Source organism: Bos taurus, chromosome 18 (genome assembly GCF_002263795.3).
Source record: "Bos taurus isolate L1 Dominette 01449 registration number 42190680 breed Hereford chromosome 18, ARS-UCD2.0, whole genome shotgun sequence".
NCBI classification, from domain to species: Eukaryota; Metazoa; Chordata; class Mammalia; order Artiodactyla; family Bovidae; genus Bos; species Bos taurus.
In genome coordinates, this window is record NC_037345.1 from 34,340,968 (window position 1) to 34,452,935 (window position 111,968).

At 45.9% G+C, this 111,968-nt stretch overlaps 2 protein-coding genes and 1 non-coding gene across 5 annotated transcripts; 2 read left to right on the forward strand and 1 right to left on the reverse strand.

The window, feature by feature from the left end:
- Positions 1 to 6,800: 6,800 nt before the first annotated feature.
- CMTM3 (CKLF like MARVEL transmembrane domain containing 3) lies at positions 6,801 to 16,781 on the forward strand. Its single transcript, NM_001099399.1, is given in 5 exon segments — positions 6,801 to 6,990; positions 10,804 to 10,959; positions 11,915 to 12,010; positions 12,403 to 12,523; positions 14,433 to 16,781. Coding segments are annotated over 5 exon segments (549 nt in total). The 5' UTR covers positions 6,801 to 6,843; the 3' UTR covers positions 14,462 to 16,781.
- Positions 15,387 to 95,258, reverse strand: CMTM4 (CKLF like MARVEL transmembrane domain containing 4). Of its 3 annotated transcripts, none has more exons than XM_005218701.5 (5): positions 94,869 to 95,258; positions 32,578 to 32,754; positions 24,732 to 24,830; positions 23,526 to 23,686; positions 15,387 to 17,073 (listed from the first exon to the last, which is right to left on the reverse strand). In XM_005218701.5, exons 1-5 carry the CDS (start codon positions 95,052 to 95,054, stop codon positions 16,773 to 16,775), a joined length of 924 nt encoding a protein of 307 aa, XP_005218758.1. In that variant the 5' UTR covers positions 95,055 to 95,258; the 3' UTR covers positions 15,387 to 16,772. The 3 variants fall into 3 exon arrangements, 2 of the variants coding, with proteins under 2 accessions (XP_005218758.1, NP_001422283.1); NR_198921.1 differs by having other exon boundaries at positions 16,158 to 17,073; positions 22,608 to 23,686; NM_001435354.1 differs by having other exon boundaries at positions 16,158 to 23,686.
- TRNAG-CCC (transfer RNA glycine (anticodon CCC)) lies at positions 45,061 to 45,133 on the forward strand. The gene has a single exon. It is a non-coding gene; the product is annotated as a tRNA-Gly (tRNA).
- Positions 95,259 to 111,968: the final 16,710 nt, after the last annotated feature.

Genomic DNA, 111,968 nt, shown 5'->3' on the forward strand with positions numbered 1-111,968 from the left:
CACTTGATGTATGAAGAACCGGACAATGTTGCATGAAGGAAAAGGCAATCAACAGATAATAATTCTAAGAATAACACAAATGTTAGGAGGATTAGACGGAGATTTTAGAGAGAACGTAACCGTGCTATAATAATACATGAAATAAATGGAAAGTCTTAGAGAAGAAATAGAAGATTTTTTTAAAAAAGAATCAAGAGGAAATTCTAAAACTTATAACAATAATCAAACTATGTAACTCACTGAATGGGCTTAATAGAAGATTGGAGGAGATGACAGAAGAGTCAGTGAACTTGAAAAAAGTTAGTAGAAATAATTGTGTCTCACAAAAGGGAGTAAAAAAATAAAAAGAAGAGTGTCTCAGGGATTTTAGAGATAATTCCAAAAGGTCTAACATTTGTATAAATAGGAGAAGAGAAAGTGAAGAGCCTCTTGATGAAAGTGAAAGAGGAGAGTGAAAAGGCTGGCTTAAAACCCAACATTCAAAATACCAAGATCATAGCATTCAGTCCCATCATTTCATGACAAACAGACATGAACAGAATTCATGTGACAGACTTTATTTTCTTGGGCTCCAAAATCACTGCAGATGGTGATTGCAGCCATGAAATTAAAAGACGCTTACTCCTTGGAAAAAAAGCTATGATCAACTCCAGTTCAGTTCAGTTCAGTCGCTCATTTGTGTCCGACTCTTTGCAACCCCATGAATCACAGCACACCAGGCCTCCCTGTCCATCACCAACTCCCAGAGTTCACTCAAACTCATGTCCATCATGTCGGTGATACCATCCAGCCATCTCATCCTCTGTCATCCCCTTCTCCTCCTGCTCCCAATCCCTCCCAGCATCAGGGTCTTTTCCAATGAGTCAACTCTTCGCATGAGGTGGCCAAAGTATTGGAGTTTCAATTTCAGCATCAGTCCTTCCAACTAGACAGCATATTAAAAAGCAGAGACATTACTTTGCCAACAAAGGTCTATGCAGTCAGCTATGGTTTTTCCAGTAGTCATGTATGGATGTGAAAGTTGCACCATAAAGAAAGCTGAGCACCAAAGAATTGATGGTTTTGAACTATGGTGTTGGAGAAGACTCTTGAGAGTCCCTTGGAAAGCAAGGAGATCAAACCAGTCAATCCTAAAGGAAATCAGTCCTGAATATTCATTGGAAGGACTGATGCAGAAGCTTGAAGCTCTGATATTGTGGCCACCTGATGTGAAGAACTGACTCATTGGAAAAGACCAGCAGGAGAAGGGGATGACAGAGGATGAGCTAGTTGGATGGTGTCACCGACTTGATGGACATGAGTTTGAGCAAGTTCCGGTAATTGGTGATAGATAGGGAGGCCTGGTGTGCTGCAGTCCACGGGGTCACAAAGAGTCAGACATGACTGAGTGACTGAACTTAACTAAACTGAAGAGAAAGTGTGGCGGAAAAAATTGAAAAAGTGATGGCTGACAACTTCCCCAGATTGGCAAAAGACATAAATTTACAATTTCATGTTCAATACATTCCAAATAGAATAAAATTTTAAAATCCATGCCCAGATACATCATAACTTTTTTAAAACTAAAAATAAAGGAAAAAAAATCTTGAAAGCAGCCAGAGGGAAATGATGCATTACTTTTAGGAAAACAAGAATTTGAATGATTGAGGATTTCTCATCAAAGACCATGGAACCCAGAAGGAAGTGGAACATTTTTCAAGTGCTGAAAGAAATTAACTGTCAATCCAGAATACTATATCCAGTGAAATTATCTTTCATCAAGGAAGGCAAAATAAAGACATTCTCAAAAAGAGTAAAACTGGACTTTCCCATTGGTGCAGTGGATAAGAATCTGCCTGCCAATGCAGGGGGCACAGGTTCCATCCTTGGTCTGGGAAGACTCCATCTGCTGCAGAGCAACTAAGCCTGTGCACCACAACCACCGAGCCGTCACTTTCAAGGCGTGTGAGCTTCAACTATGTGTATGTATGTATACATATATCCCCTCCCTCTTGGGCTTCCCTCCCACCTTCACCGCCATCCCATCTTGTCTCACCATCCTAGCTCATCCAGCTCCTCATAGAGCACCGAGCTGAGCTCCTTGTGTTGTATAGCAGCTTCACACTAGCTCTGTTTTACACATAGTAGTGTATACACATCAGTGCTACTCTCTCAAGTCGTCCCACCTTTTCCTCCCTCCCTGCCGCTGGTCGTGGCCACAAGTCCATTCTCTGCATCTGTGTCTGTATTCAATATTCAGTCTTTTTAAATACTCATGGAACATTTACAAAAATTGACTATTAGGACACGAATACTAACAAATTCAAAAAACCAGAACATATAGAACTATTCTCTGAATAAAACAAATAAAATTAGAAACTAACCACAAAGTACAGTCCAAAATTTATCTAATTAAAAATACCTTTTAAAAGTTATTCTTGGATTGAAGAAGAACTTGAAATTGAAACAACCACCTAGCTGGAAATGGATTGAAAACTAGAGCAATATACTGGGGATGTATCTGAAGTTATTCTCAGAGAAAAAAAATTATGGCTTTAAATCTCTTCATCAAGCAAAATGAAGGATAACACAAAAAATAAAATGAAACAAAAATTAGAGGTCAATTCTATTTATGAAAAATAGGCCAAAATCCCAAGTAAAGTACTAATAAAGTGAATCCAGCAGCTTATCAAAAGGGCAAAAACACCATGACTAAGAAAGGCACAGATGTAAAGATGGTGAGCATCAGGGAGCCTGCTACTGTCACTCACTACATTTATAGATTCAGGGAGAAAAACAGGTTCTAAAGGAAAAAAATCTGTGTGGCAAAAAAGCCAAGTAAAAGACAATTGACAAACCATGAAAGATACTCATAACTAATATTCAAGATTAATTTCCTGAATATATACACTCTTAGATATCAATTTTTTAAACCAGTAATTAATAGAAAAATATGCAAAGGATGTGAAAAGTTGGTTCTCAGAAAAGGAAATGCAAGTGGCTCTTACAACATGTAAAAAACTCAAGTTTGGTCCACTCATAACTAGAGAAATGCAAATTAAGACTGTCCCGAGAGATCTCGGTTGCTAAACACCATTCTCCACTAAAAATCACTTTTAGCTTCTTAGAAGAACAGTTGACCCTAGGGTTGGGATGGGGAGACTATAAAATGAAACTGAAGCATCTTATAGTGTCAGGAAATAAGAACATGGATGGGACTTCCCAGACAGTCCAGTGCTTAGGACTTCACACTTTCACTGCAGGGGGCACAGGTTAGATCCCTGGCAGGGCAACTAAGATCCACATGCTTCTCAACATGGCCAAAAAAAAAAAAAAGAGGAAGTAGGGGGGAAAATAGTTAGATATAGAGGCTCCCACCTGAAGGAGGTAGGTCCTGATGACCAAGGATGGAACTATGTAACCAACAAAATTAAGCATGATAGTATTTCATTATAACCCGAAGAATAAGTTAAGATAAATAAGGGAACGAGAAAATGTTCCTTACATAAAGAATATAAATGGAAAAGGGCCACCCCACTTCATTCCACAGCTGACATTTCTTAGTGCATCCTGTGTGACGGGTTCTGGGATGGGGCGGGCCGTGAGGACAGGCCCCCCGGGGAGCTCAGAGCCTGCCGGGCGGTGCACAGCGGTCACAGGTCACCTCACGCAGGGGCACCCAGCTGTCTCTGCTTGCCCTCTCCTGGGCCGTCTCAGCCACGCTACTCAGTCCCTATATTTTCTTTTTCCTCAGAACCCCTTCAGTATAAGAGATATAAATTACATGAAATCCTATGTGCCCATTTTAAGTGTACAGTTTGGTGTGTTTTGACAAATGTAAGTTCCTGTAAAACCATCACCCCCGTCAAAATAAAGAACATTTCCAGCACCCCAGAAAGCTTCCTCATGCCCCCAGGTAACCACAGATCTGACTTTTGTCACCATAGGTTCGTTTCACCTGTACTAAAATTTCACCAAAATGGATTCAAAAGTATCATCCCTTCAAGTCTGATTTTCTTAATTCAACACAATATTTGCAAAAGGCATCCATGTTGCGTGTGTCAATCATTTATTTCTTTTTATTGCTGAGAAGTATGCCACTGCATAAACATCCCATGGTTAGTTTATTCCTTTACCTGCTGATGGACCATGGGCGATTTCCAGTGGGAGCTACTAAAAATAGCCCTACTATAAACATCCGTCTACAAGCCTTTGTAGAGACGTGTGCTTTCATTTCTCTTGGGTAAATACCTAGGAATAAAATGGCTGGGTCATATGGTAGCTCTCTGTTTAACTTTTTTTTTAAGTTTTTTATTTAATTGAAAAAAGTTAATTTACAATGTTTTTCTGCTGTACAGGAAAGTGATTCAGTTATACACACACATATTTTTTTTCCATATTGGTTTCCATTATACTTTATTATTGAATATAATTCTCTGTGCTATACAGTTGGACCTTCTTGTTTATTTATTCTATATATAATAGTTTGCATCTGCTAATCCCAACCTCCCAATCCATCTCTCCTCCATCCCCTTGGCAACCACCAGCTTGTTCTCTATGTCTGAGTCTTTTGTGTTTCATAAATAAGTTCATTTCTGCCATATTTTAGACTCTACATATAAGTGATTATCATATTTGTCTTTCTTACTTTGTTCAGTATGATAATTTATGGGTCCATTCATGTTGCTACAAATGGCATTATTTCATTCTTTTTATGGCTGAGTAGTATTCCACTCTATATATGTACCACATCTTCTGTATCCATTCCTCTGTTTAACTTTTTAAGAAACTGTCAAGCTGTCTTCCAAAGTGGGGGTAGCAATTTCCACCCTTATCTGTGTCTGAGAGTTCCAGTTGGTCCCCATCCTCACCAGCACTTAAATAGCAGCATCCCCTTTTACAAAGCCATTTTGATAGGAGTATAATAAATGTGATCTCATTGTGGCTTTAATTCACATTCCAAGATGTCTAATGATATTGAACATCTTTTCATGTGCTTCTTGGATGTTCATATATCTTTGTTGAATTGTCTGTTCAAATCTTTGGCCCATTCTTTAAATTGGATTGTCTTCTTCTTACTGAGTTAGTGTTGAATAGTGTTTAATTAACACAGATCAGAACCAGGTCATCCTCTATTCTAATCTTCTCCTGACCACCTCCCAGAGAATTTGGAGTAAAATCTAAACCCCAAGGCCTGGTCTTCTACAGTCTGGCTCCTCCTCTTGTCTGATTAGCTCTTAGCTCAGTCCTTTCTTCCACACAGGCTGCTTGGCTGCTCTTTGAACCAGCCACTCACTTATTACCAGGAATCATCTTACTCAGGGTTCTCTGGACACCTTTAGTGTTCACCCACCCACCCTGCCCCCTCAAACAAACCTGGGGTTTCCCTGCCTCTTGGGTTTCTAGCACTGGTGTGGAATGAAGAAATAAATGACTCAATGACTCTTACCTAGCTGGGAAGGTCTGGAAGTCTCCTTTGAGACAGTGACAATGTGGTTATGATCACAGAAGAATAAAGAGGAGTTAATCAGGTAACATATCTCTTCCTTGTTATATGATTCCAGGCAGAGGGGTCAGCATTTACAAAGATCTCTTTGCAAGAAGCAGCATGAAGGAGATAATCAGCTCTACAGGTAGGAGAGACAGAGGAAAGGGTAGCAAGGGGCTGTTTTTACTCTATACCAAGACCCTAAGCAAGATGGGAAGCATTCAAGGTCTTTGCAGGTGAGGAGAATGGAAGCAACTGTGATGGATGACTTAAGCATCCCTCTGTCTGCCAAGAGAGGAAGCAGAGAGGCCCCCTAAAGGCAACCTCACAGGACTTCCCTGGTGGTCCAGTGGTTGAGACTGCTTTCCAGTGCAAGGGGTGCGGGTTTAATCCCTGGGTGTGGAACTAAGATCCCGCATGCCAAAAAAGTCAAAAAGAAAAAGACACCCTCACAACAGTCCAGGAAGGAGAGAGGAGTTGTCTGAAGTCTAGTGGAGGCTGTGGTGGTTAAGACGTGGACGTAGATAGAAGAAAGCTTAAGGAGGTGAAGACGGGCGGGTCACTGGCTCTTAGGGGTAGGACAATTGGCACTGCCCATTGCAGAGGCTCAGGCGTATTAAAAATGTCTTGGGCGGGATCTTGGTCACACTGAACTCCATGGAGACATGTGTGTGTGCTGTGGCGGGGGGTGGGGGGCGCTGCCGAATCCAGGGCTGGGGCAGCCAAAGAAGAAACTCCAGGAGGCTGGGCAGGCCAAAGAGGGGTGGGGTGGCCAGCGGAGAGAGAGAGGGAGTGGGGCAGGGAGCTGACCGCGGGGGTCAAAGCCACAGGAAGACAAGAGAGTTATCTCGCTCTTTGAAGGCCTAAGTTCCTGGGTCCCCAGCACGCATGGGCAGAAGTTAGACGGAAGACAACGAAAGCCAACAATCTTCTGGGCAAGGAGGGGTGGTTTGAGAACTCCGACGGAGTGTTGGGTGGCGGCAATAAGGTCTCCGGCCGCCAGGACAGGGGTGAGGGGAGAAGGCGGGGGTCTGAGGAAGCCCCGGGCCAGCGCGGGCTGCAGGAATGCGGGCAGCCGAGGTTCGAGGGGTAGGAGGGGCGGAGGAGGAGGAAGGCGGGCGGAAGAGGGGAGAGAGGAGAGGAGGGGGCAGGAGTCAGGGAGGAGGGCTGCAGGCGAGGAGGCGAGAAAAGCACAGCAAGGGAGGAGGGGCGGGGCGGGGCGGGGCGGGGGTGGGGGCGGAGCGGCAGGGATGCGCCCCCGCGCCCTGCGAGTCTAGCCCGGCTCTCCTTCCGCACAGTCGGGGTTTCCGCTTCCCTCCCGGGCACAGGGTGAGAGGGAGCGAGGCCGAGCCTCAGCATCGGCCGCCGCCGCCGCCATGTGGCCCCCAGACCCGGAGCCCGACCCGGACCCCGAGCCCGCCGGCCGGACCCAGCCCAGCGCGGCCCTTCCCGGGCTCCGTGCCCTCCTGCCGGCGCGCGCCTTCCTCTGCTCGCTCAAAGGCCGCCTCCTGCTGGCGGAGACGGTGAGTGCGGCGCCCACGGCCCGCTCCAGGCGGAGCCCAGCCCCCAGCGGCCGCCCCCGCCTGCAGCCCCCGGGCGTGGGGCTGGGGCGCCGCTGTCTGCACGCCTGGCGCCTCGCCCGCCGGCCTCGCTCGCAGCCCCGCAGAGTTGGGCTGAGTTGGGCAAACTTCCTCCGTTTGGGATGGGCTCGTTGAAGCTGAACCGCGCACGGGTCGCAGGCGATGCGGGGGCCTCAGGGGAGCCCGGGGAGGGGGCTCACAGACGCAGTGGCCGGACCCCGGGGAGCGCAGCCCGGCGCTGTGTGACCTCCGGGCCCTCCGCCCTCTCTGGACCCCTGGGACGGGCTGCGTTCCCGCATCTTCAGGCCTCCCTCACGGGCACCCCGCTCCGCAAAACCTCCCGCCACGCCCCTGCCGGACCCGGGAGGCATCGGCCCTTTGCGACCCGGGGTGGGCCCACGGCTCCTTGGCTCGCTTCCTCGGGCGCAGGGAGGACCGACCCGGCCTCGAGCTGCTGGGCGTAAACCAGAGTGGAGTCCCGCCAGCCGTGGGGAGGGCGCGACCCCCCGGGATTGAGTGAGGCCCGGCCCACAAGGTTGGGGGGCGCGCAGGAGCCTACCCCCACCCAGACCGCGGAGGGGCGGCTGGGGGTGATGACTTCATCCCCCTCTTCCCCGCCCTCGCTGGGATCCAGCCCCAGCCGTCCCACCCCCTCTGAGCTCCTTCCTTCCCGCACCCCCACCCACGCCCATCAGCCCTTTGTCTTCGGGACACTGAAAATCCCTCGCACTGTCGGCCTGTGGGGTTGGGGGTTGGAGCTGGGCCTCCGTGGAGGGGAGGGAAGGGAGGGAAGACGCCTAGTGGGGAGGCGGGATGAGACAGAAGCACTTGTTACTTGAATCTCCAGCAATTTGATAACCCTTGTCATTATTCCCACTTTGCAGACGGGAAAGCTGAGGCCCCAGCGTCTAGGGGATTTGACCCGGATCAGTTGCAGGTCAGGTGACAGCATGGTTGAGAACAGCAGGGATCAGAGGGAGGACTCTGTCCCCACCTCTCTTTTGGGCTCCCAGGGGGCAGATTGCAGGCGTCGGTCCTATCACCTCCTCCTGCCTCTGGGGTCAGCTCAGAGGTCACAAGGCCAGCACCTGTCCAACTCCCCACATGAGGCACCCGGATCCCGGACTCAGCTCACACTGCTCGGAGTCACCTCCTGGTTGGCCACTTTGCAGACTGATAGGAGCCACATTTGTGGAGAGAAGCCTTGAGTCCAAGGCCCACTGAGGGGACCCCAAACACACCCAACTCAAGCCCTCCTCATGGGTGGAGGAGGGGTGGGCAGAGCATAGAGGAGGCCCTTGGCAAAACTGGGCACCAAGATCCTAGGTCCAGGTGGATGAAGAGGGGAGGAAGGGTGGATGAGGGATGGGCACTGAAGAGGCAAGGGGAGCCAGTTGAGATCACTCCTGCGTCCTCAGGTCACCTCTGGCTGCCCCCAGGCCCAAGCAAGTGGGAGGCTGACATGGGCAGGAAGAGGGAGGAAGTTGCCACCAGGGATCCGGGGAATGAGGAACAGAATCAAAAGGGGGATCCCCAGGATCAGGCTCTGCGGGTAGGGGAAAGGAAAATGAGGGCCTTTGGCACAGGAAGTAGAGGATAGGGTTGGGCCAGAGTCCCATGGCCTTGTCTTCTTGGGAGGCTCCAGCAGCCTCTCAGCACATCTCTGTGCCTTAGTTTCCCATCTGTTCAAGCTGGGCTCAGCTACCTCCGTTGTCATGTTCAGAGCAGACACCTGTGCTCTGCAGCTCATTCGTCTGAAGTCACCATGGTGCGCCCTGTGGGGCATCTGGGTGTCATCCCTCCCGAGCCTGGGTGGGTGCACTGGGAAGGGCAGATGGGGTTGATGGGCTGTTCACAGGCCAGGGTCTGACGAGGTTTGTGAGAGCTCCTCACCACCACCCATGCACCCAGTGATGTTCACAGCCCACTTTGCAGATGAGAAGAGTGAGGTTAAGAGAGATGAAGTGGCTTGCTCAGTGTCATACAGCTAATAAAAGGGCATCAGCATTTGAACTCTGGTCTGGCTGACTCCACATGTGTTCTTAAGCAATCCTGCTCCATGGTTGCTGGCCCTTTTCCGTTCTGGTTTCGGTCACTCTGGCTGGGTTTGAGCACGTCCATAGCTGAGTAGCTCAGAGCGGGGCTGGGGGGCTCGGGAGGGATGACACCCAGATGCCCCACGGGGCGCACCATGGTGACTTCAGACGAATGAGCTGCAGAGCACAGGTGTCTGCTCTGAACATGACAACGGAGGTAGCTGAGCCCAGCTTGAACAGATGGGAAACTAAGGCACAGAGATGTGCTGAGAGGCTGCTGGAGCCTCCCAAGAAGACAAGGCCACGGGACTCTGGCACCTATGCAGAACTAACCGGGCGTTGGCATCCTCCCACATCAGTTGCCAAGTTGCAGAAAACATTTCATTCTCAATCAGTTCCTCATGACACCTTGCGCCTCCTTTCACAAAGGCTGGACCAGTGACGCAGCAGGGCATGCAGCGGCAGTGTCACCACGCCCTCTCCCTCTGGATGTTTTTCCCTTATTATGAAAATTTGAAAATATACAGCAAAAACATATGCCCACCAATTATACAGTTGCCTTACTTGCTACTTACTTTCTCTCAAATCTCTTGGCAACCTGGCTGACTCTTTGTGACCCCGTGACTATATATAGTCCATGGCATTCTCTAGGCCAGAATACTGGAGTGGGTAGCCGTTACCTTCTCCAGGGGATCTTCCCAAAGTAGAGATCAAATCCAGATCTCCCACATTGCAGGCAAATTCTTTACCAGCTGAACCACAAGGGAAGCCCAAGAATACTCTAATGGGTAGCCTATCCATCCCTTCTCCAGCAGATCCTCCTGACCCAGGAATCGAACTGGGGTCTCCTGCATTTCAGGTGGATTCTTTACCAACTGAGCTATCAGGGAAGCCCCTCTCACATATCTCTCTGTCCATCAATTCATTTTCTTAACTTTTTTATAATTTATTTTTGGTTGCACTGGGTGGGCTTTCTCTAGTTGTGGCAAGCAGAGGCTACTCTTCATTGCGGTGCATGGGCTTCTTATTGTAGTTTTGCTTGTTGCTGGAGCACAGGCTCTTGGTGTATGAGCACACACAGGCTCAGTTGCTCCTTGACATGTGGAGTGTTCCTGGACCAGGGATCGAACCAGTGTCCCCTGCATTGGCAGGCAGATTCTTATCCACTGTACCACCAGGGGAGTCCAATCCGTTTTATTTTTGGTGCATCCAAAGTAAATTGCAGACATTGGTACATTTCAACTCTTGAATACTTCAGCAGGCATATTATTTACTAAAGTGCCAGATTTGTGTCCTGTTTTTCATGTAAATTCTTCATTCATTGAAAAGCACAGATCTTGGGTTTGGGGTGTAATTTTCTGAAACTGGCTCTTGCTTAGTTGACTGCCTTTGAGAGGGCGTAGGTTTGATTCTCCCTTGTGGAGCACCATCTGGGTTGGATGGATTCTGCCAGAGAGCCTCAGGGGTGGGTGGTGGGGAGGTAGCCTTCTGGGGGACTGGATGCTGTGAGAGGCTGGGGCTTCCTCATTGGGTCCTGGCAGGGAGCTAGCCTGAGCCTGGGTGCAGGGCCATGCCCAGAGGCACTGGGGGCAGCACCGTGTGAGTTCTAATCCTGCGACTGGAGAACTGGGTAGGTCACTCCATGCTGGAGCCACCTCTCTTCCTGCCTGCAGGGTGGGGCTGTGCACAGGCCCTGACCTCTCCCTCCCTCACCTCCCAGGGTCTCTCGTTCATCATCTTCGTCTGCTATGTGGCGTCCTCAGCATCTGCCTTCCTCACGGCGCCCCTGCTGGAGTTCCTGCTGGCCCTCTGCTTCCTCTTTGCTGATGCCATGCAGCTGAATGACAAGTGGCAGGGCCTGTGCTGGCCCATGATGGTGAGGGCTGGGGCCCCAGGAGGAAGAGGTTGGCTGGCCCTCACCCTCCCTTCAAGTCACTGGAGGCTGTTTGCAGCTAGTTGGAACCTGGTGGGAAGGCCTGGCCTCGGGTGATCCAGGCCTCACTCTGCAGCAGCCAGGGGACCCAGAGCAGGTTGCCCACCTCCTGGGCCTCCAGGGTCCCTCTGTGAGGCTGTGAACCCAGATGGCATTCTCACCCTTGGCCATCAGGTGGCGCTGGTGCTCCCAGCTGGGCCTTTTGGAATGAGCCTCAGCCGCAGGAATTCTAGCCATTTCCATATAGGGCAGGGCGGGTTAACTGAGGACTTGAAGGGCTCTCCCAGATCTCAGCCATCTGGCAACTCATTTTATCACCTGGGAAGGCCCAGAAACCCACCCTGGACTTTGCTGTGTGAAATGAGTCAGAAGGGACAGCAAAGGTACACTTGAAACACTTGAACCCTGGTCTCCAGCTTTCTGCCCTGTCCCCATTTTAGGGATCAGTAGGTGCAAACCGTGGTACATAAATGGATCTGCCACAAGCATGTGGCAAAGCAAGACCAGTGACCAGATCTCGCTGTTGGAGAGCCAGAGGGAGCCGGTGACAAGGTTTCCACCAGATGGGCCTGGCCACAGGGTGGGCTGCAGCCTGGTCCGTACCCTGTTGTCCACCTGTCAGAGAATGGCAGGCAGGAGGCACCTGGACAGGGCAGGAGTAGAGATTGGAGGAGGACCAGGGCGTGCAGGTGGGGCCTGGAAGGGGGAGTGCGTGGAGGCTGGTCTGGAGGCCCCGCCTATGTCCCGGATCTGACAGTGGGATTCCGGCCCTGTCCTTGGCACACACTGCCCTTCTGAGCCCCTCTCCCCTGCCTCAGCTCCCTGTGGGCACCTTCCCATGCTGTGTGCCCCACACCAGGGAGCTCACAGCCATGTGACTGCACCCCTGTCTCCCCAGGACTTCCTCCGCTGTGTCACAGCAGCCCTCATCTACTTTGCCATCTCCATCACAGCCGTGGCCAAATACCCAGATGGGGCTTCCAAAGCAGCCGGGGTGAGTTGCTCCCCAACCTCTGGGAAGGAGGGGTGCCCCACTCACGTTCACCTCACTCCTAAGTGGGTACCCCTCCTAGCTCCTTGGGCACAGTCTGCTTCTGCTGAGGTACCTTGGCCTTTCATCGTGGATCTCAGCAACGCCACAGTCCTCTGGTTGAAGACTGACTCTGCCCAGAATTTGGAAAGGCTGTTGGCCAAACCAAATGAACAGCTCGATTGCCTATCTGTCATTAATGGGAGAGGGTCTGTGCCTGCCATTCTGAGCTGCTTATCCAAGCAAATGAAGACAAGCTATGGGGACGGGTCGGCAGCTGCCCTGGGTGGCCTTCCCCTTCTCAGGCTCCCTGTTCCTGCTGACATGTGCCATCCGCCCTGCCCCTGTCTCCACAGGTGTTTGGCTTCTTTGCCACCATCGTGTTTGCCATTGACTTCTACCTGATCTTTAACGATGTAGCCAAATTCCTCAAACAAGAGGACTCCGCACAGGAGACCACAGCTGACAAGGCAGAAGGTGGGTGGCCACCTGTGGGCTCCACCAGAGAACCGGGCCCGTCACCTGGGATGGTCACTGCGGGGACCCTGCCCTCCCTTGCGGGCTCTTGGCTGGTTTAAGGCTGGAGTAAGAGCATTTCCTCTCTCCCCACGGGCAGGAAGTGTGTTCACAGCCTGGTTCTAGTATCTCTTCGTGTGGCACTGATGATAAAACTGCTCCCCTCCGGGGAACACACGGTTCTCTGGGGCTTCAGCCTTTCCAGGAAGGGCACGCTGAGGGCACGCCTGGCACCTCCTCGCCTCACGAGACCACTCCTGGGCGCTGTCCACTGGGCTGCAGAGCAGCCACTGGTCCCAGAGTAGCCTCCCGTCTCCAGTCGTGCCTGCCCCCCAGCTTAAAGACCAGCAAGCCAAGCTCTTATCCACAGTCCCAGGCAAATACAGGGCAGCTCGGGCTTGTTTTATCCAAGGATGGATATTTTTTATATCCAGGGAAAAGTGCCACAGACTTTCTGGCCTCCTCCAGCCATCCTTCAGCTCAGAATGGCTGTTGTGCCATTACCTGACTGAAAAAGAAAGGAAAAGCCTGCAAGCTGGATGGCTGGTTTTTCCATCCATGACAGCAGCCATATCAACATGTCACATCCTTGGGGTGCATATGTGCAGCACAGGGGGGCCCTTGAGGGACATGCCCAGAGGGACCAAGCCAATTTGGAGCTTGTGATCTCTCAGAGCTTCCTCAGCCAAAGCCTGGGGCTTTCCTGCCCAGGGAGGCCATCAGAGGAGACAGAGGTCCCTGCCCAGAGGGGCGGGACCTGGAGGGGCAGTGGAGGCTCCAACACAGAAATGCAGGGAAGCCCAGGAGCTGACCTGGGTTGGAGGGCCCAAGCTGTTTACCTGCCTGTCCCTCTCCAAACCCCCAAGCAGGCTTTAAATGGACAGACAGATGTCAGCTCCCTGCAAGTGAGTAAATCAGATGTTTGGCTCAGCACAACTCCTCCCCCCAAATCCGGTGTCCCCGATCCCTCCCAGGCCTTCTGTCAGCATCTGTTGACCCAAACACCTGCTGAGGCTGCCGTGTGCTGGGCCCTAGGGGTGTGCAGATGGGCAGGCTAACTACCTGCCCTCAGGGAGTTGAGGGGGCAGGAATCAGGCCCAGAGACAGTGGTGGTGTACACGCACGGCATCAACAGGGAGCGGGAGGAACCCGAGTTGACGTCAACTACGACAGCAAAACGAGGGCTCACAGAGGTGGAGATGAAGCAGCTGAGGGAGGGCCCATCCTACAGGCCAGCTCGGAGGCTGTGGAGGCGACCCTAGAGCTGGGTTTTGATAGATTTGTAGGAGTGTGCAGGCAAAATAAACGGGGCAGGGGGAGTGAGGACAACAGATTGTAAAGAGCAGGCGCCCCCGTCCAGGTGAGGTGTTTCTGGAACAGGTGGCCATGCCCTGTGAGGATCAGCAGTGACCCAGGGCTGGATAGAGACAAGGGGGGCTTTTGCGGGGCTTCTTTACACTGAGGGCCTGCTGTCCCCAGGCAGGTGACATTGAAACTCCTGGGGCAGGGGAGACTGAAATGGCTAAAAACAAGCTCCCTGCTTTTCCAGTATGTTTTAGTTTCTCAGACTACAGCCAGCCCCACTGCAGGCTGGGGGGCGGGGCAGATAGACAAGCCTGCCACCTGCAGGGAGAACAGCCAGGCAGATTTGGGAGGGCCTGGGGCCCCAGAGGAAGGGGCATCTGGGTTCCCCGCTTCCCCTCTGCTGCAGCCGAGAGGGTATCAGGCACTCGTAGTCCCCGCACCAAGCGGACACCACCATCAGCTGTTGTGGCCTGAGCCCGGGGCTGACAGCGCCTCCCCGGAGTCGGCTCTCAGGTACCACTGGCCCCAGAGCTCTTGCCAAGCGTCCTCTCTGCTTTCCTTTCAGAAGAGGATTCCGACTCTGACTCCGACTGAAGACCTGCCCTGCCTTGGCACCTGAGCCACGCAGGCCTCCGCTCCCGCACTTGACCAGGCCGGCCAGAGTGTGGCCAGGGAAGCCTGTGGGGAGGGAGGCTGTGATTTCTCGGGCAGCAGTGGGAGCTGCTGACAGAGCAGGCCTCCTTACAGCCCCAAGCAACATTCCTGAGCCCCCGCATACACAATGGCAGCCCTTGGCTTAGCACTGTCCAGCCTCTCTGCTGTGACGGCATTGTGAATATTCCGCCCCTTCTCATTTCTGCCCCAGGACCTTAAGCCCTTTAACCTCTCTGCCAAAAATAAGCACGGGGACAGAGCAGATGGAGCCTTGTTACCCCATCACGGGGGGCCCTTCATGCCTTGGCGAGTGTCGGGGAAAGAAGCAAGATAAAGACTGCCACAGGGCCAAGCCCTGGGCCCTGGTGGTTTCCTTCTGTGGCTGGGGCCCCTGCTCATGCCAGGCACTTTGTCAATAATGATCCTTCCAAAAATTCTTTTGTTCAAGGAGCACCAGTTCCCTCTTCATTCTTGAAGCAGGGAGAAAACTAGCCTTTACCCTGTGACCTAGGAGAGAGTAGGTCCCATTGCCCACCTCACACTTTTGGAGAGCAGGACCATGACTTCAGGTGACCTGCCTATTCTGGGTGTACGACTGTTTCAAAGCAAAGCTCGTAGACTAGCTTACCAGGTCCAAAAGATTGAGGGCTCCAAGTAACAAGTGGCAGCGACAGCGTGCGGGGCAGCTGGGCAGGCCCAGCCCAACCCTCTCTTTCCTGGGGCCGTCCGCAGGTGAGCGGCTCCCAGGCCCTCAGGACAATACTTCTGGACACCTGACCCACATGAGGGGTGAGACGTGCCTTCTGTGTTCACCTAAGGACCTTATGCTGTGCATATATCTTCAATAGGATTTTGTTACTTTATGTTTTTGTTTTTTTTTTTTTTAACACAAAAGCAGCTTTTTCAATGGCATTTCCTGTGACCCAAGAGACCTTGTGAATGAGCCAGAGTTCTGGACCCATGATTTGGGCATTTGTAGTCTTTTCTTCTTCTCTTGCATGTGAATCTCCTATCCTGAAAAAAGCCATCATGGATTAAACCAGACTGACTTCCTGCTTGGAGTGTGTGTGTTTGATAAAAACCTTACACACCAGAGCAACGCTGTCAGGTGAGAGGCATCAGCACGGAGTGGTCCCACGCCCCACGTGGATCCTGCATCTGCAGGTTACAGCAGCGATGCCCGTGCACTTGCTCCCCGCCAGGCATCTTCGTGTGGGCTCTTTACTCCTCACATGATCCTCTTGTAGTCAGGAATCTGACGGAAGGTTCGGTGACTTGCTCAGGTCTCCACGAGAGGCCTGGGGGTCTCAGCTTCTCACATCAAGCTAACAATCCCGCAGTGAGTCAGTGTCTTGGCCCAGGTGATGGGAAAGATCAAGGCACTCTGCCCCAGCTTTTCGCACAGTATGTAACGTGTTCTAAAAACACGTATGAAAGTAGAACCTGCAAGAGCCGATGGGCTGCTGGGAGTGGCTCCACCTTGCCAACCCTGGCCAAGCCACCGGTCAACAGCAATACCGAAGTGTCCTCACCCCCACTATGGCTGTTTGGCCCCCAGCTCACAAGCCTGTTTTAGGATCCGGGCCACAGCCTTTAAGGGGTGGGAGCAAGGCAGAGTGAAGAAAGAGATGATAACTGTTTTTACACGTCCGTTTATTAAACAAGAACTCCTTCATGACAATTCAATATTTATTAGCGATTAGTGTTGAGAAAATTATTTCCCTCTACATACAAAAATACAGATTTGAACACTATGAAAACAATCAGGACAAGTACCGTGAAAAAATTGGTCCTTCAAAAGAAATAAAGGGGGAAAACTGAGGGCAGTGTGAGGCTTTGTAGGCTGTCAGGAATAAACAGGAGCGAAGGCTCTGGGGCCCCCAAACCACTCTGAATGGATGGTCACATCTGGGCTGGTGGGAGCTGAGTGGTGCCCACACCAGCCTCAGAAGCCAGGACGGGAGCTCAGACTGCCCAATAGCATAACAAGTTCGCTGAACACACATCACCCCAGCTCGCCCCACAGCTGCAACTACACTGTTAAAGGAAGTAGACTTTTAAGAAGCAAGTGTAGTAGTTATTAAATTAACATTGCCCCTCCCCCAAGCGCCACTGGGCCAAGTACCAGAGTAGTCACATGGGAATTATCAGCCATCTTACTCGTCTTCCTTTGTTAGAAAATAACTGCCTGACCCTTCAAAGTGGAAAAAAAATTTTTTTTTTAATGTTTCAATAAATCCATGCCTTCATTTTAAATGGACTCAGCTAGTTTCCTCAAGATTTCTCTTGACCAGACATAACTCAGTCCTGCAGGGGCGGGAAAGTGAAAGGTCATCTGTGTCTTCACCAAGCTCATCACAGCACAGAATCTAGTATGTTTGGGCCGGAAACCAGAAAGGGCCGTCCAACCTATCCAGGGCATCCATGAACCAGAGATCCGAGTGGAAGATGAACCTGAGACCAGCAGAGTCCCCACTCCCACTCCTGCCGCAGGACGTCTTACACGGGCAGAGGCAAGCTGGTGGCCACAGAGGAGGATGGCCTGAGCGAATCTGGAAGACAGGCAGCAACCGGGAAAGGGCTTGTCACCGTTTCAGACCCAAAGAAGGGAACTCAGAGCACCGAGAATGTTCTGTTCTTATGGAACCACTTTCCTCTTACCATCTGAGGTGAGCAGTGGCTGTTCAGAAGTAGCAAGTGGGTAAAAAAAATGCCAAATACAGTTATACTGATTAATAACTATTTCACAGAAATATACTCTTACTCTCAGACTGTTTAGGTAAGCGGAAACAAGGTGTTGGGGAGAAAGCAGCAGAGAAGAGACAAGGGAAAGCTGAGGGGTTGGATTTCTTTTTTTCTTTTTAAAAATACATAGTGAAGTTTTAAAGGGAAAACGACCAAACCTCAAAACTAGCATTGCTGAAAGCAATATTAAAAGGACACAATCTAAAATCATGCTACAAAAATAGTGTTATCTTGTTGAACCAAATGTGCATCTTTTTCAATTCCATGATTGACGGGAGTGTTTATGTGACTGACACGGAAGGCACCAAGGTGAAGTGATTATTATTTGTCTTAGAATATCCAAAGACACAACTACCTACTTTGGGAAAAGGAAAAAGTATAGTCATACTTGTAATAAATAGCTAACTGTCTTTGCCATGGGTTCCTAAACCCTTACAAATTTCAACATATACAAATAGTTTCGCCCCCTAGCGTTCTCTTATTGCTTAGGAGAAGCACTGGTTTTATCCCCGTACGTCAGTTTCATCATGAGGCAGGGTTTGAAAACTCATTTTTAAACAGGTTACGGAGTGACAGAGCTGGGAGCAGGTGAGGCCTTGGGCCTGGGCCAGTACTGGGGGGATGAGGGCGGTGCACAGGCGTCCCACCCTTGAGCTCCCCCAGGAGACCAGTCAGTTTTCCCTCCAAGCCCGGAGTAGCTGCCTTCCTCACATCTGCAGAGAGGAGAGCAAAGTCCTGAAACTTGGGAAATCAATTCTGGAAAAGGCAGGAAAGCAAAATGGGCCGCAGAGGGAAGCAGCCAGACGCAGCCCTGCCTGCCTGGGCATGAGGCCCCCACGCTGTCCTCGCTTCCTGACCATTCCTTCGGGTGGCTGTCTTGATACAAGGGGCGCTTCCAACCGGGTTTCAGCAGCATCCTCCCAAGATGACTCAAATTGGATAGTTTCAGATTATTACTGAATCCCGTACAAACCCTCCTCAAATCAGTTGTGTCACGCGTTCTCTCTTCTGAGGCGCAGTGGTGAAAAGAAGCTTCGGGCCTCACCCTAATCCTGCCAGCAAAGCTGATTAAGGTCATTTGAGACAAGGTCCTACTCTAAATCAAAGTTCTGATGTAGCTCACTAGAGTCCAGGTTATTAACCCCTTCTTGAAGGCTCTCGGCCCTGTGTAGAATGCATTCCAAAGGAGACACGACACACCAGGGTGTCCAGATAGCAAGTCACCCAGACTGAAGTCTTGGAATAAAAACTAGACAACAAATTAACCCTGTGAAAAAGACACATGATTCAAGGATCCATAAATGAAACTTTAGGCAAATTGCCACTGATTTAGACTCAGCGGGCTGGCGGGTAATTTTTTTTAATGTTTATAGAATAATAAAAACAAGAAAGGAAAAAATAAATCCCTAAGGCTGAGAAATTACATCCAAATGAAATGAGAATATAATCTAAACCAAAGAAGGGAGTTTCAAGCCTATAAGTATATAAATGCCATTTACTGGTATGAAGAAAAGCTAAACAAACATTAAACTTTGAGAAAAAAAATTCTTCTAGATCTAACAGATATTGAGGGCAGAAATGGTTTCTAAATAAAAGAAATGTAAAGAGCCACAAAGATTTCCAATTACCTTCTCAACCAGACAGTTACGATTTCAGCTATATCTGCTGAGGGGAGAAGAAATGAAGATTTTACAAAGAGCCAGGAAGGTTTACACGGCTGGAGGCAGGCGGTGTCGGGTCTGCGTCCTCTCTGAGGGGCCCCCAGATCAGAATCTGAGTCACCTGTCCACACCTGTGAGTTCCCAAACTCACACAAAGAGCCCAGCAGTGCCCAGGCACACTGGTCCCCACATTCGGCTCCCACTCTCAAGTGGGTTCTGGAATACAAGACTTTGCTTTTCCAAAGAGGACAGGAGGTAGTTAACCAAGCACAGCCGGGGTGGGTAACCATGCCCAGTGCTCTCGACAGGCCCTCAGCAGATGGTCTGGGCCTGCTCCCCACTCCTCTCACCTCCCAGACCCGCCCCCGCTCCCTCATCAGCTGTCACTGAGCTGGTCCTGGGAGTGGGTGCTAATGAAGAGAGCCCCTGGGTTCTGCACACTTCACCAGGAGCTAGAAACGTGTCTGGAGACCTCACTCGCTAATGGCAGTCACTAGAGCAGGAAGCCATTTTTTACGTGGTTGGGACAGTCAATTTAGAAGCAGCCCTCAGCTGAGTTGTTTTCGCCTTTTGCTATCTGCTTAGTGTCATGTTTTCCTGTAAAACACATGTGCAGAAAATGACTATCAGGCCTTGGCACAAAGACTTCATGGCTGCTTTGTCTGGAACATGGGTGGCACACCGGGACCCACTTACATTGCCACTGCCTCCCAGAATCCCTAAAGTGGCCACGTGTTGTCTCCACACTCTGTCAGGGCAGATTCTAAGAACAGCCCACTGAAAATCCTGCAGAGCCCGAGATTAGGGACTTGGTCCACCTCTTAAACACATGGAGAAGTGAGGGGTTCCTTCCCAAACAGCACAGGTGAGTCTATGAGAAAAGGTGAGCTTGGGCCACACACACATGACATATGGAGGGGGTATTAAGGGTCATTTGCTGCAAGCAGGAATTCACATACATGTGCAGACCAGAGTTAGTGCTTTATCTCCTCAGAGACCGCCTGTGGCTCAACCCAAGACTGAGTCACTCAGAAAGCCTCAAAGAAAGGCGAATGAAACTGCAAACTTTAAAAGACTAGGAATGTTTTCAACTGAGTCACAAAGCTCTCTCAAGAAGCCTCTGACATGGGGTGGGGTCAGACGCACTCCATGGCTGCCCACAGGAAGGAGCCTTTAGCCAAGGGACAGTGATGGTGCCCAAAGGGTAGGGGGTAACATCCACCTCCCAGAGCCGAGCCCCAGAACCAGACTGGGTCCCCGCTTCCCTGCGGCCAGCCTGGGCTCCGTCCACGTTGGCACTTTGGTTCAAGCTGCCAAGGAAGACATGGATATTGGGACTGGGCAGGCGTCAACATTCTTGCCTTTCTGTGGGCAAAGGTTGTCTCTCTTGAATGACTTGCTGCAGAGTGAGAATCTGTTTCCTTTACTTCAAATAGAACTTCTGCTGTGAGGTTTTAATCTGTAACTGCCTGTGCCTTCCCCGGCTTTATATAGAGCTGACGAGTATCTTTAGGCTCTCGTGACCGGAATCTCTCTGTATGAAAGGGGTAAGGCACCCCACCCCCCTGCCATGTCTTCGGCAACGTGAAGGGAGGGTAAAGGAGAATCAGAGAAAAGAAAAAATACCACATCAACTGGATCGATGCCAGGATAAACTTTCTCTGAAGACGTCAGTGTTTGCATCCATCTAAAACCACCAGAGGTTCCACCAAATGCTTGAGGGTTTCAACCATCCAGTATCCAGGAACAAATTCAAACGTATACAAGTTGGGCATCAACTGTGAATGCCAATATCATCCCACCAGAAAATTAAAAAACACTAAGGTTGCCTCAGTCTTAAAAATTCCCCAAACCAAACTGACACTGGTCCATATTACAACTATTAAATGCAAAAATAAGCTTATTTCAATTTGCAAAAAAAAAAAAGCCCTTTTAAGCCTCCCCAAATCTAGATTGTCTTGTTCGTACACAGAAACAACATAAAGAAAATGCGAGTGTCTTTCCATTCACACTAGACAACCATATTCCTTCCTTCCTTCCTTCTCACCATGTGACAAGACTTATGACTCTACAGTCCACCAGTCAGCATATCTGGTCACTTTCGGCTATACTGGGAGCTAATTAAATATAAAGAAATATATTTACAAAAACCATGGGAGAGCCTCATGGCACAAAGGACATTAAATAGTTACAGGGACATAAATAATTCCAAGATTCTAACACTAAGATGTAAATTAATTCCTAAGTGGCCTATGGCACAAGGTGTCATCACCTTTTATCATGTCAGCGTGTACAACTTCAGTGGGCTTCAGAACCGTTCCTTGCAGCTGACAGCACATCCTCAGGATACCAACAGACTCCTTTCAGCCAGATGATAACCGGTTTTATTGAAGTGACTTGGAAAAACTTGGGCAACAACCCTCGCCTGAAGAGTCTTCTTTTTTCCAATCTCACTTCAAAGGCAGCTTTTTATTGAGGCCCAGTAACATGAATCCCAGAAGGAGATTTCTGATAAAGTTCAGGGTGGTCCTTCCAAGTGGGCCCCATTTGATGCAAGGCTGAGTCTTTGTAACCCTGTTTTTAAATGGAATTCTCAGAGGGCAATAAGCCCCATTTTGACAAAGCATATACACTCTACAAATGCAAAATAAATATATAAAATGAACAGATAAAATCCAGATGTCATAATCTCCTCAAAAGTCACTAGACATAATAGGTACGAGGTTTGTGAAGCCTGGTTTGTACTGCCTCACAACATCCATGGGAAGAGGGCTCAGTCAGACCGCCGTGACCAGGCCTGGCTGCCCTAGGTGGGGACAGTGGGAGGTCAGTTACCCCCAGACAAGCTGGGTCTCTGACCAGACCAGGGGCTTGAACAGGTGGCCTGGGTCACGGCCCCAGAAAGGAACTTCAGCAGAACTTGAGTTGTATAGGATGTTCGGTTCAGGGAGCCCTAACCCCGACCCTTCAGAGATGGCCAGTACCATTTCCTGCGGGGTCCCCAGCCAAGCAGTGCTACCTGACGAAGCCACCCGTGCAGGAAATTGCACACCGCTCTGCTCTGCAGAAGGCAATGCCAGCCTGTGCAGGGCTGGACATTTCTCACACAGGCTCTGCTCCCCGAGACCCCCTCTCTCATGACACTGCCCGCTGCTGAAGCTGTAAGCACTCACTAGCACAAGATCTGGGACTCTCCTCATTAATGCAAAATCTTCCCACCAGCAGTGAGCATTCTTTTCCTTGGTGAGGGTGAAACACAAAATATTGGAGCTAGAGTGAGGTTTGTAAACATTAAGGACAGTTCAAAGAGTGAAAACCCGACATGTAAAAACAAATTTTCCGTAAGAGAAACAATTAGTCTCCAACAGAAAAAAACAAAAAACTACAGCATCGCAGGGGCCTGTGTAACTTAGTTACCACAATAATCTTCACTTTACCGAGAATTCATACAAAACCTTACGGAACTAGAATGTTCCCCAACAGCCTCCAAGATCGACGTTCATAGTTATGACCCTGAGGTACAGGGTCGTCACCCTCCGAAACATCAGTGAAAGGGGGTGTCATGGTGCAGATTCAAGTAGTTTTCAAATCCTAGACGGAGCCACTCAGAATTCACTCTAGAACTCTTCTCAGGCGTTTGAAAATCAGCACATACCCTCGAGACAGAGGCGTGTCCCCACCTGTGGTCCGTGAGGCCAGCAAATGGGCAAGGGTCTGGACTGGTGGGACAGACTGTGTTTCTCCTGTGGCTTTTATCTGGGAAGGTAAGATGACAGAAAATCTGCAGTCCAGCCTCGGCGTATTCAGGGAAGGTAGGAAACTGGAAAACAAGATGGTCCTCGTATTCTTGGAGGAGCCTCTGGGATTCAGGAAGATGATTCCAGGGACGTCTCAGCAGGGTAGGAAACAGATGGTGACCTCCTGATGCGCAGCAGTGCCCTGGAGCCCAGCCAAGAGGGTGCCAGCCTCCCCCAGAGCCAGCAAAGCACCCAGTGGGCACACCTGCCGCCGAGACCCTTGGTGTCACAGCTGGCTGTCCATGCTCGTGCTGGGGTCCCGGTGCCCCCAGGCATGGAAAACAATGGGGAGAGGGGCATCCTGGCAGCGAGACTAAAGCGCATTCAGGGCCTCTATGGGGGTTGCCCAGAAAGCACTGCTGACCCATCACTCCAACCATAAAGTTTCACTCCTTGATACTTGTTTTTTCCCCTCCAACAGCCCCCATTTAATCCAGAGTCCTGACTCATCACGAATACATATGAGGGGGTGGCTCAGAGTCAGCCGCGAAGCCTGTGCTCAGGAACAGTGAAGTGGACACGGCGGCCGGCGAGGACAGTGGCTCCCATGGCCACCAAGCCAGAGGATGGGGGAGGCAGGCCCCTCCCACCGCCTCTGTGTGAAAGGCTGGGCACGGGGTCCCCCACCTCCTGCACCCACCATCAGGGCTGCCATGAAAACCCTTGCCCAGAATGAACTGTTACCAAGGAGGACAAAATTCAACTTAGTCACATGATAATCTGATGTGATGAGGGAAAGAAAAACTTGATTGAAAGTACGGGCAGGAGGACCAGAGGGGAGAAGACTCAGCGCGCCCTCACGTGTCCAGGCGCTGGATCTCAGGCCGACTGTCCACATCTCTGGACTCAGTACGGGCGCGGATGTAGTCATTGGCGCTCTGCTGCCGGAGGCTGACCCTCCACTTCTGCACGGCCAGGAATGTGTTCACCGCATAGGCCGCTGTTGCCAAGAAGCCGAATATCTACAAGACACAAGCCGGGTTAGTCCGCAGGGCCCCTGGGCACTTACAGTGAGCGAGGTGCATTAGCCTCTCCTGGCTATAACCCCAACACCCAGACCCCACTACATGTCCAGCTGTCAGACCCTAGCCAAGTTCATAGTCATGTGACCCACAAAAAGGCAGCCTCAGGACTCTTTCGAAGTATTCTGGATCTACAAGGAAAAAGAGATCACAGAAGGGCCTCTCTTACAGACCTTCATGACACTGGTCCCTGGGAGAAATACCATGTAGACAAAACACCATATAGATGAAAAATCAGGGTCTCAAGTGTGACCCCAAATCAAGCCACAAGGCCCAGCATTCCATATCTTAGCCCCCAGCCCCACTGCCTCTCATGTGGGCAGCTCTGGTGGGCAGCTTGAGAGTGAGAAGTGGTGGTGTTTTAATGATTAGCTAACGACCGATGAACCTATTGAGTGATACCTTGGAGAGCTCATAGTTTAGTATTCTCAATAAACCTTAAATCCTCTCAGTTATAAAAGTGCTGCATATTCTTTGTAAATACCGAACAATAAAGAAACGCAGAGCACAGAGAGAGACAGTCTTACCTTACCTGGTCCCATCCTCTGCCCCCACCCCCCACTGTGCTGACTGCCATGTGGTGTCCAGACTGCATCTTCTTCATGAACACCCCACACTGGCAGGCAAGGCCCTTAAAAGCAATAGCCCTTTCAGACATCCAGGGCTCCGCTGGGCAGAGACTGAAGCAGAGGTGCTCAAGACAGAGTGTGCATCTGAGAGCTAGTTAAAACACACTGCCAAGTTGGCAGCTCTGGGGAAGGCTGAGAACGCCATCTCCAACAAACTCCGGGATGATGCTGCCGTTCCAGGGACCACACTTTAAGAACCACAGCACTGAAGGGACCGGGGCCTCCGCTGGCCCAGTGACTTCATTAGCAAAGGAGAAGCTGAAGGAGAAGCAATAGGACACAAGCCCAGGGGACAGAGCAGCAAGGCACAGAAAGTGTATGAACCAGCCTTGTTTTGACCTTTTGAGTTCACTTACCACGGCAGCAATTTCTGCTCCGGTTTTGTGATTTAAAGCAGCCAGTACGATTGAAGCAATAAAGAAAAAGAAAGTGCTGAGTCCAGTGTTGACCAAATCCTAAAGAATAAGATAAAGTCACTTGAAAAGGATCATTGCAGGTTTTATCTGAAAAAACCACTGAAGAACTTTTGACATAAAAAGCACAATCCCCAGCCTCTCTGATGGCTCCTTGTTTTTGTTTCGGTGGCCCAGGGGTATTGATCACACAGATGAAGGCAAAGCGGATGCTATTAATCCTATTTAATTAAATAGTTAATCATGTTGCTTGATAAACCACCACAGAAAAATCCACATTTTAACCAAACACATCATGTTACCATTTCTTTCTTTCTTCTTTTTTGACCTTGCCTGAAGGCATGTGGGATCATTTTCCCTGACAAGGTATTGAACCCAGGCCCCCTGCAGAGGAAGCTCAGAGCCTTAACCACCGGACCACCAAGGAAGTCACCATGTTAAATGACCATTTCTTAATGACCTATTATAGAAACGAAACCGCTAACCCACAAGGACACACATTATAATTACCAGGTAGAGTTCTAGTGTCTTCTTTTCAAAACACGTTCAAATCCTCTTATGGACAAGAATAGACTTAAACTAGTGAGACCCCTTCATGCATTTGTGACATATAAAGAATGAGAACACTCTTTATGGAGAACACACTTGGCCAGGCCGCGCACACTTCTCTTCCTCATGCATGGTCTTTCAAGTCTCCATGATGCTAAAGCCTAGAGGATTTTCCCCTAAGCTCCTTGCAAAGCAAATCAGGTTACAAATACAACGCTTCAAAGATTTAGCTCCTGTCTTACTTGTCTAGGGGAATACAGCACAGTGATTCATATAAACACCCAGACGAGGGTCCTAACCACTCACAACTGTGGACGGGTCCCTTTGCCTCTCGTGTCATATGTGGGCACAGCCCCCCACCCCTCCGGAGTGGTTTCAAGGACTGGGTGGAACAGCGTACATGAAAAGCCACGCATGTGCCTAGCCCACACGTAGGGTTCCCTGCGCGTTTATTGTTACTGCTGGTATTTCCACTTGTGCATTAGGCCCCCACAGCCTGGGTCATACCAAAGCACCTCTATGCTCTCTACAGGGAAAGAGAAACCAGGCAAAACCCTACACTGCTTAGGTGCCAGCTCGACTGTATCATCAACACCAGGTGGGTCCTGCCGGCTGGCCTGGCTCTGGGGGCCATCTCCTCCTTAAACATGGCAACATTCACCTCCTAACAGCTGAGCCCTGCAGCAGCTCCTGCCTCACTCCTGGCCAGCGCCTCCGCCCCTGCTCATGGACAGCAGCAAAGTACAACTACAAACTCTACCCAAAGAGGTCTACCAGCAGGGCAGCTTTCAGTGGTGACCAGCGTGAAGCCAGGACAAATGTTTCACAAAGTTAAACCTGGACGTGTTCAGTTACACCCAACTCTGGGTAAGGAGCTGCAGGAATAAAGACAACTATAGTTTCTAAACCAAAGGCTACTCAGAAATAGGAGGAAATATTTTATGATAAAATGCTGAGATTTGAAGAGGTTCATGTGTCTACAGCTATACCACCCTGAACATGCCCAGTCTCCTCTGAAGACGTGCATGTTATTTGTCTATGAATTCCACATTTGGAAATCCTCTTAAATAGCATACTTTTAAAATCATCTTAAATAGCATACTAGTTGCAAAAAGGCCTAAGCATAAGGATGTTCATCATGTTATTTAAAATAGCAAAAAACTGAAGATAAAATACTTAAGAATCAAAGACTTGTTAAGTAAAATGGTATTTCCAATTGGAACAGTATGCAGTCATTAAAACTAATGATACAGTTATATTTAACATGGAAGACACTCAAGATAGTTCAAATGGGAAAGCTTGACTTTAATGGTTCCATTTTTTGGCGTTCACATATCACAACATACATCTACCTGTGAAAGACCAGTCTAGGGAATTCTAGAGTATTACACCCCTGTATTAAGTGGTTACCCCTGCACAGCTGCTATCACATATGATTTTAATAACAGCTTTATTGAGATATAATTCACCACAATTTAATTTTAGAACATTTTTAGCACTTCCAAAACAAACCTCATACTCATTAGCAGTTAATTCTTCATCCCTTCCCTTAATCCTAGACAACTACCAATTAGTTTTCTGTCTTTAAGGATTTGCCTATCCTGGACATTTCATATAAATAAGAAACTTCTTTAAAAGAAAAAAGTCCAGGGACTTCCCTGGTGGTCCAGTGGTTAACAAGCCATCTCCCAATGCAGGGGATTTGGGTTCAATCCTTGGTGTAGGAACTAACATCCCATATGCTGTGGGGCAACTAAGCTCCATGCACCACAACTGCTGAGCCTGTACCACAACTAGAGAAAGTCCTCACACTGCCACGAAGACTCAGTGCAACCAAAAATTAAAAAAAAAAAAAAAAAAATCCAACTTTCAGCTGCTCCTGAAAAGTTGTTCTTGAAAGTCCCGTGAAGTAACACAACTGGCTGGGACTCAGTAGGAGAGCAACCTCTGGGTCTCACGGACCGCCGGCCCCTCTCCTCACTTGCCCATTTCCATCACGTACCCAGCCCCACAGGGCCCTGAGTCCCAGAGAGTGGGCCACCCTACAATGCGCCCCACCCCTCCATACTCTGCCCAGCAAGCGCCTATTCATCCCTTGAGGCTCAACTGGAATCTGGCATTTCCTCTGAACTTCCCCAATTGACCTGCTCCAGGCCCCCTCCCCTGAGGAATCCACTGTGTTCTCCCAGACCTCACACAAAACTGCATCCCACACAGCACATAGAAGAGCAGCTAGCATCTACCCTGTGCTTGCTTTCAGTTCCCAAAGCCTGGCCCCAGACAGGTGTTCACCACCACTGCTTAATAACCATAGGGCTCTGTGACTGGCTGAAGTCAGATCTACACAGGAATGAGAGAGGAGGTTTACAGCCATTCAGCCCATACTGTGCCTTGACGGCCCCAGTACCATGAGATTGACCATAGTGCTGATGACAGAGTGATAGAGACAGAGGAAAGGGACAGGGTAGGTCATTAAACAGCTGATCCCACTAAGGGATTGTAAGTAAAAAAAAATATGGGAGACCCCTGTAAGTTATGGAAAGGTGACATTTCAAAGTAAAGACCCTCATTGTACTGAGACCTGAAATAACATTTCCACAGTGCCATGACCATCTTGGCTTAATTAGGTAGGGACAAAAAAACTCCCTCACTCAACCTGGAGGAGGAGCTGATGATGGAGGCATGACATCTACTAAAAAAAAAAAAAAAATGAGGAAAAAGAAGTGGTCTTTTTCCCCTCTCCTTTTTCTTTGATTATAAAACTGTAGCCCTCTCACTCAGCTGCTTATAAGCCTCACAAGCATCCTGTTCTAATAAATCACTTCTTATCTATCACTTTGGACATAAAGGACGGGAACTCCTCTGTGGAATGGTTTAGTCACTAAGTTGTGTCCAACTCCTGCGATCCCATGGACTGTAGCCCACCAGTCTCCTCTGTCCATGGGATTCTCCAGCCAATAATACTGGAGTGGGTTGCCATTTCCTTCTCCAGGGGATCTTCTCAACCCAGGGATCGAACCCACGTCTCCTGCACTGCAGGCAGATTCTTTACCTTCTGAGCTACCAGTGAACCCCCTTTGGAGCCCCATGAATTATGGTTTCAGGGGCAGCTACCATCTATAGAGAGCCTACTGTGCCAACCATACAACTCCCAGTGTCTCACTGAGTCCTAACCTAATTAGGATCCAAGACACCTCTAATAAAGGGCCTTGAGGAAGTTGAGTTCTAGAAAAGATGAGTTTGCCATAATGAAAAATATATATTTGGTCTTTGTCCCAGATTCCTCAACATTTCCTGAGTGCCCTCAGTTGCCCTTTAACCTGTGCGGTCTGCATGAACTCCAGGAGTTAGTGTCAGAACTAAACTGAATTGCTGAATACCCAAGAGAACCCCCATGGACAGAGGAGCCTGGTGGGCTACTGTCCATGGGGTCGAAAGAGTCAGACACAACTGAGCGACTAAGCACAGCACAGTTGGTCTTACAGAATCACTCAGTGTGGAAAAACTACACAGATTTGGTGTAGGGGGGAAAAAAAACAACTATATATTTGGTGTCAAAAGTGGTGTCCGAAAACACCACACAATGAGTCACAGCAAAGCCTCAGGACTCTGCAGGTGGCTCCTCTGGGTGACTCCAGACTGCTCTCAACTCACCACAGCACCCAGCCTGGGTTCTCAGGTCAGGAAACACCTGTCCTGACCTGAGGACAGCAGAGGCCACAAAGGCCATCGAAGAAGGAACACAAAGAGGAAGAAGAAAAAGAGACCGTGGTATCATCAGAGGCAAGAGGAGAGAGTAGGCCACGAGAGAGACTGAGGGCGTACTCCAGGGCTGAAACCATTGCTGGGGGCGGCGGGACTGGGAAGTAAGCAGAGGATCCAGGAGCACAGTGATCCCCCAGTGATCCCGACCAGAGGATTTTCAAGGACGGAGCGTCGGGGGAGTGGATGGTGGAGGGAAAAAGTAGTCCCCATGTTTGGAAGAGACACGTGGGAGGCTTGTAGGGTGTTGACACTGTCCGAACTCTTGACCCAGGGGTCTGGCTATGTAGTCTTTATCATTCTTCACTAAACTGTACTTTGACTTCTACAGATTTCTCTGAATATGCTGTATTTGACAATAAAAGCTGAGAAAAGAGAGATCAGGAAGTAGGAAAGTAGAGCAGACATGTGCAGACCTCCCTCCTCTACAAAGTTTGACTGAGCTTCCAGGGCTGGAGGGCTCTGACTGCCAGCTAAGGGGCGTGGGAGACCCTGGTGGTCAGTGGTAGGAAAAGGATGAAAGGATGGAGGGACAGGGTGGGAGAGGAGGCCAGGGGCACCACCTAGTCATCTGCCCTAGCCAACACCATCCTAAAGAAAAGAGGGATGTTAACTTTCCAGCAAAAAAGATACATTTTGATACAACCCCAAACACGTGGTCACCAACCAGTGGAAAGACTCACCATTAAAATAGAAAAACTAAGTATTTAAGAAAGCTTGCCAAATAGGTATTTCTGGAGATAAAGGCCTGAACGAATTAATTAGAACCTGAAGTCTTTTTTGTTGTTATGGTGATCTGGGGTCAGGGGTCCTTTTAAAATTAACTGTTTATTTTTTTATTTATTATTTTGGCCACACCACACAGCTTATGGGATCTTAGTTCCTCAACCAGGGATTGAATCCGGGCCCACAGCAGTGAAAGTGCAGAGTCCTACCCAGTGGACTGCCAAGGAATTCCTGGCGATTCTTTCTTAAAAAAAAAAAAAAATGGAAGTATGATTGATTTACAATATTAGTTTCAGGTGTACAGCAGAGTGATTCAGTATTTTTGCAGATTCTACTCCCTTAGAAGTTACTGTCGGAGAAGGCAATGGCACCCCACTCCACTACTCTTGCCTGGAAAATCCCATGGACAGAGGAGCCTGGTAGGCTGCAGTCCATGGGGTCGCTAAGAGTCGGACACGACTGAGTGACTTCACTTGCACTTTTCACTTTCATGCATTGGAGAAGGAAATGGCAACCCACTCCAGTGTTCTTGCCTGGAGAATCCCAGGGACGGGGGAGCCTGGTGGGCTGCCGTCTATGGGGTCGCACAGAGTTAGACACAACTGAAGCGACTTAGCAGTAGCAGCAGCAGAAGTTATTGTAGGAAAATGGCTATAACTGCCTATATTATACAATACAGTGAGGTATGAAGTCTTCTAACAAATTTATGGCTGTCAAATAAGTAGGTAAGACAGAATTCAGGGTGTGAAGTCAAAGCTGGTGAAGTCTACAGGGGAATGACGTGGCTGACAGACACCAATGGCCTCTGACTCACAGTAAAGTTACTATTTCTCATACTGGCAGCAGCGCCCACGGGTTTGGAGCCTTTGTACACACTTGTCTCATTTCATTCTTAAAACAACCCTGCAAGAAAAACGCTATCATCTCCACTTGGGGGCTCTAAGTGACTTGCCCAGAGTCATATACAGCTCTTAAGAGCCACCTTGGACTTGAATACAGACAGGGTGGCCTGACTCAAAGCCCCTGGGTCTTAACCATCTTAGTAGCTGCTTCTTTGTCAAACAGGATCTCTGGCGTGGTTTTATTCACAGCCCAGCCCAGCGCCTCCCTCAAAGGTATTTATTTTGGCCTTAGACACTCTAGCGGAGTGTCTAAGAAGGCAATGGCAACCTACTCCAGTACTCTTGCCTGGAAAATGCCATGGGCAGAGGAACCTGGTAGGCTGCAGTCCATGGGGTCGCTAAGAGTCGGACACGACTGAGTGACTTCACTTTCACTTTTCACTTGCACGCATTGGAGAAGGAAATGGCAACCCACTCCAGTGTTCCTTGCCTGGAGAATCCCAGGGACGGGGGAGCCTGGTGGGCTGCTGTCTATGGGGTAGCACAGAGTCAGACATGACTGAAGCGACTTAGCAGCAGCAGCAGCAGTAGACACTCTAGGGGTCTGGGTTTCCAATGTACCTTGCCCCATGACGATGACCTTGCCCCCACGGAGCCTGCATGCTGTTTGGGGGAGGTCTGCGAGGTACTCTTGCACTGCCTGTTCATTACAGTCAATTTAGATCACAACACTGGAAGCATTTTCTTTAACATAGACTTTATCTTAAAAAGAGCTGAGACACTAAAACCTGTCACCACAAACTGTGATGAAATGCCTCCAGTAAATCTTGAGGTTTTAGAGCTTATTTCTTCCTTTTCAATGTCAGGATGAAACCAACTTTTCAATGGACAACTTTTCTAGCCCAGTTCTCCTTTTATTTTTCTTCCTAAAAGGGTCTGAACGACGCAGACGGCACTCTGTCAGGAAGAAGGTCACCTCTTGGCTCCCCACTGGAACACCATGGGAGTGGCCCGACCAGGCAAGGTGGCCAGCCAGGCTGCCGCCTCCTGGTTCCAGCGCTCCAGGCCACGCTCTCCAGTGCTGCGCGCACCAGCGCTGGCCAGCAGCAGAGGAGCCCATGTGAGCGCAAGCGGGCTCAGAGCCCCTCCCCCGAAACCCAAGGCCCTGATAGGGCCTGCCCGTGTCTCCCGAACTGGCTCTCTTTGAGTTCCTGCACGTGCTTATTTGCAAAGAAATATCAAGAAAACAAAGTGTTGTTAAGTTCACTCTTCCGCTTGGCAAAGCAGGGACAAGTAACACAAGTCCAGGAAAGGGGGCCTGGGAGTGACCAGCCTTGAGCTTCCCGTGCGGATCAGAGAGTAAGGCTGTCAGAGTTAAGAGCCCCAAACCATGGAAAGCAAAGGACACATTTCCTTAAGACTCGCTGATCAACCCAGCAAACCCTCTGGGACCGCCCAGCTGCTTTGAATTTAATAGTAATAATATTCCTAGGTTTCACAAGTTAATGGCAATTTCATTCATATTTTCAGCTCTTCCTGAATCAGTACTTTTGCAAATGGCTTTCAGGTCCAGTGTGAAAATATGCAAATGTATTCATTCCATGCTCTCTTTCCCATTTTCTATAAGTATTAACATTACCAATCATCTCAAAGGATCCCCAAATTGAAATGACATCTTTAAAGAAGTCAGAATAATCATTATGTTTCTGTCATTAGTGAAGGTCCCATTAATTCTGCAGTCATGTTATTCAACCCAGGATGGAAATTTAAAATTTCACAGTTGCGTTACAAGGGAATACTTATGTATCAAAATGAACCAGAACCAAACATGCCATGGAATGATTCTGATTTTCCTGGGTGCCGTGGAGCACTCGATCCTTTCCTAGTCAGAGAACGTGACTTTTACTCACCGTCAGGTTCCAGTTGATCTGGGGAATTCTCATGTGAAGGTTGAGACTGAACAGAATCAGCAAGACTCCGGTCACCACAAACGCACTGCAGCTCACAAACTCAAAAAAGTAGAGGCCTTCACACGGGGAGCATTCCATGATGGTCTCTATGCAGATGAATGCGATCAGGGCCAAGATCTGGGAAGAAAATTGCAAACACACATGTACGTGTATGGTTAGCACACATCTGTGGACACACGTGCCTGCCGCCTTCTAATAAAACTCACCCGCCACCACCACACAACAACCACGGGGCTTTCCCCTGGGGATGGCAGTATCACGGAGAGGAATGTGACCTGATCCAGTTCGTAAGTAAGAATAGGTACAGGGGCCTTGATGAAAGGATCAAATTCCACATGTGAACAACCACGGCCCCACAGGAGGCCAACACCAGGCTGGTGCGTGCAGCCCCCCGTGAGGAAGCAGAAAGGGGCAGGCTCACAGTGTTTTTAGTCCTGCCTCTGCCACCAGTAAGTGGACACCACCTATGCGCATTTCTCACTTACAGTCTCTATCAGGGTGATGTCAAACATTAACAGGGCAGGATGCTGGTGGTGTCCGTGTTAAGATATTTGCAACTACCCTTCTGGTTCAGCTGATGTCACACAGGCTGACTGAGACTTGTGTGAGGTCTGCCTATGAGGCTGACTGAGACAGCTTTAGAAGGACTTGTATAACCCCTCCATGTAGAAGTCCTACCCAAAAATAAGGCCCACCTAATTAAATCATTAGGTATGAAAGGAGAATTCGGCGGCAGAGGATGAGATGGTTGTATAGCATCACCAACTCAATGGACATGAGTTTGAGCAAACTCTGGGAGATAGTGAGGGACAGGGAGGACTGGAATGCTGTAGTCCACGGGGTCACAAAAAGTTGGACATGACCTGGCGCCCGAACAACAACTACAATTAATTTATGGGCCATGCTTTATAAAATGTTTATCATTGGAGGGACTTCCCTGGTGGTCCAGCGGTTAAGAATCCACCTTGCAATGCTGGGGACGAGGGTTCAATCCTTGGTTGGGGAACTAAGATGCCATTTGCTGCAGAGCAATTAAGCCTGAGCAGCACAACTAGAGAGTCGAGGTGCCTGAATGAGAATCCACATGATGCAACTAAGACCGTCTGTGCCACAACTAAGACTCACACCATTAAATGAATGAATGATTCTACCTTGCAATGTGGGGGATGCAAGCTCATCCCCTGGTCGGGGAACTAAGATCCCACGTACCTTGCAGCAACTAAGCCCGAGCGCCACAACTTGAGAGCCCAAATGCTGCAACGAAAGATCTTGTATGTTGCCACAAAGATCCTGCATGCCCCAGCTAAGACCTGATGCAGCCAAATAAATAATTTTTTTTTTAAGTTTATCATTGGATTTGATCATGAAGAGACAGCCTGGGAAGCTTATAAAAACATTTAAAATCTACCAACGTTAGAAACACTTTCTTTCTGAAGGACCAAAGTAACACTAGCAATATGTCCTAAGAGATCAGAGATCGTGAAGGCAAATAGGTGTCAATGAAAATCACAGGTCAACTTTTAAAGCAAGATTTTGGGAACAGGAGGGGGCCCAGAGACTGAGTTTAATGGCCCTGTGATCAAGGAAAAGTCAGGTGGTCTTACACCTAAAACCAGACCAGTCTTGGGCTCCTGGCCTGTACCCTACTTCTGTAACCCAGCTCCTCACCACCTAGCACCTGTCAAACCTATGCCAGAGCTTCCAGGCTGACATCCACCTCCGAGGTAGAGGAAGAATGGGCCAGCAGCTCTGTGGTCCCAGGTCTGTCCTCAAGACGAGCAACATCAGCATCACCAGGGAGCTTGTTATAGATGAAAATGCAGAATCTCTGCCTCCCCTCCTTGACCCCCGGAGTCAGAATCTGCTTTTTGACAAGATCCCCAGATGACTGAAGTGTGGGGAGAACACAAGGCCCAGGCTACTCTGGGGGCCTTCTTTTCCTCCAGGGGTCCCACTCATGCTTTGATCAGCTTACCTCCTCCCCCTGCCCTCCCTGATGTCACTTCTTCTCCCCGCCAGACATGACTGATCCCACCCTCCCCAGGAAAGCTTGGTCTGCGGTTGCATCCCATCTTTTATACCTGCCACTACGCATCTCTCTGCCTCCTGAGCTCTCGGATGGCAGGGGCCAGTCCGCCTCCCTTCACTCCCAAGGCACCAAGCACACGAATCTGCACAAAGCAGGTAAATGGGGGCTCAGGGAGCCTCTACAAACCCACCCCAACAATTCCTGACAGACTCATCAGTCTCCACAAGAAAGGAAGGGAGACTCTCTTTTTTTCCATGCCTTTTTAAAAATACGTAGCCTTTCCATATTTCCACGTCAGTTCAGTTCATTTCAGTTCAAGTCACTCAGTCGTGTCCGACTCCTTGCGACCCCATGAATTGCAGCACACCAGGCCTCCGTACTCCCGGTGTTCACCCAAACTCATGTCCATCAAGTTGGTGATGCCATCCAGCCATCTTATCCTCTGTCGTCCCCTTCTCCTCCTGCCCCTAATCCCTTCCAGCATCAGAGTCTTTTCCAATGAGTCAAATCTTCGCATGAGGTGGCCAAAGTATTGGAGTTTCAGCTTTAGATTCAGTCCTTCCAAAGAACACCCAGGACTGATCTCCTTTAGGATGGACTGGTTGGATCTCCTTGCAGTCCAAGGGACTCTCAAGAGTCTTCTCCAACACCACAGTTCAAAAGCATCAATTCTTTGGCACTCAGCTTTCTTCATAGTCAACACATTACAATTACGGGCCTTTTAAGCACACACTTTCTGCTTCTCCTAATGGCTCTCCTAACTCTCTACAGAACCAGACACTTTAATTCTCCATCTGAATTACATGCCTGACTTGCAATCAATTCACAAAGAAATAGTTTATATAAGGGAAACTCCAGAAAAAAAATTTTTTTTTAACCCCTGTAATTGGATCTAGTAATCTTAGGCAAGAAATAATACACTCTACTGATGAGTTACAAATGTTTCTGGTATGCTAACTTCAACCATATTTGTGTGGGAAGGTAACACCTACATTCTTACATATTAAAATAAAAATGGTTTCAAGAATATGCAAATCAGATAGGCCATTCAACACAGGAGTGCACAGAACAGACAAAATTCCCTGTTCTTTAGCTCATATGCTAATGAAGAGTTTTAATTAAATTTTAAAATGTAGCATATTAGACAGTGATAAGTACAAAGGAGAAAAATCAAAGCAGGGAAGGAAGATGAAATGTAACTAGGACAAGGATGTTGGAAATTTTAGGCAGAGTGACCATGGAAGGCCTCTATGAGAAGGTTCTAGATTTACTACAAAGTTCACTTTAGTTTATTATAAAGTTATTAAAGGATACAATTGAAGAGTCAGATAAAGAGATACACAAGGCAAAGTCCAGAAGGGTCTCAATTACAGGAACCTCTGTCTCCCTGGAATTTGAAGTGCACCCACCCCCAGCACTTGGATGTGCTTTGGCTCACCAACGTGGAAGATCAATCCTGTTCAAGAGTTTTTATAGAGTTTAATCTGGAGTTCCCTTCCCTTTCCAGAAGTCGGCAGGTAAGGTTAAAAGTTCCAACTCTCTTATCCCTTGGCAATCAGCCCCCATCCTTAGGAGCTTTCCAAAAATCATCTCATTTAACACAAACCCAGGTGTGGCTGAGATTTGTTGTAAATATAAAAAATATAGATACCAAACACCTCTTATCACTTAGGAAATACCATGAGTTTTAAGCTCTGTGCCAGAAATGGAATGAAGACCAAATACATATTTCATTATTCCAAATCACAGTATCACAAGAGTTAGACATAAATACACACATATACACAACTATAGACATACATTAATACCCACTGATAGGTGTTTAGGTGGTTTGTAATACTCTAACATAAACTGTACACTGTTTTAAAAAATTTGGCTGTGTTGGGTCTCAGTTGCGACTTGTCAATCTTTTCTTGCGGTGCTGGGGCTTAGTTGCTCCTTGGCATGTTGGGGCTTCTCTGGTGGCTCAGATGGTAAAGACTCCGCCTGCAATGCAGAAGACTGGGGTTTGATCCCTGAGTTGGGAAGATGCCCTGGAAGAGGGCATGGCAACCCATTCGAGTACTCTTGCCTGGAGAATCCCCACGGACAAAGGAGCAGGGCGGGCTACAGTCCACAGGGTCGACAGAGCCGGACTGAAGGGACTAAGCAGTGGCAGTAGCAGGCATGTGGGACCTTATCGTTTATCCATTCTATATATAATAGTTTGTATCTGCTAATCCCACACTCCCAATCCATACCTCTCCCATCCCCTCTCCCCCTTGGCAGCCACAAGCCTATTCTCTATGTCTATAAGTCTGTTCCTGTCTTATACATTGATAAGTTCATTTGTGTTATATTTTTAGATCCCACATGTGTCAAAGAGTGTTCTGCCTATGTTTTCTTCTAGGAGTTTTATTGTCTTACACTCAGGTCTTCAATCCAATTTTAAAATTTTTGTATATGGTGTTAGAGAATGTTCTATTTTCATTCTTTTACACAAAGCTGTCCAGTTTTCCCAGCACCACTTATTGAAGAGACTGTCTTTTCTCTATTGTATATTCTTGCCCCCTTTCTCATAAATGAACTGACCATAAATTTTAGTAAGGAGAATACTTTTTTTTTTGCCTGCCTTTTGGTACAACAAATGTCAAATTTCCTCCAGCACAGTCAAATCTAACAATCATTGTTGAAGTAAAACCTATCTAATAGCCAATAAGAAAACAGAGACTCAGGTAGTCCAGTGATTAGGACTCCACACTTCCACTGCAAGAGGCATGGGTTCGATTCCTGGTTGGGGAACTAAGATCCCATATGCTGTGTGGCATGGCTAAAAAGAAAGAAAACAGGGGCTCAAAGTTATACTGGAAGCCAACAACTGCGAAGCACCTACAGAATCAAAAGTAATTCAACTTATAACAATTCTGCAGTAGACAAAGATACATGTAAAACTGTACAGAGATGTTCAGAAAGATGTAAATAAGGAAGAGCCATTGCAGTTGCTCACCGGGAGACCACAGGTGCACCCTTGAAGAGAGTCCGTTCTGTGTAGCACCTACCAACTGCTCAGGAGTAAATATTTGCATGCTTGAAAGGTACTGATATTAAAAGCTTGTCAGTGCTCTGTAACAACCTGAAGGGATGGGATGGGGACGGGGTTCAGGTTCAGGAGGGAGGGGCACATATATGGCAATGGCCAATTCATGTTGATGTATGGCAAAAAACCATCAATATATTGTAAAGTAATTGGCCTCCAATTAAAATAAATTAAAAAACAAAAAAGGCTGTCAAATTTCCTCAACTATGGCTAATTATGACTGGCAACATCAAAAACCATGGATGGGGGGCAAACAGCTGGCTGATCAAGATGACACAAAACTTTTTAAAAATTCATAACCCCCTGTTACTACTGGTGGGAGTGAAAACCATCAGGACCCTTCTGGAGCACTGCGCTAACAACAGTATGGTTCATAGTACAGCCCGTTCTCTGACTTCCGGGCTCACGGAAGGGTTGGAGACTGGGGCTGAGTCTCCCAGGGCGAATTTATCTTCAGGATGATGAACCTTGCGCCTCAACTTCCTATCCATTACAATGCCTTTTGCCAGTGGTGATGGAGTAACAGTGGGCATTCTGGGGAGTCGGTTAATTGGAAGCTGAGTGAAAGAGACTGAATTTGCGTCTAGCGGTTGCTTCCACGTACAGCCACTGTAGTCTTCCCTCTGTAGGAATGGCTTCCAGATATGCGCTGATCTGACATCATGATGAAGAAACAGGCCTTAAAATTCACAAGATCAACTTCTAGTTTGGCCCTTCCATGCCAAACTAGAAGTGTCTGAGTGGTGAAGGAAGAAAGGGTTTGAATCATAAGGGGCCAGAAGCTAGAATTTTTTAGCAGGAGAATTCTTCAGATCATCAAATGCGTGAAACAGTTGTCAGTGGACAATTCTCTTTTCATTGGTGCCTAAATGGAAGTTATTTCCCAACAGGGATATACCCCATAATACACAGCATCCAATTATAAACACACTGTACCTTTCCTCCCATTTTGGTGGGAATCACATGAAATAGAACTTATGAGAATTCCAGGATTCATAGGGCAGAAACCTGCAGCAGTACTATAAAGGGAAAATAGCTATGTGTGGGAGATTAATATAATTTATGTAGCCAGTGTATCAGATCACATCATAAAGTATCTGACAAATCTTGAATTGACAAAGTCTGACTGCTGCTGCTGCTAAGTCATTTCAGTGGTGTCCGACTGTGTGACCCCATAGACGGCAGCCCACCAGGCTCCTCCGTCCCTGAGATTCTCCAGGCAAGAACACTGGAGTGGGTTGCCATTTCCTTCTCCAATGCATGAAAGTGAAAAGTGAAAGGGAAGTCGCTCAGTCGCATCTGACTCTTCCAGACCCCATGGACTGCAGCCCACCAGGCTCCTCCGTCAATGGGATTTTCCAGGCAAGAGTACTGGAGTGGGGTGCCATCGCCTTCTCCAACAAAGTCTGACAGTCCCAAATAAAATGGCACACAAAGTTGCCTCCAACGCACAGCAACAGCCTGAAGAGACAAATGTTCCGATGACAGCCTCCTACACACACCCATCAATAAGTTGATGTATGCAGGATAAGAGCATATTGATTGTGTAATGACATCACCCGACACAAGGGAGTGGGCAAACTAAAACCTGAACTGGCCGGTGTGTGCTATGTCCCTCAGTCGTATCCAACTCTTTGCCACCCCATGGGCTATAACATGCCAGGCTCTCTGTCCATGGGATCCTCCAGGCAAGAATACTGAAGTGGGTTCTCCAGGGGATCTTCCCAACCCAGGGATCGAACCCGTGTCTCTTGCATCTCCTGCATTGGCAGGTGAATTCTTTACCACTAGTGCCACCTGGGAAGCCCCAGGTTGCTCTGATGTCCTCCTAAACTTCAGGTCAATTTTTGTGAACTTTTTCAAAATTAACTGATCATACTAACATTTAAATACCATCTATCTTAGTGGCTGCTGAGTCACTTCAGTCGTGTCCGACTCTGTGTGACCCCATAGACGGCAGCCCACCAGGCTCCCCCGTCCCTGGGATTCTCCCGGCAAGAACACTGGAGTGGGTTGCCATCTCCTTCTCCAATGCATGAAAGTGAAAAGTGCAAGTGAAGTCGCTCAGTTGTGCCCGAATCTTAGCGACCCCATGGACTGCAGCCTACCAGGCTCCTCCATCCATGGGATTTCCCAGGCAAGAGTACTGGAGTGGGGTGCCATTGCCTTCTCCATATCTTAGTGGAGGCCAAAATAAAAACAGAAGGAAAATACTTCTAAAACTTGTAAATTTGTGTGCTTCTCATTCTTAAATACTATTGTATCTAGTTTTATATTGTTAATTCTAAATCTTTTTCCTTAAGAGTGGGTCTCCAAAATCATGAGTCTCAAGCCTCTCAAAACCTGGCTCTGCTTCGAGTTTGGGCAAAGAAAGGTGGGTGGACGAGATACTTGTCTCTGGCTCCTTCAGGAACTGAGAGCAACTTCATGGTGCTCCTCCTCCAGCTGGCCAGCAGTGTTTCTGGTGGGGGTGGGCTCTGAGTGAGGCTGATGGGCAGCCAGCTTCCCACTGACCTGAGATGAGCGCATGACGCGGGGGAGAAGGAAACCTCCCTTGTCCTAAGCCATGGAGATTTTAGGTTTGTTTGTTACTATGGCATATTCGAGCTCATAATGACTAAAAAGGGCACCTTGGCATAGAGTTAAATCTGCACAACAGGTCTTGGGTATTTACTACAATGAAAATTTTTGCAGGATAGATATATTACTACACCACTCACTCTTGAAGATACCAGATTCAAATGGTTTTACAGATTTTTTTTTTTTTTTTTTTGGCTGTACAGCTTTAGGATCTTAGTTCCCTGACCAGGGATAGCACCCAGGCCCCTGAACTGGAAGCTCAGAGTCCTAATCCCTGAACCTCCAAGGAATTCCCTACAAATTAATTCATAACAGACTGTTAAGGTAAAGATAGACTATATTACTTAAATTTTTTCAAAACAAAGAAAAGTATAAAACATTTGGAATTTCAGAGATCCATCTATGTGGCAGGATTGTGGATTTTTTTTTAAATTTAGGCTTCTGTTACTTTCCAAAATTTCTACAATGAGTATGTGTGGTTTTATTTTAAAAATCAAATAATTTTATGTGTAAACACATTGGGGAAACATCCATATTTATTATGAGTTACGTTTTAGTGACTTCTAAGAATGATTTATTTGTTTTGAAACTAGTCATGAATATTTTAAAATTATATTATACACTTGAATGGAAAATGAAAGTCATCCTCCAAAATCCACATCAGTCCCATTTCTTTATCAGAAAAGTTCATCATTTCCAAGGCCTAACATATGCTTATGTATATATATGTGTACATGTATGTATATATACATATATATATATATACATCTGAATCTTATACTTTGTTCACCTGAAACCAACATAATATTGCTCATTTCATTAAAAAAAAAAAAAAAAGGAAAAAGGCAGCCTGGGCTACCCAGGTGGCGCTAGTGGTAAAGAACCCGCCTGCCAATGCTGGAGACAAAAGAGATGCAGGTATGATCCCTGGGTCAGGAAGATCCACTGGAGGAGGGCATAGCAACCCACTCCAGTGTTCTTGCCTGGAGAATCTTCATGACAGAGGAGCCTGACGGGCTACCGTCTACAGGGTCGCAAAGAGTCAGACACGACTGAAGCAACTTAGCATGCACACACATACGCTCTCACCAATGGGATGGCAAGGACCCTCCCCCCAGCACCTAAGCGAACAGTACCTGTGCATCTATGAAAGCATCTTAGAAGATTAGACAAAATCCTAACCTTCCATGATCACCAGTTTATCAAAGGATTTCATGGAGCTCATTTAAAAATACACCTATAAGCGAAAGTCACAGCTTTTAAAAACAATTTTCAGGAGTCTTAAAAACCACCAGGTGTAAAAATGACTTTCCATTCGAAGATGTCTAGAACAACGTTAATCTGCGTGGCTCCTATGCAGTCACACGGCTTCTTCACTGACTCTGATAGCTCAGTGGCACCTGGGGGCTTGCCATGCTCAGAGTCTCTGTTCCAACCCAGCCACCACACCCCAAAATACACAGACAGGTAACTAACCAGGTACCAGGGGCTTGGGGAAGGGTTGGGGGTGTGGGTTGAGGTTTGGAAGGCAGAGGATCACCGAGAGTTTGGGGACCAGCAGAAGGCTCTAGAAGGTTTCCTGGAGAGCAGCAGAGTCAGTGAATGCTTGTGTCTGGTGGTGCCTCGCTTCCACACTGGATTCCTTAGCTGGGGGTGAGGTAGAGTGTGGGCACAGAACCTAGCCCCTCACCCAAGTACCTTTGTTTTAGTGGTTCCTAAACTCTTCTGTTCAAAGAACAGAACACCTGTTTTTATTTTTATTTTTTGGCCACGCTGTGTAGTTTGTGGGATCTTCGTTCCAGGGTATCTTAGTTCTTTGACCAGGAATGGAACCCGTGCCCTCAACAGTGGAAATGTGGAGTCCTAACCACACTGCCAGGGAATTCCCCAGAACACCTGTTAATAGTCTCCTGGCCCAACGCTCCAGGAAGCATAGTTTGCAAATCATCAGTCTGGTTTATGCATTGGGAACATATTTCTGTTGTGCTTTTAAAAAAAAAAAATTATTTTAAATTTGAAAACAACTCCTGCAGGCTGACTCTTCCAGTTACAGAGCAGCAGTCCTGAATTCACACAGGGTGCTTGGCTGCGGCCCCCACAGCCACCCAGCCTTGGGTTTTCTCAGCTAAGCTCCATGCTGTTTCCATCATAATGACATCCCTCCTGGTCTTGGGGTCCTCAGAACACATGGGCATGTTAACCTTTCTAAAAAGCCTCACAGTCAAAAACCTGTTTAACTTCATCTGACACGTGGACTGCATGACCTGAACAAAAAATGTTTTTATTTCTCAGGATGCCTATTAACACTACAGAGCAGTGTTTAGAGGGAAATGAATTGGGGAAACACAAAAAGGGAGTGCTGGTCAGTATCCAGCTTTGTCAGGTCACACACAATTTAAATGCACAGAGTACTCTACCTAGAGGGACAGGGTGGTGAGGGTGGTGCGAGGGGGCTTCAGAATGAAGGGGACACATGCATGCCTGTCACTGATTCATGTTGATGTATGGCAAAAATCATCACAATATTGTAAAGTAATTATCCTCCAATTATATTAATTAAATGCACAGAGTAAAACACAGAAGCTCATTTACTCATCAGGGTAGCAACAACCAAGGACCTGTTAACTGATACACACACACACACACACACACACACACACACACACACGAGCAGGGTTCAAAGTACCTTCAGAATCAGACCAAGCTCTAATCAACTCTGGCACGTTCAAAATTAAAATATCTCTCTTCCCACCCGTGGGGCTACCCAGGTGGCTCAGTGGTAAAGAATCAGCCTGCAGTGCAGATGTGGGTTCAATCCCTGGATTGGGAAGATCCCCTGGAGAAGGGAATGGCAACCCACTCCAGTATTCTTGCCTGGAAAATCCCATGGACAGAGAAGCCTGATGGGTTACAGTCCATGGGGTAGCAAAAGTGTCAGACATAACTTCATGACTAAATAACAACAACAACTTCCCACCAGTACTGAAAAAAATATCTGAAAGATGAGCACGTTTGGCATTTAGTCACAGAGATCCAACAGGTAAGTTGTTAAAATGCCACCGCACTTCAAGAAGCAGTTCCATTCTAACCACTCTCAGCGGATGCTCAGATGGGGTCCCTGAGACCAGAACTGCAGAAAGGGCACAGCAGGTCTTTCCCTTCCATCTTTCTGAGTCTGGAGACCAGGGAATTTAAGCTGCTCCATAGCAGGCCAAACGACAGATCACCCTAAAGCATAAGCAAGCTCTCAGGTCAGGAGCCATGCGGCACGGTATGCAAAGGGTCTCAACAAGCTAGCTGTGCAGTAGCAGTGCTTCAGAAAGCAATGGCTTGCATTTAGGCAGCATCAATACTGTAATGAGGATGTTCTCAGGCCTCATGCTGGGCGCGGTCCGTTTGTCATCTCTCTCTCTTTTTTAAATATTTATTTGGCTGTGCCAGGCTTTAGTTTCGGCATACAGGCGGTAGTTGTTCCCTGCCCAGGGACTGAACCTGCACCCCCTGCGTGGGAGTTCAGAGTCTTAGCCACTGGACCACCAGGGAAGCCCCGTTTGTCATCTCTGATACTCATGCCTCCCCATGAAGCCAGCAGTACCCAGAAGCTCTGTCCCAGGGCCCAGAGCTGGTTTCTCCACATACCTCATTCTTCTCCCCCAGAGGCCTAATGGTGGACATATCCAGGGTCCAGAACCTCCCTACACCCTAGGCCACGGGAAAAGGCATCTGTGCATAGTTTCTCTTCAAGGAACACAGTAGGAGACACCAAGAGCCAGAGTCATGAGAGTCTCTGACAAAACACACAGCTCGATTACTCAAACGGGATCTAATGACAGCAACATCTCAATTTTTCTAAGAAAAATAATCCCTGAGTTGCTCCACTCAAGGGAGGTCATCCATCCCATGAGTTAAAAGATAACCCTCCTTCCCCTGAGACAATAGAGCCACAAGCAAACACATTTTGGTTCCGAAAGAAAGGAGCTCATTACAGGTGTAAATTATTTAACCTGCAATCAATGCTTTTTTCCCATGATCTCTGGTTCCATTATTTTTCTCCAGCTAAACAATGTCCAAGCTACAGACCTGAGAGATGCAGAAATTAAAAGGAAACTACCTGCTTGGGAAAGGCAGGGACGCCCCCAGGAGCTAAAGGCACCCAGCCTGACAGGGAACACGAATTGGGCAGTAGTTAAGCAAGGGAGCCAAGGGGGCCAAGGCAAATAAGTTTCTGACTGTTGAGAAGAAAGGGAGAGACGAAGACAAAAGTGGGGAGGCTGCTGAGGGCTCAAGGCAGTCAGAAGAAAAGCAGGGACTGGGAGGCCAGCTCTACCAGGGGCGCTGCAGGCTGTGCTTGCTTCGAACCTCCGAGGGCTTTGTTTTCAGAGGACAGAAGGGTTCAGGCTGCTGCTGCTCCAGAAAGCTGTCTGTTGGTTGGCCTGAGGCTGGCCCATGTCACAAGGCCGACTCCAGCCAGTACTCTGACCTGTTGTTCAAGCTGGGTTCTACTGTGTAAATAAGTTTGCTATTTTGGAATCCTAAACCCATATGTAAGTTAAGAGCCAAACTCAGCAGACTGCATTTCCATTTCTTTTTCTGGCAAGGCTCTTACCTTTACCATAAATTATTATACTTAAAACAGTGTGAGCTCTAGGGCACACATACTAAACCCACACGTTATTTGTTGGCAATGGCTGGCCACAGTTTATCAGTTTCAGACCAATTAAAACAGGCTTCTGGGGCTTCCCTGGTGGTCCAGTGGCTAAGACTCCGTGCTCCCAATGCAGGGGGCCCAGGTTCAATCCCTGGTCAGGGAACTAGATCCTACATGCCACAACTAAGACTCCACATGCCAAAACTAAAGATCTCACATGTTGCAACTAAGACCCAGTACAGCCAAATAAACAGATACATTAAAAAAATAAAAATAAAACAGGCTTCTATGGGGACATTCAGTGACTGAGAGCATGCAAACAATATTATCCGATGAAGTGCAAAAACATTTCCTTGATTTAAAAAAAAAAAAAAGTCTAGAAAACCTTATGTGGTTGATGATATAATTGCACATGATTTCAGAAAACCACAGGACGGTCAGCATCTTTCCTGCCAAAAGAATGCCCACAACATTTTACTGCAAAAGCCACCCTGCCCCCAAAGCTGCGTTTTCAGACCATGTAAATCAGTAATGGAGCGAAAACGATGTGCATGTAGAGAACACAGGAAACAAGCCCTTCAAACCATACACATCTGAAGATGTTTAGATGCTGCTGGCGTCTGGGCTTTCTCTGCCCCCTTCCTTTCTGGTGTCCTAGCTTCATGGGTGAAGCTGAAATCCCGGGAAGCAGTGTCACATCACCAACGTGATTCAAAAAAGCAAAACCTTCCCCCCCACTTTTCCTTCCTCTCCTTGCTTTAATTCCTGGGCACCTCCTACCCCAACATCTCTGACAAACCACCTCAACAGATGTGAAGAACAGGACAGCTTTTCTCAGTGAATGAGAAAGCAGGAGGCCATGAACAATTTTTTGCTAAAGATTAATTGAGGCCAAAACAGAGATGTAAATGGTGTGCCTGAAGAACTATGGACAGAGGTCCATAATATTGTACATGAGATTTTGAACAAAACCATCCCCCCAAAACAGAAAAGCAAGAAGGCAAAGTGGTTATCTGAGGGGGCTTTACAAATAGCTGAAGAAAGAAGGGAAGCAAAAGGCGAGGGAGAAAGGGAAAGGTCCACCCAACTAAGCGCAGTTCCAAAGAACAGCAAGGAGGGACAAGAAGGCCTTCAGTGAGCAATGCATAAAAACAGGAAAACAACCAAAGGGAAAGACCAGAGACGGCTTCAGGAAAACTGGAAATGTCAAGGAAACACTTGACCCAAAGCTGAGCACAATAAAAGACAGAAACGAAAGAGACCAGTAGATGCTGAAGAGATCAAGAAAAGATGGAAAGAATACATGCAAGAACTGTACAAAAAAGATCTTAATGAACCAGATAACCATGATGGTGTGGTCAGTCACCCAGAACCAGACCTTCTGGAGTATGAAGTCAAGTGGGCCTTAGGAAGCACTGCTGCCAATAAAGCCAGTGGATGCAGTGAAATTCCAGTAGAGCTGTTCAAAACCCTAAAAGATGATGCTATCAAAGTGTTGCACTCAATATGTCAGCAAATCTGGAAGACCCAGCAGTGGCCACAGGACTGGAAAAGGTCAACCCGCATCCCAGTTCCCAAGAAGGGTAGTATTGAAGAATGTGCTAACCATTGGACATTCACTCATTTCCCATGCTAGTAAGGTCATGCTTAAAATCTTGCATGCTAGGCTTCAGCATGGGCTTCCCTGGTGGCTCAGACGATAAAGAATCTGCCTTCAATGTGGGAGACCTGGGTTCGATTCCTGGGTTGGGAAGATCCCCTGGAGGAAGACATGGCAACCCATTCCAGTATTCTTGTATGGTGAATCCCCATAGACCGCGAAGCCTGCAGACCGAGAACTGCAGGCTGCAGTTCATGGGGATCACAAAGAGTCGAACATAACTGAGCAACTGAACAACAGAGAATTGCATATTCTAAGAGGCCAGGAAGAAGTCCACCTGGAAAAGCCCAGCAGAGTCCTAACAGCCCCCAGCACTGCAGCAGCATCATCCAGCTGAGGAAGGGTCCCAAAGGAGAGAAGCCTCCTTAAGTGGCCACACCCCATGGCCTTGTGCATATATTCAGGGACTTACATTCGGGTACCCCCCCCTGCACCTTAGCACACAAATCCAGGCACTGGATTACAAATTCAGCACTGGTGTCCCCAACACCGGCAGTACCCTCCAGAATGTGTGACCCTGTGGCCCTCCTAAAAATCCAACATTTGCTGGGTCTACCCTGATGGTCCAGTGGTTAAGAATCTGCCTGCCAGAAACCCACACAAAATTGAAAAGCAATTTTCCACCAATTAAAAAATAAATAAATTTTAAAAAAATAAATAAAAAGGTTTAAAAAATGAAGAAGAAGAATCTGCCTGCCAATGCAGGAGACACCACCAATTCGATCATTGTCCAGGAAGATCCCACATGCCGCAGGGCGACTAAGTCTGTGTGCCACAACTGCTGAAGCCCACGAACTCTAGAGTCCTCAGTCTGCAACTGCTGAGCCCATGTGCCTATAGCCTGCGCTCTGCAACAAGAGAAACCACTGCAAAAAAAGAAAGAGAGAGAAAGGAGTCACCGCAGTGAGAAGACCAAGCACCGCAACTAAGAGAGTAGCCCCTGCTCGCTGCAACTAGACCAGGAATTCGTGCAGCAACCAAGACTAGCGCAGACAAAAATAAATAAATAATAAACACATAAAATTTTTAAAAGATTCAAGATTTGCTGAGTCTTTCTACCACAGGTCAAATGCTATGCTGGGCGGTGTCACAAGATTCTCTCCCTTTACTTAACCTGCACCTGATCATGGGAGGAACATGGTTGGTTTGTTTGTTTTTAATTGGGATGTAATTCACTCGCATCATAAAAATCATCCACTTCAAGTGTACCTAGAATTCAGTGGTTTTTAGCACATTCAGTGTCATGCACCCATCACCATTATGTAATTGCAGGATGTCTTCATCACGCCAAGAGGAACATCATTTCTAAGCCCCACCCTATTGATAAGGAAACTGCTGCTAAGCTGCTGCTGCTAAGTTGCTTCAGTCGTGTCCGACTCTGTGCGACCCCATAGACAGCAGCCCACCAGGCTCCCCCGCCCCTGGGATTCTCCAGGCAAGAACACTGGAGTGGGTTGCTATTTCCTTCTCCAATGCATGAAAGTGAAAAGTGAAGTAAAGTCGCTCAGTTGTGTCCGACTCCTACCGACCCCATGGACTGCAGCCTTCCAGGCCCCTCCATCCATGGGATTTTCCAGGCAAGAGTACTGGAGTGGGTTGCCATTGCCTTCTCCGAAGGAAAATGAGGGAGCAATATTAAACAACCCAACCAGGATCAGCAAGTCTCTGGCAGAGCTGTGGTAAAACCCAGTCCCTGAACCCCTCACAGCACTTGCCGCCGCTGATCACCCTCCCATCCGCCCTTGGCTTCTGCTCCTTCCTTCCCATCGCTCCCCGGGGCAGTTCCCTCTGCTGCTTTCTCACCAGACGTGTGAACCCAACAGATTTTCCTGACCCTGACTCCCTCTCCCACATCTGCTTCTCTAGTCTGAGCTCCCATCTAAGCCCCGGATGCAGGCTGCACCTAAATGTCCCCAGTCACCCACAAATGTGAACACAAAACTCCCTCCCTGATGCAACTAATGGCATCGCCAGCCGTAGGCAACAGTCACTCAGCATTGTAATTACAGAGTTGGGGCTCTGGGGTCTCATGATCCTGAGTTCTAACTTCAGCTCTGCCACTTACTAAAAATAGCTCTGTGCCCTGGGCATCCTGCTTCTCTTCTCTGGGCCTCTGTGAGGATTAAACACTGTAAGACACTAGCCACACACCCAGCACATAGTGAGCGTAAAGTACAATAAACAGTAGCCCTTGTCACGACTATGCGGAAGGTCCAGCAGAACTCACACGTGATCCAGTCTTCATCAAGCTGACTCCGGTGGGGAAATGTGTCCAGGTTGCAACATTTGTCAGAATTTCCTTGTGAAGGACAAACAATATTCCATCATATGTGTATACCACACTCTGTTTATCCATTCCTCTGTTGATGGACACTTGAGTTGCTTTTATCTTTTGGCTATTGTGAATAACACTGCTATGAATGCGGCTGTAGAAACATCCTGTTTGAGTCCCTGCTTTCAATTCTTTTGAGTTCTACTCAGGAGTAGAACTGCCGGCTGTTGTTCAGTTGCTCAGTCGTGTCCGACTCTTTGCAACCCCATGGACTGCAGCACATCAGGCTTCCCTGTCCTTCGCTACCTCCAGGAGTTTGCTCAAACTCATGTCTATTGAGTTAGCGATGCCATCTGACCATCTCATCTTCGGTTGCCTCCTTCTCCTCCTGCCCTCAAGGCAAGAATACTGAAGTGGTTTGCCATTCCCTTCTCCAGGGGAACTGCTGGATCATATGGTAATTCTACTTGTAATTTTTAGGAGTTAAAAACTTAAGCATAAGAGAAAAAGAAATGAAAGTATAAAAATCAAAGTAGTTAAGTAAACCCCTTAAATCGCAATAGAAAATATTAATATGAAATTATTTCTTTTAAAAAATAGCTGTATCCATTGAAAAGGGCTAGAAACAATAACTCAATAATGATAAGCACCTCAAGTGTCCAGAACGAGGTTCTGAATATTATTTCCCACTAACAGGAATGGAAACTTCTTGGAGAAATGACTGATTCCAGGCCTGCAACAGGACTTACACAAGATGAGCATGTCAGAAAGCAAGGACTAAAGACTACTGGGACTAAGGATACAAGTCAACTTGAAGGGGCTCCCAACGGCCAAGAGGACGATATAAGCATCAAAATATTTATTCATTAATTTATTTATTTCATTAAAATAACACCTAAATCTTGGTTTCTAAATACCATTCTTTTTCACTGAAAGGAACCAGGGTTCCTTGGAGCTGAGGTAGAAGAGTTTGAGATGAGTCTTTAAACCTTGTATAAGAGAGTGAAGTGAACATGTCTAAAGGGCACTAGAGCCAGTTCAGAGGGGCTTTCATTGGCCAAACCCAGGACAATCTGATCAAAATAAATAATGATAGCTAAGTATTAAAACCCACCGATAACATATGAACTCATGAGTCTACACTGATGTAAACAAACAGGGAAGACAGGAAAACTCTTCCTTAAGATTGAAAATCCCGCTAAAAAATACAGAAGGAATGATGGATTCATAAAATTTCCATCACTGGCAATTGTCATAAATAATACTTGGTTCAAGCAAGAATCATCAGTGGACATTAAAAATACTGAGTGAAAGCTGGAGAAGTTATAGGATATTTACAGTCTAAAAGTATCTCCCCTACAAAAATAGTTACTAATGACATAGAAGAAAAACAACTTCACAGCAGAGAAGTGTGGCACACACCACTTTAACAAAGTTAAGATCATTGGGAATGGAACAAATCAGTTTCATTTGCCTCTGAGGTGATGCGCTGAAAAGAATGCATCATCATTTCTGTGGTATTTCTGACAATACCACAAAACAACCCAAATCGAAACAGCAGACAACATCAGACAAACCCAAACTGAGGGACCTTCTACAAAACAACTAGCCTGTATTCTGGCAAAATGTCAATGTCATGAAACGCAAAGGCTGATACCCCACACTCAAGGAGATGGAAGAGACGTGATGAGTGAACACAACATCAATCCAGGACATTCTTGTACCATAAAGATCAGTTTTGAGACAATCAGGGAACACAACTCAGGTGTACAGGTTAGCAATTGTATCAGGGTTAACTCCCTGACTTCCATTGTTGTACTGAGGTTACATAAAAAGTGATCTTGTCTTTGAGGATTCTGAAGTATTTAGGGACAAAGAGGCATCAAGTCTGCAACATATCCTCAAAAGATTTAAAATATTATAAAAATACACAGATACACACGTGTATATATATACATATAAACAGAGGGAAATAGAAAGAATAAAGCAAAAATGTGGTAAAAATTTAACATTTGGAGAATCTAGGTGAGAGTATGTATGATTTTATACTCTTGCAATCCTTATGTAATACTGAAATTATTTCAAAATTTATTTCAAAATAAAGTCTTTTTAGATGACCACAAAATATTGAAATATATTAAATACATAAAAATTCACAAGTTCCCTGGTGGCTCAGACAGTAGAGAATCTGCCTGCAATGCAGGAGACCCAGGTTAGATCCCTGGGTGAGGAAGATCCCCTGGAAGAGGGAACAGCAAACCCACTCCAGTATTCTTGCCTGGAGAATACCAAGGACAGAGGAGCCTGGCAGGCTACAGCCCATGGGGCTGCAAAGAGTCAGACATGACTGAAAAACTAACACCATATCACAAGTTTGTATGGACATTACAAGGAAAAAGAACCCACTGTTCAACTGTGGAAGTTGCTAAAGCATCAGCTTGTTATTAGGAATACCGGTAAGTAAAGGGAAAAAAATCAAGCATGTACCCTGCCTTTCCTATATAAACTGTATTTCAGGGTAATCAAATGGATGACGAGGGCAAGTTCCTTACAGAATCCCAGCTAACAAAGGCAGAAGGACTGATGGACTTAGAGAATCACCACTGTGTAATGGACCAAGGCCAGAGTTTCTCACTCCACCTAAAAACGAGATGGTTTTAACTTTGCTGGACTCAACCAAAAACATTCTTTTTCTGTACTTTCACTTATCAAAGTCATTCTTCTAACTCTAATTTGAGTCAGTCTCCACTAAAGCTTTCTCTGGCTCTTTCTTCTGCCAAACCAGTCTTATCTCTCCCTCTGACTTCCTGTAGCTTTTGGTCTCTGCTAGTGGTTCACATCCTTGGTTCATCGTTTCAAAATTCTGACGCCCACACTATGCCTACCCTGCACTCAAGGTTTTCATGAACTCAGCAGTACTGACACTGTGGGCTAGATCGCTTGCTGCAGGGATGGTCCTGTGCACTGCAGACGTCTAGCAGCATTGCAGGCCTCTACCCTCTAGATACCAACACTTACTCCAACTGTCGCAGGAAGGGAGACCCCAGGGGTGACAACCAAAAACTGTCTCCAGATACTGTCAAATGTTCAAATGGTTCTCATGGAACAATGGACTGGTTCAAAATTGGGAAAGGAGTATGAAAAGGCTGTATACTGTCACCCTGCTTATTTAACCTATATGCAGAATGCTGCTAAGTCGCTTCAGTTGTGTCCAACTCTGTGCGACCCCATAGACGGCAGCCTACCAGGCTCCTCCGTCCCTGGGATTCTCCAGGCAAGAATACTGGAGTGGGTTGCCATTTCCTTCTCCAATGCATGAAAGTGAAAAGTGAAAGTGAAGTCGCTCAGTCATGCCCAACTCTTAGCGACCCCATGGACTGCAGCCTACCAGGCTCCTCCATCCATGGGATTTTCCAGGCAAGAGTACTGGAGTGGGTTGCCATTGCCTTCTCCGATATACAGAATACATCATGTGAAATGCCGGGCTGGATGAACCACAAACTGGAATCCAGATTGCAGGGAGAAATAGCAATAACCTCAGATATGCAGGTGACACCACCCTAATGGCAGAAAAGGAAGAGGAACTAAATAGCCTCTTGATGATGGTGAAAGAGGAGAGTGAAAAAGCTGGCTTAAAATTCAACATTCAAAAAACTAAGATCATGGCATCTGGTCCCATCACTTCATGGCAAATAGATGTGGACACAATGGAAACAGTGACAGACTTTATTTTCTTGGGCTCTAAAATCACTGTGGGCAGTGACTGCAGCCATGAATTAAAAGATACTTGCTCCTTGAAAGAAAAGCTATGACCAACCTAGATAGCATATTAAAAAGCAGAGACATCACTTTGCCGACACAGGTCCGTGTACTCAAAGCTATGGTTTCTCCAGTACTCATGTATGGCTATGAGAGTTGGGCCATAAAGAAAGCTGAGAGCCAAAGAATTGATGCTTTGAAATGTGGTGCTGGAGAAAACTCTTGAAAGTCCCTTAGACAGCAAGGAGATCAAACCAGTCAATCTTAAGGGGAATCAACCCTGAATATTCATTTCATTGGACGGACAGATGCTGAAGCTGAAGCTCCAATACTTCAGCCACCTGATGGGAAGAGCCGACTCACTGGAAAAGACCCTGATGCTGGGAAAGATTGAAGGCAGGAGGAGAAGAGAACGACAGAGGATGAGATGGTTGGATGGCACAACGATTCAATGGGCATGAGTCTGAGCAAACTCCGGGTAACAGTGAAGGACAGGGAATCCTGGCTGCAGCCCATGGGATTGCAAAGAGTTGGACACAAATGAGCAAACTACAACAACAAATTGTCAAATGTCCGCTGGGGGATGGGGGCAAAACCTCTTCCCACCTCCAGTGGGAACCAGTGATGTAGTTCATGATCATTAAAGGCTGTTAAGCCACTAGGTAAGAGGTTGATGAGGAATTTTAAACAGATGGATCAAATTCAGAACACTTATATCTGAAACTGAGTCCTAAAACTGAGTTTCCCTGCAGTTTATGATTAACTTCTGTATCCAAAACTGTATTCCCTTTCTTGTCTCCCTCCTGTTCCCCCTAAGCACTGAGGAGTATCAAAAAAAGAAGGGGACTGAAACCGAGAAGGATCACGAAGGACCTTGCTGGGTACAAAAACCCCTCTCTGCCCCTGGTCCTCGTTTGTAAAAAAGCTTTAGCCTCCCAAGGCTCCTAAACAGCAGACTCAGTAGTTACTAATTAGAGAAGGAACACAGAAACAAAGGAAAAGCAGTTCAGCAAGAAAAGTAATGATGGCTTAAACAATAGTTCAGTGATAAGGCAGAGCCCTGATCCTCCACAAAGCACATACAAAATTATCTGACCCACATTTCTGAGTCAAACTGCAGAAACTGTGACCCATACCCAGGTGGAGGATGGTGACTATCTGCTGCCCACAAGTATGGAGCCCCTAGGCTGGTTAAAGCCAGAAGGCTAATGAATAAGATTACAAAATCATCATCCTGTTACCTCACCATCAACCAATCAGAAGGAAGTCCACGAGCTGATCCCCAACCCTGCTACTCTCACCAGGATGTAAGCAGGAGAAAGAGCATCTTTCTTTACAAAAGAGAAGTCATTTTTTTACCTAAGCTATTCTATTTTTTATCTAAGCCTGGGCACAATGCTTGTCCTTGAATGGAGCTTGGTAATTAGTGATCTTAAGGGAATAAAAGAATTTAGGAACACATAACTGTTATCAAGCAGGAAAAGTAATAGTAGCAAGATAATCTATCAGTTGTAAACACTCCTAGTTAGGTTTCAACAGTAAAGACTAGCCTGAAGTGCTCAAGCACCATATTAACAGGAACCTAAGGGAAGATGAAAAGATCTCTAGTCTTTCCCATTCTGTTGTTTTCCTCTATTTCTTTGCATTGATCCCTGAGGAAGGCTTTCTTATCTCTCCTTGCTATTCTTTGGAACTCTGCATTCAGATGCTTATATCTTTTCTTTTCTCCTTTGCTTTTCGCTTCTCTTCTTTTTACAGCTATTTGTAAGGCCTTCCAGACAGCCATTTTGCTTTTTTGCCTTTCTTTTCCATGGGGATGGGCTTGATCCCTATCTCCTGCACAGTGTCGAGAACCTCCGTCCACAGTTCATCAGGCACTCTATCTATCAGATCTAGGCCCTTAAATCTATTTCTCACTTCCACTGTATAATCATAAGGAATTTGATTTAGGTCATACCTGAATGTGACTGGTGATAGAAGCAAGGTCCGATGCTGTAAAGAGCAATATTGCATAGGAACCTGGAATGTCAGGTCCATGAATCAAGGCAAATTGGAAGTGGTCAAACAGGAGATGGCAAGAGTGAATGTAGACATTCTAGGAATCAGTGAACTAAAATGGACTGGAATGGGTGAATTTAACTCAGATGACCATTATATCTACTACTGCAGGCAGGAATCCCTCAGAAGAAATGGAGTAGCCATCATGGTCAACACAAGAGTCCGAAATGCAGTACTTGGATGCAATTTCAAAAATGACAGAATGATCTCTGTTTGTTTCCAAGGCAAACCATTCAATATCACAGTAATCCAAGTCTATGCCCCAACCAGTAACGCTGAAGAAGCTTAAGTTGAATGGTTCTATGAAGACCTACAAGACCTTTTAGAACGAACACCCAAAAAAGATGCCCTTTTCATTATAGGGGACTGGAATGCAAAAGTAGGAAGTCAAAAAACACCTGGAGTAACAGGCAAATTTGGCCTTGGAATACGGAATGAAGCAGGGCAAAGACTAATAGAGTTTTGCCAAGAAAATGCACTGGTCAGAGCAAACACCCTCTTCCAACAACACAAGAGAAGACTCTACACATGGACATCACCAGATGGTCAACACCGAAATCAGACTGATTATGTTCTTTGAAGCCAAAGATGGAGAAGCTCTATACAGTCAACCAAAACAAGACCAGGAGCTGACTGTGGCTCAGATCATGAACTCCTTATTGCCAAATTCAGACTGAAATTGAAGAAAGTAGGGAAAACCACGAGACCATTCAGGTATGACCTAAATCAAATCCCTTATGATTATACAGTGGAAGTGAGAAATAGATTTAAGGGCCTAGATCTGATAGAGTGCCTGATGAACTATGGATGGAGGTTTGTGACACTGTACAGGAGACAGGGATCAAGACCATCCCCATGGAAAAGAAATGCAAAAAAGCAAAATGGCTGTCTGGGGACGCCTTACAAATAGCTGTGAAAAGAAGAGAAGCGAAAAACAAAGGAGAAAAGAAAAGATATAAGCATCTGAATGCAGAGTTCCAAAGAATAGCAAGGAGAGATAAGAAAGCCTTCCTCAGGGATCAATGCAAAGAAATAGAGGAAAACAACAGAATGGGAAAGACTAGAGATCTCCTCAAGAAAATTAGAGATACCAAGGGGACATTTCATGCAAAGATGGGCTCGATAAAGGACAGAAATGGTATGGACCTAACAGAAGCAGAAGATATTAAGAAGAGGTGGCAAGAATACACAGAACAACTCTACAAAAAAGATCTTCATGACCAAGATAATCACGATGGTGTGATCACTCACCTAGAGCTAGACATCCTGGAATGTGAAGTCAAGTGGGCCTTAGAAAGCATCACTATGAACAAAGCTAGTGGAGGTGATGGAATTCCAGTTGAGCTATTCCAAATCCTGAAAGATGATGCTGTGAAAGTGCTTCACTCAATATGCCAGCAAATCTGGAAAACTCAGCAGTGGCCACAGGACTGGAAAAGCTCAGTTTTCATTCCAACCCCAAAGAAAGGCAATGCCAAAGAATGCTCAAACTACCACACAATTGTACTCATCTCACATGCTAGTAAAGTAATGCTCAAAATTCTCCAAGCCAGGCTTCAGCGATACGTGAACCATGAACTTCCTGATGTTCATGCTGGTTTTCGAAAAGGCAGAAAAACCAGAGATCAAATTGCCCAACATCCGCTGGATCATGGAAAAAGCAAGAGAGTTCCAGAAAAACATCTATTTCTGCTATATTGACTATGCCAAAGCCTTTGACTGTGTGGATCACAATAAACTGTGGAAAATTCTGAAAGACATGGGAATACCAGACCACCTGACCTGCCTCTTGAGAAATCTGTATGCAGGTCAGGAAGCAACAGTTAGAACTGGACATGGAACAACAGACTGGTTCCAAATAGGAAAAGGAGTACGTCAAGGCTGTATATTGTCACCCTGCTTATTTAACTTATATGCAGAGTACATCATGAGAAACGCTGGACTGGAAGAAACACAAGCTGGAATCAAGATTGCTGGGAGAAATACCAATAACCTCAGATATGCAGATGACACCACCTTTATGGCAGAAAGTAAAGTGGAACTAAAATGCCTCTTGATGAAAGTGAAAGAGGAGAGAGAAAAAGTTGGCTTAAAGCTCAACATTCAGAAAACGAAGATCATGGCATCTGGTCCCATCACTTTATGGGAAATAGATGGAGAAACAGTGGAAACAGTGTCAGACTTTATTGTTTGGGGCTCCAAAATCACTGCAGATGGTGACTGCAGCCATGAAATTAAAAGACGTTTACTCCTTGGAAGGAAAGTTATGACCAACCTAGATAGCATATTGAAAAGCAGAGACATTACTTTGCCAATAAAGGTCTAGTCAAGGCCGTGGCTTTTCCAGTGGTCATGTATGGATGTGAGAGTTGGACTGTGAAGAAAGCTGAGCGCCGAAGAATTGATGCTTTTGAACTGTGGTGTTGGCGAAGACTCTTGAGAGTCCCTTGGACTGCAAGGAGATTCAACCAGTCCATTCCAAAGGAGATCAGTCCTGGGTGTTCTTTGGAAGGACTATGCTAAAGCTGAAACTCCAGTACTTTGGCCACCTGATGCGAAGAGTTGACTCTTTGGAAAAGACCCTGATGCTGGGAGGGATTGAGGACAGGAGGAGAAGGGGACAACAGAGGATGAGATGGCTGGATGGCATCACCGACTTGATGAACAAGAGTTTGGGTGAACTCCGGGAGTTGGTGATGGACAGGGAGGCCTGGTGTGCTGCAATTCATGGGGTCGCAAAGAGTCGGACATGACTGAGCGACTGAACTGTCCTGAAGGGAAGATGAGGAAATCAAACCAGTCAATTATTAAGGAAATCAGTCCTGAATATTCATTGGAAGGACTGATGCCGAAGCTGAATCTCCAGTTGACCACCTGAAGCAAAGAACTGACTCACTGGAAAAGACCCTAATGCTAGGAAAGACTGAAGGCAGGAGAAGAAGGGGATGACAGAGGATGAGACAGTTGGATGGCATCACTGACTCGATGGACATGAGTTTGAGGAAGCTCCAGGAGTTGGTGATAGACAGGGAAGCTTGGCGTGCTGCAGTCCATGGAGTCGCAAAGAATAGGACATGACTGAGTGACTGGACCAAACTGAAGGGGAAGATGGTGTTGATCTTTTCTGACACATGAGATTTCAATCAACTAATGCTTGGACTCTGCCCACCATCCAAGCCCCTTCATGAATTTGCATGAACTCTTAGCTTAAAACTTCCCCAATTATGCTATTGAAGAGAAACACTGCTTTGGAAAGGATCCTTTGCTGCATGTAACAATAAACCCTTCCTTCCTCCAATCTTTGGCTTGGTTGTGTCTTTTGGCTTGACACCCAGCAAGAGGTGAACCCAATTTTCCAGGTAACACTAATGTTGCCTTTTAAAACTCTTCCCTGAAAGCCACTGGGGAGTTCGGATATTTTGAGCACAAACTGCCCATTCTTCTAGCTTGGCATCCTGCAACAAACTCTGTGTGTTCCTTCACCTCAACCTAATGTCAGTAGACTGGCTTTGCTTGGTGTTGGTTCTGGCTGTGAAGCATGTGGGATATTAGCTCCCTGACCAGGGACTGAACCCCCTAAATTGGAAGGGTGGAGTCTTAGCCACTGGACCACCAGGGAAGTCCTTTGGTGTTGGTTCAGATGCCAAGCAGGACCCTGTGAGGCTCCTGGGCATGGAGGCCTTACTGTCCCCCATTTCTACTCCAGCCTCCATGACCTTTCCCCAAAGGGCAGCTGCTAATCAAGGGAGGAACAGCCAAGAAACCACCTGAAGCAAGATTAAAGAGACCAGAGAAGCTCATCAAGATTAGGGGACTTGACCACCTGAGACCCTGCACACACCCTAATCTTGTCAGCACCCCCAACCTTTTGAAGCTCTGCAGAAGAAAGAAGAATGCAAGACTATTTATTGCCTTGATCCTTATCCCATATCTGCCTGCCTGACTATATAACCTCTCCCTGTTCTCCAGGGAGGGGAACATAGTTCCTGAGGCACTAGCCTACTCTGTTCCCTCTTTGCCTGGCAAAGAAATAAAGCCACTCCTTCCTTCTCCATAGCTCTGTCTCCATATTTCTGTTCGGCATTGGTGCACAGAGAGCCAAGATTTTGGCAGCAGTTCTGCAACACACTCACCAATCCATGTCTTAGGTCTACAAAGTATGGCAATGAGACTACTACTGCCTTCTGATGTGGATGCAATAAGATGCAACAGCAGCATCTATAAAGCTTCTTTCAGGACCCCTCTCCCAAAAATCAAATCTGTAAATTTAACCAGCTTCCAGGAAATAGAAGAGTTAGAGGAACCTGTTAAAATTACACTACAAGGCGGCCATCAGCCAAATCTAAAATGTGGGAAATTCTACACAACAAATTAGCATATCACATCAACAAATACATGGCATAAAAGGAGAGGGGAGCTGTTACAGAAGAACAGAGACTTAAAAACCACAGCAAACCGAAGCAATGTGTGGATCTTGTTTAGATTCTAATTCATTCAAATCAAAAAGGCATTTTTGAGATCACTGGAGAAAAATGAACACATACTGGATATTAAATGATAGTTGAGGAATTATTAATTATTTAGATGTGATCACTGTGAACGTATCATTTGGGGGAAAATGTCTTTAATTGCTGTTGTTCAGTCGCTAAGCCATGTCTGACTTTGTGTGACCCCATGGACTGCATGCAGCACACCAGGCTTCCCTGTCCTTCACTATCTCCTGGAGTTTGCTCAAACTTCTGTCCATTGAATTGGTGATGCCATCCAACCATCTCATCCTCTACTGCCCTCTTCTTTTGCCTTCGATTTTTTCCAGCGTCAGGGTGTTTTCCAGTGAGTTGGCTCTTCATATCAGGTGGCCAAAGTATTAAAGGTTCAGCATCAGTCCTTCCAGTGAATATTCAGGGTTGACTTCCTTTAGGATTGACTGGTTTGGTCTCCTTTAACTGTTAGGGTTGCATACTAATAAGCATTTATAGTAGAAATGCTATGGTACCTGAGACTTGTTTTAAAATAATGCTAACGTGCTGTGTTCAGTTGTGTCTGACTCTCTGTGACCCCACAGACTGTAGCCCACCAGCTCCTCTGTCCATGAGATTTTTTCCCTGCAAGAATACTGGAATGTGTTGCTATTTCCTCCTCTAGGGAATCTTCACAACCCAGGGATAAAACCCGTCTCCTGCATTGGCAGGCGAATTCTTTACCACTGAGCCACCAGGGAAGCCCTGAAAGGTATACTAGCTAATGGTTAATTTATGTGTCAACTTGAGTGAGTCACAGGTGCCCAGATTAAACACTGTTTCTAGGCATGTCTGTGAGGATGATTCCAGGTGAGATTAGCATTTGAATTGTAAACTCAGTAAAGCAGACTGCTTCCCCTCAAGTGGCTGAGCTTTGTCCAATCTCTTGAGGGTCTATATAGAATAAAAGGCAAAGGGGGGATCTGTCTCTTTTTCCAGCCTCTCTGTTGAGCTGGCATGTCTCATAACATCTTTTCCTGTCTTTGAATTCGTTATCAGCTCCCCTGGTTCTCAGGCCTTCAGCTTCAGAGTAAATTACACCACTGACTTTCTTGGGCCTTACGCTTGCAGATGATCAAGGGACTTTCTCAGCCTCCATAATCTCATGAACCAACTCCTCAATAATAAATCTTTCATACCCTATTGTTCTGTTTCTCTGGAGAACCCTGATTAACACAATTAGTAAACATTTGAAAGCTTCCATAATAAAAAGCTAAATTTAAAAAGAATATTGAAGGACTATATCCAGAATATACAGATGACTCTCAAATCCTTATAAGAAAACAATCCATGGGAGTTCCCTGGTGGTCTAGTGGTTAGCATTTGGTGCTTTCGTTTCATGGCCCGGGTTCAATCCCTGGTTGGGGAACTGAGATCTCACAAGTCACACAGCATGGCCAAAAAATAAATAAAATTAAAATGGGAGGAAGAAGGGAAGAAAAAAAAACAAACCCAATTAAAAAGTAGGAAGAAGATATGAACAGACACTTCATGAAAGAAGATAAAATTATGGCAAAAAAGCACAAGAAAAGATCCTTAACATCATCAGCCATTAAGGAAATACAAATTAAAATCACAATGATATGCCACTTCACACTCACTACCATGGCTATAATTTTTAAGTTTTCAGACACTAAAAAGAGTGATGGCAAGTATGCAAAGCAACTGGAACTCTCATACATTACTGGTGAGAATGCAAAATGGTATGGCCATTCTGAAAACAGCTTGGCAGTTTTTTATAAAGTTAAACATACACTTGTCATATGGCCCAGTAATCCCACTCCTAGGTATTTGCCCTAGAGAAATGGAAATTATAATCCTATACCTCAGTGTAAATGCTTATGTGCTTAGTTGCTCAGTTGGGCCCAACTCTTTGTCACCCCATGGACTGTAGCCTGCCAGGCTCCTCCGTCCATGGGGATTCTCCAGGTAAGAATACTGGAGTAGGTTGCCATGCCACCCTCTATGGGATCTTCCCAACCTAGGGCTCAAACCCAGGTCTCCCGCATTGAAGGCAGATTCTTTAGTGTCTGAGCCACCAGGGATGGCACCTCCATTTATAATTACCCACAAATTGGATACAATCCAAAATGTCCTCCAATGGGCAAATGGATATGCAAACAGTGGTATGTCCATAAAATGGAATACTACTCAGCAGTAAAAAGCATCAAACCACAGATACACATAGCAACATGGAAGAATATCTCAAATACATGGTGCTAAGGGAAAAAAGCCAGGCTCAAAAAGCCACGCACTGGAAAAGGCAAAACTTACATGGATGGAAGCACCATCACTGGTTGCCAAGGGCTGGATGGAAGAAGAGAGGGACTGACAACAAAACTGCAGCATGAGGCAATTCCGAAGGGTGATAAAAGCATTCTGAACTATGCGGTGATGGACACATGACCATATGTTTGTCAGACTCACAGAACTGTACACTATGTGAGTTTATTGTATGTAAACTAAAGATAAACAGAAAAAAGAAAATGCTGTTAAGGCTGTTGGTAAACAGAGGCATGTATAAAATAGTCGTGTTATAAAGCCATTTATAGTTAGTGTGGGTGTGTTTATGCATGCGTGTGTACACACCCATATTTACCCGTTAGTAAATACACAGGCAAAAGTATCACATGTGCAACATAAATAATGCTCATCTCTGATTAGCAAAATTCCAGGAAACTTGCTTTTTTCTTTTAACTTACTGCTGTTTCCTGATTTTTTTCCCCTAAAATAAATTAGTACTATTTGTATGCTTTCTTTTAAAAGTAATTTTAAAATCAACAGATAAAAAGAAAAATGCAAGCTCCTTTGGGAAGCTTTCCCCGGATCCCTCCACAAATTAACCTTTCACCTCTCAGACTTCCCCTCCACCTCCTCCAAGCACTTGACCACAGGCTGCCCTGCAGCCTCAGTTTCTCTGAGAATGAGGAGCCTTAGTCTCCTCTGCTGAACTAAGTGAGGAAGTGCCTCCTCACCCACCTTACTCCTGTCTTCACTCCACTTTACCCCACGAGGCGCCTGCCTCAGGACTCATGTGTATCTGGTTCCCTGCTTTATTCCACAAGTGGCCCTCAACAGGCACTCACTAAAGTGACTCACCAAGCAACTGGGAGTGCACAGGCATCTAATAAACGACCAGTAAAGCACATCTACAGGTAACTGGATACTATCCACAGGATGATGATAATTAATGTTTCACATCAACTCACAATATGGGCTCAGGTGAAGGGCCTTTGAAATGACCCATGCCCACTTCAGTTTCTAGAAATTATTTGGGAGAGAACGTACAAAGCTGGCTTATCACTTACCATATTTGTGGATAAGACTTGGGCTTGTTAATACTTAAAATTACGTTTCAAAATCATTGCAACAGGTGATAAAGTGGATGCTACCTGGAATATACTGAAAGTTCAAAGAGCCAACTGAGAGAGACTTGATAAAACAACAGCAGAGAGCAGACTTGGTAAAAACAGACCTGGTGATCTGAGGTGACATCAGTCATGCTGAAGCTAAATGTCTGTCAGTAAAGGAGGAAGTTACAAGACAAAATTTTGGTGGTAGGGTTGAGCTGAGTGATCATAATTCTTTCTCATCTAGGACCCTCAATTTTCACATCCACAGGCTGAAGTCTGTGTATTAGTTTGAAAAGACATTAAGTCCAAATCTTATTAAAATGGTCATTTTAATGATTCCATTCACGTCAGGAATATTCAGAGTGATGTTTTAAATATTTCCTTACTTCAAAAACAAAAAAACAATACAAACAAACCAAAATATGACAGCATTCTAACTTCTCTCTAGCCTAAGCAGACCAAGGTCCCGGCAGCCTGCAAGCCAATAATCTCTCTGCTGAATAAAAACATAACAGAAAGCTTCCAAATGTCACAACTTCAGAATTTCAGTTCCAGTTAATGGAGTAAGTACACTCTCCCCTGAATGCTGCTATCATGTCTGCACACATTGCATGGAGCAGCTATTTCAGGACTCTGAAAAATAAACAGTAGCAGATAAATGGGAGGAAGAAGACCAGAACGCAAAAGTTCCACTGGGCGAGCTGGCAGTTTCCTATTTTTCCTCCAAGATTCCCCAGCTGAGACTCAAAGTAGCCTCAAATTCAGGAAAGGGAACCAGGTGTGGACGAAGAGCGCTCCAGGACAATCCCTCCTACTATGGTTGGGGACATGGGCAAGCGGATTCTTAATACTATAAACACTGGGAGAAATCCTGGTTTTCTTTTGTTTTTTATTGAAGGATAATTGCTTAACAATATTGTGTTGGTTTCTGCTGTATGTCAACATGAATCAGCCACAGGTACACATATGTTCTCTCCTTCCTGACCCCCCTCATCATCTCCCTCCCCATCTCACCCCTCTCGGGTGTCAGAGAACGCTGGGCTGAGCTCCCTGTGCCACACAGAAAATCCCCGCTTGGTATCTATTTTCATACGATAATGTACACGTCTCCATGCCACTCTCTCAATGCGTCCCAGCCTCTCCTTCCCCCACTGTGTCCACAGTCTGTTCTCTACATCTGCGTCTCCATGCCGCCCTGCAAATAGATTCATCAGTACCATCTTTCTAGATTCCATACGCATGTGCTAATATACAATATTTTGGGTTTACTTCAATTTTTTCCCCTTCATTCTCTCCTATTGCAGATCCGAGGCAGTCCTGAAGTGGCAGAAGCAGCTGCAGCAGCAGGAGCCTGCAGATGCCCGAACCTCTGAGGGAGGGCACTCTTCCTGCATGATCAGAGGAATGAGAATTCCAAGAGAGTAGGTGAACCCCACTGCTTTTTCCTATCCCTGTCCTCCCAGACAAACAGTTTGGCCCCAGACAAACAGTTGTGACGGCAGTTACACTAGTAACTAAAGGGCCAGCTTTCTGGACACAGACCTGAAACGGGAGTTACAGAGAAATGGACAGAGACCACAGAAAGGGACACAAATCCATAAAACTGCTGCTGCTCATACATACAGGGCTCACTCCAAGCTGTACATGCATATCCTACTTGAAACAGCACAGTAAAGACTAAAACCTATGGGACAGGTCACCACACAGGTAAAAGACTGGCCACTGGGTGGTACACACAAAGGAGAGATCCAAAGAGCACTGCAAAGGCCTTGAAACAATGGACACTGAATCCTTAATCCACAGAAGACTGGCCACAACTTGCCACCTAAACCCAATCAGATTGACTGCCTAATAAAATAAAACAAAACTCAGCATTCTTCCTAGGATTTAAATAAGACCAGAATCTCAAAACACAATAATCAAATGTTTATGATATAATCTAAAATTACTTGAAATACAGAAACTAGGAAAATCCCACCTCACAGAAAAAAACAACTGACAGATGCCAATGGTCAGATGACAGAGTTGTTGGAATTATCAGATTATAAAGCAGCTATAATAAGAATAATCCAAGAAAAAAGGATGGACATTCTTCAAAAGAATGGAAAGATAGAAAGTCTCAGCAAAGAAACTGAGATAAGAACAAAGTGAAAATTTCAAAACTATAAAATCACAATATCCAAAATAAACTCAATGTATGGGCAAAAAAAACGGAGGTGATGAAGGAAAATAATCAGTGAACCTGAAGATAAATCAATATAAATCACCAGATCTAAACAACAAAGAGAGAAAAAAAATGAACAAAGCTCAACATGCTGCTGCTGCTGCTGCTGCTAAGTCACTTCAGTCGTGTCCAACTCTGTGCGACCCCATAGACGGCAGCCCACAGGCTCCCCCGTCCCTGGGATTCTCCGGGCAAGAACACTGGAGTGGGTTGCCGTTTCCTTCTCCAATGCATGAAAGTGAAAAGTGAAAGTAAAGTCACTCAGTCGTGTCCGACTCTTCGTGATCCCATGGACTGCAGCCTACCAGGCTCCTCCATCCATGGGATTTTCCAGGCAAGAGTATTGGAGTTGGGTGCCATTGCCTTCTCCAAAAGCTCAACAGAGCCTTGAGATAATACCAAAATGTCTACCATTGGTGTCACTGAAGTCCCAAAAGTAGAAGAGAATGCGGAATGGAAAAAAAGTGTTTGAGGAAATAATGGCAGACAACCTCCCATATTTGGCAAAAAAAACACACATAAATTTAAAGATTCAAGAAGCTCAGCAAACTCTAAATAGAAAAAAAAAAAAAGCAAAACCTCAAAGAAATTTATGACCAGATGCATCACAATCAAACTGTCTAAAACTGAGAAAGACAAAGTCCTAAAAATAGCCAGAGAAAAATGGTGTACTGTACACAGCAAAACAATGATTCAAATGATGCAGATTTATCATCAGAAACCACAGAGGCCAGAAATAAGTGGAATAACATTTTTAAAGTGCTAAGAAACAAACTGACAACCCAGAATTCTACAGCCAGCAAAACCGTCCTACAGGAATAATGGTGAAGAGACTTCCTTGATGGTCCAGTGGTTAAGACTATGCACTTCCAATGCAGGGGGCATGGGTTCGACCCTTGGTTGGGAGCTAAGATCCCACATGCCTGGTGGCCAAAAAATTTTTTTAAATAATAAAGGTGAAATAAAGACAGTCTTAAACAAAAGAAAATTGAAAGAATTCATAGCCAGCAGAGAGGCTCTTTTTAAATGAAATGACAAAATTTCATATATTCAGATAGAATGAAAATGATACCAGAAAGAAACCTGGAACATCTGAAAGGAATAACAAAAATGGTAAAAATCTGGGTAAATAAATAGACACTATTTCTCCTTTTGAGTTTTTTAAAATATATATGATGGTTGAGGGCATCAAATAGATAAACAACAAGGATTTACTGTATAGCATGGGGAACTATTTTCATTACAAGATATTCAATATCTTGTAATAAACTATAATGGAAAATACTATCTGAAAAAGAATATATGTATTAATATAAGTGAATCACTTTGTTGTACACCCAAAACTAATACAATATTGTAAATCAACTTCAAATGGATAAAAATAAATAAAATATGTAGAGAGAAAATACGTTTTTCAGGTTTTGCATAGTTTATCACAATTTCAAAAATATAAACATATTGAACAATATCATCTACCACCTGAATCTCATGTTTATAAAACACTTCACCTATCTAGAGGAGAGAACACATTCTTCATAAATACATATGGAACATCACCGAAATAGTTTCTTTTATCAGAAAACATACTTGAATAAATTTTAAAGACTCAAAATCACATAAAGTATCTGACCATAATGAAACTAAACTAGAATAATAGAAAGAAAATTGGAAAAATCTCCAATCACTTGGCAATTAAACAACATATTCTTAAATAATTGATGTATTAAACAGGAAGTTTCAAGAGAAATTAGAAAATATTTTGAACTGAATGAAAATGAAAACATTATACAACTTATGAAAAGCTTGTGATATAGTTAAACTAGTGCTGAGGGAAATTGATCACACTGAATGCTCACATTAGAAAAGAGCAAAGATCTCAAATCAACAATCTAACTTTCTATCTTAAGAAACTAGAAAGTAATCTTAAAGTAAGTAGGAGAAAGGAAATAATAAAGAGCTAAAATCAATAAAGTGGAACAAAACTGACAAATGTCAGTGCAACAAAAAATTTACCAGTTATCAGAAATTAAAAAAACACATACCAACAAATCCCCACAAACATTAAAAGGATAATACAGAAATACTACAAACAACTCTATACACATAAATTAATAATGATTGGGACCAATTTCTTGAAAGCCATGAACTACCAAAACCCACCCAAGAAGTAAAAGATGACTATACTCCTCATGAACACAGACACAAAAATCTTCAGCAAAATACGAGGAAATCAAATCCAACAATATTACGTAAAAAGAATAGTTCCCCCAATCATTGTGATTTATTCCAGGAACTTAAAAAAATTGGTTCAGTTTTCCAAATCAACAGAAGTAATCCAGCATAGAACACTTGATTATTTCAATGGATGGAGACCAAAACAAAAAACAAAAAAAAACCATATTTGACAAAGTTCAACATTCATTCACAATAAATGTTGCCAGCAAACTAGGAAGATAAGCGAACTTCCTCAACCCACGAAGCATCTACCAAAAATCTACAGCTAACATCATACTTTGTCAAGAAAATGAATGTTTTCCCCTTAAGATGGGGAGCAAGGCAATGCAGTCTGTTCTCACCACTGCAATTCGACATCCTACTGAAGTGCTAGCCAGTGCAAGGAAAACAGAAGGCATACAGGTTGGAAAGAAAGAACAACTGCCCCTATTCACTGACGGCATGATTATCTACACAGACAATTCCATGGGAATCTATTTAAAAAAACTCCAAGGACTAATGTGTGAGTTAGCAAGGTTACATGATACCAGGTTTACACATGTAAATCTACTGTATTTCTATATCCTGAAGGCAATGGCACCCCACTCCAGTACTCTTGCCTGGAAAATCCCATGGACGGAGGAGCCTGGTAGGCTGCAGTCCACGGGTTTGCTAAGAGTCCGACATGACTGAGCGACTTCACTTTCACTTTTCACTTTCCTGCATTGGAGAAGGAAATGGCAACCCACTCCAGTGTTCTTGCCTGGAGAATCCCAGGGACGGAGGAGCCTGGTGGGCTGCCGTCTATGGGGTCGCACAGAGTCGGACACGACTGAAGTGACTTAGCAGCAGCAGCAGCAGCAGTAAATCATCAAAAACTGAAATTTTAAAAATATATATTAATTACAGTAGATCTGAAAAGAATAAAACACTTTCATATAAATCTAACAAAACATGTACAGGATCTGCACAATGAAAACTATGAAACACTGAAAGAAGAAATTAAAACAACCTAAACAGGTAGATAGACATACAGTGTTCCTGAATTGGAAAGCTCAATACCGTTGTAATATCAGTTCTCTACAAACTGATCTGTAGGTTTAACACAATCCCAAAATCCTAGCAAGATTTTTTTGTAGATAGAAACAAGGTGATTATAAAATTTATATGGAAAATCAAAGGAATGGTCAAAATAATTCTGAAGAAGAACTAAGGTGAAGGATTCACACTACCTGATTTAAGAATTACTATAAAGCTACAGTCATCAAGACAGTGTAATAGTCATAAAGGGATGGACACATAGATCAATGGAGCAGAGTCCAGAAACACGCACACACAGTGTGGCCAGTCGATTCTTGACAAAGGTGGAAAGGCAACAATAAAGAAAGGATGACCTTTTCGACAGTGTTGGAACTAGACATCCGCAAGTATATGAACCTCAAGCTAAATTTTTCACCTGTATAAAAACTTACCAAATCTAGATCTACATAAATGTAAAACATGAAACTATAATTCTTAGAAGAAAACATGGGAAACATTTTTTGTGACCTGAGATTAGTTCTTAGATATGACCTAAACAGCAGAATCCATGAGGAAAAAAAAAATCTGATAAACTGATTTTCGTCAAAACAAAACTCATTCTGCAAGACAGGGTTAAGAGAATGCAAAGAACAGACACAGGATGAGTTTAAAATATTTTCAAGTCATGTATTTGACAAAGTTCTTATATCCAAAGTATATAAAGAATTCTTTTTTTCACATTTAATTTAATTAATTAATCTGCTGGGTCTTCATGCTGTGTGTGGGTTTTCTCTACTTGGGGCAAGCAGGGGCTACTCTTCATTGCAGAGTGCGCAAGCTCCGTAGTTGCGGTCCACAAGCTTAGCTGTTCCGCAGCATGTGGAATCTTCCGAGGCCAGGGCTCGAATCCACGTCTCCTGCACTGGCAGGTGGATTTTCCAACCACTGGACCACCAGGGAAGCCCTACAAAGAATTCTTAAAAGTGTCGGGATTTTCCTGGTGGTCCAATGGTTAAAAATTCGCCTGCAACGCAGGGGACACAGATTCAATCCCTGATCGGAGAACGAAGATCCTACATGCCACGGGGCAACTAAGCCCGAGCACTGTAACTAGAGAAAACCCAAGTACTGCAGTGACAAGCCCATGTGCCACAGTGAAGACCCAGCGCAGCCAAAATAAAAAATTTTTTAAAGCAAACTAATAAGAAAAACAGTCAAAAGACTCAAATTCTTCTCCAAAGAGAATATACAGATAGCAAATAATTGTAAGATGCTTAAATCATTAGCTATTTACGGAAATGCAAATTAAAACTGCTGTGAGATACCACCTATTACACTGATTTAAGAAAAAAGATGGTAAGACCAAGCGTTAGCCAGGACGCAGGGCAACTGGAACTCTCATACACTGATCATAAAAAGCAACATGGTACAGACTCTCTGGGAAACCACTGAGCAGTTTCTTATACATGTAAGGCTTCCCTGTGGCTCAGATGGTAAAGATTCTGTCTGCAGTGTAGGAGACCTGGGTTCAATCCTTGGGTTAGGAAGACTCCCCTGGAGACAGGAATGGCTACTCACTCCAGTATTTCTTGCCTGAAGAATTCCAGGGACAAGAGGAGCCTGGTGGGCTACAGTCTAGGGTCACAGAGTCAGACACAACTGAACGACTAACACTTTTACTACATGTGTAAACATACACATACCGTATGATCCAGCAATTTCACTTCTAGATATTAACCCCAGTGAAATAAAACCTATGTTCACACAAAAACTGTATATGAATATTTATAGCAGCTCTATTAATAATCACCAAAACCTGGAACTCAAATGTCCTCCAACAATAAATGATTATAAACAAACTGTAGTACATACCTACAGTGTGAAACTACTTAGCAATAAAAAGGAATGAACTACAGATAAAACACAACATAAATGAATCTCAAATGCATCACACTGAAACACAAAATCAAAAGGTTGTATACTCTATGATGCTCTAGAAAAGATATAGCTATAATGATGGGGAAGAGATGAGTGGTTGTCAAGTGGGAGGGTGTGACCACAAAGGGAAAGAATGAGGAAGTTTTGTGGGTTGATGTAATTGTTCTGTATCTTGATTGTGGTAGTGGTTACATGAATGTATATATATATCTTTGTTGTAACTCACAGACCTGAACATCAAAAAAAAAGTCTATTTTATTGTATTTGAATTTTAAAAAATGAACATGTGGAGATCACCAACATCCTTAGCATGTTTCCAAACCTCTAGAGCTCAAACTTCCATCAGTTTTCTTACAGTCTCAGAAAGAAAATAGTGTGAATTCCCTCACTAAACTTTTTTTCTTGTTTGTTGGTTTATTTCTCAAAACCACAATGTGACAAATTTCAAATTAGCTTTTAAATGCTGTTTTTCCAGAATTCAAGATACAGAATAAAAGCCTTCAATTTTGCCACTCAGTCATGAAACAAAAATAATCTAAAGAAACAGATCCATTTCCAAAATGGTAACCAAAACAAAGCAAGACTGAGTCGACTGGATGGGGCTGACCAGCTAAAGTCTAAAGTATAATGAAGCATAACGTTCAGACATTAGCTATGTACTTAAGATCTGTGCACTTTGGGGGCTTCCCTTGTGGTTCAGTGGTAAAGAATGCGCCTGTCAGTGTAAGAGACACAGGTTTGATTCCTGGTCTGGGAAGACCCCACGTGCCATGGAGCAACTAAGCCTGTGTGCCACAATTATTGAGCCTGTGCTCTAGAGTCTGGGAACTACAACTTTGGAGCCCGTGTGCCGCAACTACGGAAGCCCACATGCCCCAGAAGCTCTGCTCCACAACAAGAAGCCACTGCCACGAGAAGCCCAAGCACTGTAGCAAAGAGGAGCCCCTGCTCGCGCAACTAGAGAAAAGCCTGCACAGCAAGGAAGACCCAGCACAGTCAAAAATAATCTAAAAACAAAATTTGCGGGGTTTTCTGAATATATACAATTCCATAAAAAGTCCTTAAAAGCAGTAACATAAATCTATAGTTGTAACTCAAAAAAAAAAAAAGAAAGAAGGAAAGAAAACACTGCTCTCTGCTATACCTGAAAGCAAGTTACTGAATGATATTCCATTTTTACAAATATGCACACAAAGGAATAATAATAGGTACCCGATCATGGAAGTGGGCTTCCCAGGTGGCTCAGTGGTAAAGAATCTGCCTTCCAATGCAGGAGAAATGGGTTCCATCCCTGGGTTGGAAAGATCCCCTGGAGAAGTAAATGACAACCCACTCCAGTACTTTTCCCTGAAGAATCTCATGGACAGAGGAGCCTGGAGGGCCACAGTCGATACTGTTGCAGAGTTGGACACAACTGAGCAACTAAGCAACAATGGAAGTTCTCTCTAGCTAATGAGAATACTACTGATGTTTACTCTTTTCTTCATTGTTCCATAGTGGTTTGGTTTTTTTTTAATAACCACAGACACATATACTTTTATAATCAGAAAAGATGTGGGCTTTTTTTTCCCCCCCATTTTGGAAAACAGCATTCAAGTTGAAAATGTGATATTTATACTATGGTTCCATCTATGTATGACTTAGGCTGTGGACTCCTTGACATAATGGAGCCTTGTAAGCCTCACACAATACCAGATTCCCAAAAGACACTTAACCAGATGCATGACTGGAGAAGGGAGAACAGAAATATGGAAAGTTTGTCATGAGAAGTGGTAACTTCTCTAGCGCCTCTGAATAAACAGAGGGGAAGAAATCAGGCAAGCGGCAAAAGTCCCCAGATGGGGGAAGGCCCGAAAGTGATAGCAAAGAGGCAGATTAGGTCCTGACGTGGAACACAGGCAGGGGAGTAGACCAAGGAGGGGGCCAGGAAATCGAGAATAGGTGAGAAGGAAGAGACCACTGTGCCCACTAAAGATCAGAGCTAACTAGTCCATCCCTCTTCCCTCCCCTGCCTCCCCACCCTTACGAGAAGGGACCTCAGGCTGTTCCTTGCACAGGGCTGTCATGCTCAGGACCCCAGTGCACAAGAGGCATGCGCCCTTGACCCTAGGACAGCCAACCCGCAGGCCGGCGAGGCTGTCTCATCTGGCCTGGCTGGGAGGGCTCCACGCACACAGAGGCAGTGGTAAGCAGGCCAATCCAATGCTTTCTGGAATTCAACTGCAGTGAGCAAGTGAGCAATGGAAAGGGCAGATAGATAGACCTGGGAGGGGCATTTTAAATAATCTATCAGAATCTGTTTATAATATGTACATCAGAAACCATAACACCTGCAACTTTACCTAACTGTTCTTTTATGATTCTTCTGAATTGCTTTTGGTGTTATGCCATCATTTACAGAAAATACCCAAGGGCACACACTGCAGAGCCTGAAGGCTGTCCTGCACTTTGGTGCCGCTACTCAACAGTGAGATGTGTTTGTTCCATAGGCGATTCCTAACAGCAGGAGATTGTGTTCCCCACAGCTAACAAGTCAGGCAGCAATGTTTTTAACATGCTCCTCCTTGCAGTCTTTCGCTCAGCCAGTTTTCTCTTCTTGGAAGCAAGCAAGCGGACGGTTCACGTTTTATTAAGAAAACTGTCTCCCTGTGCATAGTTTTCAGCCTCCACTCGGATCCCTGAGCAGACTCACTGCTAGGATTCTTTCGGGTTGACAGCATCCAGCCCTTAGTGACCTGAGACAGACCCCCGACCACAGGCTGCACTCCACAGTGGGGCAGGACCCTGTCCGTGCCCCAACCAGCCAGTTCGTGCCCCCAACTTCTCAGACCGAGGCAGTCAATGCTCAGAATCCCCTGCTGCCAGACCAGCCCAACAGACAGATGCCCACCCCTAAGCAAGCCCAGCTGTCAGAGCAGGAGGCGCTTGGCTGGCCTCGGGCTAGAATGGGGCCAGCTCGGAGCTGGGCAGAGCCCAGTCCATTTCAGATGTGATGAGGTCACGGGCCAGAACACGGGCCCGGATACAGGCCCTGTGGACATGGGAAGAGAAGGCACAGGCCCTTTGTGGCCCAGGAGCTATGGGCTGCCCTCAACCCAGCAGCTAGAAAGAGAAACGGTCCTGCTAAATGAGGCACTGATTCAAGTAAAACCCCCGAGATTCATGAGGGCCCACTGCTTGGCCCTGCCAGGGCTCCCTCCAAGGTTTATCTGGTCTTGCAGTCCACCCAAAGGAACCTGTGTGTCCCTCTGTTCCGGGCAACTCGGAGCGCACCCACACCGCACGGATGGGCTCAGCCATGCGGGCAGCCCACCCAGTCAGTCCTGGAGGCCCCTCAGTGCCCAGATCCAGAGCTCCTGGGGCAGAGGCGTGTCAGGGGATTGGTACAGCCTTGATGACCCAGCACACACCATCAGTTGCTGGACAGATGTTCCAACAATAATTTAGGTTCAGAGTGGGATTGCAAGTTTAATTTCAACAACATGGGAGCTCCCGTTGAAATGAGTCAGAAGGTTACCTTTTGATCTGTATTCACCTATTCAGCACTGAATACATCATCATCTACACACCTCACAGAGGACCACACAAAAGGCTAGAAGGCCCTGCATACGCTTACTAATCTAAATAAATTTATTTACTGAATCTGGAAAATTAAACTCAAGTTCACAGTTTGGTTTTATCTAGTCTTATTTAAAAATGTACTCGCACGACTTCCCTGGTGGTCCAGTTAAGAACCCACCTGCCAGTGCAGGGGACAAGGGTCTGATCCCTGGTCCGGGAAGACTCCACATGCCGCGGGGCACCTAGGCCCATGCACCACAACTACTGAAAGCCATGCACCTTAAACCTGTGCTCCACAACAAGAGAAACCAGTGAGGAGCCCACGCACTGCAAGTAGAGAGTAGCCCCTGCACAGCAACACAGACCAGCGTAGCCAAAAATAAATTTTAAAAGTTTTTAAATAAAAATGCACTCATATCCTTAATATCACCGCTAAGCCATATCTCTAAAATAAGTTTCCCAGTTAAATAATCAAGACATAAGCTGCTTCACATAGCACCTTTGTGCCAGTCAGCGATATTCCAGTCTGGGTAGCAACTTGGCTTGGCAAGAGGATAGCAAATTAAAAATGGCACCTGCTCTGGGCTGATGAATTGGGACGCTGCCCAGTACCAGGGCATGTGCCTTGGCAACAGAGCATGCAGGCTGGATCTCAGCCTCCTTCACCCTCTTGGCTAGACTCACTGCGCAGTACACAACTTGCCCAACTGTACAAAGTAGCCACGGACAATATGGATTCAGAGCAGGATCTCGGGGACTTTCTTTGTTCCTCTATGACAATAATAATACTGAACCAATCTTGCTAAATCCTGTATCTGGCAGGTCTTGATGATCTGTTTGTTAAGTATTAAGAAGCTTACTAATAGGTAGAATTTTAAAATATTGTTTTGTTTTCATTTATATGGATCTGGCCTGAGATTCAACGATAGAGGTCACTGTCCATTAAAACAAAAAGACAAAACAAAGGGGCTTTCCTGGTGGCTCAGTGGTAAAGAAACTGCCTGTCAATGCAGGAGACACAGGTTCGAGTCCTGATCTGGGAAGATCCCCCATGCTTCAGAGCCCGTGCATGCAACTGACCCCATGTGCCACAACTACTGAGGCTGTGCTCTAGAGCCTGGAAGCTGAAACTGCTGAAGCCCATGTGCCCTAGAGCCAGGGCTCTGCTACAAGGGAAGTCACTGCGATGACGAGCTCGTGCTCCAGGACGCCCCCATTCATTGCTAGAAAAATGCCCGAGCAGCAACAAAAACTCAGCATAGCCAAAAACAAATAAATAAATTAAATGATTAAATAAAAATAAGAACAGCAGGTCTCCTACAGAACTCCACGGAGCTAAACACAGAGGAGAGACCTCATAAACTATTGCCCCCGATGAGTTCCCCCAGGTTTCCCTCAACCTAGTAATTTATCATTCTCTGTGGGCTTCCCTTATCTAATAAGCTTGGCAGTCCCAGGTCCAAAAAATCCCAAACTAAGAGCTGAAATTCTTCCAAAGCATCTAGTGAAGGTGAGACACATGCAGCATCTCCCCAGCTACCTCACCAAAACTAACTCTGAGCACCCACACCACCAGTAACACCCTCATCACCAGCTCCACACCATCACACATTTTGGGACCATGCACAGAGCCATGTGGATGAGCCCACCTGTGACAAGTGGGGGTCTGTCTCCCTAGTTTCGGCTCTAAAACCAAACTCTAAAGGAACATACATCAATTTTTCAGCAGAAAAACTATCTGGATCTCAACTTTTTAAATAACTGTATTTATTATTTTTGGCCGTGGAATAACTATTTATTATTTTTGGCTGTGGTGGGTCTTTGTTGCTGCATGGGCTTTTCTCTAGTCTTGGAGAGCGGGGTCTACTCTATGCCTTGGTGCGCAGGTTTCTCACTGTGATGGCTTCTCTTGTTACAGAGCACAGACTCTAGGGCACTTGGGCTCAGTAGCTGTGGCTCATGGGCTTAGTTCCTCCATGGCATATGGGATCCTCTTGGACCAGGGATTGAATCCATGTCTCCTGCACTGGCAGAATTCTTTATCACCGAGCCACCAGAGAAGCCCCCTGATCTCAATTTTTTAAAAATTATTTTTTGACCTCTCTGTGCAGCTTGCAGGATCTTAATTCCCTGACCAGGGATCAAACCCAGGTTCCTGGAATGAAAGCACCAAGTCTTAACCACTGGATGGCCAGCAAATTCCCCTTGATGTCAATTTATTAACAAATTAAGGAACTAAAAGGCAAATTCTATCTACCAACATCAGGCTTTACTACAATCCAAGTTTGGGCGTTCCCAAGTCCACTGCCCACCCCAGTGCATTCACTTGAGCCATGTGCCTGGGCTGGGCAAATGCCTGCACTTTAAACTGATATCACAGGCAAAGACTTGATTTGTCATATACAGCTGTTCCTAAAACTACTATCCTAGAATGTGCCTGAGGCTATTAACCATTCATCTGTCTTCCCCATAATCCCATAAGGGATAAGAAAGATGATTAGAATGCAGAGCTATCCCACATCTGGCTTCACAGAAAGGAATCAAACTGTCACCAAGAGCAGCAGCTAGTTACAGGGGCGAGCACACCAGTCTGAGACCCAGGTTCCAGCACCATCAACAAACTGGGTAGCCGTAGGTTAAGTTACAGCTTCTCCAGGGTCAGATTTCTCACCTAGGAAACAAAGGAGAGGCACACATGGATGGCTTCCAATTCCTTCTGGTCTAAAATTATAAGTTGCAGTAGGAAACAGCAACCCACTCCAGTATTCTCACCTGGAGAATCCCATGAACAGAGGAACCTGGCAGGCTACAGTCCATAGGGTCGCAAAGAGTCAGACACACCTGAGCACGTGTGCAAAATTATAGTGTAAGTTGGAGTTGCCAGATGTTTTGAGCCATCTTAAACCTCTATTACTGATGTATACCATGCTCTCACCTTGCTATGGACTGAACTGTATCCCCCTAGCTCCCAAAATCACTCTTCTCACGGCCAGGCTCTATGCTTGGCACTTTCAGTTCAACTTCACATCAACTCTATGGTGGCAGGTAACCTTAGCTGTGCGTGTATGCTAAGTCACTTCAGTAGCGTCTGATTCTTTGCGATCCCATGGACTGTAGCTTGCCAGGCTCCTCTGTCCATGGGATTCTCTAGGCAATAATACTGGAGTGAGTTCCCATGCCCTCCTCCAGGGGATCTTCCTGACCCAGGGATCGAACCTGTGTCTCTTGCGTCTCCTGCCTTGACGGGCAGGTCCTTTATCACTAGCATCATCTGGGAAGTCCTGGAAGGGCCAGGATGAGGCCTAAAATGTATAGTTCTACAGATAGGTGATCAAGATCTATTTTTGTGAAGAAAAGTAACCAGGGAGAAATAAGAAAAACAAAAGAGAAATCTACAGTAAGGTGCAGGAGGCCATAAAGAATGTTCCTCCAGCCACCTGACAATGTGGAAATCAACCGTCAGGATGGAGGAACACAGGAAAGAGAGTAAGGAATAAATAAAATCAGGAGGTTCTAACATATACAAGTGAAGTCGCTTAGTCGTGTCCAACTCTTTGCGACCCCGTGGACTGTAGCCCACCAGGCTCCTCCATCCATGGGATTCTCCAGGCAAGAATACTGGAGTGGGTTGCCATTTCCTTCTCCAGGGGATCTTCCAGACCCAGGGATCGAACCCAGGACTCCTGCATTGCAGGCAGATGCTTTAAACTCTGAGCTGGATTAAAAACCCTACCCACCTAGACCCCTCCCATTTATTTCCCTTCTCAGGATAAACTGTGGATGATTTTGAAAATAGACCAAAAAGACATACTCAATGGATGAATAGGCCTTGTTAGGACATAACTTTGCAAGTTACTTTATCCTATGGTTTTTATACTTTTCAGTCTTCTGAGATATTTTGCAACTCTGTTAATTGTACATAAGTGATAGCAGTGCAAATAATTCTTGCCTAAAGACAGGTACATGGATTGTTTGGCAGAGAGACAACAGACTCCCCCCTTCAAAGATGCATCTACTGAAATTCATTTCCTGGTATGTGCATGTGTGCCTACTCTGAATTTTCCTTTGAACAGGCTATGACATCTTACTGGCTCCTTCATTATTTACTCCTTCATATTTGTATGTGAGTCATGATATTATCTTTTAAAAATTATCCTCTAATACCCATAAACATGGTTTCCCAAGTGGCGCTAGTGGTAAAGAACTGGCCTGCCAATTCAGAAAATATAAAGAGACGTGGGTTCAATCCCTGGGTCAGGAAGATCCCCTGGAGGAGGGGATGGCAACCCATTCCAGTTTTCTTGCCTGAAGAATCCCATGGAGAGAGGAGCCTGGCAGGCTACAGTCCAGTGGGTGGCAGAATTGGACATGACTGAAGCGACTTAGCATGCATGCACCCATAAACAAACTAAGTCCAAAAAGGTGCCCAAGGGTGTATTAGCTGCTCTAGGAGGGGGAAAAAAAGGTTCCAGAAATCAATAATCCTTCCAACCCCACATACTTTGAAGGCCACTGGCTCAAGCAAACAGGACAATAAAGCTTCAATCTTTATCCCTCTACCCTTCCTCTACCAGCAATTCTTAAATTTCACTGATAATCCAAGGAGTTAGAAGAGAAGGACTAAGGGGCCTCACTCTGTAATACCACCCACCCCTCCCAACTATGACAGACGTGATTCATGTATTGTGCAAGAACTGAGAGCCAGGTCTCTTAAAGCTGCCTGGCCCACCAAGAGCAATACCGGCAGACGAGGGAAAACAGAAATGGGCTAAGTCCCTGTACAACAGGACAGACAAGTGATGGTGGAACAAATCTCATAACCCGTCTAATGGTTGTATTATAGACTCACACACATGTAGGGGGTCCAGCTGTGGTCTCCAAAGGCAGACTAGTGAGCTCCCCACTCACTAGCTGTGGGGACTCTGAGGGAGTGAGTGAACTCAGTAAGCCTCTGTTTCCTCAGCAGTAAAGAATCTGCCTCGTAGGACTGCTAAGAGCATTACATGAGATAACACATGTAGAACACTAGCAGTCTGGACGTAGTAGAAGTGCAAGAAATGTTAGCTTCAATATCTCTTTGTTTGAGAAACAATGAAAAGTAAAAACAAGGGTTATAATAAAACATGATTACCACCTCTTCTCTCCCACTTGTCACATCTTTTCCGCCTCTGATCCTCACCTGAGTTGCTCAAAGTCTCTTAGCAGGTCTTGGATCATCTCATCCTTCTCAAAGCCATTCCTCATACTCTCTAACCCAGCGAGGGCCAATAGAAACACACGAGCCACATGAGTAATTTCAAATTTTCCAACAGTCACACTTTAAAAAGTAAAAAGAAATAGGTGGAGTGGACTTCCACAGTGGTACAGTGGATAGGAATCCATCTGCCAATACAGGGGACATGGGTTCAATCCCTTGTCTGGGAAGATTTCACACGCTGCAGAGCAACCAAGCCTGAGTGCCACAACCACTGAGCCTGCGCTCTACAGCCCACAAGCTGCAGCTGCTAAGCCCTGCGCCTAGAGCCTGTGCTCTGCAATGAGACAAGCCACAGCAATGAGAAGCCAGCTCACCGCAACAAGGAGTAGCCCCCTTATCCACAGCTAGAGAAAGCCCTCGCACAGCGACGAAGACCCACCACAACAAAAACATAAACAAATAATTTTAAAAATAAGACTCCAAAATGGAGACCTTTCCTTGATCCATGGTTTCACGTTTTAAAAAAAGAAACAGGTGGAGAAAATTTTAATAGTAAATTTAATTTATCCCAATGTAGCCAAAGTATCACCATTTCGACACATAATTTTACATTCTGGTTTTCTCCTATTACATCTTTCAACTCTAGCATGTATTTTATACTTATGCACACCTCAAGTTCAATATGTCAGCAAATCTGGAAGACTCAGCAGGGGCCACGGGACTGGAAAAGGCCAATCCTCATCCCAATTCCCAAGAAGGGTAGTACTAAAGAATGTGCTAGCCACCAGACAATTGCACTCATCTCCTATGCTAGTAACGTCATGCTTAAAATCTTGCATGCCAGGCTTCAGCATTATGCAAACCAAGAACTTCCAGATGTCCAAGCTGGGTTTAGAAAAGGAAGAGGAACAAGAGATCAAATTGCCAACATTTACTGGATCATAGAGAAACCAAGGGAATTTCAGAAAAATATCTACCTCTGTTTCATCAATTACACCAAAGCCTTTGACTGTGTTCAGTTCAGTTGCTCAGTCATGTCCGACTCTTTGCGACCCCATGCACTGCAGCATGCTAGACTTCCCTGTCCACCACCAACTCCCGGAGCTTGCTCAAACTCAGGTCCATAGAGTCGGTGATGCCATCCAACCATCTCATCCTCTGTCATCCCCTTCTCCTCCTGCCTTCAATCTTTCCCAGCACCAGGGTCTTTTCCAATGAGCCAGTTCTTCACATCAGGTGGCCAAAGTATTGGAGCTTCAGCATCAGTCCTTTCAATGAATATTTGACTGTGTGGATCATAATGAACTGTGGAAAGCTCTTAAAGAGATGAGAATACCAGACCATCTTACCTGTCTCCCAAGAAACGTGTATGCAGGTCAAGAAGCAACAATTAGAACCCTGTATGGAACAACTGATTGGTTCAGGATTGAAAAAGGAATATGACAGGACTGTCTGCTGTAACCCTGCTTGTTTAACCTATATGCTGAGCACATCATGAGAAATGCCAGGCTGGATGAGTTACAAGCTGGAATTAAGACAGGCAGGAGGAACATCAACAATCTCAGCTATGTGGATGATACCACTCTAACGGCAGAAATCGAAGAGGAACTAAAGAGCTTCATGATGAGGGTGAAGGAGTAGAGTGAAAGAATTGGCTTAAAACGAAACATTAAAAAAACTAAGATCATGGCATCTGGCCCCATTACTGCAAGGCAAATAGAAGGGGAAAATGCAGAAGTAGTGACAGAATTCCTCTTCTTGGATTCCAAACTCACTGCAGACAGTGACTGCAGCCATGAAATCAGAAGACTATTGCTTCTTGGCAGGAAAGCTATGACAAACCTAGACAGTGTGTTGAAAAGCAGAGCCATTACTCTGCTGACAAAGATCCATATAGTCAAGGCTATGGTTCCCCCAGGGGTCACATATGGTTGTGAGAGTTGAACCGTAATTACAGAAGGCCAAGTGCTGAAGAACTGACGCCTTCAAACTGCAATGCTGGAGAAGACTCCTGAGAGTCCCTCAAACAACAAGGAGATCAAAACAGTCAAATCTTGAGGGAAATCAACCCTGAGTACTTGTTGGAAGGCCTGATGCTGAAGCTGAAACTCCAGTACTTTGGTCATCTGATGCGAACAGCCAACTCATTGGAAAAGTCCCTGATGCTGGGAAAGACTGAGGGCAGAAGGAGAAAAGGGCATCAGAGGATGAGTTAGCTGGAGGGCATCACCGATTCAACGGACATGAGCTTGGGCAAACTTTGGGAAACTATGAGGGACAGAGAGGCTGCCTGCTGCAGTCCATGGGGTCGCAAAGAGTCAGACACCACTGGGAGACTGAACTACAACAGCACCTCAAATTCATCCTAGCCACACTGCAAGTGCTCAACAGCCACCGCTCTGCTGCTCATCTCTTTCAGAAGATTCAAATTCATTAGCCTAACAAGTTGGGCCCCATTTCGGTGCCCCCTCCTCCCCTCCCCCATCCCTACCCATCCATACCTTTGCCTGGTGAACCATACCTGTACCTCCTTCTCACCCCTTTCCTGGGCTCACACATGACTCCCAGGAGCTGGTATACTACTTCTCCACAGGACACACCATACCTGGTTCCAGGCTCTAGCCATTCAACGTCCAAATATGTCCATTTCCCACAAGGGCTTCCTAGCAAGCCCACTGTCCTGGGCCACTAGTAGAGCACTTGGCTCCAGTGGTCAGGACGGATGGTGCACCTTTTCTGCCTCACATCAAACCCTCCAAGCCCCTCAGAGGCAGGGCTTTGTGTCCTACTGATGGATGTACATTAGTACCTGGCCCAGCCTAGGTGTTCAACACATATATAAAGCACAGATTTTTTTTTTTTTCAAATGGAAAGAATATGTTAGAATTTTTACCAAAATCTAGTCACTGACCTTGATCTAACTCTAAAGTTATTTAGCCAACTCTTAATATGAAATTATACACAATGTGTAGGGCTTGGACCAAAAATGGTTGAAAGTAGACCAGCTATAAAGAAGCAACTACTGCTGGAAGAGCCATTGTTCCTGAGGTTTGTTTTTTTTCCACTGGCACAAAAAACTTTTAGCCTTAAACTGTTTTTCATCGCTGTGCTGGAATAAACGGGAAACCACAAAAATGAAGGCTTCCCCTGCACCAGTCATCAAATCGTAGTGGCAAGAAAGAAAGCATCCAAAATGATCCACGTTTGATTAAACCCAACATTTTAAGTGTTTATTAACCCACTGAATTCCCAAACTGAACCAATCGTTTGAAATGTTCAGAGACATCGTTCTGGACACCAGCATTTCCTACGGGCCTCTGCAGTCTTCAGTCAAAATCAAGGCCTCCCTTTCTCAGGCCTCACAGAACTGCTATTCTTCTGTTTTCATCAGAGAATGCCATAAAAACAAGCACAAGGACCCTCAGTTGCGACTTCTTTGCACGTGTTAAGTGTCTGCTCTAAGGATTTTCAAAACACTGACTTGGCAGATCCTGAGTGACCCTCTCGCCCAGCAAGTCAATCAGAAAGCAGACAACTTTAATAATAATTACAGAACCCCTGGTTTTCATTTTATACTTTCCTAAGCAGAAAGTTTGGCAAAGCCTCTTATGGTTTCCTCTTCTTTTACAAAAATCTGTCTCCTAAGCAAAAGCTTCTGTTTCCTAGTAGCACTCTACACACTTTTAAAACTCACAGTTTAAAAAAGAAAAAAGAATTACAAAGGCATTTTGTTTCTATACTTTCTCCCCAATATTTTCCGTTTACAACAGAGTCCAGTTTATCTGCTTAGAAATAGATGTTATTGTTCTCTGATAGATTCCATGTTTTCAAACAATTGGACCTTTTAGGAACTATGTTAAATACTACATAAACTGCGACTTTTTTCTTTCTTCTATGAAACAAATATGTATATTCACCTGTTTATTCAGGGCCTCCCTATGGGCAGGTACTGTTTTAGACACTGGGGATATAGCAGGGAACTCAAAACACAAAGCTTCAGCTCTGGTGGAGTTGAAATTCTAGTTGGGTAGTAAATGCTGCAAAGCAAAGTAAAGCAGGGTGAAGGGGATAAAAAGCGGGACTGGGGGAATGTCCTACTTTTGACAGGGTGATCAGGGAAGGTCTCCTGGACAGAGCAGAAGAACAGCAGTTCTGAAGAACAGAGCCAAGTGGGCATTTTGGGGAAGGGATGGATGGCGGAGAGGGGTCGGCGGCAGGGGTTGGTGGGGGTCTATGGAAGACTGAACTTCAAATGCAAAGACTCTGAGACAGGAATATGTTAATCAACGAGTTAATCAAAGTTTCTGGTCAAGTGAAATAATCAGTACCTTAAAACCCTAGTCAAAAAAGAAACTGGGGAGGAGTGGGAGGGAGGCTCATGAGGGAGAAGATATACATATATACACACACACACACACACACACACACACACACACACACATACTTATGGCTGATTCACACTGTTGAATAGCAGAATTATCCTCCAATTTAAAAGAAGTATCCTCCAATTTAAAATAAGAAGAAAGAAAAAAAAAAAAAGAAATTGATGCTGGGCTCTCTTATGAGATTTTCTGAAATACAGTTGGTACACAGTCCCTCAGTCTGACTCTCCATCTCCCATTTCTATGTTGATAACCTTAGGGCTCCCAGGGGACACCCCACTCTGAAAACGAGTAACAGACCCGACCATCTCATGTGAGCACACAAGGCCACGCACGGGAGGAGCTGAGATGAGGTCTGGGCCTCCTTTTAAGTGAGAATTTTTCACACAAAAGTCCTCCCCCTCAAGAAGTTAAACTGGGCCGTTCTTACATTTTGAGATAGACTACACTCTATCTGTGAAGTGTTCTCTCTCTAAATAATCCACTTCTTACCTATCACTTTCTCTCTCACTGAATTCTTTCTGCGATGAGCTTCATTAAGTTCTGAAATCAGGTGTGTGGTCTCAACTGGAAGACTGTGGGGTCTGGCCAGGTTCCAGTCCCCGTGCATGGGTTCAAGTTCTAGTTCTGAGGTGAACAGTTTCAAAGGTTACCCGGTGTGTGATTGGCAGAGCCTGAAGTTGAATCTTGGCTATCCCACTTTAGTGTGATCGCTTGTAACCTCCACGCTGTAATGTTCCTAGTCTAACGTGCCCACAGCAATCTGTACATATATCACCCCTGCGGTATACTGCAACTATCTGTTTACATCTTTCTCCCAGCCTCGAGGTGCCCTTAAGAAAGAGCAATTCATGGAGAAGGAAAGGGCAACCCACTTCAGTATTCTTGCCTGGGAAATCCCATGGACAGAGGAGCCTGGTGGGCTACCGTCCTTGGGGTTGCAAAAGAGTTGGACATGAGTTAGCAACTAAACATGACTATGCTAAAAATATTTTCAATAGTAAGGGATATTTTCTTACCTCCATTATAGCTTTAAAAATAGCATTAAAAAAAAAAGAAGTTAAACTGTTTCACAATAAGATGATTTCCAAATGCTAAAAAGGCAAGCTCTTCTCCCAAAAGAGGTGTCACTTTCTGACTTCTGTACTACTCATCTGTCCCCTCTTCAGTCAGCTACAGGCCTGGTCCCAGCTCTGGACCACTTTAAACTGAGCCTCTGAAAGTTTAAATTGGCTCCTGGCCACCACATGAGATGCTGAGGCCATGCCCTCAGCCAGAGGTGTCTTGTTCTCTCATTCTTTGCCTTTCCCGGTCTATTCTCCTCATTCTAGACTCACTGAAGGCTCACTCCGCTAACGAATCCAAATCCCAGCTTGTCTCACCCACTTTTATCTCTTCTGCACGTACAGCCTGTCCCCCAGGAATATTCTTACATTCCAAGGAAAAACCTCAGAACACACTGTCAATACATGAGCCCTTGCTGCTCTGATTTCAATGATTGGACTATTTCATAATTTAAAGTAAAATAATTTTTTTTTAATTTAGGATGTACTTACATAGAGTCTGAGACAGCACAGGAAATCAGGACTGTCTGGGAAAATGTAGGATCTATGATCAGGCCTTTGACTGTTGCTCTATACTCTAATAAACAACTTTATTTTCTAAAGACACATGACATCGTTCTACAAAAGGATCTGGAGCTACTTCTGGGAGTAAGGATAAAGAGTCAGCGAGTGATAGCTGTGGGTTGAAGGCCGGAATGCTGGTATTTTCAGTCATTTCAACAGCTCAGGAAGCTAAATGGACCATAATGGAAAATAAACAGCTCTGGCCACCACACAGACCTCAGCCCTTAATGGGGTGAATCACAGACCCCATTACCTGTGCTGGAGCTCAGGTAAATACAGCACTAATTCCAGAGGCTGGAATATGCCTCTCTCCAGCATGCAGGAAAGCACCCATTCATTCTACCAGGAGAAGCCTCATGGATCTGACAGGGCATGTACACCTGACCCCTTGACCCCTCTAAGCATCCTCTGAGGTTCCATGACCTGGGAAAGGCTCTTGCTGCTGCTACTGCTGCTAAGTCGCTTCAGTCGTGTCCAACTCTGTGCGACCCATAGACGGCAGTCCACCAGGCTCCCCCGTCCCTGGGATTCTCCAGGCAAGAACACTGGAGTGGGTTGCCATTTCCTTCTCCAACGCGTGAAAGTGAAAAATGAAAGTGAAGTCGCTCAGTTGTGTCCGACTCTTTGCGACCCCGTGGACTGCAGCCTACCAGGCTCCTCCGTCCATGGGATTTTCCAGGCAAGAGTACTGGAGTGGGGTGCTATCGCCTTTTCCGAGGGAAAGGCTCTTAGAACTTTCTAATTAAGAAAAAAAGTCATCATAGTGATAATTTTGAAATGTATAGAAATATCAAACTCTATCTTGTAGATAACAAGAACTAACAGTGTGTACGTGCTAAGTCACTTCAGTCATGTCCAGCTCTTTTCGATCCCATGGACTGTAGCCCCCCAGACTCCTCTGTCCATGGGATTCTTCAGACAAGAATACTAGAGTGGGTTGCCATGCCCTCCTCCAGGGGGTCTTCCTGACCCAGGGATTAAACCCTCGTCTCTTATGTCTCCTACACTGGCAGGCAGATTTTTTACCAAGTACTGCCACCTGGGAAGCCCCAGCACAGTGTTGTAGGTCACTTATACTTAAACTCATAGAAAAAGAGATCAGAATTGTGGCTACCAGAGATGGAAGGGGAGGAATGAAGGCAATCAAAAGATACAAACTTCTAGTTACAAGATAAATAAGTACTAGGAATGTTATGTATAATATGGTAAATATAATTAACATTGCTATTGTTATATATGAAAGTTATCAAGAATTTATTCAAGTTATCAAGAAATCTTCTGGTCACAAGGCAAAAAAGTTTTTTTCTATTTCTTTTTGTTTTTGGCTGTGCCACATGCCGTGTGGGGTCTTAGTTCCCAGATCAGGGATTGAACCTGCACTCACTGCGGTGGAAGCACCGAGTCTTAACTACTGGATCACCAGGCAAGTCCTCTGTTTCTTTAATTTTTATCTATGTGAGATGGCTGTTCATTAAAGTTAACTGTGGTAATCATTTCATGATGTATGTAAATTAAATCATTATGCTGTATACCTTAAACTTACAATGTTTATGTTAAGTATATCTCAGTAAACAAACCCACTCCGGTATTTTCTTGCCTGAAAAATCATATGGGCAGAGGAGACTGGCAGACTACAGTCCATAGGGTCACAAAGAGTCAGGACACGACTGAGTGACAGAGCACTCACACACATATGTCAATAAAAGTGAAAGGAAATTGTTTTTTAAAGAAAGAAAGAACAAAGGTCTTCCAGAGCTGTCAATTGAGAATTAATTTGGTCCTGGGACCCAGGAGGAGTCCTAAAGGTCTTACCAAGCTCACCATTTCCCACTGGAGGTTCTTGTGGGTATGCACATTGGTAACTTGGAATAAACTGAGACCTTTAGGTATGTTGTAGGACAAAGTTCATAATTTTTTAAAAAAATGTTCAGAAATGTAATGATATTGCCCTTTGATCTAGTATAAGTACTCCTTGAAATTTAACAACAACAACAACAAAATAGTAACAATTCAAAAGAAGAATGCAGGACATTTACCGAAGGATCCTTCCTTTTAGCAAAAATTGGAAATCATGATCAGGGGAAACCATGATCAGGGGAAACCATGATCAGGGGATCTAATGCAGTCTTTGGAAGGGAAAAATTCCAAAACTCTTTTCATTGCCTAAGATTTTTTTCCCTAATTTCCTTCTAAGTTACAATGTTTTTTTTTTTTTTAAATTGAGATTTACCTGGCATATAACATTATAATAGGGTGTGCAACAAAATGATTCAATATCTCTATATACAAATATGTGTATCAATAATGATGTAGACATTACCACATGATCAGCACAGTAGGTCTTATTTAACACGCATCATTATACATAGTTAAAAAATTTTTTTCCTGTGATGAGTGCCTATCAGATCTATTCTCTTAGCAACTTTCAATTGCAATACAATTGCAATACAGTATTATTAACTATAGTCACCATGCTATAGGGTAAATTCCTTTCAAATGGAAGAAGTTTTCCCATTAGCATCAACAAATTTATTAAGCACCTGCTATTATGCAGAAGGCTTTTTTTTTTTTTACAGGAAGATAGACTGAAAAACTCCTTAAACGTCAAGTTTCTTCAAGATGTCTGTATTATTGAAATCATTCTCCCCAAGGGCCTCCAAATTACAAAGTAAGGAAAGTAATAAGAGGTTAACTAAAGATTATGGTTGGTATAACAGCTTTAAGGCTAATCTATCCTGAGGTAGAACTAGTGACAGCTGACGCCCTGGGAATATTTGAAAAGAAGATATTTGCATGTGATATACAAAAGGATGAAGAGTCATACAGTGAAAAATAAGTCTCCCTTCCACCCTGACCCTTGGTCACCCAGTTCCCCAACTGGGACATTTCAGAGGTATGTGGCAGGGCCACAGGTTCACGTGACTTCTGTGTGAGCCACACTCTGCTAAGGACTTTGTACAGAAGGCTCACAGGTGCCCTGCCAGTAGCGCTCTGATCAGCTTCGATTTACAAACAAGGAGACCTGCTTGTGGCCTGAAGTGAACAAGCAACGGCCCAAAGTCTCGAGGTGATAAGAGACAGAAGTCCGCACTCTCAGAACCCCTCCTCGTCCCCCTTCCCCTTCACACACCCCTGACCTCCACATTCTCTCTCCACGTTGCTGTTTCCTCTGCCCTGGAAATCAATCCTCCACCACTCCTCGGTCTGGTTAACTTGACTTTCCATATCAATTTTAGAATCATCTTGTCTCTTAAAAAAACAAACAAAAAAAACACCTTGCTGGGATTCTGGGATTATGTTAAACCTACAGATCAATTTGTGGAGAAAAGATATTTTAATAACTATATTGAGTCTTCCAATTCATGAACACGTCTGCCCACTTATATCGGTACTCTTTGATTTCCTCCTTCAGTGTTTCATAGTTTTCAGATCCCGTACAGGTTTTATTAGATTTAGACCTATTTCATTCGTTTCAGGGCTATCGTAACTGACATGGGCTGCTCCCCACCGCCCCCCACCCCATTTCAGCTTCCAGTGGTTTATTGCTAGGATATAAAAATATGATTGATTTTTGTGTGTTGACCTTGCTAACTCACACATTAGTCCTTGGAGCTTTTCTTTTTATAAATTCCCATGGGATTGTCTACACAGACAATCACGCCATCTGCAAATAGGACAGTTGTTCTTTCTTTCCAATCTGAATGCCTTCTATTTACTTTTCCTGCACTGGCTATTCCAGTAGGATGTGGAATAGCAGTGGTGAGAACAGACTTCATTGCCTTGCTCCCCATCTTAAGGGGAAAGTATTCTCTCACCACCAAGTATGTTAGTTGTAGATTTCTGGCAGATGCCCTTTTCCAGGTTTGCTTGGCAACGTTGATCATGAATGAATGCTGAATTTTGTCAAAAGTTTTTTTTTCTGCATGCACTAACATAATCAAGTGTTTTTTGCCCTTTAAACTGTTAGCATGGTGGATTCTATCTCCTGATTTTGGAAAACTGAACAAGCCTTTTGTTCCTGGGACAAACCACAATGATTGTGAGGTACTATTCCTTCTACATAACATTGCTGGATTTGATTTCCTCGCATTTTATTGAGGATTTTTGTGCCCGTGTTCATGAGGATGACTGGTCTGGAGTGTTCTTTTCTTTTTTTTTTTTTTTTAAAGGCTTAAAATGTATTTTAATAAGTTCATGTTGCATTATTCATTTCTCAGAAAAACTTCAAAGGTATTAGGGACAAATCAAACATGGTACACCAATAAAAAATGCACAGCATAACTACCTAAGATAGGCAAAGCTAAGAGCTACTGTCTGACATTCAGCATACAGCAACCCTGTTCTCAAGATTGTACTAGGCCTATCAAGAAAGCTGTGAATGGCAACATCACAGACACAAAAGGGCCATTTCTGGGTTGTCCTTACCCAAGAAAAAGATGGAGGCAAGTTTAACACAAGATTTTTTTAAAGATACACTAAATGAAAATCTCTAAGAGAAAATGTCTTCCTTGGGACATGAAAGGGTAATATATGGGACATAACAGAACCGTATGTATGTTGTCTGTGACCTCTGTGGACATGTGCCTGAATTCCCACCTGGGAGTGATTGGAACAGTGGGGCCAAGGTCACTGGGGGATGTTTGGTTTTTGTGGTATATGTGGCAGGATCTCTGGGGTGAGACAGTGCACTAAGTCGTGTCCGACTCTTGCGACCCCATGGACTGTAGCCTGCCATGCTCCTCTGTCTATGGGATTCTCCAGGCAAGAATACTGGAGTGGGTTGCCATTTCCTTCTCCAAGGAGTGTTCTTTTCTTGAACTGTCTTTGTCTGGTTTTATAAAATAGATGTGTACTAGACATTTTTCTGAGGCCTTGAATGATAATTTTACTATTTTAAGCATCATAAAAACTTATGAATGGTTTTAATCTTCGATTTTCTGCTAGAATTTCTTTGACTCCAAGTTTTTGAGCAGGAACACAACTTTCAAAGATAACAAAATTCCCAAGGGAAAATAAAACTATTCTAACTAGTCTCACCTTAAGGTACATGTGAGAATCTCATGCAGTGAAACTATTTCACCTGTCATTCTCTGCACACCCCCGCCCTGCTTCAGTATAGTCAAGGAAGCAGGAACTGTGCTCCCCAGCCTGGGATGAAAAACTGACACAGTTTCCATCAAATAAAAGATACATTATTACCCAACCCTGAAATGCAAATACTCACAGTGGTCACTGAGTTACCTAAGAAAGCACCTGCCAAACATTAACCCCTTTAGTTCTTATAATTCCCCAAACGTTCAGTCATTACCACTCACATTTTACTATGGGAGAAGCCAAAACACAATGGGATTAAGAGATTTCAAGGCGATCAGCAGAACTAAAGTCTGAATTTAAACATCACCTACTACCCAACTTTGTTTTAAAAAACAGTCCTAGACAAATGCAATGCAAGGTCAGAAGGTCAATCAGGCACGGGAGGGACTTCAGAAAGGGATTCAGGGACTTCCCAGATGGTCCAGTGGTTAAGACTCCGCACTTCCACTGCAGATGGCACGGGTTCCAACTCTGGTTGGGGAAGTAATATCCCTCAAGCTGGGCAGCACAGCCCAAAAACATTAATATAAGTGATGCAAGGAAGGAAGGAAGAGAGAGAAAAGAGAGAAAGAAGGAAAGAAAAGAAGAAAGAAAGGAATCTGATGCAAAAGAGCTCACTGAGGGGAGTTTTAGGAACTTAAATGCTGATTCTGGTCTTGGATTTTTTGATAAGGCCCGTTCCCTCACTGCAGAAACTGAGCAAGACTAATGGCTGAGGAACAGGATGCTACACAGGAACTGCTCACCTAGAGACAATGGCCACAGAGAATCAAAACCCTTGTACAGTGTATCATTTCAGCGTGTAAAAGTCAGCCAAAAGGTCACCCAAAAGTCACCCGAAAGGGTGGACCAAAGACCACAGAAATGTCCCTAGACTCAAGGTCTGTCCTGTTCAGTGGAACAACTCAAAGTGATGTGTTCAGGAGGCAGTAAAGGGTCCACGTGCGTGCATGCTAAGTCACTTCAGTCATGTTTGACTCTGTGCAACACTATGGACTGTAACCTGCCAGACTCCTCTGTCCACGGGATTCTCCAGGCAAGAATACTGGACTGGGTTGCCATGCCCTCCTCCAGGGGATCTTCCTGACCCAGGGATTGAACCCGCATCTCTTATATCTCCTGCATTGGCAGGCAGGTTCTTTACCACTAGCGCCACCTGGGAAGCCTAAAGAGCATGCTGCCTGGGTTCAAATCCCAGTTCAAACCACGAGACCTTAAAGGAGTCACAACCTCTGTGCCTCTAATGTTCTCATCCGTAAGAGTAAGCACTCATTACCGATGTCCGCTGTTGTTATTTCTCAGAAAGTTGTCCCACCGAGGGCCTGTGCGTTTCTGACACTGTCCTAACATCAAGGTATAATTGATAGTGTGCCCCTCCCCATCACAAGAGCACAATTCTGCTTTCAACCAAGTGTGCCTGAGAAAACAACAAAATCAAAATACAACAACAAACAATAAACAAACATTAACTGTTTCATTAAATGATGTCTGGGAGCTAAAAACAGCTAAAAACCAATAAGCACTCACAGAATACACATTCAAAAGGAAGAAGAAGGTATTTAAATCTATACCTTAAACCAACTGTTTTCCTACAAAAAGTACATTCACATTGTTTGAGATATTCTCCCCAGCGAAGAAACAGGTATGAGTTTCATTTTTAAAAGATATAAACTATGAAAATGCACTGATTAATTTCCATGCTATTTCAGATTAGTTTTATGATCAAATAAGGTTCCACTTAAAAGATCAATTTAACTTTTAAATCACTAGGAAGTAAGCTATCTTTAGTTCAAATATGTAATTTTAGGACTTCCCCGGCGGCGCAGTGGATGTGAATCTGCCTGCCAATTTGGGGAACACAAGCTGGATCTCTGGTCAGGGAAGTTTCATGTGCTACGGAGAAACTAAGCCCATGTGCTCTAGAGCCCATGTTCCCCAACAAATGAAGAGTAGCCCCCTCTCTGGCAACCAGAGAAAGACCTTGCATAGCAACGAAGACGCAGCGCAACCAAAAACAATTAAATAAAACTTTTTTAAAAACAGGGACCAGAGAGCTGGTGAAAGTTTATTTTTTTTTTAATTTAATTATAATTTTGTGGTGGCATTTTCATCAAGTTTCTTTAATTTAATTAATTAGCAACAGTGACAGCTAACATTTTATTACACACTAACTAAGCACCTAATAAGCTAGGTGCTAATTTATACCTATTACCTCATCCTCTTAATCCTCTGAGGGAGGAATAGGCTCATTTTATAGAAGAACCCCAGCCTTGATGCTGACTATTTACGGTTCTGACAGAGAACTGATTGCCAATACCTGTATATAAAGTTTTAACGCTAAAATGATAGAGTTTCCCTGGTGGCTCAGCTGATAAAGAACCCGCCTGCCAATGTAGGAGATACAAGAAATGTCTGATCCCTGGGTCAGGAAGACCCCCTGGAGAAGGAAATGGCAACTCGCTCCAGTACTCTTGCCTGGAAAATTCCACGGACAGAGGAGCCTGGCGGGCTACAGTCCATGGGGTCATGAAGAGTCAGACACAACTGAGCACGCATACACAGGTATAAAGTTTTAACACTAAAAATGATTACAGAACGGTAAGTCTCAAACTCTAACGTGCAGGAGAACTCCTGGCGAATCTTGCTAAACTGTAGATTATGATTCATAAGGTCTGAGGTGAAGCCTATGATTCTGCAATTCTAACAAGCTCTTAGGTGCTAGAAGTACTGCCAACCACACTTGGAGCAAGGACTTACAGGTGGCAATAGGCCACAGACCACAAAAAAATGTCTCTAAAGCCTAAAACAAAATTTTAAAAAATCAAACTTTGCACAAAAGCCACAGAATTAGAACTTATATTAAACATATTTCTTGATGGGATGTTGCAACATCTTAGAAATATCTTCAGGGACTTCTCTGGTGGTCCAGTGAATAGGACTCCAAGCTTCCAGTGCTTCCAAGGCAGGAGAGATGGGTTTGATTCCTGGTCAGGGATCTAAGATCCCACATGCTATATGGGGCAGCCAAAAAAAAAAAAAAAAAAAATCTTCATAACGACTCTTATTTTCTTTTCCAGTTTAAGTCAAGAGTCCAATTTCTTGGAGTTTTGTGGAAGGGTTTTTCCCCTAAAAACCCTGAGTTTTTAATCAAGGCTGAAAAGCTAAATGCATGGGAGACTATTTCATGTTCCCATACCCTTCAAGCAGATACCTGTCCTTCACTCATCCACATATAACACAACCTCTCACTGTTTAAATTCTAGAGGCAAGAGTTAGGGGAGATTTTAGGAGCTGGACACCAAAGTTCTTCCAAATGAAAAGTAAAGTTCTACCAAAAATAGCACCTTACAAAAAGGCAATGATAAATACGATTTATCACTGGCTTCCATTTATGGCCTTAGGTGACAAAATTCCAGCAATGAGGTAATAGCTAACATGTTATACAAACTACTGGATTTCATTCTTTTACCAGATCCCTTAAGTGGCAGGTCTATTTACTTTCAAAAGTCCAGAGTGAACAAAGCAAGGTACTTAACAAGATCCCTAAATTCCACCTGGGTCCAAGTTCCCTTTTCTGCCAGCTCTCTTATTCACTTGTGATTATCTGTGCTGTACTCAAACATCAGCTAGCTGCCTCTTTTAAATGGCACCTCCCCCACCTTCTCCATTCTCTTTACTAACAGCAATGCCTAACCTAAGTCCAGAACCAATATATCTCTGAGAACATTCCAGTTTAACAGATAAGGTCAGTTTAAAATTCTAGAGAGGAATAACCTGCTCTGTTTGTCTTTCCTGAGAGCCCTTCAAAAACTACCATCCCACAATCAGCAGAACAAGCCTTTCACCCAAAAGAAAGATAAAACAGGCTATGATTCTGCAATTTACAAACACTGAGATCTTTATTGAAAGGATATTCACGTTAAATAAAAAAGATTCCCAAGGAACCTTTACCGAGGTACTCAAGTAAGCACAAGGAGACCAATGCTTGGAAGAAACAAAATGCATATACCGTGCAGGTCCGTGCAAATGGCTTCTCTGGCTGAGAAGTCAATGAAGTTCTGTAAGGGGCCTCAGAGGAAGGCCTACCTGTGTCAGGGAATACCGGGACACAGTTTTGTCCCAACAAGAGCATGCTCTATCCACAACAGAGCTAAGCAACTAACCAAACAGGCTCGTTAGAAACCCACAAAAGAGGGGCAGAGGGGACACTGTCCTGAACGCCCTGGAAGCTAAAAATAAGTATTCTGAGGAACGAGCTCTACCATAGACAAGCCCAACAGAAAGTTCTCTGTTTCTATTACCTCCAAAACTGGCTGCCCTCCCGCAGTGATTTAACTCTGGGTACCAATTGGGCAATGCCAGCCACCGTGCTGGGGCGGAGGATTCAGAGATGCCGGTTCTATCTTCTGGGCTAATTAGAAGGAATCAAAGCCTCTGCAATATAAACTGGAGACTCTGCGGGCAGAGTTGGGCTCCCTCAATGCATCTAGACTACATGCCTCCATTCAACCAACATTTATTTGAGCGTCTACCATATGCTCAGCACTCTGCTGGGCACCGGGGGAAGAAACCTTCCCCAGTAGCGGAAGCAGAGACAAACGAGGACGATTCGGAGGAGTGGAGGACGCGCGGCCCCCGAAAACCTAATACAAGTTGTTGCTATGACCAGCAGCACCCAGGGGAAGGCGTGACCCCCGCCGGGTTCCGCGCACCACCAAGTCCAACAGTGAAAGAGGCTCGCGATAGCGAAGACTGGCGTGGACAGGTAGGCCCGGGGGCAGGTGTTCAGGTAGAAGGCGCACACCTGAGGCAGCAGGGCTGGGGAAGACGGGATCCCCAGGGGAGGCGGGACGGAGGCCCAGGGATCCGGCTAGAAGAGGGGGCGCAAGGAGCTGGACGATGGGAAGCCCGGGGCGCGGTGGAGGCCGGCCGGGCCTGCGCCCCCTGAAGCGGGAGCAGCGAGGGAAAGCGCGCGGCTAGGCCGCCCGCCCGCACCTGGGGCCCCGCCCGGCACCTACCACTTGGGCGACCTTGAGGCAGCCGAGCGCGCCGCGCAGGTAGTCGGGGTCGCAGCGCAGGCCGGCCAGCCCGCGGCGCTGGCTCACCGGCTCGGTGGTGGGCTGGTACGGGCTGCTGGCGCCCGAGATCATGGAGGTGCTCGAGGCCTCGCCCTCGAAGCCGTCCAGCTCCTCGCCGCTCCGCATGCTGCCGCCCGGCCCGAGCCGCCTCGCGCGGCTGGCTCCCGGCGCCCGGAGCTGGCGGGCTCAGCAGGGCCGCCGCATTGCCGCCGCCGCCGCTGCCGACGGAGACGACGACAGACTTCCCGCACCAGCGCCGCCGCCGCCTCTGCACCCGCCGCCCCGCTGCGGCCACGGTTCGGTCCGCTCGGGCTCGGCTCCCGCCGCCTCAGCAGCGGAAAGGGAGGGAGGCGGGAGCCAGTGGAGAGAGAAGGAGGCGGGAGCCGGCGAGGCGGGCCGGGAGGGGGCGGAGCGAGCGCCCGCCCGCTGACCGCTCGGCGGCGCTCTGCACGGCGGCTCCCGCTTGGGGAGGCGGCGGCCCGCGCCGCGGGGCCTCGGAGAGGCGAGGCCTCTAGCCAGGCGGGGCTGGGGGCGGGGCGCCGGCAACTCCGGCCCCGCCCTCACCTGCCCGTGCTGGGGCCCCGGCGGCTGCTGCGAGTCATGCCATCACGGCGTGGGAGGGCAGGGGTCCAGGAGACCGGGGATTGTGGGGACCCGAGAGAGTGGAGGCTGACGGAGGGTTGAGCTGGACCTAGGGGGGCACGGTGCTGCTTTCTCAGGGCGCTGCCTCAGTTTCTCCTCTGAAGGAAGTAGGCCGGAGGACTTTCTGGTGAAGGCCAAGATGCGCGACCTCAGTGCTGAGAACAGTAAGAAGTCCGGTGTGGACCTGACTTGGACTGTTTGACTGACAAGAAGGGGCTAAGTGTCTGGGCTCCCACACCGGGCAACAAACAGGTTCTGAGGTCAGGGACACAAGTGAGGAGAAATCAGGGTGAGTGAGTGAGTGGGGTCATTTAGTACCAGGTCTGCAAGACAGACACACAGTTAAGATTTGTGAATAACTCCCAGTGTACGTTTTGGGTCCACCTGCCTGACCGAGGAGTGGCCGCTTGCCCATAGGAGACCCTTGGTGACGAACATTAGTTTCCTCTCTTAGATGCAAAGTTTTTTGCCATCTCTGTCTAATCATCAAGGCAAGTAAAACACAGATTTTTTACACTGAAGGGCACTCATTAGGGGCCAATTTGCAATTCAAGTGTGAAGGCTAATTTTAAGCTTAAGTAAAACACTGACTTTCTAAGAATTGTCGCTTTGGTATTGAACCCTTCCACACCTCAAATAGTTAGAGCTTATCATGCTCTGGGCACTGAGGAAGACACTTGAAAGTGTCATTCCCATTTTACAGAAGACTCGACTAAGGTTTCAGACTGGTAGTCCCAGGCCACACAGTTGGTGGACAGAGCAAGCTCACGTCCAATTTTTTTTCACTACACGCTGTTCAGTTCAGTTCAGTTGCTCAGTCGTGTCCGACTCTTTGCGACCCCATGAACCGCAGCACGCCAGGCCTCCCTGTCCATCACCAACCCCTGGAGCCTACCCAAATTCACATCCATTGCCTAGTATATATTTCAGATGAGGTTGTGAAGTGAGAAGCAGTAAATGCGATAACTAAGGTGATCTCAATTTAAACGGCTCTCACCTTTTGGTTACCAAAGATTGGAAAGACAAGGACTCTAACACTCTATCCAACCAACAAATATTTACTGGGCACTTCTATGCTAAAGGATATGTTAAGACCTGGAAATTGCCAGTGAAAGATAAGTTGAATGACTGGATGCAGGCTCTGGCCTCTGCTTTCTTCCCAAATCCCAGTGAAATGACAGTTACACGGATTTATGTTTTAAAGGCATAAAACCACAGGGACAAAGAATGAGAGAGGAGACAATGGCAACAAAATGTTGGAAGCAGAAGAGCAAAGGGGCAAGTGGTAAATGACTCAGTAGATCCAAGAAAGCTAAACCCTAAGCTGGTACAGGGGAAGGCTGAAATGCATCCTAGGTCATATCACAGGAAAAAAGGCTTGGGAATCATGACATCACCAAGCACATCGAGAAGTGGGGGTGAAAGCAGAAATCTAAAAAACAAACTAAAAAAAACCCAACTGAAAATCTTTTAAGTAGCAAATGGATTCCTGGATCCCCTCCCTTGCCCATCCCCCACAACTAGAACTTTTTTCTCTAGAGAAGGTAAGACAGAAAGTCCCTTAGCTAGGGAACACTAGGCACAGTTGAGGGTAGGGGGTACCATATTAAAAATTATATGTGTTTGTGTCCTTGGATATTAAATAATATGAAACCAAAACAAATTTTAATTCATTATGAGTTAAAGAAAATCTCACAGGAAAAAGAATCAAAAGACAAAGAGGTAGAAAATGAGAGAAAAGAAAATTAGAGGAATAGTCCAAGAGATTAATAGAATAATAAGACTCTCATAAAGTTAGAACAGAGAATATGGAGGGAAGAAAACAAAAAATAATAATTCAGGAACATGTTTACAGAACCAAAGGATATGAGTTTTGGATTTAAAGGACCCATCAGTGCCCAGCACAATGAATCAACATGGACCAGCATCAGATATATCAGATCACTGGGGCAAACAGAAGAGCTTCAAGATTCCAGAGAACTGAGCAGGTTTCATTATAAAGGATCAGGAATCAGAAAGGCATCATGAAAGAAAGAAAGAAAGGCATCAGACCTTTCAAAAGCAACTTAGGGAGGTTCAAGGGAATGGAGTAAATCATTCCATATCCTGAGGAAAAATGATGCCCACTTAGAAGTATGATTCCAACTGGAGTATCAACTGGGTATGATGACTTATGAAAGACTCTTTGGACATGAAAGACTCCTTCTGTCTCTTCTCAGGAGGCTGCTGGAGGAGAACACCATGAGTACAAGGATTTAAACCAAAGCAGCAGAGGATATGGGATCCAGGAAAGGGTGGATGCAGCCTCAAGAGAGGTGATAAGAGTCCTTATGGTGAAGGGGACATAGGCCCCTGTGCAGCAGGCCTGGGGGTTGACCAGACCAGATTAGAGAAGCTAGAGGCTTCAGGAGACATCTTCAAGATGAAATTATTCGGTTCGCCAAAAAGTTCATTCAGGTTTTTCACCGTCTTACCCAAAGAACTTTTTGGCTAACACAGTAAGAATGTGTCTGAATATACAGAAAAAAAAAAGATTCATAGTTTCAATAAAGTTTTCAGACAAATTAGTGATAAATGTGGGCTTCCCAGGTGGCTCGATGATAAAGAATCTGCCTGCCAATGCAGTAGACGTGGGTTTGATCCCTGGGTTGGGAAGACCCTCTGGAGGAGAAAATGGCAACCCACTCCATTATCCTTGTTGGGAAAATCCTATGGACAGGAGAGCTTCATGGGCTATAGTCCATGGGGTCGCAAAGAGTCAGGCACGACTGAGTAACTGAGCACGCACACACATATAGGGATAAATGCACAGAAAATTAAGGAAATAGTCATAGATGAACTGTGGGGAAATAAAATAATACATAGAAAAGAAGTATGGTAAATCACAGGTGAATAATACCTGCATAATTATAACAATGTGAACAATGAGTGCTGATCTAACCACAGTACCTGGTCATATTAGGAAGAAAGGACATATTAGGAGAGATAGAATGTGTCAATGTGTGATAGGGAGAAGGGGAAGATGGGCAAGAGACCTAAATACTCATCAGACATGCTTAAAACTCAAGAGGTAGCAGACATATGCATGTCAATTAAAAAGATAATGGTAAAGGGACTTCCCATATAATGTTGAATACGATTGGTTAAAAGTTTAAAAATGTCAATTCTGGGAAGCAGGAAATGTAATGGGGGTTATAGGCCTTGTAGAACTATTTGATTCTCTCAATGATATGTTCATGTAATTTTTATGTGTTCATATAATTTTAATAAATGCTAGATTTTAAATGATTTTTAAAAAAGAAACTTGAGTGTTTGATATCATCCCTGCCAGCACAGACGTGGGGAGCAAGCATTAAAACCAGTAAAATGTGCTGTGTATTGTTCATGGTGGTAAGGGAATTTCCAGGAAGGATTTCACTGAGTCTGTGGGTCAGAATTTCAGCTGAAGTGTGAAATAGGAAGAGCAGCTAGCAAGGCAAAGAGATGACAAGGATTGGTGGAAAAGTGTTTCAGAAAGAGGGAACAACATGCACAAAGACCCAGAGATAAGTGAGAAAGCAAAGCACAATGAAGAGGGTGAAAGGTGGCTTTGGGCGTCCCCTGCAGGGCCTCAGGGGCCATGTGAGAGGATAGATTCAGTTCAGTTCAGTTCAGTTCAGTTCAGTCGCTCAGTCGTGTCTGACTCTGTGACCCCATGAATCGCAGCACACCAGGCCTCCCTGTCCATCACCAACTCCTGGAGTTCACTCAGACTCATGTCCATCGAGTCAGTGATGCCATCCAGCCATCTCATCCTCTGTCATCCCCTTTTCCTCCTGCCCCCAATCCCTCCCAGCATCAGAGTCTTTTCCAATGAGTCAACTCTTTGCATGAGGTGGCCAAAGTACTGGAATTTCAGCTTCAGCATCATTCCTTCCAAAGAACACCCAGGGCTAATCTCCTTTAGAATGGACTGGTTGGATCTCCTTGCAGTCCAAGTGACTCTCAAGAGTCTTCTCCAACACCACAGTTCAAAAGCATCAATTCTTTAGCGCTCAGCTTTCTTCACAGTCCAACTCTCACATCCATACATGACCGCAGGAAAAACCATAGCCTTGACTAGACGGACCTTTGTTGGCAAAGGAATGTCTCTGCTTTTGAATATGCCATCTAGGTTGGTCATAACTTTCCTTCCAAGGAGTAAGCGTCTTTTAATTTCATGGTTGTAGTCACCATCTACAGTGATTTTGGAGCCCAGAAAAATAAAGTCTGACACTGTTTCCACTGTTTCCCCATCTATTTCCCATGAAGTGATGGGACCGGATGCCATGATCTTTGTTTTCTGAATGTTGAGCTTTAAGCCAACTTTTTCACTCTCCTCTTTCACCTTCATCAAAAGGCTTTTTAGTTCCTCTTCACTTTCTGCCATAAGGGTGGTGTCATCTGCATATCTGAGGTTATTGATATTTCTCCCAGCAATCTTGATTCCAGCTTGAGGATAGATTAAGCAGTGTTAAACAGAAGAGTGACACCTCCCTCTAGAATGTTGTCTTGGCTTCATCAAAAGAGATAGACTGAGCGGAAGCAAGACTGAAGGCTCCTCTCCAGTCCTCATTAACTGTTCCCTGTTCCTGGACACTAGCCTACACTTATTTTTAGTTCCAGGGACAGATTTGAAATTTTTCCTTCTGGTTTTTAACAAAAGTTCACAGACTTTCAATGGGCGTTATTGGGAATCCCACATAGTACATAAAACTTGGCTCCGTTGCCTTCCTCAAGTGGTAATAGAGCATGAGCTTATGGCTAGAGCTGTGCCTCCAGGTATCTGCAAATGTTGAAGACAAAATGAAGATAAGAAATGACAGAGAGGTGGGCAGCCCTCAGGTCCCTGGGTTCCAGCATCTGGTCCACCTATCCAGGGCTTACTCAAGGAAACCAGACTCAGAAGAGATTGATGAAGGAACCAGATGCTACTTCACTCATTGCTGCCAGTGGATAGCCTCTGCCAGCAAATATAATGCTGATTCTTAGCTCAGTCCATGAACTCATTGTGAAAGAGCTGCTCAAAGCACAGCATCCTTTGTTGTTCAGTTGCTCAGTTGTGTCTGACTCTTTGTGACCCCATGGACTGCAGCACTCCAGGCTTCCCTGTCCTTCACTATCTCTTGGAGTTTGATTGAACTCATATCCATTGAGCCGTTGATGCCATCCAACCCTCTCGTACTCTGATGTCCCCTTCTCCCCCTGCCCTCAAGCTTTCCCAGCATCAGGGGCTTTTCCAAAGAAAAGGTACTGGAATAAACTCTTTAACGTCTGAAGGTGCACGCTATGCCCCAGTATCCACTGCTTTACCTGCATCAGGCCTGACCTCTTGCCAAGCTTCTCATTCAGCCCAAAGGCAACCACCTCCAGATCTGGGGGACTCTACTCTAGCTGTCCTCCCCAAGCACATGGATTCCTTGGAGAGTATTAACCTCAAAAGCATTGGTACTACAAGGGCTTTAGATTCTAAATTCCATGAAAGGCTGGGAGCAAAACACCTTCCCCAACTGGGGTCCCTGTCCCTGAAGGCATTGCCTGATGATGGTGAGGAGAGAAGGGCTTCCAATTTCCCTTTGTTTCTTACTGAGGCCCCTCCCCAGGGCAACCCCCTGAGTGCTGGGGGCTGGGGTAGCTTTTCCTGTGACTTCAATTAAGCAGTAGATCTAATCTACCACTTTTAATAAGCTCAGTAATTAGCAGGATCCCAAGAGAATTCTACCTCAAACAGAAAAACATAAGACAGTGGTAGTTAAGTAGAACACTGCAAGCATAAAGCAGGTAGTGCGAAGACTAAGTTGATCATGAACAATTATTAAGCATGATGCGAACACCCAAGAAAATCATGTTTAATGTTTCCAGACTATGAGCTTGGCCTGAAATGATTCTCTACTTTTAAAGAAAGGTTCTGGTATAAACTCCTAACGTCTGAAGGATTTGACTCAAAGATGTCAAAATAAACAACCTCTTTCCATGTTTGAAAGGAGTCGATAATCCCCTCCCCCATTAAACACCCCACCCCCAACCCTGACCTCAAGTGTTCCCATGAGCCTGGAGGGCCTGGGCCGATTCCAAGCGGGAGCGGTTCAGGGGTTAGAGTTAACTGCTGCTTCTGAAAGAACTTGTCCCTTCAGCCGGAAAAATGCTCTCCAAGTCTCCTCTAAAAATAGTGCTCACTGGGATTTTCCAGTTTGACATTCCTTCAGTTCCTATGACCAAGGACAACCCGGGCCAAACCATCTGCACCCCTCATGGGGGCCTCCAGTGGAATCCCACCCTCGGTGGGACCCCAGTTTGTGGTACCTGCCACCTCCACACCCTGCTGGCACCTGATGATTCAGGGGAAGATTGGCCCACTCAGCAGCTGCTTGGCTTCTCCCTGGCTGCCTTCCCCCCTCCCCTTCTCTTCCCAGGGCAGGCGCAGGGGAAAGGTTTTCTGGGGAAGAAAGAGGAAAGTGTGGCTACAAGGGAACGGGGACACTGCCTACACTTACCTCCAATACCTGTGGCCCCCACCAGCCTGGGCTGGCTAAACTAGCCTGTGAGCCTCCAGGAGCTGCCCAGTTTAGCCAGGAGTCGAGACACATAAAGTAAATCTTTGCTGATGGCCCACCCCCCACCCACCCACGCCTGGTGCCCAAACCACATGCTGGAGCTTGGAGGCTCTCTGAAAAGAACTGTGGAAGCATAGAGGACTTGTCTGTCCACCACGATCCCTGCTCCTAGTAACAGCAGCTCTCATATTCCGGGGCCATTCCTCTTCAACTCCAGCATCCACCTCCCACCTTCCAGGTGATCCAGGTGATCTTCACCTGGGAAGAGTCGGCACCTGACCCAAGAATGACCAATCAGGGTTCCCTTTTACCCAGACGGGCTCAGGGTGGGCCTGGGACCTAGGTTGAGCCAATGAGAATCCTACCCTGGGATTTTTGTCTCTAGAAAGCAGGCATCTGCAGACTTTAATGTGCACAGGATTCACTCAAGGGGTAGATTTTCAGGACGTCCCCCAAGAGTCTGATACTTAGGCCCTAAGATGGGGAACAGGAATCTGCTGCTACCATATATACAGGACTACAAGGCCAGTACAGTCGCCCAGGGTGAGAGAGGAAGAGAAAGCTTCGCGGAGTCACACTGCCTCTCGAAAGCTGAGGAGGCGTTCCCCAAGCAGCATGTGATCCTGCCAAGTGCTTCTGCCTTCTTGTGACAATCTCCCTGCATGGCACAGACAGCCCCGGGCTCTCTTGATTTTCCTCCCATCTCTCTGGTGGCTCTCGTCAGTCATCTTTATGGCCTTAGCTCCTAGCGTTCGGCGTTCCTCAGGGTGCTAGCTTCATCCTCTTTCCTATGACCTTTCTCCCACTAGAAGTCACCCTTGGGTGTCCTGAATTCCATTAGGCCAGAATGTAATTTATAATCTCACCTGCTGCGCCCCCTTCCACATTAAAAACATCCATTCCCTTATAAGGCCAAGAGGAAGAGGAAGAAGAGGATGGGAAGAGGAAGTGGCACTCTTACCATGCTTTCTACATGCCAGATACTGCTCTACTTGTTCTCACATATTAAAGCATTTAAACCTCAAAACAGCAGAGGGTTATGTCCCGCATATCAGGAACACCTTCCTGCATTCCCAGGCTGTGTCAGGTGCTCCGGCCCTGGCTTCCATGGCTCCTTGCATCACAGTGTTTACAATACTGTGTTATGACTCACTGTTTACCCATCGGTCTCTGACCATGAGCTCCGAGAGGGCAAAGGCCTCTCTGTTGTATCCTCTGCTGGCTCAGGGCCAGACGTGGGGTGGATGTGCAAAGAAGCATTTGTGGAACACAGGATTGTATTCACTGGCTGCATGACCTCAGACAAGTTGTGAACATCTGTGAGCCTCAGTCTCCTCATCTGTACCTTGTAAAGGCTCTAGCATCGTGTCTGAGACAAAGGAGGCACTCAGCAAATGTTTACTCTTTATTGTTGTCACCATCCTGAACAAGCAAGGCATTCTGGAAAGAGGACCCAGCCTGAGAAAAGGCCCTGATGGAAAGGCTGTAGAGGTTCAGAAAGAGGGGAGCGGTTTGGGCTCTTGTTCAGACAGAAAGGGGTTAAAAGGTACGTGAAGGGCGGGGGCAAGGGCAGATACTGCAGGCCCCTGCAGTCAAGGGAGCCATCGGAGCCGCACTGTGCTCTTTAAGCAGGGAGCTGACGTGATTGGGTATGGGTGAAAATGAAGTACCAATGAATAATTCAAAGTCCTATCTCTGCTGTATCAAATGGGTACTAGAGCTTGTTATCCTGAAAAATGTACAGAGCTCTTTGAAAGAAGAAAGGTCTCAGAGACCCCTAAGAATACTTCTCTGGATGCCTAGAGGGTCCCCAGACCTACTCAGGGAAAGCCAGGGGGCAGCCAGAAATGCTCCAGTTCTTTGACCTGGTTCTTAGAAGGGGCATGGAGGCCTCTGGATCCATGGGCAGGAAAACAGATGGGACTTAGGTAAACGACCAGAGTGGGCAGGAAAGCATGATGGTAGGACATGCCAAGGGCAAAGTGTGGAAAGCCAGGAGACTTGGGGAGGAAGAATGAAATGTGAGCTGAGAAAAACAGAAAGAAGTGGAAAGGTTCTAGGAGTTACTATAAATGGCCTGAGGAGAAGGCAATGGCACCCCACTCCAGTACTCTTGCCTGGAAAATCCCATGGATGGAGGAGCCTGATAGGCTGTAGTCCATGGGGTCGCTGAGGGTCAGACATGACTGAGCGACTTCCCTTTCACTTTTCACTTTCATGCATTGGAGAAGGAAATGGCAACCCACTCCAGTGTTCTTGCCTGGAGAATCCCAGGGACGGGGGAGCCAGGTGGGCTGCTGTCTATGGGGTCGCACAGAGTCGGACACGACTGAAGCAATTTAGCAGCAGCAGCAGCAGCATGAATGGCCTAAATGTCATACCACCTGACTCTTCAGTCCACATACATGGGCAGACTCAAAGGTGGTTTGTTTGAATTAAATGTATTTGAAAACAGCCTCCAGAAAAGTTGTAGGTACAGTACAAAGAACTCCCCCCACCCCCAACTATTTGAGAGTAAGTTGCCAACCTAACACCACATCACCTCAAATACTACAAACAGATGTTTTCTTGCTTTACCAAAATACAACCATCAAAACCTGAAAGTTACTCAAGATACATTACTACCATCCAACTGTCAATGACATTACTTTGCTTACAAAGGTCTGTATAGTCAAAGCTATGGTTTTTCCAGTAGTCATGTAGGGACATGAGAGCCGGACAATAAAAAAGGCTGAGGCCAAAGAATTGATGACTTTTAACTGTGGCGCTGGAGAAGACTTTTGAGAGTCCCTTGGACTGCAAGATCAAACCAGTCAATCCTAAAGGATATCAGTCCTGAATATTCATTGGAAAGACTGATGCTGAAGCTGAAGCTCCAATATTTCGGCCACCTGATGTGAAAAACTGACTCATGAGAAAAAACCCTGATGCTGGGAAAGATTGAAGGCAGGAGGAGAAGGGGACGAGAGAAGATGAGATGGCTGGATGGCATCACTGATTCAGTGGGCATGAGTTTGAGCAGGCTCCAGGAGATGATGATGGACAGAGAAGCCTGGCATGCTGCAATCCATGGGGTCGCAGAGTCGGACATGATGGAGCAACTGAACTGATACTGACACTTATATTACTAATGGCATTTACTTCTAGGGATTAGGCTTGGGTCTCCCAGGCTTGTTCTCCACTGTTACTCTTCCCCACCCGCCTCTTGTAATGAACAAATAAATCTGTGAGCAATGAAATTAAGTACTGACTGTAATGAATTATAACCCACCAAAGAAATCACATCCATTGAAATTTTGAGGAGGCGGGGAATGCTGTTGCTTCTTAAACTTTGAATTAATTTATATAAATATAGGCTCACGACTTTTTTTTAAAATGGGTTGCAATCCATTACAAATTTTGTTTTTTAATGCTCAAATTGCCCCTCAAACCTGGCCACTGGACTGCTGTTTTTTTTCTTTTGGGACACGTCTCCATTGCTCTGAGCCCTTTCTGTCTGGCATACATGTCCAAGCTCACTTATACTTTTCTTATTTCAGCCCTGACTTTTTTGGAAAAAGGTACCTCGAAAATGAATCTGGACCTGAGGTATGTTCAGTGGGCTGTTGCTGCTCCCAGGCCTGAGCTATCAGTGCAACCAGCTAGGGAATGTGTATGTATATAAACACACACACATACACGCACATACTTACATCTATATTTGTTCTCTCTCAGCATGAAAATGAGTTCATAACACTATGTCCAACTCCAATTCAACATTCTAGTTTCCTCTTTTCATTCTTTGTAACTCCCTTCTCCGGCGGTGAGGACCCTGGCTACTCTTTCATCTGGTAATTTGCTTGATCCATGCCTCTGCGTTTATCCATCCCCACATCACTCCCTCCCCTACCCAGATGCACCCCTACCATGCAGCCCCATGCCAGGCCACCTTCTCCTGTGGAGGCTCCCTTCACCTGCCTCAGTTTCTGACACCTCCTGTGGATGCTCTCCTCACCCCACCTGCACTGACAGCCTGAGCCAGGTCAGCTCCACGCCACCCTCTCTCTAGTAGGCTTGCTCTCCTCACCTGACTTGAGCTCTGACATCGGTGTCCCGCCCAAGCCCTGCTCTGGGCAGGTAGCTGCCCTCCTCAGCCTGCTCAGGTTAATGCTCCATACCAGGCCATTCCCTCATTCTCACCCACGGGGACACTCTCACATTCCAAACCCAGCCTGGGGGTCACCACCCCACCCCACCCTGACCTACCAAGTTCTGCCCACCTAAAGGCTGTAGGGGCAAGTCAGTGGGGAACAGGAAGACCACAAAGACCTCAGTGTTTATTTGGAGCAGAGAGCTGACTGTGGTGGTAGAGACGGCAGGTGTCTGTTGCTCCCAGCAGACTGTAAGCCCTGCGGGGAAGGCTCACCTTGTTCCCCTCCATCACCAGCATCTTGAGTCACCCTCTCTTGCCCACGGTTCCCTGGGAAAGGGCAGTGGTAGCTGAGGAGGAGCAAGGAGGAGGCCCCAGGAAACCCCATACCTCACCATGTATTCAGGTGCCCACGCACGCAGATGGTGGAGTGCTGCCTTGCCCAAGAAATCAGGCAGTTGCCCAGGTGATGGAATTTATAGTGTGCTGAAAGTGTGCCTGCCCTAAAATAGCTCTCTTGCTCACAGTCTAAACTAGCAATTTCTTTCTTTGGATTTAAGACCTGGTGTTTAGCTCGGCTGGGTGGAGAAGAGGCAGACAATTGTGTAGAGGAAGCAGGGACAGGGCAGCAATGACTCTTGGATTCTCAGTCACAACTTTGCTCTCTTCTGTGTGACCTGGACAAGTCATTTCCCTCCCTGGTCTTATTTACCCACCTTGAAAGTTGCGATTTCTAAGACCTTTTCAAAAACTAAGGTGTGTCTCTCACACAGCTGGTACAGGGTTGGCTGTTTCAAGATGGTCTGCACACCAGGCGCTGTGCTGCATGTCCATTTCAATGCATCTAGCCTCCTTGTGAGGCAGGTGAGAATCTGCTCACCGCTTTCCAGATGAAGATGCTAAGACTCAGAGGGGTTAAGTGACTTGTCACCCAAGTCCTCCTGTCTCAGGGTTCACAGCTGAGACCGCCCAGGTGTCCAGACTGGAACTGTGGGCCATGGTTCCTTGTATGTCAGAGCAGCTCCAGTTCAGCTCAATGCCAGAAACACTTCTGGTTCCAAGCGTGGGCCAAACGGCTGGTCTGAGGCTGTGCTGGTGATGCTCCCCCTGAAGGACCCACAGCCAACTGTGTCTGCTGTACTCCTTTTGTACCTAGGACCACGATGGCTGTGAGAGCTACTGGAGAAACCTACTCCCAGGGGGAAAACCTCCCAGCAGTTGTCCTAGTTATGACAAACTCACCAGTCTACAGAAGCTGATCCCCCCTGGGGCAGTGAGAGGGAAGAGAAGGGGGGGCAGGAAAGGGGATATCGAGAAGCCACATGCAAAGATCACCAGCATCCAAATTCCACGAGTCATGATAACATGGACCTTGACCCAGCCTTACAAACCCTGCATGTGGATGTTCTCAAAGGGCGTTCTGTGGAACCCGGAGGTTGTCCACAGTCATGGTCAGCCGGGAACGCCCACATTTGAGCCTTCTGAAGAGTCACACCTACCCAGTCCCCTGTGAAACAAATCAAGACTGAAAACCTGTTTCCACTGAGTTAAACCTGAGTCCTCCAATCCTTCTTGACTGCCTATACTATGACATGGCCAGAGAACACTCGGGGAAACCTAGATTTAGGCCTTCACAGATGCAAAGAGCAACGTCAAGAGCAAGGCTGCCCGAGAGGGGCAGGGCCTGTACCCCAACTTGGGGCCGTACCAGCAGTCGCTTTACTATAGAGCAAAGCCTTGCCGCCTGCTGGCCTCCCACAGCTCTGCTGGAACAGAGAATGGATCTGCTCAGATGGGCCTGCAGGGCGCAAAGCCACCTGGTGCTAATTGGAACCTTGGAAATACCTCCTCACCGCACACATATCGTCTGTATACATAAACAGTGACACTGTTTCGTTTCCCATGGACTCCAAGGATTCATTCCAGGCCAGCATTTGTTAGATGATTCTGAGTAGGTCAGAAATGGATTCACAGTAAAATGCTGCCAAATATTTTAAGTATCAAGGACAGATGTAACATGCCACAGGCTGCTGACAGATGTGCCAAAGCACCCCCCACTCTTTAAAATAAATTACTGCCTTCAACAGGGACATAGTTTAAATTGTTAAATTCTTCCCCACACGAAACTTAAGATGCTTAAAATCTGAGGTTCACATCGTGTTTACCTTTCAAGGACTTTAGAATAGTCCCACAGAGAAGCTGATGGGGTTGGTGGGTTTGTGCAGAGGCAGGCTGAGGAAGACGGTGAAAGCTGACAGTCATTTAGGAATGTTGACTCAGTCCTACACCCAAAGAGGAAGCTCAGTTAAATGTTCCAGGAAAACATCTTTGACATAAATGAATAAATCATAAATGAAAAACATAAATGAAAACATCTTGTATTGCTCCTGTGATTTATCTTGAGTTGCTTGATGAGAACAATCAAGATGGAACACAAAAGTTGATTTTAACTTTACCCACATAGAAATTTCTTCACAAGATTAGAAACACTTTAAAGGTTAGGTTCTTCTTGTCTGAAATGCTGGCCAAGGTTGGGGAAAGGACCTCGTGACTTCTCAACCCTCCCACACAGCCATCCTGGTTCCCAGTTATCTGGTGGCCACCCCTGCCCCATTCCTGGCCTCTAAACCCCCTGCTGCCTCAGCAGTGTCTCCTCTCCCATCAAGCTGCGAGTCCCTCAGTCAGAGCCCAGGGAGAGACTTCTGGGCTATGCCTCAACCGGAGTCTGGCTCTGTGTACCAGCAGGAAGCAATGTCCACCCACAGTGGGAGTTTTGGCTTCTTCCTCCTGCTCCCAACAACCCTGCCACAGGCCTGTCATCTCTGTCTCCTCCTAGTCAGAACTCACCATCTGTGCCTCCCCCAGCAAGTCAGAAAGAGCATCGAGACAGCACTCCGCATCCTGGTGCTTATCTGCAGGCCTTCACAGGGGAAGGCACACAGCACCAAGTACCAAGTAGTGTCCTTGCCTTCAGAACCCAAGGCTCTGCTGTGGGATCCCATGGGAACAGGACCAGACAAGTGGCTACAGGATATCCATCCCTCCAACCTCTATTTTCTTCAGATATGAGACGATCTTTAGACTGCTGCTGCTGCTAAGTCGCTGCAGTCATGTCCGACTGTGTGTGACCCCATAGACGGTAGCCCACCAGGCTCTCCCATCCCTAGTATTCTCCACGCAGTAACACTGGAGTGGGTTGCCATTTCCTTCTCCAATGCATGAAAGTGAAAAGTGAAAGTGAAGTCGCTCAGTCGTGTCCGACCCTCAGCCTTCCAGGCTCCTCCATCCATGGGATTTTCCAGGCAAGAGTACTGGAGTGGGGTGCCATTGCCTTTTCCGATCTTTAGACTACTAACCGTGAAATCCCACAAATGGATAGGGTAGATTCTACAGGGATACAAAGGGGTTGCTGGAACAACACTCACTGGAGTTTCCTAGAGGTATTTTCAGGGCCAACCATCACACTGAGGACCTACCACATTCCAGGCACTTGTGTGCCTCCTCTAATGCTCACAACGACTAGGAAGAAATTTTATCCCCACTTTACTATGAAGGCCTAAGAGGGGTGAAGTTCCCCAAGCCTCACTGTTTTCTTGTTCTACTTCTTGATCTGCCTAGCCTGTTACTTGCCTGATTCAAAAGTGATGAGACTTCCATAAAGTCAGAGGAAACACCAGGATTGGAACCTACTCCCCAGCATTCTAGCTGCCTCACTGCACGTGCTGTCCCCAGTCCACAGGTGGCCGGAGAGGGAACGGGGGTGGTGGCAGCAGCACGCAGTGTGTGTGAAGGCCACCAGGCAGGCAGACAGGCAGGCTGGCCTCTCCCATACATTCCAGAGTATCTGCACTGATGAAGGTCTACATCTCAGGGCCTGCCAGGAGCCCTTACCACTCATGACCCACCAAATCACTCATACCTAAGAGGCAGAGATCCTTCCAAGGGGAGTGGCAGGCATTCCAACCTGACTTTCTCAGCGCAGTAGCTGACTGCAGCCCCGCCCGCTCTGCATAGGTGTGCTGTGTGCTTTTCCTTTGGGTGCATTCTCTGCCATGCTTTTCCCCGACTAACAAGGACTCCTTCATCCCCGACAGAAAACGGGAAGGGCCGTAGAGGAGCGCCATGCATGTTTACGATGATGGATGAAAACACTTTCAATCGCTTTTATTTTCCCCATTTGCTTTAAAAATAAGCACAATGAATTCAAGCATAGCTCCACTGACTGGGTTCAAATTCTGGCTCTGACCCTGGTAGCTGCCTAACCTATCCATGTTTAGTTTGATTCTAGAGGGTTTTTGTAAAGATTAAATCAATTTACATAAAACATCTAGAGGAATTACTGGCATCATCACATAAAGTAAACTCTATTTACAAACTCTACTCACAAAACTTCCTAAATTTTAGGCCAAAATATAACAAGTTAATAATTTCCACAACTGCTGACAGGTGTACAGAATGATGTGATCTTTATGAAAAGGAGGACGCTGAAACATTTAACAAAAACTACATTTACTTGGGGATTTCCTGGCAGCCTAGTGGTTAGGACTCTGAGCTCTCACCGGCAAGGGCCTGGGTTCGATCCCTGGCTGGGGAACTAGGATCCCACAGCACGGTCGGCCAAAACAAAAAGAAACAAGAAAAGGAAAAAAAAAAACAAAACAAAAACGAGTAATGCAGTAAAGGAAGTCACATAAAATTTAAAAACAAAACAAACTACATTTACCTTTTAACGAGAAGAGCCACAACTAGGAATTTACCCTGAAGATGCATCTCCAGAGATAAAAGCAACACATGCACAAGGTTACTAGCTGCAGCGTTATCTAAAAACAAAAAGACTGGCAATGTCCCAAATGCCTGTCTACAAGAGACTGGTTCAATAAACTACGGTACATCCGCATAACCAAGTACTGTGTAGCCATAAACAACAATCATGAACTTAGCTGATATATATAAACAACTTTTAGGTGAAAAAGTACACATTCTATGTCCACTGAAAGGGCCTAGAGGCAACAGCATCCAGCGTGAACACGCCCAAGGTCTAGATCTTGGTTTCTAAATACCAACCCTCCCTAAAGGCACCAGGACTCCCTGGGAAAATGGCTGATGCCAGGTCAGGGGAAATACAAGGTGAGCCTGGAATACCTTTTTGTGGCAGAAAGTAGAGAAATGCTCAAAGAACAATGATGGGGTCAAAAGGACACAGCTCTATCTTTGAGAGTTTACTATCCAGAATATATAAAGAACTCTTACCATTCAATAGTAAGACAAATAGTTTTAAAGTGGGCAAAGGATTTGAACAGACACCTCTCCTAAGAGGCTATGTAAATGGCCAACAAGCAGATGAAAAGATGCTCAACATCATTAGTCATTGAGATACCATTTCACTCACTAGGAGAGCTATAGTCAAAGCAAACAAAAAACTCCCAGAAAACAAGTCTTGGCCAAGATATGGAGAAAGAACATTATACACTGATAGCAGGAATAGAAAGTGGTTCAGTTGCTATGGAAAAGTTTGGTGATTCTCTGCTAAAACAGAAATTACCAATTTAGCCCTTCCACTTGTAAGTATCTGCTTAAAGAACATATGCTTACATAAAAACTCACATGTGAATCTTCAAGTAGCCTTATTCATAATAACCAACAACTTGAAATAACCCGAATATGCATCAACTTGTGAATGGATAAAATATGGTCTTC

Excerpts from the sequence above, each read along its gene's own strand:
- CMTM4 (XM_005218701.5), bottom strand. The coding sequence starts at position 95,054 with ATGCGGAGCGGCGAGGAGCTGGACGGCTTCGAGGGCGAGGCCTCGAGC. Across the intron at positions 32,755-94,868 it reads GCCTCAAGGTCGCCCAAGTG|ATCTTGGCCCTGATCGCATT; the intron begins GTAGGTGCCGGG and ends TTTTCTTCCCAG. Across the intron at positions 17,074-23,525 it reads GAGATCCAGCGCCTGGACAC|ATTCGCTCAGGCCATCCTCC; the intron begins GTGAGGGCGCGC and ends CCTGTCTTCCAG.